This window comes from Hippopotamus amphibius, chromosome 15, assembly GCF_030028045.1.
Source record: "Hippopotamus amphibius kiboko isolate mHipAmp2 chromosome 15, mHipAmp2.hap2, whole genome shotgun sequence".
NCBI lineage: Eukaryota > Metazoa > Chordata > Mammalia > Artiodactyla > Hippopotamidae > Hippopotamus > Hippopotamus amphibius.
The window spans coordinates 10,291,653-10,435,831 of NC_080200.1; the positions used below are offsets into that span (position 1 = coordinate 10,291,653).

Sequence of the window (144,179 nt, forward strand, 5' to 3'; positions counted from 1 at the left end):
CAGTCGGCTTTGCAAGGAACTCAACTTGGGACAACTTGTTACTAGTAAAATTAATTTGAGAAGGCCATAAAGACAGCTCCAAGGTAGCTCTTGAAAAGTAAACAATGTTCTGTGAATTACAAACCCAGTGCTGGGCTCAGTAATGGGAAGATTTAAGGAGAGGAGATGAAGAATAGACATTTTGGGGTAGCAAAGAGGAACCCATAGAAAATCTTCATGAATCTGGAAATCCAAATTCAGAGATGTTTTATGGAAAAAGAGAGCAGAGTTTGAAATAATAACACATCTGCATGTGTATTACACTTTATATGTATATTTAAAGATATCTGACCCCAGAGTAGAAATAAAATATGATTTATGAATAACAATTTATCTGTCATCTTCCTGAAATTTCTCCTCCTCAAATTTCTAGAGCCAATGGTCAAAGCCTAAGCACTCCTCACTTCCCTATCCCTTACTCTGTTACAAATTTGATAGGGGTCCCCCAGTTCTTCCATTCATTAGATTTTGAAGACATTGATTATGGAGATGACCTCAGTTTACCACTGAGTACATCCCTGCCCTTCTGAGGAGAGGAAGCTTCTGAAAAACAGAGGAACACTCCAAGGCTTGTTCATTAGAATGGAGAGACAGGTGACACCAACTTACAGAAGGTGCTTCATCTTCATTTTGCAGACATACTATTTTATTTTTGTTTCCATTGTCAAAATTCAGTAGCATATAGCTGTTCAGATTTTCAGGTAAGAAACCTATACTTTTCCAGTGCACTCAGTCTCCCAATTTTTGTCATTTTAGACCCTTTTTTCCCATATCAAAGCAATTAAATGATCTGAACAACTATGCCTCAGTTACATGATTTAATTTTCCCATCCTTCAAAAACCGTTCATATAGACATTTTGCTCTTGCAAGAGTGTCCTAAATGCCTTCTCAAATCATAAGTTTTGCTTCCACCTAAAAAGTCAATCTGGATGCCATGTAAAGGGGGAGAAACTGAGTATCCATCAGTGTCTTTTCTGTTTGGACATATAACATGATTTAATAAGCTGTGAAATCCTGGATTTTAGCTCTATGAGGACAAAGACTTTTGTCTTTTTTCCCCCTTCACTGCTGTATTTCAGACATTTGTATCAGCCTGGCACACCAAAGGTGTTCAGTAAGTATTGTTGAATGAATGAATTTGATAAGAATTAGCAATGATATTGATAAAATGCATTACTTCATAATTATTATTTAATGATTCAGAGTCTGCATTTGAAGTGGCTGGTATCAACCTGCAGGACTGGAAATCCAACCTGACATGCAGTCATGGATAAGAAAAAGGAGGCATAGAACACTAGAACTGAGACTAATAGAACAATCACCATAAGAGGTTAACACAAAGTACTCAGAAAGCAATTCTCTGTTTTTTTAAAGAAAGCCTCATATATTTCATTTAGAGATGTACTTTTTTTATGTTTATTTATTTATTTTTATTTATTGACTGTGTTGGGTCTTTATTGTTGCAAGCAGGCTTTCTGTAGTTGCAGAGAGCAGGAGCTACTCTTCATTGTGTTGCATGGGCTTCTTATTGTGGTGGCTTCCCTTGTTGCGGAGCATGGGATCTAGGCGCATGGGCTTCAGTAGTTGTGGTATGTGGGCTCATTAATGGTGGCTCACGGGCTCTGGAGTACAGGTTCAGTATTTGGTGCCTGGGCTTAGTTTTTCCATGGTATGTAGGATCTTTACAGCCCAGGGATTGAACCCATGTCCCCTGTATTGGCAGGTGGATTCTTAACCACTGTGCTACCAGGGAAGCCCTCAGAAAGTAACTCTGACCAAAGTCATTTATGGAGGTCTGGGAAAAGTCGCTTATGGAGTATGGAGGAGAAACAAAACTCACTGTGATTAAGAGGCAGATTTCCTGATGGAGAGGGTGTGGAGAAAATGGAAACACCTCCCCCACCAATACTGTTGGTGGGAATGTAAATTGGTACAACCATTATGGAGAACAGTATGGAGAGTCCATAAAAACTAAATATAGAACTACCATATTTGAGACTAAGCCCCACCTCCACCCACTCAGGGCAGTTTCTGCTCTTGTGGGACCTAAGCATTGACCCTGTCCACTGCCTAAACTGTGTTCCTGCCTAAGCCCCACTCCCCACAGCCAAGGCCTTTTCTGGCTTTCCTCCAACCTCCTCTCTTTTGCTATTGTGGTTCTTTTTTACCTTCTAGTTGTTGTTTCATCTAATTTAAAACAAAAATTATAACATATCTGTTAGTTTTTTAATCTTATTGTATTTTTAACTCTTTGTCATTTCTGCTTCTTTTGTTTCCCTGCCCTGTCAGGCTTGCAGGATCTTAGTTCACAAGCCAGGGGTCAGGCCTGAGCTCCTGTGGTGTGAACTCTGAGGCTGAACCATTGAACTAACAGAGAACCACAGACCTCAGGGAGTATTTGTGAGTGAGTTCTCCTGGAGGTCCTCACCTTGGCACCAAGACCCAGCTCTACCCAAGAGTCTATTAATTCCAGTGTTTGAAACCTCAGACCAAACAACCAGTAAGACAGGAACACAATCCCACCCATCAAAGAAAAAAAACAAAAACAAAAAAATGAGATGACAAAAATATATGTCACAGACAAAAGAACAAGGTTAAAACCTACAAGACCAAATAAATGAAGAGGAAATAGGCAAATTACCTAAAAAAGAATTCAGAGTAATGATAGTAAAGATGATCCAGAATCTTGGAAATAGAATGGAGGCATGGATGGAGAAAACACAAGAAATGCTTAACAAAGATCTAGAAGAAGTAAAGAACAAATAAACAAAGATTGGCAACACAGTAGCTGAAAGGAAAAATACACTAGAAGGAATCAATAACAGAATAGCAAGTAAGTGAGATGAACAAGTAAGTGAGATGGAGAATAGAATGGTGGAAATAACTGCTAATGAAGAGAATAAAGAAAAAGGAATGAAAAGAATTGAGGACAGTCTCAAAGACCTCTGGAACAACACTAAACACACTAATATTATAATTACAGGGGCCTCCAAAGAAGAAGTGGGAAAGAAAGGGTCTGAAAAATATTTGAAGAGATTGTAGTGGAAAACTTCACTAATATGTGAAGGAAATAGTCTCCAAGTCCAGGAAGTGTATAGAGTCCCATATACAATAAACCATGGGAGAAACACACCAAGACACATAATAATCAAACTAACAGTAATTAAATCCAAAGAAAAATATTGAAAACATCAAGGGAAAGAAAAAGTAACATACACGGGAATCCACATAATGTTATCAGTTGATTTTTCAGCTGAAACTCTAGGGACCAGAAGGGAGCAGCAGCATATACTTAAGGTGATGAAAGAGAAGAAACTACAACCATGATTAATGTACCCAGCATGGATCTTCTTTTTTTTTATTTTATTTATTTATTTATTATTTTGGGGGGGGTACACCAAGTTCAATCAACTGTTTTTATACACATATCCCCGTATTCCCTCCCTTCCTTGACTCCCCCCCCTCAAGTCCCCCCCACCCTCCCCGCCCCAGTCCTCTAAGGCATCTTGCATCCTCGAGTTGGACTCCCTTTGTTATACAACAACTTCCCACTGACTATCTATTTTACAGTTGGTAGTGTATATATGTCTGTGCTACTCTCTCGCTTCATCTCAGCTTCCCCTTCACAGCATGGATCTTATTCAGATTCAATGCAGAAATCAAAAGCTTTACTGACAAGCAAAAGCTAAGAGAATTCAGCACCACAAAATCAGCTTTACACCAAATGCTAAAGGAAATTCTCTAGAGGGAAACACAAGAGAAGAAAAAGACCCACAAAAAGAAACCCAAAACAATTAAGAAAATGCTAATAGGAACATTCAGATTGATAATAACCTTGAATGTAAATGGATGAAATGCTGCAACCAAAAGACACACACTGGCAGAGTGGATACAAAAATAAGGCACACATATATGTCGTCTACAAGAGACCTATTTCAGACCCAGGTACACATACTGACTGAAAGTGAAGGGATGGAAAAAGATATTCCATGTAAGTGGAAATCAAAAGAAAGCTGGAGTAGCAATACTCATATCAGATAAAATAGACTTTAAAATAAAGACTGTTACAAGAGATAAGGAAGGACACAACATAATAATAAAGGGATTAATCCAAGAAGAAGATATAACAATTGTAAATATTTATGCACCCAACATAGGAATACCTCAATACATAAGGCAAATGCTAACAGCCATAAAAGCAGAAATCGACAGTAACACGATAGTAGTAGGGGACTTTAACACACCACTTACAGCAATGGACAGATCATCCAAACAGAAAATAAATAAGGGAACACAAGCTTTAAGGACAAGGTAGATTTAATTGAAATTTATAGGATATTTCACCCAAAAGTGGCAGAATGCCCCTTCTTCTCAAGTGCATATAGAACATTCTCCAGGATAGATCACATCTTGGGTCACAAATCAAGCCTCAGAAAATTTAAGAAAATTGAAATCATCTCAAGCATCTTCTCTGATCACAATGCTATGAGATTAGTAATCAATTACAGAGAAAAAAACTGTAAAAGACGCAAATACATGGAGGCTAAACAGTGCACTACTAAATAACTAAGAGATAACTAAAAAAAATCAAAGAAAAATTTTAAAAAGATACATAGCAACAACTGACAATGAAAACACGATGACCCAAAACCTATGGGATGCAGCAAAAGCAGTTTTAAGGGGGAATTTTATAGCAATTCAATCTCACCCCAAGAAACAAGAAACATCTCAAATAAACAATCTAACCTTATACCTAAAACAACTAGAAAAATAAGAAGAAAGAAAATGCAAAGTCAGTAGAAGGAAAGAAATCATAAAGACCAGAGCAGAAATAAATGAAATATAAATGAAGAAAATAGCAAAGATCAATAAAACTAAAAGTTGATTCTCTGAGAAGATAAACAAAATTGATAAACCTTTAGCCAGATTCATCAAGAAAAAAAAGGGAGAGGATGCAAATCAATAAAATTAGAAATGAAAAAGGGAGAAATCACAACTGACACTGTAGAAATACAAAGGATTATAAGAGACAACTACAAACAACTATATGCCAACAAAATGGACAACCTTAAAGAAATGGGCAAATTCTTGGAAAAGTACAATTTTTAAAGAATGAATCAGGAAGAATTAGAAAATCTAAACAGATCTATCACAAGTAATGAAACTGAAACTGTAATAAAAAATATCTTCAAACAAACAAAAGTGCAGGACCAGATCACTTCACAGGCAAATTCTATCAAACATTTAGAGAAGATCTGACACTTATCCTTCTCAAATTCTTCCAAAAAATTGCAGATGGAGGAACACTCCCAAATTCATTCTAAAGGCCACAATCACAATTACAAACCTATATCACTGATGAACATAGATGCAAAAATCCTCAACAAAATATTAGCAAACAGAATTCAACAACACATTAAAAAAATCATACACCATTATCAAGTGAGTTTTATCCCAGGAATGCAAAGATTCTTCAATATCTGCAAATCAAATAATGTGATACACCATAGTAAAAAATTAAGAAATAAAAAACATATGATCCTCTTAATAAATGCAGAAAAACCTTTTGACAAAATTCAGGACAGACTTATGGTAAAAACTCTCCAGAAAAGAGAATAGAAGGAACTTACTTTAACATGATAAAAACCATATATGATAAACCCACAGCAAACATTATTTTCAGTGGTGAAAAAGTGAAAGCATTTCTACTAAGATCAGGAACAAGAAGGATGTCCACTTTTGCCACTCTTATTCAACATAGTTTTGAAAGTCCTACTCATGACAATCAGAGAAGAAAAAGAAATAAAGGGAATACAAATTGGAAGAGAAGTAAAACTGTCACTGTTTGCAGATGATATGATAGTATACATAGAAAATCCTAAAGATGCCACCAGAAAACTACTACAGCTTATCAATGAACTTGGCCAAGTTATAGAATACAAAATTAAGGCATGGAAGTCTCTTGCATCCCTATACACTAACAACAAAAAATCAGAAAGAGAAATTAAGGAAACAATCCCATTTACCATTGCAACAAAAAGAATAAAATACCTAGGCATAAACATACCTAAGAACACAAAACACCTGTACTCAGAAAATTATAAGACACTGATGAAAAAAATCAAAAAAGATAAAAACAGATGGAGAGATGTACCATATTTTTGGATTGGAAGAATCAATATTGTAAAAATGACTATACTAACCAAAGTAATCTACAGATCCAATGCAATCCCTATCAAATTACCAATGGCATTTTTCACAGAATAGAACAAAAAAACTTATAATTTGTATGAAATCAGAAAAGACCACAAATATCAAAAGCAAACTTGAGAAATAAAAATGGAACAGGAGGAATCAGGCTCCACAACTTCAGACTATACTACAAAGCTACAGTAATCATGACAGTATGGTACTGGCACACAAAAACAGAAATATAGATCAATGGAACAGGATAGAAAGCCCTAAGATAAAACCACACACATACGGTCACCTAATTTATGACAAAAGGAGACAAGAACATACAACGCAGAAAAAAGCAGCATCTTCATTAAGTAATGAGGAGAAAACTGGACAACTACCTGTAAAAGAAAGAAATTAGAACACTTCTTAACCCAAAACACAAAAAGAAACTCAAAATGGATTAAGGAGGTAAATGTAAGACCAGACACTCTAAAATTCACAGAGGAAAACATAAGCAGAACACTCTATGACATAAAACAAAGCAAGATCCTTTTTGACCCACTACCAGATTAATGGAAATAAAAATAAAAATAAACAAATGGGGCCTAATGAAACTTAAAAGCTTTTGCACAGCAAAGGAAACAATAACCATGACCAAAAGACAACCCTCAGAATGAGAGAAAATATTTGCCAATGAAGCAACAGACAAAGGATTAATCTCCAAAATATGCAAGCAGTTCATGTAGCTAATATCAAGAAAACAAACAACCCAATCCACAAAAGGGCAGAAGACCTAAATAGACATTTCTCCAAAGAAGACATACAGATGGCCAACAAACACATGAAAAGATGCTCAACATCACTAATCATCAGGGAAATGCAAGTCAAAGACACAATGAGGTATCACCTCACACTAGTCTGAATGTCATTATCAAAAAATCTAGAAAAAACAAATGCTGGAGAGTGTGGAGAAAAGGAAACACTTCAGCACTGTTGGTGGGAATGTAAATTGGTACAGCCACTATGGAAAACAGTATGGACATTCCTTAAAAAACTAAAAATAGAACTACCATATGACCCAGCAATCCCACTACTGGCCATATACCCTGAGAAAACCATAATTCAAAAAGATACGTGTACCACAGTGTTTATTGCAGCACTATTTACAATAGCCAGGACATGGAAGCACCTAAATGTCCATCAACAGATGAATGGATAAAGAAGATGCAGCACATATATACAAGGGAATATTACTCAGCCATAACAAGGAATGAAATTGAGTTATTTGTAGTGAGGTGGATGGACCTAGAGTCTGTCATACAGAGTGAAGTAAGCCAGAAAGAGAAAAACAAATACCATATGCTAACTCATATACATGAAATCTAAAAAAATGGTACTGATGAACCTAGTAGCACTGTAGGAATAGAGATGCAGCCATAAAGAATTGACTAGAGGACACAGAGGTGGGGGGAACAGGAAGTGGGGACAAAGTGAGAGAGTAGTATTGACATGTATATACTACATAATGTAAAATAGATGGCTAATGAGAATCTACTTCAGAGCACAGGGAGATCACCTTGGTGCTTTGTGATGACCTAGAGGGGTGGGATTGGGATGGAGGCTTAAGAGGGAGGAAATATGGTGATATATGTATACATATATACAGCTGATTCACTTTGTTGTAGAGCAGAAACTAACACGTTGTTAAGCAATTATACTCAAATAAAGGTTAAAAAAAAAAAAACAACTAACATATGATCCAGCAATCCCACTCCTGGGCATATATTCAGAGAAAACCATAATTTGAAAAGATACATGCACCCCAATGTTCATTGCAGCACTGTTTACAATAGGCAAGGCATAGAAGCCACCTAAAAGGGCAGTGACATAGGAATGAATAAAGAAGATGTGGTACATATATACAATGGAATATTACTCAGCCATAAAAAAGAATGAAATAATGTCATTTGTAGCAACATGCATGGACAAAGAGATTATCATACTAAGTGAAGTAAATCATAGAAACACATATATCATATGATATCACTCATGTAATCTAATAAAAATAATACATATGAACTTATTTACAAAACAGAAACAGTCTCACAGATCTTGAAATCAAATTTATGGTTACCAAAGGGGAAATGTGGCAGGAAGTGATAAATTGGGAGATTGGCAATAACATATGCACTCTATTATACATAAGGTAGATAACTAATAAGGACCTCTGTATAGGGAACTCTACTTAATATTCTGTGGTGACCTATACGGGAAAAGAATCTGAAAAAGTATGGATATATGTATATGTATAACTGATTAATTTTGTTGTACACCTGAAACCAACACAACACTGTAAATCAACTGTATTTCAATTTTTTTAAAAAAGGCAGTGTTTCTTTAGCCAACTGTTGCTACCACTGTCAACTCAAGACCCCTGGGCCTGTGTTCCCATCACTGAGCACACAGCATCCTCTCAAGAACTTTTTGTAGAGCCCTCTTGATGTCTCTGTTCCGTAGGCTGTAGATAAAGGGATTCAGCATTGGGGTGACCACAGTGTACATCACCGAGGCAATCATACCTCTCCAGGAAGACGAATCAGAACTGAGATACACACCAAGGCCTGTCCCATAGAACAAAGAAACCACAGACAGGTGAGAGGCACAGGTAGAAAATGCCTTATATTTCCCATGAGCTGATGGGATTCTCAGGATTGAGGAGACAATTCGGGTGTAGGAGAAAAGGATCCCTGAGAAGGGAACAATGCCAAGAAAGCCAGTCAACGTATACAACAGGACATAATGGATGAGTGTGTCTGAGCAGGCAAGTGTGAGCACCTGAGCAAGTTCACAGTAAAAGTGTGGGATGACCCAGTTGGTACAGAAGGACAGCCTCAACATCAAGAGACTCTGAATCAGGGAGTATGACAAGCTGATGAACCAGGACACAAGAACCAGTAAACCACAGAGGCGGGGGTTTATGGTGACTGTGTAGTGCAGGGAGTGACAGATGGCCACAAAACTGTCATAGGCCATCACAGTGAGGAGAAAAGTGTCCATGCCTCCAAAAGCCAAGAAAAAATATACCTGGGTGATGCAGCCTGCATAGGTGATGGATTTGCTCTGTGTCTGGATGTTCACCAGCATCTTTGGGACCGTGGTGGAAGTGAAACAGATGTCAGCCCAGGACAAGTTGGAGAGGAAATAGTACATGGGGGTGTGGAGGTGGAGGTCAGAGCTGATGGTCAGGATGATGAGCAGGTTCCCAAGCACAGTGACCACAAACACTGATAGAAACAGCCCAAATACAATGGGTTGCTGCTCTGAGTCTTGTGAAAATCCCTGGAGTAGAAATTCTAGAACACTTGTTTGATTTCCTGGTTCCATGTTTCTGATGCATCAGCAAGATGATTGAGGAAGGGAGAGAACATGAAATAACCACAGGACAGACTCTAGAGTCTCTCTAATTTCTTGAAGTGAAGGACTGGATATAAATGACTTGACAAAATTTAGGAATCCTACATTCTGTTACTTGTTCTATGCAATATTTCATAGTAGCATTTCAACCACTGTCCATTGGCCTCTGTGACACTTATGCATCCTTTTTATTTCTGGCTTAGAATCATCAAATCTAAAAAGTTAAAAGCAACTTTGGACCTTAGAGATTAAATAGTTCATACTCTAACACAAATGGAAACAAGAGGTCCGGTGAACCTCAGTAACTTGATCTGGGTTACCTGTCTTGCCTGGCACCCAGAAAAGGGTCAGATAACCGTGACTCAGAGGTGAGAAAATTTTAAAGAATATCTCAAACATCTGGACAGAGTATTGCAAGATGGTTAGAATTAAGGTTTATTTCTCCTGGAAAAAAAATAAAGAAAAAGGAAATGTTTTCACTAAATAATAAACCACATGCACAAATGTTTAATGTTTGGTATACCAGGGACCATCAGTACCTTGTAGAAACAGGGCCAGATGTTTCCTGTACATTTGTCACATGACAAAAACACCCTTCATCTGTGAAGTTAAGATTGGTTATAATGTCCCAGAAAACTGTGGCCATCAAGGCTTAAACCATGTTAATACCATAAGATACTACAAAGGTCACAAACAGAATGTTGAGTCATGTCCTCTATGGTGCTCATTTAATATTGGGGGGAAAGACATATTGCACCAGGATGTTTACATATGAGCCTGAAAGGACAATCCTATGTGGCATTCACACTATGGTGATGCTCAGAATTGGGCTGAGAAGACATGGGCACTCATCCAGAGCCTACCTGCCCTCTGACTGTCTCAACTCCAGGTCCTGAGGGTCCTGTACCCAGAAGAATGGGTCCTATAACCAGGAACAAGGAATAGCATAAGATCATACAATGATCATCAGTATTCTGTTTACCTTTTTAGAAGTTTTTTTGTGCAATTGCTATTCTGTAACACCCCTAATTACGAAGGAGAAAGACCACCATTGGATGTCATCACTGTCAGTCTCCTTAGGTATAAAAACCAAAGTAGGAGGATAGAGGGTGGGTGAAATGGGTAAAAGGGGTCAAAAGGTGCAAACTTCCAGTTATAAAATAAATAAGCCATGGGGTTGTATGGTGACTCTTTGCATATTTGAAAGCTGTTAAGAGAGCAGATCTTAAAAGTTCTCATCACCAGAAACAGACTAACAGACTTAGAGAATGAACTTATGGTTGCCAGGGGGAAAGGGTGGGGAAGGGTGTGGGGGTTGGATAGTTAGAGAGTGTGGAACTGACATGTACACACTGCTGTATTTAAAATGGATAACCAACAAGGACCTACTGTATAGCACAGGGAACTCTGCTCAATATTCTGTAACAACCTAACTGGGAAAAGAATTTGAGAAAAAATAGATACATGTATATGTATAACTGAATCACTTTGTCCACCTGAAACTAACACAACATTGTTAATCAACTATACTCCAATGTAAAATAAAAGCATTTTTTTTTAAAGTTGGACTTCCCTTGGAAAAAAAAAAAAAGTTGGACTTCCCTGGTGCCACAGTGGTTAAGAATCTGCCTGCTAATGCAGGGGACATAGGTTCAAGCCCTGGTCCAGGAAGATCCCACTTGACGCAGAGCAACAAAGCCCGTGTGCCACATCTACTGAGCCTGTGCTCTAGAGCCCAAGAGCCGCAACTACTGAGCCTGCGTGCTACAACAACTGAAGTCTGCGCGCCTAGAGCCCATGCTCTGCAACAAGAGACGCTACCTCAATGAGAAGCCCGTGCACTGAAATGAAGAGTAGCCCCTGCTCACCGGTAGAGGAATCCCATGCGTGGCAATGAAGACCCAACGCAGCCAAAAACAAAAAGTTTTCATCACAAGAAAAAAAAATGTGTAACCAAATATGGTAATGGATGTTAACTAGGCTTATTGTGATTGTTTTGAAATATTGAATATTGAGTTTTTTCAAATATTGAATCATTAGGATGTACACCTGAAACTAATACAATGTTGTATATCAGTTATAACTCAATAATTAAAAATTCAAAGCAGATAGTGTCTTTGGAAAGATAAAAAAGACCATGTCATATGCAAATTGTTTAACTAAAGATGCACATTTTTGTTCTACTCTTTGGGGGAGTACAGTTTGCAACTGTCTCTGGTGGTTTCTGATCAGTTGAAAAGTAGTCTAAATAAATTTTAATAACTCATATTTGAAGTATGATAGTTTATAAAATATTCCCTTGACTTGTAATAACTGTGGCTTGTTCTCTTGCATTCCAATTTGCTCTATTGAGCACAGTAGTAGAGAGTGAATGGGAATGTCTGAGATTCTGGATATTCTGTGAAGTGTACTGTGCAAGTTAATGACATCAACTGCCTTGAAAAAGAGGGAAGCAATTTCATTTGCTTCTAGATCCATCGCAGAGATTTCCTCCCTGGCCTCTAGCTTCACCTTCGTTTCCCCTACATAGCCACTTGACTGCTATTTTCAAAATAAAAAATCTGATCGTATCACTCCCCTACTAAAATCTTTAGAATGCCTTCCTACCACCTTCTGAAAACATCTGAACTCCTTAGTGTATCATGGTTCCCCTGTGACCCTCCAGGTTTATTCCTCAGTGCTTCTCAACTCTTACTCTAAATTTGCATCATTCTGAAAAGCTTCCCTTTGCCCAGATTTTTCAAGAGATACTCTTTCTGTCTAAACCTCTCTATAATGCTTTTCTTCTCATTTCCCACCTGTTTTTCTATATTTGGTACAGCTCTCACCTGCTTAGGTGATTCTAGACCTCTTTGGCTCTCTATACTAGCTGAGTTCTTAGCACACAAGGGACCCTCCATATACCTGTGGTGAATGAATTAATAAGTGGATGAGCATACAAACCAATATTTCTTCATTGTTACAGCTCATCAAAGTCTCTGGGTGTCTATTACCCCAAAACCTTCAGTGTCTCTTGCCCTCAAAGATGTTACTATATGGAGAGGAGATAAAAGAAATACGATGTTAATGGAAGAAAGGTAGAAAGAGAGACAGAAAAAGAATATAAGCTTCCTGCTCATTAAATAGCCAAACTCTCCTCTTAGTTCTAGGCAACACGCTTATTCCCAATGTTGACCCCTCTGTGGTCCCAATAATTTAGCCTATTTTCTCTTGCCCTTGTATCTACCTACTCCCTCACCTGGGGTTTTTTTTTTTTTTTCAATTTTATTTTTTAATTGAAATATACTTGATTTATAATGTTGTGTTCATTTCTGCTGTTCAGCAAAGTAGTTCAATTCTATATACATGTACACACATATATATATTATATTCTTTTCCATTATGGTTTATCACAGGATATTGAATATAGCTCTCTATACAGTAGGTAGGACCTTGTTTATCCTATCCCTTCTATTGCCTGGGATCTTTACAGAGCATCAGCAATTGCTTTTCCACAGTCCTTCTCTGAAATAACAACATACATGTCTCTGACTTTCTGTCCTAATATCTAGAGGGACAGAGAGAAGGTAACTGAGAGACTAAACAGGGATATTACACATTTACAAGAAATCTCGCAAAGGATTAATTATCACACAACTATTTTTCTGGGATTAAAAATAAGGGCACTCATCTTCCAAACTCCCTTCCTGAAATTTCTTCAACATTCATAATCTCAGTCCTTTATTTGCATGGTAAATTGCTGAATAACTTTCATCCCTGATTGAGGAGATCCTGCCTTTTTTTTTTTTTTTTTTTTTTTTTTTGCTCTCTCCTCAGAGTTGAAGATCTGCCTTCCAGGAGAGAGCAATGGCAGGAAAGTCGATAAAGACACTCATTCCTTTACCTCGTATTACAGGACCCTCAGGACTTTGAAAGGAGAAAGCCAGGGGATAGGCAGACACCGGACAAATGCCCCCTCTCTCCATCATCCCAGTGCTGTTCTAAGCATCAACTCATGTATGTCCCTCATCCTTTCAGGCTCATATGTAAACATCCTGGTGCAATTTTTCTCTTCTTATAAGTATTAAATGGGCTCAATAGAAGATAGTAGATATCAATATCCATATCGATACAGATATCTGAAGTGAAAGCTCACTTTGCCATGGCAACTTCACACAAGCAGTCTAGCCATTCACCCTCCCAAACAGCCTCTAGAGCTCCTTCTCCATAGACATCATAGGGATTCCTCTGCCTTCTGCTTAGTACCAGTCAATGCCCTTTCCACTCACCCACCTTTTTTTCCTACTTCCCACAACACTTACTGGGTTATGCAGGCTTAGCAATGTGGACCACCACAGGGGCCAACTCCCCTGAGCCTTGTTCTCTCATGGAGGATGGATAATGAAGAAATAAGATCTGTTCCACCAAAAACCAGGGATACAGAGCCAGGCATATGGCTTGGGGCTTGGTTAATTTCTCCTGGAGAAGACACATGGGGGCCCCAGTGACTATAAGTTGATGTGTTACAGGTTTTGTGGCCCTAGGGGCTAAATACCCTCTGAAGCTTGTTAGACAAGTTCATCAATGGATCTTCCATTCCCTGATCAGTTTGACTCCTTAAGGACAAGGACCACTCAGGAAAGGGTCTCTGACCTGCCAATTCCTTGTCCCTGGGAGCCTTACAGTGGGTCTAGCTGTGATTCCTCAATTTTGGGTCTGTTTCCTCTGGGAAGAATCCCTCTAGTCTCTCTTGGACCTCCTCTTAGGGACAAGTGTCAGGTTTTTCTGACTTCTATTTTCCTCATTAGGAAGATGGCAGAGTACCAAAGGATCCCAGGATTCGCTAGAGTAATGGTTCTCAAACTTTAGCCTGCACCAAGATGAGTTTGAGACTCTGTTACAACACGGATTGCCAAGTCCCATCCCAAATATCTATCTTAGTAGATCTGGGCTTGGGTCTGATAATTTGGATTTTTTTAAAGTTCTGGATTTTGCTGGTCCCCACAACAATCCTTTGAGAACCATGGCCCCACAGGGAATGTTTCCTAATTTGAGCTTTATCCAAACTATCATAATATTAATGAAAATGAAGAAAACAAACAAACACAGGCACAAAATGATACTTATTGTGGTTGTGTGTGTGTGTGTGTGTGTCTATTTAAAAAGACGTGTATATATAGAGAAAATACTGTGTATATATAGAGAAAAGACAGGTAGAAAATAATATGAAGTGTCAACAATGAAAAAAAATCAGCTGAGGCTTTTGTTAATATATAGCTTCCTATCTTATCCCAGCCTTCCTACACAACTTATCCAAGGGAAGAGTTTGAGAATTTGCTTTTAAAAGATTATAACATTTTATTTTATTTTATTTTTATTGCATATGTGTAATAATATACAATATTTATGTTATATATTTTCTATTTTCTGTATCTAACAAAAATTACCATTTTAACCATTTTTATGTGTAGAGTTATGTGGCATTAAGTACATTCACAGTGTTATTCAATCATTACTTCCATTTATTTCCAGAACCTTTTTCATTATCCAAACAGAAGATCTATATCCATTAAACAACCCCTTCTCATTCCTCTTTCTGCCCTCAGCCCCTGGAAACCTCTATTCTATGTTCTGTCCCTATGAATTTGCCTATTCAGGTATCTCATATAAATGGAATCATACAATATTTATCCTTTTATGTTTGGCTTATCTCACACAGAAAAGTGTTTTCAAGATACAACCATGTTACAAAAGCTATCAGAATTTCATTCCTTTTTAAGGTTGAATAATATTCCATTGCATGTATATATCCCATTTTGTTTATTCATTATTTGTTGATGGACATGTGGGTGGTTTTTATCTTCTGGCCATTGTGATTAATTCTGCTGTGAACATTGGTGTACAGGATTCTGAATTCCTTCTTTCAATTTGTTGGGGCACATGCCTAGACAGATTTGATGAATCCTGAAAATCTACACTTAAAAGCTCACCAAGGTCCATGAGCAGCTGTGGTGGCAGCAGCGTTCAGTGGTGGTGGCAGCAGCGTTCGGTGATGGTGCTAGCAGTTCCAGCCCCATTGCTTTACTTTTTAGCTACACAAACACCATCATTATGCCAAAGAGAAAGTCTCCAGAGAATACAGAGAGCAAGGATGGATCCAAAGTAACTAAACAGGAGCCCACCAGAAGGTCTGCCAGGATGTCAGTGAAACCTTTTCCACCAACTAAACCAAGAAAAACATCTGCAGAGAAAGAACCCAGAACTAAAGTTAATATAGGTGCCAAAGGAAAGAAGGAGGAAAACCAAAAAGCTGGAAGGGAAGGTACAGAAAACTGAATCTGTAGCTAATGAGGGAGAATGATTTGTTACAAAAATTGGGGTTGATTTTTATTCACCTCTTGGGACCGCTTTTAAAAGCTGTTTCTACTGAATATTCTGTAAATGCTAATTTTTTTAGGACTGTACTAGTTGACATACAAAAATATATAAGGATGGACATTTTATCTTCTCATAGTCATGCTTTTTGGAAATTCCCATCATCCTTGAGTAAAATAAATGTCAATTTAATATGGGAGGTTGTCTGTAAAATTGATTCAGTATCCCATGCACTTGCTTTAAAATTTTAATACTGTGCATACTCTGGTGTTTTTACTGTATTTGAATTTTTTTCATGCAGTTTTTCTAGAGCAATAATCAGTGTTGCTCTTGTACTTAGGTTTTACATGATTTTAATGAAACATGGATAGTTGTGGCCACCTGCTATTTGTGGTTTAAAATAAAAGACTTTCGTGCCTGAGGAAAAAAAAATCATGCCAAGTGATCAGACATTTGAGTAAACAATGTCCTAGGACACTGAAGAACAAATCCTAAAAAGACACAATGACCTCTATTCTGCACCTTGGGGGTCCTTAGGAGAGAAACCGAAGATGCAAAGCATCAGGATATAAGCCTAGAGCTACTAAGGCCCAGTTGCAATTTGTTCCTATCCTTGCATGCCCATCAATAGGGAAATAACTAAATAAGCATAGCAATCATACTGCAGAATCCCATGTAACATGTGGAAGAGGAAAAAATAGCAACGAGATAATCAATACAATCCCGTCTATTTAAAAAACACAATACAGAATCACACATTTTCCATAGTAACATATTTATGTATGTGAAAGAAGAGAAAATATTTTCAAGTTACATGAGGGATTGTAGTTGAGCAGGACCCTATGGGACAGACACCCCTCCACATGTCCTCTGCCTGCCACTTGTTTTCAGAAAAAAATGTTAGCCTCCTAGGCCTTCCCTGAATTCCAATGAACAAATTTAATCAGAGAAGTGAAAAAGTGCAGAAAGAAAGGAAAACAGTCAAGCAAGAAAACTGATAATAATTTAACCATTAAACAAAGTCAAGGATTTTTAGTTCCTCCTCAAGAGCTGTAGATAATATTCTGAGCCATATCCTTGAGCTGTTTCGCAGATACTGAATCTCCCACCAAGTGGAAGAATTTAACTGCAGGCTGACCACAAGAAGTAGACCCCAGACCGGTTGGAACCAGAAGGTTGATGATGTTGATTTTCTATTACTTCACCACCAGCTAATCAGAGAATCGTGCTCCAGCACTTCATGCACCCTGCTAACATCTCCCTCATCCTGTCTTTAAAAAACCTTTCCCTGAAGGACAGCCAGGAGTTCAGGGTCTTTTGAGCATTAGCTGCCAGTATTCCCTGCTTGACCTTGCAATAAAGTCTGCACTTCCCTTTACAACAACCTGAGGTCAGTAGATTGGCTTCACTGCGTGCAAGCAAGAGGACCCAAGTTTAGTTCAGTAGCACAGTGACCACACTGAACACCCCTCCCTCCAGCATGCAAATCCTTGGAAAGTATAAACTGGTGCCATGAGAGGACTAAGTTGAAAACAGTGTATGAGACAGATGGACCATCTGTTTCCTGTCTCTTTCCAAGAGTTTGATCTCTTAGGACTGGGCTGAAAGAAGAGAGAATTAAATACCTTGAGTTGTAGAGATTGTGTCTTTCTCGGAGTCAATCCCTTGGAAGTGGCAGGACCTTCAATTGGGATAATTGATGCCTGTTGGGACAGAAATAAAGCCAAGCCCTGTGGTCTTGGACACAATTGCAGAGACACTGGCAGAGATGTAATGCAGGTTCAGATGAGCCACCCATGGGGCCATAATGCCCAGAAGCATGGAACGCCATCTGCTTTATGGACAGAAAATAAAAACAATGGAATTGGATGACTGCCTTGCAGAGAGGTGAACTGTTTACAAACTTCTTTCTTTATCTTTGTCTCCTTCTAAATCATATCAGTTTAAGAGCTTTGCAGGAACATTGTGATTCTCCATGTACCTCCTTTGGTAAAACCATATAAACTCAAATCATGGCAGTTTTAAAACATTGCTCCCAAATTTTTGACATTCCTTTCATGAGACTGGAGCCCATGTCCCCTATCTTGCATCAACCTGTAATGCTAAGTATGAGTTGTAGTTGAAACCACTTACTATATTTGAAAACTTTGTTATCGAGCCTATTGAAATGTCAGTTTCTCAGTTTTAAAATGGGGCCAATAATAATTACAGTTTATCAATTTTTTTTAAATCTAGAATCAAATAACCCAGCTATTTATTCTCACGTGCTACCACACTGATTGGTACAGGTATAGATCTCTTTTCTTATCGCTGCCCATTTTATAAAACTTAATTTTGATTTCATACAAGTAGATTCTCCAGGGAACAGGGGTGGGGGATATATGGCGATATTGGTCAATGGGTACCAACTTTCACTTAGAAGATGAACAAATTCTGGAGGTCTAACTATTAGTCAGCATGGTGACTATAGTTAGCAATACTGCATTATACACCTGAATGTTGCTAAGAGACTAGATCTTAAACGTTCTCACCACATATTTAGAAAAAGTTAACTATGTGAGGTGATGGAGGTGTTAACTAACCCTACTGTGGTAAACATTTTGCAATGTATACCTGTAGTAAATCATCACATTGTACACCTTAATCTTACACAATAAGACAATTATATATCGATGAAGCTGAAAAAAATAAATTAAACTGATTACAGCTCATATAACAGCAGGAGTTTTCACAGTATTTTTGTTTTATTCTGGCCAGAGCAATGTTTCCAAACTACAAATTTGATCATCACCCCATCACCATGTGGATCAATAAGTCACATCACTGCTTCCAGTGGCCCTTGGGAGGGCTGTCAATTTAGTTACCATGGTCCATAGAGCCCTGCATGAAATTCAGGCTCTTCACTCGGAAGAGAATGCTTTCTCATTCTTTCCACCCCTATCTCCACTCATACTCATCGCTTATTTCTATTCCATGCCTGGCTCTCCATCACCCACTTCCCAGTCACCTGCAGTTTTCCTTTCTTGCACCAATTGCAGTTGCAATATTATAGCACTTTAAAATTTTTTAAATCCGTATATTCCCCCTCCATCATCCTAACTATAAACTTCATGTGGCCAAAGACTTCCTTTTATTCCACCATCATATTCCCGTGATCTTGCAAAATAAGTGCTCAGTAAATATGCACTAGCTAGTAAAGGACACTAGCCTTAAAACTGTCAAATAAAATACAGAAGAAAATAAATGACAACTAATATCATGAGTAGAGCTGTAATACCTGATATAAAGTATTAAATGCACTTATCTGTACTGTCAAAGTAAAAATTGCACCAAAGTGAAATAGCAAAGATTTTCTTTAAGACTCCTGCAAAAGAGGAGAGAGCCTGAAATGAACTCTGCTGGAATAGAAGGCAAGAGGGGTTTTGGTTCTGGGTGAGTTAGTGCAAAATTACTGGAGGATGTTGGTGGGGAAAGGTGATCAGTGGGATGTGTCAAGCACATTGAGTTAGTCCTCAGTTTGCAAATCTTTTTCTGTATGATTAAGCAATCTGTATTTGCTAATTGGTGCTCATTAAAGCCAGGCTCCTCCCCTCCTACAGACACTGGGATATGGAGGTGCTAACTTCTTTCATGTTTACATTCCAGAGATGGGCCCCAAATCATTGAAGGAGGCATTTCCTGGGTTGTAAACCTTTCAAGGGTATGGAAGAAAATGTACATATATGTCAAAGGATAGAGAAAAAATTTACAGTTGGAAGTTTTCTAAAGGAAGTGTTCTAAGAAAAGAGAATTCAGGGGTCTAAGGTCAGGAAGAAAGCTGTTTACAATTTACTCAACCTGAGGAGAACATTAAGGCAATCTTGGTCAGTACATTAAAAAACAATACACCATGAGCCAACAATGCCTATCCCAAGAATTTGAGTATGTTTCAACTTTAGGAAGTATATTTACACTAATTTATTGCATAAATATATCAAAACAAAACATGGGACGTTTGATAGGAATCAAAATGTATTTGTTAATTTTAACAGTTATTGCTGCAAATGGTAATGTGTATATATGTGTATATGTGTGTGGGGAGGTACAGGCTCTCAAGATAGAAAAATGAAGATATATCTTTTCAATAAGAAATAATTTTGATTTTCAAATGAGACACGGTGTTCAATTGAACAAGGAAGCAGTAAGAAATCACAGTTAATGAACATGCAAAAATTACTGCTATAAACCATAGTATTTAATATCATTGTGATAACTCAAACAAATGCATTAGATGAAAAGGAAAGGGGGCATAAGCATTTTAAAGTAACAAATAAATATATCATCATTTGTAGATCAGATTTAGGAAGTAGAGAGCTCTCAAATATTTGAAGATGCAGCCCTGTGAGGGTCCTTCATCATCCATCCCAACAAATCTCCTAGGGCAGGTGTTTTCAAATTTTAGCCACGGGTGAGAGCCAGATGAATGGCTTATTAAACACGAATTGCTGGGCCTGACCCTGCAGTTTCTGACTTAGCAGATCTGGGATGAAGGTCAAAAATGTGCCTAACAAGTTTCCAGGTGATGCTGAGGCTGCTGGTCTGGAGACACCCCTATGAGAAACACTGTTCTTCTCTGTGTCCCTTAGGACTCTTTTTAAAGAAAGATTTCCCTCCACTGCTTGCATCTCCCATCCTCTATCTCACCACCAGGTTTACTAGGATACACTGGCTCTTTGAGAGGGCATCATCAAAACCCCTGGTGGCCTTGGCTCTTTTCCTACAATGGCTTTTCCTCCAGAAAGCACAGGGAGGTTATCTAAGAAGGGAATTCATAGCATATCTCTGAGAAGCCCAAGATGCTTTGCCATGGGAACACTGAAAGCTTATTTTAAAAGTTTCCAGGACTTTGATGCCTGAATTCTCAGAATGCCTCATTAAATACATTGTTCTATCATCATTCCACTCTTTAAACTATTAAACTCTCTTGGGGTAGAAGGAAAGTAATAGAAAAGAAATTTTCTTCCACTGCTGTTTCCCTGAAGATAGCTGTGAAGAAAGGCAAATCTCTTTCTGCTAATTATTCCTTCTTTATCTGGCATTCTCAAATGTTTGCAGTCAAGATGATTCCCCTGGAGATTACAAAGGCTTCGTTATGAAGAAGTCTCCCAGGGCTCCTTAAAATATATCCTAATTCTTGCTTCCTCTTCACAGGATTTAATATCAAAGTACAAAGTTTCTCCCTGAGGGATGTGTTAATGTTACAAGTTGCCCACTGGACTTGACACTGGAAATCCTATTGTAACAAAAATAAAAAGCATGAGAAACGTCCCGATTTCAAGAAAGAAAACGCAGCCTTTAGTGATATTGTTACAGGAAAATCAATCATTTTGGAGAATGGAAATATCTCTTAGAATGTATGTGTCACATGAGGTCACTGCAGACCTCAGGGAAGGCAAGTGTGATGGAGGTAGAAAGACTCCAGATGAGTTGGTTGAGGAGAGAGTGAGCAGTGTGGAAATGGAAGTAGCAAGCACAGACCAAGTTCTTTACAAGTTTGGGGCAATACCCAAAGGGGAGTAAGGGTCTATGAGTGAGTTTTATTTTCATTGAACGAAATGGGAGTGTGGAACACTGGGTATTATAACATTGCATGCAGACACTGAAATATAAAAGATTAAGAAAGGAAGTGATAGTGTAAGTTATCCTCAAAAGTTAGAAAGTGATAAGATTCAAAATTTAAGTGAAGGTTTTAAAGATGCAGTCATTAGTAAAATAATTGTACAAATAAGTATGTAATTACAATGGTGGCTAATGTTGTGATGGATGGTGTAGTGACTAATGATATCACATATCCAGTGGAGGTCCTATAACTGAGAACTGAAGCATCATTGGTAGGATTCAGTCAAGCATTGGCTTCTCTTTCTAACTCCTGACTCTCAGCAGGAACTTCTGTCTGTATAACTAATTGACTTGTACTGCCAACTGTGCAAACTGATGAGAGCCAGACCAATACCTTTTCTGAGATAATAATGGGGTGTTCCATGGGTCCCTCAACTCAACATTTCCAAGATTAAACTGATTTTTTATCCTCCCTAAAATGTTGCTTTTCCTATTATCCCATGTCTTTGAAAGCACACGCCATCAACTCTGGAATGCACAGAATTTTGTTTTACTCCAGTGTTCTCAACCAGGCTGATTTTGCCCCCTCTGGAAGAGTTGCAATGTGAGGGGACATTTCTGCTTATTATAACTCAGTGCTGGCAGCTAGTGGGCAGAGGCAAGGAATGCTTTTAAATATCATACAAAGGACTTCCTGGGTAGTCCAGTGGTTAAGACTCCATGCTTCCAATGCAGGGATGCAGAGGACATGGGTTCGATCCCTGGTTGGGGAACTAAGATCCGACATGCCGCACAGTGTGACATTATATATATATATATAATTTAATATACAGGATAGTCCCTTATGAAACAGAAAACACACCAAAAATGTCAATATTGTATAGGTTGAGAAACCTTAGCCTAGACTATTGAGGAATGATATTAAAACTTTTACCTAAAAATTTCCAACCAATCTCTATTATTTTGTAATGGTATTGAAAACAGTATCTAAAATAAATCTCAATCTTTCTCCATTATTTTGTGCTACTTTTTTATTGTGGCTAGGTTTATATAACTTAATTATAAAAGAATGAAAGTAGAATATTCTCTAACACCATATAGAAACAAACTCAAAATGGATTAAAGACCTAATGTAAGGCCAGATACTATAAAACTCTTAGAGGAAAACAGGCAGAACACACTTTGACATAAATCACAGAAATATACTTTTTTGGATCCATCTGCATCTTAATCATTTTAAGTGTACTATTCTGTACCCTTGGCATTAAGCACATTCACATCATTGGACAACCATCACCACCATCTGTCTCCAGATCTTTTCCATCTTCCCAAACTGAATCTCTGTACCCATTAAACACTAATTCTATTTCCTCCCTTCCTCCAGCCCCTAGAAACCACCATTCTATTTTCTGTCTCTTGCTACCACATAGAAGTGGAATCATGTAATGTTTATCAACTTGAAACATCTCAATTTTGACATTTCAAACAGGAATCTCTGATGTACTCTTTCCTTCCCAAATTTACTCCATCCTTACCCTCCCTGTCTCATGGATGCAATTTCATTTTTTCAGTTGTTCAGGCCCCAGCCCTAGAGTTATTCTTGTCTTCTCTCTTTCTCTCACACCTGTATCCTGCCTGGAAGCAAATCCTTTTGGCTCTGCCTTCAAAATATAGCTAAACTGACCGATTCTCAACCCTTACACTGTTATCCCCACCTTGGTCCTACCCACCTATATCTCACCTGGTTTGCCTGTAGGTAGGCTCTAAGCTGGCTTCCTCACACCCTAGAGCCCATGCTCAACTCAGCATCCAGAATAACCTTTTAAAATTCCTAATCATGTCATATGTCTGCTCAAAACCCTACCATTACTCCTCACATCACTCAGAGAAGATGAAAGCAAAAGTCCTTCAATGGCAGAGAAAGCCTCACATGATCAGCCCCTGGTACCTGTCCTCTTGCTGTGTTCCCCCTCACCTGTTCTGCTCCAGCTACATTGCCCCCAGGCAACCTCCCACCTCAGGATCTTTGTATTAACCTTATCCTCTGCCTGGGGCACTCTTTCCACAGATGCCACTCACCTAAGTCATTCACCATCTTTACAAACCTAACTTTCTCAGTGAGGTTTACTAAGACCATCCTTTTCACTAGGCAAACATGCCCTCCCCATACTCCTGATTCTCTTCATCCTACGGTACTTGAGCCTAAAATACTGACTGACACATAGTAAATACTCAGTAAAAATAAGTTTGATAAATTGAATACGTGAATGTGGTTCTGAATGGGCTGCCAGTCACATTGTCTCTTGACTACAGTTGACTGGTCCAAGGCAGACAGAGGACATGATTGTACCAATAAGAATTATTTTCTGATGTGTGTGTGTGTATATATATATATAATATATATACTATATTATATATATAAATGTGATGTGTATATATATATATATAAAATTACTGAGCAGCTAAAATACATCCAGTTCTTCTTTAGCAATGAAGCTACCACGTTTGAGTTGTAAGAGCTGCTGGCTTCCATGTCTTTTCCGAGCTACTGGGAGTAGCCAGTCTGAGAAAAGAAAGCTGAAAATCTGAAGGGAAATCTTCATGGTGTTTGAGTCCCTGTGTCCATTTGTACCAGTGTCCAGCTGAGCCTCTGCTCAACTATGTTTAGATGCATCAGGAAATTCTCATTTCTGACACTTGCCACCAAAGCAGATCTACCTGGTGCACCTTATTTTTAGGTGGACTGTGGGATGATCTTGCCCAATGAAAATCAGGAGTGCCATGACGGACCTTCTACCTTCTCAGATCAAAGCCTTACTGATCAATTATTGGCAAATTCTATATCATACACCTCCTGTTGTAGGTTTAATAACATCCTCCCAAAAATGTCTACTAATCTCCAGAAACTGTAAATGTGTTGCCATAGAAGGAAAAAGGCACTTTCCTGAAGAAATTAAGTAAAGTTCTTGAGATGAGGTGATTATCCTGTATCATCTAGGTGGGCTAATATAATCACAAACTTCCTGATAAGAGGAAGGCAGGATGGCTAGAGAGAGATTTGAAGATGCTATATTGCTGATTTTGAAAATGTAGGAAGGAGTTACAAGCCAGTGAATACAGGGGCCTCTAGAATTTGGAACAGGCAAAGAAACAGATCCTCCTCTAGAGCCACCAGAAGGAAAACATCCCTGCTGACACGTTAGATTTCTGACCTCCAGAATTGCCAGATAATAAATTTGTGTCATTTTAAGCCACTAGACTTATGGCAACTTGTTATTTCAGCAATAGGCAACTAATACAACTTTCTTCCAAAATCTACCCACCCCCTTGCCACTGACTCAGGTCAGGTCCCCACCTTCTCTACCCTGAACTATTTTCACAGCCTTGTAACTCTCCCTCTTCCTCCAGTTTCTCCCCTTCAGGGCAATCCTGAAGTCCTCATATTATACTTACAATTACAGAATGGATCTGGTTCTCAATTGCTTACAAAATACTTAGTATGTCCAGTTAGACTCTTGATGATGTATCCTCCTATGTATCCAATCTTATTTCTAATAATTCAGCCATAAGTTCTATATATCTTCCTGGTATACCTCACTCTTTAATGTCATCCAACCATGTTCTCTAGTTAAATTTCTACTCACTATTTTTTATTCGACACTCAAGCATATTCTCCTATTAGAAGTTTTTCTGGAATACCAAGTGTGGTTGAAGATGTGGAAAAATTGGAACCTTCATGGATTCTTGGTGGGAATGTAAATTGGTGCAGCCACTTTGGAAAGTTGTTTGGCAGTGTCTTAAATAGTTAAACATAATTTACCATATGACTTAGTAACTGCACTGCAAGAGGAATGAAAATGGGTGTCAACACAAGGACAGAGGCACAACTGTTCACGGCAGCATTATTCATAATAAACCTAAACGAGAAATACCCAAATGTAAATCAACTGCTAAATGGATAAGTAAAAAGTGCTATATACATACAATAGAATACTATTCTGTAATTCAAAGAAATCAAATATTGACCTGTACTTCCACCTGGATGACCCTCACAAATATGCAAAATAGAAGCCAAGTATAGAAAATCACATACTGTATGATTCCATTTACATAAAATATCAAGAAAAGGCAAAATTTCTAGAACAAAAATGATAAGTGGTTTCCTAGGGCTGAGGTGGGAGTGGGAGTTAACTGCAAATGGGGACAAGGGTATTTTTGAAGTGATAGAAATATTCTAAAACTGGATTGTGGTGATGATCACATAACTATACTTTTCCTGAAGTTGTTGGATTTACAGTAATGATGGGTAAACTTCATATATGTAAATTATACTTCAATAAAATGTTAAAAGATAAAATGTTAAATAACTTTTCCTGGAGTTACTCCAAGTGAGTTGAAAATGTTGACCTTTATTTTCAACAAGATCTACTACACACCAGAATTATTATGCTCACCACTCTGCCTTGCAACCACGTGAGCCTCTCCTGTGCCCTCCTCAATTTGCACACAGTTGAAAATAAATGCACATTAGATTAAGCTTAATGGAATCAAAGTAAGTTGAAACCACATCAAAGAAGTCTTTCCTCTAGAACAAATTATGATTTTTGTGAAAGTTTGCAGTCCTTACTATGCCCCCAATACCCCAATAATTAGTTTCTTTTTTTTCCTCCAAAGTCCCTAATTCCTTTCATGACACTCTCTTGATAAATGTCTTTGTTGCTGTTGTTGCTGTGGTTTTGTTTGTTTTGTTTGGTTGGTTCATTTTTGGTTTTGTTTTTTGTTTTTTTGCCACACTGGGCAGGCATACACGATCTTAGTTCCCTGAACAGGAACAGAACCTACTCCCCCTACAGTGGATGCACAGAGTCTTAACCACTGCACCTCCAGGGCAGTCCCCTTGATAAATCCGTCCTTATCACCTGTGTTAGTTTTGGTTCCCACAGAAACAGATGCTGAGCCAGGGATGCATGTGCAAGCACTTTATTGGAAGGGGCAAGGAATGTGGATGGGAGAGAGGAGAAGACAACACGGGAAGGAAATATATCCAAAAGAAGCTTGCATTGTCAGCTACCACAGTAAATAAGCAGAGTTTTCATCCTGTGAGGAAATTCTGGAAAATGATACAAAATTCAAACCTCAGAACTATCCGAGCTAAAAGATGAGAGACATGGTGTATCCCACACCTCTCCATCAAGGACTGTGTCTGATGGGGCATAATTCCCTGTCACTTCTGCCACCACATATTGGGCAAAGTACGTTTCAGCTGGTGCTGGCCATAGACAGTCATGCAATAGAGATGGTGAGAGGATCCCAGGGACTGTAGGAGGAATGTTGACAGCATCTGCTACTTCATCCTTCACTGTAGAGTCAATTCTAGCAACATTATCCTCAAAGAGTGAGCTAAGTTCTGAACACATTCCACAGATGAGTAACTGCCATTCCCGATGGCATCTCCAGAGAGTCCCAGAGAAAAAGGTTAAACCATGTGAGGAAATAACTCTTTTTTTTGGATTCTTTATTAATTGTTTTAGGATCTTAGAGGGTGTGTCTTAAAATTACCATGATGGAAAATAAAGGTCAAATTTTAAAGGAGTGGAAGGAAGAATTAGAAAATATGAAGCATCATCGCAGTTTTCCTAGGCAGTATAATTACTATGAATCATCTCAACCAATCAGCTTTCAAATCTAGATTCCTACTTTCAAGTTGAAAATCACATCACTGTTCCTATGAAAAGTAGGATGGCAGAGACAGTGTCAGTAATTCAGGTTATAGTATATGTCAATTTCAGTCTTTTCTTTTGAAAAGTGGGGTGAATAAGAGAAAATGTCTCATATAAATGTTTTCAGGATGGTATAAAGTCACACATATGAAGAAACAAGCACACTCGATATAGGAAGCACTTTGTTATGACTATTGTATGATTTTCATCCCATTTCTTCTGGGGAAAACAGGCACAGGACCAAATGAAGATGAAGAACACCAATGCTTGAGAGGATAATTTGGGGGCAGCCACGGCAGCACTTGATGATTGCTTTAAATCTAAAGTTACAAACGGTAAGGATGGCTGCAAGGAAGATGGTCAAATGGAATTCTAAGGGCTGCATATAAGGAAAAAAGTCAAAAAGGAATTACTGAGGAGGTTGTTGTGGAGAAATTAATACAAAAAAAAAAAGTGTAGTCACAGGTGCTTCAGGAATAGAAGAAATGAATATGTCTTTTAAGGGAGAAAAAGAACCAGGAGATTTAAGTTTACATCTGCCTTTGGGACCCACAGTGTCCACTTAGTTCTGAAGCCAGTGGCCCATCACGGACAAAGGGCACCTCAACTGAGGAGCCTTCCCAGGGCCCCCTTCACATCCTTGTTCCTCAGGCTGTAGATGAAGGTGTTCAGCATGGGGGTGACCACAGTGTACATTACTGAGGCAATAGAGCTTCTCTGGGAAGAAAGGGCCCCAGAAGAAGTGAGGTAGACCCCCAGGCCTGTCCCATAGAACAAGGAGACCACAGAGAGGTGAGACCCACAGGTGGAAAATGCTTTGTACTTGCCCTCAGTGGAGGCCATCTTCATTAAGGAGGAGACAATCTGAGAGTAAGAAAAGAGGATTCCAGAGAGAGGAAATGCAAACAAAAGGCCAGTGGCCACATATAAGCAGACGTCATTGATGAGGGTGTCCGAGCAGGCTACTTTGAGAATCTGAGTCAGTTCACAGAAGAAATGTGGAATTTCAGTGCCAATACAGAAGGTCAGCTGCCTCAACAGTAGAATATGAAACAAGGAGATGGATAAAATGACAAACCCACACATCAGGACCAGGAAGGCACAGAGGTGAGGGTTCATGATGACCATGTAATGCAGGGGGTGGCAGATGGCGACAAACCCGTCATAGGCCATCACAGTCAGGAGAAAATCATCCATTCCATCAAAAACCATAAAAAAATACATCTGAGTGAGGCATCCTATGTAGGAGATGTCTTTGTTCTGTGCCTGGATGTTCACCAGCATCTTTGGGACAGTGGTGGAGATGAAACAGATGTCAACAAAAGACAGGTTGGCAAGGAAGAAGTATATGGGGGTGTGGAGGTGGGGGTCAGGGCTGATGGTCAGAATGATGAGCAGGTTCCCGAGCACAGTGACCAGGTACATGGACAGGAACAGTCCAAAGAGGAGGGGCTGCCGTTCTGGATCTTCTGAAAGTCCCAGGAGGAGGAATTGTGATACTCCTGTGAGATTTCCTGCTCCCATGTAGCTGGCATGTCTGCTGGGGAAGGAGGCAGAAGCAATATTCAAACAGCCAAATGGCACCTCAGCTAGTCATCACCTTTTTTTTTTACTTGAAGTATAGTTGATTTACAATATTGTGTTGTTTCTGTTGTACAACAATGTGATTCAATTATACATATATATTTTCTCACAATATTTCCCATTATAGTTTATTACAAGCTAATGAATATAGTTCCCAGTTCTATACAGTCAATCCTTCTTGCTTATCTATTTTATGTATAGTAGTTTGTATCTGTTAATCCCATACTCCTAATTTATCCTTCCCCTTCTCCTTTCCCCCTTAGGTAATTATAAATTTGTTTTCTTTGTCTGTGAGTCTGTTTCTGCCTTGTATATAGATTCATTTGTATTATTTTTCAGATTCCACATTTAAGTGACATCACATAATATTTGTCTTTTTCTGACTTACTTCACTTAGTATGATAATCTTTAGGTCCATCCATGTTGCTGCAAATGGCAATATTTCATTCTTTCTTATGGCTGAGTAATATTCTATTGCATGTGTATACACACACACACTCACACACACACACACACATCACAATTTCTTAAACCAATTGTCTATTGATGGGCACTTGGATTGTTTTGCATGCCTTGGCTATTGTAAATAGTACTGCCATAAACATTGTGCTTCATGTGTCTTTTCAAATTCGAGTTTTCGTCTTTTCTGGATATATGCCCCAAAGTGGGATTGCTGGATCATATGAAAGCTCTATTTTTAGTTTTTTAAGGAAAATCCATACTGTTCTCCATATGGCTGCACCGGTTTACAGTCCCACAAACAGTCTAGGAAGATTCCCTTTTCTCCACATCCTCTTCTGACTTTATTATTTGTGGACTTTTTAAGTATTCGCTTTTTGATTCCACCTTTTCATGGACATCCTTCACTCTCTATTAGGCCTTCCTATGCCAGTGAGTCACTCATTCAAATGGTAGCCCAATTTCATTTTAAATGTGTGCAATTATACAGGCTTTCTTTAATTCAGTCTGCTGAATATTTATGTCCTAGACCCTGGTTCTAAATCTTTTATTGAATCTATGGACATAAACCAATTTCTTCTTTGATATGATCCTTCCAAAGTAATTGAAGAAACTTAAGGTATTTTTAAAAAATAATCTCTATACTTTCTTCATTCTCATAGCTCTATAATAGTGATTAAGACATGAGCTGTCAGTTTAATCTTAATTCTGTCACGACACTTCCTATTGATGTCCCTGTTAACCTCATGTGTCTTTTTTTCTTTATAAAAATGTGCTTACTGCTATTACCTTCTTAGTAGCATGTGAAAATGCCTTTGTGCACAGTATAATATCAATAAATGATAGATATTATCATTATAAATATTAATCTTTTATGACAATTATTGTTGATACATAACTCTCTCACAGTACAGTGTAGAGCTTTGATTTATAAGATGGGATCTTGAGTCAAGCTTCCTAGAATAGAATTTTGATCTACCAATTTTATCTTTGTGACCTTGACAAAGTTATTTACTCTCTCGCAGCTGCAGATACGTACCTCTACAGTGGGAACGGTAAATATCCCCTACCTTGTAAGATTGAGGAGTGAATTAAATGACATGATGCATGTGAGTTTTCTAGTGACATACAGTGGACCTCTGATAAATGTGAAATTCTGTTCTTCACATTTGTCTTGCATGGCTATCATTGATCAATATTCTCCTTAAACAGGGGCAGCCATCAAAGAGGGAATTCTGATCGTGATAAACACAACAGCTCTGTTATCTCTGTTCACTGCCCTGTAGCACTTCTAATTAGCGATGATCTCTATGGCTCCTTCTTCCTGGGGCTGCCTGCCAGGTAGATTCTTCCAAGAAGAGAAAACACATAGGAACTACATAGATAGGAGGAGGAAATAAGATCGCAAAACCATTAAAATAAAATACGAAGCGTGTGTGAAACGGTGAGCTCATGTGTTCATGCTCACAAGTGGAAATGTGTTGTATGAAAAACTCAGTGGACTTAATTGCAAAAAAAAGATAGATTTGATTTAAATATTCAAGGCCTCTACATATCAAATTTATTAAAATTGAAAGGAAAATTTAAGGTTTGAAAATAAATGTTTCCATCCTTTATGATAGAAAAAGTTTTAGTGTTGTTAATGTATAGAGAATGCTAATTGATTAAAGAGACAAAATGTCATTGAGGACTAATTTGCCTTGGGGAGGTAGGTAGAAAAATCCTCTCTGAAACACAAATATTGGAGAGGAAAGATAGGTGATTGTTAATTGGATGAAATAAGGAAAGGGCAAGCATTTTAGGCTAGGAGAACAGAATTCATGGTTACCCTGGGTTTGCTGAGCTTAGTAATGGAACGGATGTGAGAGGTCAGTGAGAAGGAGAACAGAGTGAGGGTCAGGAGGACAGAGTGTGAGGCCCACAAGTCGAGCATCCTGCACTATCCTTGATGTGCCTCCTATGGGGGTGATTTTATGTTTATTTGTGGGTCAGAGGTTGTGACAGTTTTTGCTCATTGTTTTGTTTCCAGGGAATTACACAGTGCCTGGCACATAGTAGGTGCTCAACACATGCACATGTTAGATATATAATAAAGATTGAGGTCATAAGTATCGACTGTAACACAAAAAAAGAACGTTCCAAGTTCATCACGCACCTGAATGTAGATACAAAATAGAATAGTAAAATTAAATAAAGTTCATTCATATCTATGAGAATAATCTATCAGGAATAAGCAATAACTATTCCAGGAATGGGAATTTGGCTTAATACTATGAGGTTTGTTAACACAATTCATTACAAAAATAGGTCAATGAAAAGAAAGCATAACCATAATCACAAAAGAAAATGCATTTGCCAAAATGTAAGAGCCATTCCTGTGGTTAGCAGCCACAACAGAGCCTCTCGCTAAATGGGGAAACCAAAGACAGTTTCTTAACCCAATAAAGAGTAGATATTTTAAAACCATAGCCAGCAGGATATGCTACAGTAAAGCACCAAAATATTTGTGTTAAATTCATGAGCAGGACAAAGCGGTCTACTCTAGCTTCAATCACTCCCTTTTATCCTGAACAATTAAAGAATTTGGGAAGATGAGAAAAGAAAATGACCCTGAGTACAGAACTTCAGAAATAATTAAACTATTTGTAGATGATATTGTGGACACTAAAGGGAAACAATGACAATAATCATTACGTTCCTATTGTTTTATCAGTAAGTTGAATCCGCTACAAAAACAGTTAAAGAATATAGTTGAAAAATCCAATCACATGAGGAATAAATAAGACAATACCTGGTGCATGATAAATCTCCAGTAATCAGTTAATGAATGAATATCTGGGCACAGGAACTCAAATAGGAGCCTACAATTCATAGGAAAGAGCAGAGAAGAGGTGGAGATTCTCTAGGAAATAACTCTTATTGGAAAGAAGGTCTAGAGTCCAAGAAGAGAGAGAAGGAAAGAGCAAGATCTGAGAGAGACTGGTTTCAGTAGAAACTGAACACCTTCAAAGCACAGCGACCTCACTGTCATAGACTAAATGTACATGATACAGTCTCAGTCTCATTACTTTAGAGGTAAAACCTGGTACCCACTTTCTCTCCTCTTTTCCTTCTTACTCCACAAGACCTTCCTGGGACATACTCTCCCATAGTTATCAGAGAAGCTTTCTGTTCTCCTTGGTAAGTGCAGTTGTGTTTTCACCTGGCTGGGCCCAGAGAATTATAGGAAAGGGGCAAAAGGAACATGTTTAAAGTTTCCAGCATCTCAGGGGTTGGATTCTCACAGCTCCTCATTAAATAAGCTGTTCTATTTTCTTTCTACTCTCCAAATAATTCAGCTCCCTCAGGGTACAAAGATAAAAGAATGGAAAATTTTCAGCCACTGCTATGTCTGTGCAAGCAGCCCTGGATGGAGACAGATTTATTTCCCACTACTCTCATTAACACAGAATACCTGACCAGCACATTCCATTGCCAAGTGGAAAGTATTAATGGGGTGTCTCGTAGACACATCAAACTGAACATTTCCAAGAACAAATTCAATTTTTTTCTTTCCTTTCTTCCTCATTGTCTCCCTTCCTTCCTTCAGAGGGCTGAGATAGATGTTTTCAATGGTTTTTCTTTTCAAAACTTTTGAATTTGAACCCTGAACCTATTCAGAAGACAGATAACTAATTACTTGTAAGTAAGCTATTAAGGCTCAAATTCTTAATATCACAAAACCATTATAGTAAAAACCTGGATTCGAAACAATTTATGAGGAAAAAATATGGGAGCCTTATTTATAACAATTTTGATGAATAGGAAACATGGCAAATCAGAGTGTATAGAGAGACTACTGCTTATTTGGGAAATTGTATCAAAAAATGAATTGGTTACAAAAATTCTTCCTTTTACTTGAAGAAAAGAGAGCCGTCTTAGTCAGTCTGGAGTGCTGTAACAAAATACCATAAACTGAGGGGCTTCTAAACAACAAAAATGTAATTTTCTCAGTTCCAGAGGATGGAAGTCTGAGATCTAGGTGCCACCATGATCAGATTATGGCGAAGACTCCCTTCTGGGTTGCAGACTGTCCACTTCTCATTGTGTCCTCACAGGGCAGAGAGCAGAGAGAAAAAGTAAACTCTCTCATGACTCTCACAGGGGGACGAATCCCCGTCATGAGGGCTCTGTTTCTATCACCTCATCAAATCCTAATTACCTCCCAAAAGGCCCACTTCCTGATACCATCACATTGGATGTAGGGTGTAAAAAATGCATGTTGGGGGGACACAAATATTCAGTCCATAACAAGTACTAATGGGGAAATGAGAGCTACTAATGAGGATGAGAAGGGCTGCTACAAAGATCATTAGTACATGTGTTTCCATAGAGAACTACAGTGTAGAATAAGTTCTATAAGGCAAATCAGTGTCCTCAATTCTATTCTCTACATGTGTGTCTTTAGTCTTCCTCTGCCACTGAGTTCAGCAGTACCATATTTTCAGATTCCATACATATGTATTAGCATATGGTATTTGTTTTTATCTTTCTGACTTACTTCACTCTGTATCACAGACACTAGGTCCATCCACCTCAATACAAATAACTCCATGTCATTCCTTTTAATGGCTGAGTAATATTCAATTGTATATATGTGCCACATCTTCTTTATCCGTTCATTTGTCAGTGGACATTTAGGTTGCTTCCACATCCTGGCTATTGTGAATAATGCTGCAGTGAACATTGTGGTACATGTATCTTCTTGATTTATGGTTTTCTACAGGTATATGCCCAGTAGTGGGATTGTTGGGTCATCTATTTTTAATTTATTAAGGAACCTCTATACTATTTTCCATAGTGGCTGTATCACTTTACAGTCCCACCAGCAGTGTAGGAGGGTTCCCTTTTATTCACAGCCCTTCCAGTATTTATTGTTCCTAGAATTTTGATGATGGCCATTCTGACCTGTGTGAGATGATACCTCATAGTAGTTTTGATTTGCATTTCTCTAATGATTAGTGATTTTGAGCATCTTTTTGAGCATCATGTGTTTGTTGGCCATCTGTATGTCTTTTTTGGAGAAATGTCTGCTTCTGACCATTTTTGGATTTGGTTGTTTCTTTTTTTGATATTGAGCTGTGTGAGCTGCTTATATATTTTGGAGTTTAATCATTTGTCAGTTGCTTCATTGGAAAATATTTTCTCCTACTCCAAGGATTGCCTTTTCATCATATTTATGGTTTCCTCATGTGTGCAAAAATTTTTGTCTCATTAAGTCCCATTTTCTTTATTTCCTTTACTCTAGGAGGTCAATCAAAAAAGATTTTGGTGTCATTTATGTCATAGAATGTTCTGCCTATGTTTTCCTCCAAGAGATTTGTATGGTCAGGCCTTACATTTAGGTCTTTGATCCATTTTGATTTTATTTTTGTTTATGATATTAGAGAATGCTTTAAATTCATTCTTTTACAAGTGGCTGTCCAGCTTTCCCAGCACCACTTATTGAAGAGGTTGTCTTTTCTCCACTGTATAATTTTGCCTCCTTTGTCAAAGATAAGCTACCCATATGTGCGTAGGTTTACCTCTGGGTTCTCTATTCTGTTCCATTGATCTACCTTTCTGTTTTTGTGCCAGTACCATACTGTCTTGATCACTATAGCCTTGTAGTATAGTTTGAAGTCAGGAAGCCTAATTCCACCAACTCTATCTTTCCTTCTCAAGATTGCTTTGGCTATTTGGTATCTTTTACATTCCCATACAAATCATAATAAGTGGGGTGTTAAAGTCTCCTACTATTCTTGTGTTACTGTCAATTTCCCCTTTTATGGTTGTTAGCATTTGACTTATGTGTTGAGGTACTCCTATGCTGGGTGCATAAATATTTACAATTGTTTTATCTTCTTCTTGGATTGACCCCTTGATCATTATGTAATATCCTTCCTTGTCTTTTGTAATGGTCTTTATTTTAAAGTCTATTTATCAGATATGAGTATTGTAAGAGTATTGCTAATCTAGCTTTCTTTTGAAATGGAATATTCCACTCTTTTGCATGGAATATTTTTGTCCATCTCCTCACTTTCAGTCTGTATGTTTCCCTAGTTCTGAAGTGGGTCTCCTGTAGACAGCATATATATGCGTCTTGTTTTCGTATCTATTCAGCCAGTCAGTATCTTTTGGTTGGAGCATTTAATCCATTCACATTTAAGGTAGTTATTGATATGTATGTTCCTATGACCATTTTCTTAATTGTTTTGGGTTTGTTTTTGTACATCCTTTTCTCTCTCTTGTTTTTCCCACTTAGGGAAGTTCCTTTAGCATTTGTTGTAGAGCTGGTTTGGTGGTGCTGAATTCTCTTAGCTTTTGCTTCTCTGTAAAGATTTTGATTTCTCCATCGAATATGAATGAGATCTTTGCTATGTGAATAATCTTGATTGTAGTTTTTTTTCTTCCCTTTCATTGCTTTAAATATATCTTGCCACTCCCTTCTGGCCTGCAGAGTTTCTGCTGAAAGATCAGCTGTTGAGAGAAAAAGATGGCAGCGAAGTAGAGAGACTTGGAGTGCATCCCTCTCCACAGATGCATTGGGAATGCACGGAGGGAAGCAGTAATTCCCACAGAGAACCAGCTGAACACCAGCAGACGGCCTCGGACACCAGAAAGGGCTGCGGGGAGCCCGACATAGCCGGTAGGGAGGCATCTACGACGGCTCAAAGAGGGTGAAGCGGCGGAGCTGTGGCAGACGGGAGGGAGTGAGAAACATACGGAGGGTCCACAGCGCAGCTCAGCGTTCCCGGACCGAGATATTGATACGTGGCTGAACGGAGGGTCCAGGAGCGGGAGCGTGGGAACCGGAGAGCTGGTTCAGGGTGAGAAACATTGTTGCCGGTAGGGTGACCGACCGAGAGCACAGGAGGGAGGAGGTCGGCGGAGAGGAGTGCCCATCCCTGAGAGCTGCCCGGCCATGATGGCGGCTGGAGGCTGCAGGCTCATGGGCAGGGGGGAGGAGCCTCCAGCATAGCCTCTCCCTCTCTTTCGGTGCCTCTGCAACAGGCAGTGGAGAGACGCCCTGCGGGCCACCTAAGGAGCTCAGGGATAACAAGCACCCTCAGGCACTCGGGCAGGGCTAGATTAAAACCCCTTGCAACACCAGCAGCAGGGAGGCAGCCGAGAGAAAAAAAAAAAAAAACAACAGCATTAATAAGAAAAAAACCCCGAGAGAGGCCCAACTCTAAGACTTTCTGTTTACACCTGAGCCACCAGCGCCCTCTGCAACAGGCACCTCCAAGCCCAACTGAAACAACAGTGTGCCACTGCTCACTCACTCCCAGGAGAAGGAGCCACTATTGTACCCTCTCTCTCCCCACGCACCGACGCTTACAGACGAACAATAAAGGAACCTCTGCTGGTCACAGAATAACGCAAAAAAAAAAAAAAAACCCAAGGCAAGGAGAAGGACACTTACAGCTGAGACGCTAAGGAAACAGAAATAGTAGTATCAATACCTATTGAACTGGTCCATTCTGGGATCAGTTCTGGTTTTTTTTTTTCTTTCTTTCTCTCTCTCTCTCTCTTTTTTTTTTTTTTTTTTGATTTATTAAATATGATCTTAGCCCTAAGGGATCTACAAGTTTTATAACATAATTTTTTAATGAAATTTTTTATTCTTTTTTTTTTTTTTTTTGCCTTTTTATATACTTCTATTTCTAGCTAAGTTTTTGGTAGTATGGACAAAATATCTCTCATACTTTCCTTTCATCCCTATCTTATATACATTTCTATTCATTTCTTTTTATTTGCATATTTCCAACCACACTACGCTCTTCTGTTACCCTTTCTTCCAGCCTTTTTAAGTTTATTTTATCTTAACATATTTATAAGCAACACTATTGGTCTGCTCACACTCCTTACTCTATTCTCCAGATGATGCACTGCCTTGGTATTTAATATTAGGCTTTTGTCTTTATCTTAGTTCTTAGTACAGTTGTCTAATAACATTCTGAGAATCTCCATTCTCTTTGGTGGTACTCCAGCTCTTTTCTATATTTGATCCTAGCTTACAAAATCTCCCTGGACTGATGTTTGTAGGTGTAGGGTGTTATTTGTTGTTTGTTTGCTTTTGCTTTTGTCTCTGATTTGTTCTGTTTCAGTTGTCAATTTCTGTTGGGTTTCTCTTTGAATATCTGATAGCACACTGGGGTTCTGTCAGGTCTTTCTAGAGCCTTATGTCCTAACGGATTCAGTAATTGTGTGTCTTATATATGTATGTGTTTCCTAGACTTAATATTCATTTAATCCAATACTTGGACATTAGTCTGAGGCTTGGACAGTCTTCTATAAACACCTCTATCGCCAGGACAAGTAACCCCAAAAGTTTGGACAACCATGAGGAAACAAAGAAACCCCATGCAGGCAAAGGAGCAGGAAAAAAACCCACAAGACCAAATAAATGAAAAGGAAATAGGAAAAATGCCTGAAAAAGAATTTAGAGTAATGATAGTAAAAATGATACAAAATCTCAATAACAAAATAGAGAAAGTACAAGAAACAGTTCATAAGAACTCAGAAAAACAAACAGCAATGGATAACAAAATAACTGAAATTAAAAATACTCTAGATGCTATAACCAGCAGAATGACTGAGGCAGAAGAATGAATAAGTGAGTTGGAAGATAGAATGGGGGAAATAACTGCCACAGAGCAGAAAAAAAAAAGAAAAAAAGATTAGAAGACAGTCTCAGAGATCTCAGTGATAACCTTAAACGTACCAACATTCGAATTATAGGCATCCCAGAAGAAGAAGAAAACAAGAAATAGTCTGAGAAAATAGTTGAAGAGGTTATAGTGGGAAACTTCCCCAACATGGGAAAGGAAATAATTCACCAAGTCCAAGAAGCACAGAGAGTCCCATACAGAATAAACCCAAGGAGAAATACACCAAGACAAATATTAATCAAACTAACGACAATTCAACACAAAGAAAAAATATTAAAAACAGCAACAGAAAAGCAACAAACAACATATAAGGGAAAACCCATCAGGATAACAGCTGACCTTTCTACAGAAACTCTGCAGGCCAGCAGGGAATGGCAGGATATACTGAAAGCCCTGAAAGAGAGAAACCTACAGCCAAGAATACTCTACCCAGCAAGAATCTCATTCAGATTTGAGGGAGAAATCAAAAGCTTTCCAGACAAGCACAAGTTAAGAGAATTCAGCACCACCAAACCAGCCTTACAACAAGTGCTAAAGGAACTTCTCTAAGTAGGAAACACAAGAAAAGGAAAACACCTACAAATACAAACCCAAAACAATTAAGAAAATGGTAATTGGAACACACATGTCAATAATCACCTTAAATGTAAATGGATTAAATGCTCCAACCAAAAGACACAGACTGGCTGAATGGATACAAAAACAAGACCCTTCTATATGCTGCCTATAAGAAACCCACTTCAGACCAAGGGATACATATAGACTGAAAGGAAAGGGATGGAAAAAGATATTCCATGCAAATGGAAGTCAAAAGAAAGCTGGAGTAGCAATACTCATATCAGACAAATTAGACTTGAAAGTAAAGACTATTAAAAGAGACAAGGAAGGACACTACATAATGATCAAGGGATCCATTCAAAAAGAACATATCACAATGGTAAATATCTATGCCCCCAATATAGGAGCACCTCAATACATAAGGCAAATGCTAACAGCTATAAAAGGGGACATCGACAGGAACACAATAATAGTGGGAGACTTGAACACCCCACTTACATCAATGGACAGATCATCCAAACAAAACATAAACAAAGACACACAAGCTTTAAATGACACATTAGACCATCTCGACTTAATTGATATTTATAGGACATTCCATCCAAAAACAACAGACTACACTTTCTTCTCAAGTGCACATGGAACATTTTCCAGGATAGATCACATCTTGGGTCACAAATCAAACCTCAGCAAATTCAAGAAAATTGAAATCATATCAAGCATCTTCTCAGACCACAACGCCATGAGACTAGATATCAATTACAGGAAAAAAACTGCAAAAAAGACAAACACATGGAGGCTAAACAATTCACTCTTAAACAACCAAGGAATTACTAAAGAAATCAAAGAGGAAATCAAAAAATATCTAGAAACAAATGACAATGAAAACACAACAACCCAAAACCTATGGGATGCAGCAAAAGCAGTTCTAAGAGGGAAGTTTATAGCAATCCAGTCCTACCTTAAGAAACAAGAAAATGATCGCGTAAACAACCTAACTTTACACCTAAAACAACTAGAGAAAGAAGAACAAAGAAACCCCAAAGTGAGCAGAAGAAAAGAAATCATAAAGATCAGAGCAGAAATAAATGAAAAAGAAAGGAATGAAATCATAGCAAAAATAAATAAAACTAAAAGCTGGTTCTTTGAGAAGATTAACAAAATTGATAAACCATTAGCCAGACTCATCAAGAAAAAAAGGGAGAAGATGCAAATCAACAGAATTAGAAATGAAAAAGGAGAAGTAACAACGGACACCTCAGAAATACAACACATCATGAGAGATTACTACAAGCAACTATATGCCAATCAATTGGATAACCTGGAAGAAATGGATACATTCTTAGAAAAATACAATCTTCCAAGACTGAACCAGGAAGAAATAGAAACCATGAACAGACCAATCACAAGTACGGAAATTGAGGCAGTGATTAAAAATCTCCCAACAGGGGCTTCCTAGGTGGCGCAGTGGTTAAGAATCTGCCTGCCAATGCAGAGGTCACGGGTTCGATCCCAGCTCCAGGAAGATCCCACATGCCACAGAGCAACTAAGCCTGTGTGCCACAAAAAAAAAAAAAAAAAAAAAAAAAAAAAAAAAAAAAAAAAAAACTCTCCCAACACACAAAAGCCCAGGACCAGATGGGTTCACGGGCGAATTCTATCAAACATTTCGAGAAGAGTTAACACCTATCCTTCTCAAACTCTTCCAAAATATTGCAGAAGGCGGAACACTCCCAAACTCATTCTACAAGGCCACCATCACCCTGATACCAAAACCAGGCAAAGATGTCACAAAAACAGAAAACTACAGACCAATATCACTGATGAATATAGATGCAAAAATCCTCAACAAAATACTAGCTAACAGACTGCAACAGCACGTTAAAAAAATCATACACCATGATCAAGTGGGGTTTATCCCTGGGATGCAAGGATTCTTCAATATACGCAAATCAATCAACGTGATACATCATATCAACAAATTGAAGGATAAAAACCATATGATCATTTCAATAGATGCAGAAAATCTTTTGACAAAGTTCAACATCCATTTATGATCAAAGCTCTCCAGCAAATGGGCATAGAAGGAAATTACCTCAACATAATAAAAGCCATATATGACAAACCAGAAGCCAACATCGTTCTCAATGGGGAAAAACTGGAAGAATTCCCTCTAAGAACAGGAACAAGACAAGGGTGTCCACTCTCACCACTATTATTCAACATAGTTTTGGAAGTGTTAGCCACAGCAATCAGAGAAGAAAAAGAAATAAAAGGAATCCAAATTGGAAAAGAAGAAGTAAAATTGTCACTCTTTGCAGATGACATGATATTATATATAGAAAACCCTAAAGACTCTACCAGAAAACTGCTAGCACTCATTGATGAGTTTAGTAAAGTAGCAGGATACAAAATTAATGCACAGAAATCTCTTGCATTCCTATACACTAACAATGGAAGAGCAGAAAGAGAAATTAAGGAAACTCTCCCATTCACCATTGCAACAAAAAGAATAAAATACCTAGGAATAAACCTGCCTAAGGAGGCAAAAGATCTGTATGCAGAAAACCTTAAGACATTGATGAAAGAAAACAAAGACGACACAAACAGATGGAGGGACATACCATGTTCCTGGATTGGAAGAATCAACATCGTGAAAATGTCTGTACTACCCAAAGCAATTTACAGATTCAATGCAATCCCGATCAAATTACCAATGGCATTTTTCACAGAACTAGAGCAAGAAATATTACGATTTGTATGGAAACGCAAAAGACCCCGAATAGCCAAAGCCATCTTGAGAAGGAAAAATGGAGTTGGTGGAATCAGGCTTCCTGACTTCAAACTGTACTACAAGGCCATAGTGATCAAGACAGTATGGTACTGGCACAAAAACAGAAAGGACGATCAATGGAATAGAATAGAGAACTCAGAAGTAAACCCAAACACATATGGGCACCTTATCTTTGACAAAGGAGGCACGAGTATACAATGGAAAAACGACAGCCTCTTCAATAAGTGGTGCTGGGAACATTGGACAGCAACATGTAAAAGAATGAAATTAGAACACTTCCTAACACCATACACAAAAATTAACTCCAAATGGATTAAAGACCTACATGTAAGGCCAGACACTATCAAACTCCTAGAGGAAAACATAGGCAGAACACTCTATGACATCCAACAATCCAACATCCTTTTTGACCCACCTCCTAGAATCAGGGAAATAAAATCAAGAATAAACGAATGGGACCTCATGAAACTTAAAAGCTTTTGCACAGCAAAAGAAACCATAAAGAAGACAAGAAGGCAACCCTCAGAATGGGAAAAAATAGCTGCCTACGAAACAACGGACAAAGGATTAACCTCCAAAATATACAAGCAGCTCATGAAGCTTAATACCTAAAAAGCAAATAACCCAATCCACAAATGGGCAGAAGACCTAAATAGACATTTCTCCAAAGAAGACATACAGATGGCCAACACACACATGAAAAGATGCTCAACATCACTCATCATCAGAGAAATGCAAGTCAAAGCCACAGTGAGGTATCACCTCACACCAAGCAGAATGGCCATCATCACAAAGTCTGGAAACCACAAATGTTGGAGAGGGTGTGGAGAAAAGGGAACTCTCCTGCACTGTTGGTGGGAATGTAAGTTGGTACAGCCACTATGGAAAACAATTTGGAGGTTCCTTAAAAAACTACAAATAGAACTACCATATGATCCAGTAATCCCACTCCTGGGCATATATCCAAAGAAAGCCATAATCCCAAAAGAAACATGTACCATAATGTTTATTGCAGCACTCTTTACAATAGCCAGGACATGGAAGCAACCTAAATGCCCATCAACAAATGAATGGATACAGAAGATGTGGCATATATATACAATGGAATATTACTCAGCTATAAAAAGGGATGAGATGGAGCTATATGTAATGAGGTGGATAGAACTACAATCTGTCATACATAGTGAAGTAAGTCAGAAAGAGAAGGACAAATATTGTATGCTAACTCACATATACGGAATCTAAAAATGGTACTGATGAACTCAGTGACAAGAACAAGGATGCAGATACAGAGAATGGACTGGAGAACTCGAGGTATGGGAGGGGGCGGGGGGTGAAGGGGAAGCTGAGATGAAGCGAGAGAGTAGCACAGACATATATATACTACCAAGTGTAAAATAGTCAGTGGGAAGTTGTTGTATAACAAAGGCAGTCCAACTCGAGGATGGAAGATGCCTTAGAGGACTGTGGCAGGGAGGGTGGCGGGGACTCGAGGGGGGGGCGTCAAGGAAGGGAGGGAATATGTGTATGTGTATGAAAACAGATGATTGAACCTGATGTACCCTCCCCCAAAAAATAAAATAAAATAAAATAATAAAAATAAAAATAAAATAAAAAAAAACAGAAAAGGAAAGTACAGAAACAAAAAAAAAAAAAAAAAAAAAAAGATCAGCTGTTTACGTTGTGGGGATTCCCTTGGACGTTATTTGTCATTTTTCTCTGGATTCTTTTAATGTTTTTCTTTGTATTTAATTTTTGATAGTTTGATTAATTGTGTCTCAGCCAGTTTCTCCTTGGGTTTATCCTTTATGGGATTCTCTGTGCTTCTTGTACTTGATAGACTATTTCTTTTCCCATCTTAGGAAAATTTTCAACTATAATCTCTTCAAATATTTTCTCAGATGCATTCTTTTTCTCTTCCTCTGGGATGCATATGTCAACTACAAATTGGCACTTGCCATGGGCACTTGCCATCTACCTCTACAAGGATTAAATCACATGTGCTCTGAAGCTGATGAGTTCAACATCCCCTGAAGGGAATTCAGCTTGGAGATCAGGAATGAGACACTCTGTGCTTTGGAAAAATGGGTGGAACAGGTCTTTAGATAGATGTTTTCAGGTGCTGATTTTTTGAGTCAATCCTTGCATCTCCTCATATCTAGAAAAGTACTAAATCCCTTCATGATGATGTCTGTTCCTCGTTACTAGCAGAATCCTTCTACAAAAATATGTGTTTGATTACATGTACTCCTCCTTCACCAAGATCACATATATAGTGACCTTCCCCCTACCTCTTTGGAAAAGTTTCTCAGAGCTATCTGAAATGCTATCTCGAGCCTGCAGTTCAATTTTTTTAAACTCTTTATTGGAAAATAATTGCTTTACACTCTTGTACCAGCTTTTGAGGTACACCAAAGTGAATCAGCTGTATTTATACATATATCCCCATATCCCTTCCTTCCTGTGACTCCCTCCCATGACTCCCTCCCACTCTCCCTGTGCTGGCCCTCTAAGGCATCACCCATCATCAAGTTGATATCTCTTTGTTATACAGCAACTTCCCACTAGCTATCTATTTTACAGTTGGTAGTGTATATATGTCCATGCTACTCTTCAGTCTTCATTTTGCCACAAATAAAACTTAATTCACAACTCTCACATTGTGCATTTTTTTAAGTCAACAGTTATGATGACCACAAATAAGGGACTCAGATTTGACTTCTCTCCTTTGCCTGAACTTGCAATTAACCAGAGCCTTATTACCATAAAAGGCTCCCCGTGTCCACCTGCCTCCTTGGAGAGTCCAAATAAGTTTGGGTAAGTCTCTCCTGGTTCTCAGATCTCCCATATTGGTTGATGATCCTGAGTTTTATTTGGCAGCGTAGCAGGTACCTGCCTCCTCCCAGTTGAACAATACTGTGCAATACCTTGTTGAAAGATTCCAGGTAAATATACACCTAGTTGAAAGATACTGGTAGCAGGAGATGGGGCTGTTTGAAAGAGACTAGCATTCACTAAGTTGTATGAAATTGACTGGTCTTGGCTGAGAGGTTAGGTAAGAAACTGATTTCACACTTTACCTCATTTGGCTGCCTTAATAGGATTTGTCAGGATAAAAGTGAAGATATTACATGAGAGCTTTGCTCTGAAGGAAAGGGACAAGCCTCCTCCCAGCCAGTTATGGCTTTCTCAGGCAAGTGAGAAATTTACAGTAGTGGTGGAGGTGAAGGCCTCATACCATGCAGTGGCCCCATAGAGAAACACAACTCATTAATTAAAACACTTGATCATCCAGGGGTCATGAATAAAAAATTGGCTATTCAATGATCTCAGCATCCACGGTGGTCTTATACCATCAAGGAGAGAAACTGAGACACATAAGAGTGCTGAAACGACTCTAGGGTGATGCCTAGAGGAGTTAAGCTCACAAGAAGCACACTGGCCCACCACACAATTTCACTAGTATATTTTATCCCTGGCCAATTCAACTTTAAAATGGGAAATAGAACCTCTCAAACACAGAAACAAGGGGCACCAGAAAACCAGCCTCTGACTAACACTCCAGCCAGGTTTATGTACATACAAAACTCATACTTGCAAGGACCAACATAATTGGGGAACTTATACTAAAGGAGATCTCAATCTAGCATGACCAAATTGGGGTTCTTTTGATATTCCAAAAGTAATATTTTTGTTCACACAGTTAGGAAAAAATGAAAGACAGAAAGAAGCTGGCTGTACATTCAAACAGACTGAATGGAATGCTTACTATGGTATCTAGAATCTTCTAAAATAGGAAATGATAAAGTAACTTCTTTGCAGGAAACCAACAGTTAATTACTTGAAACTGTATCAGACCAACCTTTCAAAACAAAGAACAGTGTGTAGCTATGAAAATTATGAACCTTCAATTGCAGCAATTAAATACTCAATACCAGTCAAAGGTTAACCAACCCCCATTTAATTCCCAACCAGTAGAGAATGCTGGCTTGAAGGAAAACAAAACAAAACATATCTCTTCAGAATTCTGACCAAGAGGAACAAGTCCTACTAGGAGAACATACTTTTCTCTCCTGTGCCTTGAGACCACAACTCTCAGGAACACTTATTTAGACCATCTCTAATTTCTAAGACTTTGTTTAAAAAAGGGGAGAGGGGAAAGGCCTTTTAAATTTTTCCTTATTCCAACTGTTTATAAACTAGTGAGTTTTTATATTGTGATATTTGATTCATGACTAAGTTTGGAAAATGAAGTTATGTGATCTCTCTCTGCATCTGTCTGGATATATATATGTCTTAGTGTGTTTCCTTCCCTTTGGATATTGTTGCTGAGATTGATTTGTAAATTAGCTATATTTAATTGTCTTAAAGAAAAGTAGGTGCTTACAAATCAAACAATTCTAAGTACAAGAGAAATTAAGCTAAATGAATTTCAGGTTCATGTGAACTGGGTAATATTCAGTATTAAATTAATATCTGGTATTAATATTTTTTGTTGATCCAATTAATATAGACATGTAGCTCCAAAAATAATCCAAACCCACCAATCCTTTTACCACTCCCAAAACTTTCCCTATTTATCTTAAGAGGGTTATAAGTATTAAACAAAGGGGAAACAAAGTCATCCTAGGAGGAATTTGCTTGTACCTTTGAGATGCAAATGTCCTATCTGGTAGTCTCAAGAACTGTTATCTCTGCTATCTTATTAAATGCAAATTTTAAAAAAGAGGGTAAGGTAACTTAGAGCTTGACTTGTCAAGAATGAATAGTAACCCTGTGCCTTTTCTGTAAAAACAATTAGAAGGGTTTAACCATCTAGATAGGTGACCTCGATGTGTTCCATCTGCTAGAAGCCCAATTTGAATCCAATCACTTGTAACTGATGTCTTCTTTGCTGTACCTGACTCAAGGATGAAATTTTGGAATAAGAACTATGAGGCTTCTGTGTTTGTTTGTGTGTTCATATGTATCTATATGTGTGTTGTAGGTGTACGTTATTCCCAAAAAAGAATTCACAAAAGAGCTCTACTCAACTGGCTTTAAAAAATTAATTAATTAAGCACATATATAAATACTCAGAAATAGAAAATAATATGGCCAAAATAAATTTCAGGGTCATGTCATCTGGAAAATATTCAGTACTAAACTGATATCTGGTATTGAAGGTGGCTTAAGATTGTTGGTTTCATTAATATAGACATGTTTGAGAGTCATCAACATTAAGTATAATACTATTCTTATGCCTAGGTGTAATATAAGCTAAATAAAATCTTGTTACAACTGTTACAAGTTTGTCAGCAAGGAAAGTAAAGAAACTTTTAAGCAAAGAAAATGTAAGTGACATGACAGATTTTAGATAAACTCTGTTAAGAATAATTATGCTTTAGGAATGTCTATGTAAAATAGTCTCCCCAGATTGTGATAACTTGAAATTCTAGAGTTTTGCTAAATTAAGTGATGGAAGCTTATTGAATAACTAGATCATTCCCAAAGAAAATAAGATACTAAAACATTAATTACTGAGCATTGGCTTCCTTTAACAGAGAAAGAAAAGGCATTTAGGACTATTAATGAATTTTCTTGGTGCCACATTTTCTAAAGAAAGCAAAATGTTTTTAGAAAATATCACTGATATTTATATTCAGCAATCTGCAGAGTGCTAATGTAAAAGACAGTTCATATTGCTTACTTCTTAGTTTTCCCTAGAAATTAAGGTTCTAAGAGATGAGGATTATAACTTAAGCATGTAGTTAAAGCTAATAGAAATAATAAGAAAACATTTCAGTAAACAGTAGGAAAGTAGGATGTATGTTTTCAGTAAAGAAGGTATGAGGAATGGAATTATATTTTATTAAGGGAAAAGGAAGTAGGTCTGACTTATAGGTGGCTGTTTCTGAATGGGAAAATAAATTGATGGTTACAGAAAGTGAGAAAACGTTTGTGAAAAGTGGACCCCAAGAAAAGAGTTGTGTGCATGGTCAGGATTGAGTAAGGTCAAAATAAAATTGAGTAAATGAATTTTAAAAGTAAGTGGGTGCAGGACTTCCTAGGTGGTGCAGTGGGTAAGAATCTGCCTGCCAATACAGGGGACATGGGTTCACGCCCTTCCCCAGGAAGATACCACATGCCATAGAGCAACTAAGCCCATGCACCACAACTATTGAGTCTGTGCACTCTAGAGCCCGTGAGCCACAATTATTGAGCCCATGTGCCACAACTACTGAAGCCCACGCACCTAGAGCCCATGCTCTGCAAGAAGAAAGGCCACCACAATGAGAAGCCCATGCACCACAATGAAGAGTAGCCCCCACTCACCACAACTAGATAAAGCCTGTGTGCAGCAATGAAGACCCAACACAACCAATAAAATGAATAAATAAATAAATAAATAAATAAATAAATAAATAAATAAATAAATAATAAATTTATTAAAAAAAGTAAGTGGGCACAGAAATTGAATTTGGCTTTTCTGTCTCTTAAGAGGACAAGATTTCTTAAAATGTTGAACTGCATTTGATAAAAGATTTCATTTTTATTTACTTTTCAAGTGATTCTGTATTTGCCTTTGAAATCTTTATTGTTTCTTTGGCTAAGTGAATAACTATTATTTCACAGTCATCTATGATCCTATCTGACTGAGTGTTCTTAGCCCTTTTTGAGATTTTTGACAAAACTTCCTAAATCAATTTCCAATGAAATCTTTTTGACCTCTAGCTAACTTTGGGATGCTTCAAAGGGCCCCTGAAACACCCCAAAGAGAGATACTAAACAAATTAAGTTCATTTGGTTTGTTCAATTAAGTGGGAAATATACTAAATCTTAGGTTATACTGTATGATAAATATTACTAATATAGATATTCTAAAAATTATATGGAATTCATAAAGATACAATATGTCCTGGTAAAATGTTATCAGTCATAATTCTAGTTATCATCTTAAAGTCTTGTATGTCACAGCAGTAATCAAGTTTCTTTGTCAATTGCATTGTAACCAGATTTTAAAAATGCCTTCTTAAGTCTTTTGTCATTATCGGCAGTTACAGCTTCACTGTAATGTCTTTGCAAAAATGCTTCCTCTCCAAGAAGATTTATAGAAAGGATTTTTGGATGAATACAAGTCTCTGACTTTCAGACTACAATGCTGAACTAGGTAAGAAATTGGATAATTCTAATGAAAAACCTGATGGCTTCATAAAGCTGTTAACAAAAAGGATTAGTTACATAGGACTGAGTGAACTGTTGAATACAGTTATAATTTTTATGGTTTCATCTGAAAAATTATTGGTTTAAATATGTGTTTTCCAGGTGTAAGGAAAATCTTCCCCCCAAACTAGTAATGACTTACAGAAATTTGGTAAATTAAACTTTTGTAAGCAATATTGAAACATTTATCTATTCTCTCTATCTCCTCCCTCCAAATATTGGAAATGCTTAGGTTCCCAGCAGCTTTATAAGATAAATTAGGAAGGCTACCTCACTAGCAGTTACAAAATCCCAAGGTATTTTGGAGACCTCAAATAGGGAGGAATCCACCTGCATCTGTTAGGCAAAAATCTGTGATAAGCCCTTGGTGTGCCTTTTCCTAGCCCTGAGATGTCCTTTAAAAATCCAGTCTGAGACTCCTTATAAAAATTTCAGCAAGTAAAATCTATATGATCAATTACAGTTATATAAATCATCGGGCCAAGTTTATTTAGGCCAGATTTATTTTGCAAACAAATTAGTCTTAATTTGGTTACGTTCTGTAGAAAAGAAGATAATTTTAGAGAGAAAAAGATTGTTTCAATGAATGTAAATCCCAGTTCTGTTAATGGAGATATGTGTTTACTAAGACTCACCTCCCAGATAGTTCCTTGCTGTTATTTTTAAGTTTAATTGAATTATTAAAGGACACTTTAAGTTTATTTCTGAGCTTATCTTAGTAACCTATCTTTGGAAGAAGATCAGATGTCCCACAACCTGCAACCAGGGAATTATGCATACTGGAAAAGACATCTTTAAAGGACTATCTCCAACCAGGATGGAAGGACCCTTATAAGGTACTCATAACTAGCTCATGCACGGTGAAACTGAAGGGAATTAACTCTTGGATCAGTTTCCACTCACAAAGGGCCCTTGCATTGGACTGGCCTATAAAGAGGACAACTTTCAAAACCATCTTAAAACAATGCTCAAACAGAGGAGAAACTACATTCATACCAGGGAGAGAAGAGGACGGCATAAGAAGTGGACAGCTTACCTAAGATGCTGGACTTGACTAGTATGATCATTTATAGTGTTTTCCCAACTTCTTGGGCCTTTGCATAAGAATCAAATGTTTTTATATCAGGGCATGAGCCTATGCTAATTTCAAAAATCAATCCATACCAAATTGTACACTCTAAATATATGCAGTTTATTGTCTGTTAATTGTATCTCAATAAAAGTTCTTTAAAAAAAATCAATCCAACTTTTGGGTTTGTGGCCAGTTACCTGTGTCTAGAACTTCTGGGTTGCCTTGGTGGTAACCCCCACCCCAAAGGCTCTGATTGGATATCCATTAGGAAATTTATTTTAGAAGAAAGTTCAGTCCTGTTCAGGCTACTCATAAGATAACTAGATGAGACCATCTCCCCTGGCCAATTAATAATACCTGCTCTGATTCTGGCTATAAACTCACATTCTCTTTTAGGGCCACTCAGGCTCAGTCAGAATAACAAGCTAAGTCTCAAATAAAAGCTGTTATCTATTATCTATTAAAAGAAAGCCTCCCACAATTATGGGATGGACTTATGTGGTTAACACCAGGCTATGGTCATTTAAGTTTAAAAGCTCCTCTATGTTGAGAACAATTAAATCATACTAAGGAAGATCAGCCTAGTGACATCAGGAAATTAGGCTGGATGCCTTATGAACAATGTGTACAAATTATTACCCTTAGAGACAGTGATTGGTATGGAACTGGCTGAGTCAGCTAACCAGAGATTCACTGAGTTGCACCTAATGGAACTCATTGGATTTGTGGTACTAATTTAAGGCCATGGCTTCCACCAGGATGGATAGGAAAATGTAGCCTAGGATTCCCATGGACTCAAGGTCATATAAGTAACAAATTACAGATTTCCTCTACCAGTTTACCATTGGTACAAAAGCAATGGGTCAAGAGATCTGTATTCTGCTGGTATGACTCTTTACCAGCTATTTTTATGCCTTCAATAGGATTGGAGAATATAATCAGCCATGCTGAAGCCTTAAAAAAAATTCATTCCATAGGCTTTAAATGATACTAAACCAGGCTATTAACCTATTGAATTCTGAGGTCTCTACAATGAGAAAAGCAGTGCTACAAAACTTCATGGGCCTCAACATCCTTACAACTTCTCAGTGAGGCAACTGTGCCATAATTCAGACTTAATGCTGTGTTTTCATACATGATGAATCCTCTAACATAACATATTTACTGAAAAATCAGACTTCTGCCTTAAGTGACCCACTCCCTAGTCTTGACAACCTCTTCAAAAACTGGTTTGGCATGGGACGCTCTTGGCTTAAGTATATGCTTATAACTCTATTAGTGTTATTAGCTCTGTTATTTGTATTTTTTCATGTTTTACAAGATTATCATTTCTTGTATTATCAAATGTGTGACTGAGGTGCCAACAAAAATAATGATCACTAGGTGACATGAAGAAGTTGATCAAATATACAGTTCTGTATGCAATCAATGACTGTAATAGTGTAACTCTAGATATGGGAAGATGCAATAAGATTGAATTTTTCCTGGACTATAACAGACTAGGAATAAAGGTGGTCCGGAGAACTTTGACTTTTTTTGAAAAGTCCTAGCCCAGTAATGGCATATTGAAGGGCCTATCAGTGCAATCTTCACCAGAACTAAGAATGAGCCTTCCTAGTACCATGGGGCAAAAAGGTCATGAAATGCCTCCCAAATCATCGTTGAATTTATGACCATGAGGGGGCCCTGTCAACTACAAATCGGCACTTGCCATCTACCTCTACAAGGATTAAATCACATGTGCTGCTGAAGCTGATGAGTTCAACATTCCCTGAAGGGAATTCAGCTTGGAGATCAGGAATGAGACACTCTGTGCTTTGGAAAAATGGGTGGAACAGGGCTTAAGATAGTTATATGTTTTTAGGAGCTGATTTTGTGAATCAGTCCTTGCAACTCCTCATATCTAGAAAAGCACTAAGTCCCTTCATGGTGATGTCTGTTCCTCGTGACTAGCAGAAACCTTCTACAAAAATATGTGTTTGATTACATGTACTCCTCCTTCACCAAAATCACGTATATACTGATCTTCCCCCACCTCTTTGGAGTAGTTTCTCAGAGCTATCTGAAATGCCATCTCTTGAGCTGCAGTCCTCATTTTGCCCCAAATACAACATAACTTACAACTCTCAAGTTGCACATTTTTTTAATTCAGTGCCTATAATTCAAATGATGGTATGTTTAATGTTGTCCCAGAGGTCCTTGAGACTGCCCTCAATTCTTTTCATTATGTTTTCTTTATTCTGCTTCATGGCATTTATTTCCACCATTCTATCTTCCAGCTCACTTGACCATTCTTCTGCCTCAGTTATTCTGCTATTGATTCCTTCTAGAGTATTTTTAATATCAGTCATTGTACTGTTCATTACTGTTTATTTGTTCTTTAGTTCTTCTAGGTCCTTGTTAAATGTTTCTTGTACTTTCACTATTCTGTTTCCGAGATTTTGGATCATCTTTACTATCATTACTCTGAATTCTTTTTCAGACAGTTTGCCTATTTCTTCTTCATTTATTTGGTTTTGTGGGTTTTTATCTTGCTCCTTTGCCTGCAAGGTATTTCTCTGATTTCTCATTTCATCTAATTTACAGTATTTGAGGTCTCCTTTCCCTAGTCTGCTGAGTTGTAGTTCCTCTTGCTTCTGTTTTCTGCCCCTAGTTGTGGGGTTGGTCCAGTGTCTCGTGTAGGTTTCCTGACGGGAGGGACTGGTGCCTGCATTCTGGTGGGTGGGGCTCAGTCTTTTCCCTCTGATGAGCAGAGCCATGTCAGATGGTGTGTTTTGGGGTGTCTGTGAGTATAATATGACTTTAGATAGTGTGTTTGCTGATGTGTGGGTTTGCATTCCTGTTTTGTTTGTTACTTGGTGTGAGACATCCAGTGATGAGAGCTGCAGGCAATTGCGAGGAGCCAGGTCCTGGACTCAGATAGAGGCCTCCATGAGAGCTCTCAGTGATTAATCTTCCCTGGGGCTGGGGATTCTCTAGTTGTCCAGCATCCTGGACTCAGTGCCCCTATCCCAGAGCCACAGACCCAACTTCTGGTTAAGGAACCAAGACCCCACAGGTTGCTCATCCTGGCAATAAAGGAAATTAAAAAGAAAGAATAACAGCCCCAGACAAATGGTAAAAAGTAAAATCAAACAAAAACAGAAACAAGGAAACATGCACACACACGAAAGAAACAAAAACAGAACCAAATAAAACAAAAAGCAAGAGAACAACCAGAGAAACAGAAGAATCCAAAAATGAGATCAAACAATTAGAATCAGAACTAAGAAAAATGCAAAACCTAAAAATAAAGCCAAAGCAGTGTGTCAACTGAAGAATAAAGCATGGAAACAGAACACACTGATAAAAGTGGTTAAAAATAAAATAAGATAAAATAAATAAAATGGGATAAATACAGAACAACAGAAAAGCAAAGTAGACATAGGAATAAAACATATATTAAATTTAAAAAGAACAAAAAATATAGGTAAAGAACATAGAACAACAGAAAAGCAAACTAAAAATAAAAATACATTAAAAAATTTAAAATGTTATAAAACATGAAGATTCCAAAAGACTAAATTTAAAAACAAAACAAAACAAAAGAACACTAAGACAACAACAACAAAGCCAGAACCAACAACAGAATGAATCAAAACATAATAGAATTAATATTAATAATTTTGTTTCCCTAGGGTCTCAGCTGTAAATGTCCTTGCACATGCCTTTAGCTACAGGCCACCTTCGTCTCCCCAAGAGGCCCTCCTCTGTTTCTTGGTTTGTCTCTGGCCCTGTGGGGACCACTGAGACTCTGATCTGGCCCAATTTCTGTGTGTTCTTGCCCACAAAGTCCACAGCTGCCCAGGTAGACCATTTTTATTTGTGGGAACACTCATTGTCTATTCAGATATTCCATAGACACAGGGTCTACCTGTCTGAGAGCAGGGATTTAATCTGCAGCCTGTACAGCTGATGGAAAGATTTTTGATCCTTTTTCTTGTCCCCTTGTCCCTGGGGTTAAGCTTTGGTTTCGTTTCCACCTCTGCATGTGGTCTGCCCACAGAAATCTCATCCTGAGTCTGCCTTGGAGCTCTTGAGTCTCTTCCAGTGAGGACAGGGCACAGAAGTCCATTTTTTTATTCAATACTTCTCTACCTTCCAGCTATTTGGTCATTTGGAATCTCCTAAATTTTCCACTGACATTTATACACACATATAATTAGTAATTTTTCTTCCACATCCAACTGAATAAGGTATATATTCTACTTATCACCATATCAGTTAATGAGGAATAAATCTCTGAGTTCCTCACATGTGGACTCTGAGCTAGGATGATAGCAAAGATAAGATGTAGAAGGTTGCAACAGACCATCATCTCACACATTCCACTTTCTAAGCCAAAATCACATTATACTAATGACATCAAGAGTTCAAATACTAAGGTTCTCAAGTGAATATATTTAGAGAAAGATGTGACAACTGAGCAGAAATAAGATGTATGTAGAACTTGGGCACTAAATGGCTGTGGCTTTTATTTTAACACTGAGCAAAGGACTCTATGGGTGTATAAGAAACTAAAGGTATTTCTGACTGTATGGCCAGGAGCAGCATGGTGGGGTCTGCAGAAGTACCCAAAACAGGCCATAATCTTCCATGTGCTACTTTTTCTCCAGGGAATTTTCTTGAAAAGATGATATAGTGATGGGAGGTACATGAGGCTGGAAAACACAGAAATGTCTCTACAGTTCTATTCTTCTTAGAGTCAATGGTCCTTATAGAGGGTGAGGGCTGTGTGGTGGGTAGCATCAAGGATGGTCCCAATGAACCCTACCATGTTTATATACCTGTTACTTTAAGTGTGGACTGCACATGGTGACTTGCTCTCAATGAATAGATTTTGGAAAAATATTGGGATGTCCCTTCCAATATTAATAGGTAGAATGGCTCAGCTTTTATTTTGCCCACTCTATCCTACCAGCTCACCATCTTTCTCTGATGGAAGCCAGCTGCCATGTTGTCAGAGGCCCATTTCATAAGAAACTAAGGGAACAATCTGGCCCTCAAAGAATTCAATCCTATCAATAGCCATGTAAGTGAGCTTAGAACATGATACTCTTTTAGTAAAGGCTTCACGGGACTGCAGAACTGGCCTACATTTTGAATGTATACATCACTGAGACCCCTTGAAGAGTTTAAGAAAACTAATAAGTTACCAGATAAATATGTCAAAATAAACATTTGGGAAATGTAATAACATACATCACCTGAAGAGAAAAATTAGAGGTAAAATTTTAAATTAATTAGAATTTAGAATTTAAAATTATAATAAAATTAGAACTAGAATTGGGACTGTCATTCAAAATAGCAAAAAATATAGATCTAAAGGCATAAAATCCAAAACCAGGACTATAGAAAGAAAAATAGGAAGTTTTGCCAAACAGAAATTGTAACTAAGGAAATAGAAATATTATCATAATCTTAATATGGAAAACCTAAATCTCTCTAAATCACATGATTAATTCAGTGGCTTTGCAGAAAAAAAAGTCACATATTGCTTCCTTTAATTGAAAAACATGTGTCTGTTGTGAATAGCCAAAGCAATCTTGAGGGGAAAAAAAAACTGAACTAGAGGAATCAGGCTTCCTGACTTCAGACTACACTTCAAAGCTACAGTAGTCAAGACAGTATGTTACTGGCACAAAAACAGAAATATAGATCAATGGAACAGGATAGAAAGCCCAGAGACAAACCCACACACATATGGGCACCTTATCTTTGACAAAGGAGACAAGGATATACAATGGAGAAAAGACAGCCTCTTCAATAAGTGGTACTGGGAATATTGGACAGCTACATGTAAAAGAATGAAATTAGAACACTACCTAACACCATACACAAAAATAAACTCAAAAAGGATTAAAGACCTAAATGTAAAGCCAGACACTATAAAACTCTGAAAGGAAAACATAGGCAGAGCACTCTATGACATAAATCACAGCAAGCTCCTTTTTGACACATTGCCTAGAGTAATGGAAATAAAAACAAAAATAAACAAATGGGAGCTAATGAAATACAAGTTTTTGCATGGCAAAAGAAACCATAAACAAGATGAAAATACAACCCTCAGAATGGGAGGAATTATTTGCCAATGAAGCAATTGACAAAGAATTAATCTCCAAAATATACATGCAGCTCATGCAGCTCAGTATCAGAAATGATCAACCAACCAATCCAATCTACAAATGGGTGGGAGACCTAAATAGACATTTCTCCAAAGAAGATAAACAGATTCTCAACAAACACATGAAAAGATATTCAACATCGCTAATCATTAGAGAAATGCAAATCAAAACCACAATGAGGTATCACCTCAAACTGGTCAGAATGGCCATCATCAAAAAATCTAGAAACAATACATGCTGGAGAAGGTGTGAAGAAAAGGGAAACTTCCTGCATTGTTGGTGGGAATGTAAATTGATACAGCCACTATGAAGAAAGTACGGAGGTTCCTCAAAAAATTAAAAATAGAACTACTAAATGACCCAGCAGTCCTACTACTGAGCATATACCCTGAGGAAACCATAATCCAAAAAGAAACATGTACCACAATGTTCATTGCAGCACTATTTACAATAGCCAGGACATGGAAGCAACTTAAATGTCCATAAACAGATGAGTGGATAAAGAAGATGTGGCACATATATACAATGGAATATTACTCAGCCATAAAAAGGAATAAAACTGAGTTATTTGTAGTGAGGTGGATGGACCTAGAGTCTGTCATACAGAATGAAGTAAGTCAGAAAGTGAACAAATACCATATGCTAATGCATATATATGGACTCTAGAAAAATGGTACTGATGAACCTAGTGGCTGGGCAGGAATAGAGATCCAGACATAGAGAATGGACTTGGGGACACATGGGGGATGGCTGGGACGAAGTCAGAAAGTAGCATTCACATATATACACTAACAAATGGAAAATATAGATAGCTAGTGGGAAGCTGCTGCATAGCACAGCTTGGTGCTTTGTGTTACCTAGAGGGGTGGGATAGGCAGGGTGAGAGTGAGGCTCAAGAGGGAGCAGATATGGGGATAGATGTATAAATACAGCTGATTCACTTTGTTGTACAGCAGAAACTGGCACAACAGTGTAAAGCAATAATACTCCAATAAAGAGGAAGGAAGGAAGGAAGGAAGGAAGGAAGGAAGGAAGGAAGGAAGGAAGGAAGGAAGGGAAAAGAAAAAAGAAAGAGAGAAGAAAAGAAAGAAAGAAAGAAAGAAAGAAAGAAAGAAAGAAAGAAAGAAAGAAAGAAAGAAAGAAAGAAAGGAAGGAAAGAAAAAGAAAAAGAAAGAGAGAAAAAGTGTCTGAATCTTATGGTGAGGTAAACAACTTGGAAGTCAGTGGTGAAGAGTAGAGGTCAGTCTCCTTTCGAAAAGTGGAAAGGTCTAGATCCTCCCTCATACATTCACTTTTCTCCTTTTCTTCCTCCATTAAATTATCAAATCCTCAGAGACTGAGAGAGTGGGATAAATCTGGCTAATTATCTGCTATGTGCATTGAGGTCTCAAGGCTGCACCAATGTAGATAATCAGCCTGTACTTCCCAGCCCTTCAGTTAGCCAGCTCCAGTCCAATATCTTCCATCCCTGTGTATCTCATCTTCCCAGAGTTGTTCTCTGCACCGGGAGGCCCATACCTGAGTCTGTCTTCCTGCCAGTCCTGAGGACAAAGCTTCAGCCCTCTTTGATCACCAGGTAGGGGAGGGACAGGTGATCTGCATCCCTCAGTCCTGCTCCAGAAGAGGCACAGAACAGCCCAGTGAGTGACAACTGCAGTGGGAAACACTGAATGCAGGAGGGATTGGGGAAGCCTTATCTACTCAACACCAAAGCAGTGGGACAGTTAGGATAACCACAGGAAAGGCACCAAATGCAAAAATTTAGCTCAGAGGCATATGAAGTTTATGTTGTTGGTACTGGTGGGGATCCCAGAACTCTTGTTTAAATTTATATCTTCCTCCCACAATTATTCTATCTTCTATAGACATCTTTTTTACCTGAGCAGGTATTAGGTCTCTCTAAAGTGTCCCTTAAGGGCTCCAAATGATCATGAAAGTGATGGTGTTAAAAATAATGAGAGTAACCACAGTATCCCAAAACCTTATATAGGAATTCAAGTGCCAAGTTCTGAACTTATTCTGGCTTATTTCCTTTTATCTGCATTACCACCCCAAAAACAGAGTAACATGCATTATTTTCACTTTACACTTGAGGATAAGAACACAGTATTTAATGTAATTTCAATCAGACCCTGTGGTAGAGAGGGGGTAAAATGAGATTTGAATGCATCAGTGAAACTCCATTCACAAGGCACCTAGACAGTATTCTCACCTATCAAAGCAATCTGCATTCACTGAGCTGAATTTAGGAGAAATGCAAACTATGCCTACTGAAGAATTGGCTTGAAAAGCTCTTAAGCTGGCATCAGAAGGCCAATGTATGGTTTCAGACCTGGTTTTGGTCTTAAATTTTTTGACTATTTATAAGTGGTTGGATTAGATGAGAAAACAACCCTTCACAAATATTTGAGTAGAAACATATTTAAGAAGTTACACCTAGCCAATACAAACAAAAACAGCAAAAAGTAAACTCAATCTCAGACCTTTTCAGAGAGTGTATAGCACTGAGAAAAAAACTCTGCAAAAATGAAAAACCAGTTCAGAGTATTTATTAAAATTTAATTATTATTTAATCATTGGTGCATAACATTAATGCTATCTTCAGAATCAGCAATGCTGTATGATTTTATGCTTTGAACAAAAATATATTTATCAGGCTTCTCTGGTGGCCCAGTGGTTAAGAATCCACCTGCCAATGCAGGGGACACAGGTTTGAGCCCTGGTCTGGGAAGATCCCACATGCCACGGAGCAACTAAACCCATGCACCACAACTACTGAGCCTGCGCTCTAGAACCTGTGAGCCACAACACTGAGCCCATGTGCTGCAACTACTGAAGCCTGCACACCAAGAGCCCATGCTCCACAACACCAGAAGCCACCACAATGAGAAACCCTCACACTGCAACAAAGAGTAGCCCCTGCTTGCCACAGCTAGAGAAAGCTCGTGTGCAACAACAAAGACCCAACACAACCAAAACTAAATAAATAAATAATAAAATAAAAATGTATATATATATTAATCAAAACATGAGGTTCACCAAGGCCAAATATTTATAATGCAGTTATATTTGAAAAGACTTGACCAGACAACCCACACTTCTGAGTGAGCACTTATCTCCATGGAAGATGGACATTATAAAACCAAATAAAGATGAATAACTCTTAGAGATAATTATCATGTAGAAATGCTATCTGATTGTGAACATTTGATATCAACTTAGAATCCAGTGAGTGTGATTTTATCTCTTTAGGACAACATTGCAAATCAAGGGAGTTTCTTGCAATGCATTTGGATAAGATACAGTACACTTGAGTGCTTTTTACTGTCCTTTAATTAGAATATTTTTTTAAAAGAGAGAAGAATACTTTTTATTCCATGTGTTTCCTTCAAAAGTAGGGAACAGATATTTTATTGTGTTCATAGATTTGTTATTTCAAAATGTCCATACTTCTCTTATATTTTTTGTCCCAATGGCTCTAAAATAGATGTATAAAGAAACAAGTGATATTTGGGCATCATTAAAGATGTGCTCACAACTGAGAAATAGTGCTGAAGGTGCATGTGTGTGTGATCCTTAAGAGGGAATACTTTATTTGTGAATTGCTTAAATCCAAAGTACGGAAACATCTGGGTGGTTCCACAGTTGTTTTCTTTATTCAATACTCTCTTCTTTTTCAAAAGGTGCCATATCTACATGGGACCACAGAATCTCACACATGTCTCAGAATTCCTCCTCCTGGGCCTCTCACATGATCCAGACCTGCAGCCCCTCCTCTTTGGGCTCTTCCTGTTCATATACCTGGTGACCATGCTTGGGAACCTGCTCATTATCCTGGCTGTCAGCTCTGACTCCCACCTCCACACCCCCATGTACTTCTTCCTTTCCAATTTGTCCTTGACTGACATCAGTTTCAGCACCACCACTGTCCCCAAGATGCTAGTGAACCTCCAGACACACAGAAAATCCATCACCTATGCAGGCTGCCTAGCTCAGGTAACCTTGTTTTCTCTTTTTGCATTTTTGGAGAGTCTACTTCTGACAGTGATGGCCTATGATCGGGTGGTGGCCATTTGTCACCCCCTACACTACCTGGTCATCATGAACTCCCGCACCTGTGGCTTATTGGTCCTGGTGTCGTTTTCCATCAGCCTTTTGACCTCTCTGTTGCACTACTTGATGATGGCACAGCTTTCCTTCTGTGCAGATGTGGAAATCCCTCATTTCTTTTGTGAGCTTCCTCAACTTGTCAAACTTGCCTGTTCTGATACCTCCATCAATAACCTATTAATCTATTTCATTGGTACTATTCTGGGAGGAGTTCCACTCTTAGGAATCCTTTACTCTTATACTCTAATTATTTCCTCCATTCTGAGAGTCTCTTCATCAGATGGGAAGTATAAAGTCTTCTCTACCTGTGGCTCTCACTTGGCAGTTGTTTGCTTATTTTATGGAACAGGTCTTGGGGTGTACCTCAGTTCAACTGTCTCATCTTCCCCCAGGAAGAATGCAGTGGCCTCGGTGATGTACACTGTGGTCACCCCTATGCTGAACCCCTTCATCTACAGCCTGAGGAACAGGGACATCAAAAGTGCCTTGTGGAGGACCATCATCAGGATAGCCTAATTTTAATACCCATGTCATTTATTTTTTTTTATTCATAAGACTGGAGAAGACAGTAAAATCAAATATGTGCAAAAAGTGATTCTGAATCTGCAGTCCCATACCGTATATGTGCCTATCTTGATTTCTGCTTCCCATTTACACATTTTTTTCTATTGTAATAGCTTTAATGGAATTGGGAGATTATTTGGATGCCCAGTGTGAGTCATGGCCCATCCAGGATTTTGCATAGCGCATCACTGTACCCTCCTCAATTTCTTTGTTTGCTGTCCAGGACACTTGCTCGTGAGCTGTATTGTTTCTATCATTGCAAAGTAAACACAGCTCTCTATTTCTTCTTATTTATATTTTCTATACTTTTCCTATGTTTTTCCCCTTTTTGGTAGGTGGACCTAAACCCTACCTTAATGACCAAGACATCAAATATATTATACTTTTCCTCCTTAATGATTTTTGAGCAAATAGGATGGCTATTTCATTTCATTTCCTAACCAATGTATTTTGAAATTGAAATAGGACACTATTAATACTGAGTTTGAATAAACAGTTATCAACTGGGACTTTCCAAGGAAAACTGGGATATATGCTTCCCAAGGAATAGATGGGAGAGTACCTACCAAAGTTGATTTCTGAATTTTCTGATAATTCTCCTTCCCATTCCATCTAACTTCTCCCCAATCATATTACATAGCCAGACATAAAGAACAAAAATTGAATGATTCCAAATTTGTATAGAAGGAGAGTAGAATGGTGTTGCCAGGGACTTTGGGAGGCAGAGAGGGGAGTTAATGTTTAATGGAAACAGAGTTTCACCTGGGGAAGATGAAAAAGTTCTGGAGATCGATGGCGATGATAGTTGCAAAACAAGGTGAATGTACTTAATGTCACTGAACTGTAGACTTAAAAATGCTTAATAGGGTAAGTTTTATGTTACATTATTTTACTGCAATAAAAAAAAATCTCCTGTCAGGAATGAGGGCCATATTGCTCAAAATATTGGGTGTTACTCATCCCTCAGCATTTACCTCCCAGTACAATCCACTCAGCTACAGAGATCATCAGGTAGCACACATCCTATGACTGTATGATGTGGGTGTGTAAACATTTGTTTCCTTTGTCCCAGCTCCAGCCAACTCTAAGGTCTCATCCTAGCTCCACAGCTCCCTGGTGGTTTCCAAAGTCCTTTTATGGGCTTCAACTTGACTTGACTTTTTCCTCTGCCCTTGCTTGCTACAAAGAGTTTGCCAATCCACCAAGTCTGAGGGAAAAGTCCTCACAAGTCTGCCCTCATTTCATATACCAGATATAAGTTCAAGGGTTCCCAGGGCCAACCTCACCTCAGGCCACTTGGCTAAAAATTTGAGGAACCCTTCACATTCAATGATTTTCTAGAATATTCAAATTAAAGGGAATATTCAAATTAAAGGGAATATTCAAATTAAAGGGAATATTCTAGAAAATCATTGAATGTGAAGGGAATACCTCAGGTTCAATAATGCGTTAGATTTACTCACAGAAATCAGAAAAGTTCTATACTTATAATTATCTTTCTATTATAGCAAAAGAATACAAATTAGAACCAGACAAAGGAAGATCCACATAAGGCAAGAGCTGGACAGTCCCATAGGTGAAGCTTCTTGTTGTCCTCTCTCCGTGGAGTCCAGTCCCATTACCTCCTCCTGGCAACAATGTCTGACAATACTAAAGAAAAATATTGCCAACTAGGTGGCTCACATGAGCTTCAGTGTCTAGAATTTTTATTGAGACTTCATTACAGAAACATGATTAGTTGAATTGTTGCCCACATGGCTGAACTCAGTTTCCAGTCTCCCTACCCAGGGGTTGGGTTGATGCCACTTTGCCCAAAGCTCTAACCCTTTAATGCTTTGTCTTTTTGGCGTGACTAGCCCCCGTATGGACTCATTTTATCATAAACTATCAGGTATGGTCCACAGGGCCCACCATGAATAACCATTCACTCCTGTCACTAAGGAAATTTCAAGGGTTTAAAGGTTACCTCCCAGGAACTAGGACAAAAACCCTTTAAGTAAGGCCAGATTCCTTACTACACATATGCCTTTCCATAAGTGTTGATTCCAGGGCTCTGCCTGGTAAACTTCCTGCATGTTAATCACTGTCTCAGTCTGCTTTCCAAGAAACTCAACTTGGGACATCTTGTTACTCGTAAAATTAACTTGAGAAGGTCGTAAAGACAGTTCCAAGGTAGGTGTGGGTTTTTTCTTTTCTTTTTTTTTTTTTTCTGGTATTTATTTATTTATTTATTTAAGAATATTCAAATAGTTTTATTTTTTAAGAGCAAAAAAACTAGTTACAATCAAAATTTTCATCAGTATTGGACAGGATGCTTACTTTGAAAAGTCTCCATATATAGTGTAAAGACAAAAAGGATTACAATTAAATTAGTTACTGATATGCCCAACAGCTTGATTAAATCTCAAAGTGCTATAATGAGAGAAGCAATCAAGATTAAAAGATTCAAACTTTTAATAAGTTCAAAAGGAAGTAACTTTATAAATTGGACAGGAACATATATTGGGGAGAGAATACAATGACATTTAATCCTACTGCCAATTTCACAGGGCAAATGCAAGGTAGTTGTTTGAATAGTAAGCAATATTCTGTGAATTACAAACCAATTGCTGGGCTCACTGATGGGAAGATTTAAGGAGAGGAGATGAAGAATAGACATTTTGGTGCAGCAAGGAGGTCCCTATAGAAAGTCTTGATGAATCTGGAAATCCAAACTCAAATTTGTAGACAGTGCAGATTTTGAAACAATAATTTAACATGCATATCTGCATGTGTATTATACTTTTTAAAAAGTGTGTTTAAAAATGTTAAACTCCAAAGTACAAATAAAATATGACTTAAGAATAATAATTTATTTGGTCTCTGTCACCTTCCTGAAATTTCTGCTCCTCAAATATCTAGAGCCAGTGGTCAAACCCTAAGCGCTCTCCACTTCCCCATTCTTGATTTTGTTACAAATTTGACCATTCTCCATTTATTAGATTTTAAGACATTGAATATGGGGATGACCACAGTGTTACCATAGAAGGGAAGAGGCACTTTGCAGAAGTAATTAAGTTAAGGCTCTTGAGATGAGGAGATTATCCTGTATCACCTGGGTGGGGTCAATATAATCACAAACATCTTGATAAGAGGAAGGCAGGAGGGCTAGAGAGAGATTCAAAGATGCTTTATTGCTAATTTTGAAGATGTAGGAAGGGGCAACAAGACAGTGAATGCAGGGGTCCTCTAGGATTTGGAAAAGACAAAGAAACAGATATCCCCTCTAGAACCTCCAGAAGGAAAGCATCTCTACTGACACGTTACATTTCTGACCTCCAGAATTGTAAGATAATAAGTCTGTGTCATTTTAAGCCACTAGATTTATGGCAATTTGTTACTGCAAGCGATAGGTAACTAGTGCTACTTTCCTCTAAAATCTACCCATCTCCTTGCCACTGGCTTAGGTCAGGTCCCCATCTTCTCTCCCCTGGATTATTTTCACAGCCTCCTAAGTTTCCCACTTCCTCCAGTTTCTCTCATCAGGACAATCCTAAAGTCCTCATATTATACTTATGATTACAGCATGGATTTGGTTCTCATTTGCTTCTCAAATACTTAGTATGCCAAATTAGACTCTAAATCTGTCCACCTTATGTATTCAACCTTATTTCTAACACCTCAGGCATAAGTTCCACATATCTTCCTGATATGTCTCACTCTTGAATGTCACCGAAGAATGTTCTCCAGTTAAATTTCTACTCATTACTGTTTGCAGCCCCTCCATGTGTCTCAGAGGTGCTGCAAGCAGCTGTTGTTTCTGAAATTAGCTCAGTATAGACACACAGCAGTGCTTGAGAATAGCTCATGTTTAAAAACTGAAAACTCTGAATAGTAATGCTGCTTTATAATAAAACCTCTATAATCTATTTAACACACTTAAAAAAGTCTACTCATTAATTTTTATTCAACATTCAAGCATATTCTCCTATTAGAAGTTTTTCCTGAATATCAAGTTTTGGTGAAGATGTGAAAAAGCTAGAACCTTCAGGCATTTTTGGTGGGAATGTAAACTGCTGCACCATTTTTGGAAAGTTGTTTGGCAGCGTCTTAAAAACTTAAACATAAATTTACCATATGACATATTAATTGCACTCCAAGAGAAATGAAAATGTGTGTCAACTCAAAGACACAGGCAAAATGTTCGTAGTAGCATTATTCATAATCCTAAACTGAAAATATTCAAATGTGTATCAACTGGTAAATGGATAAGTAAGAAGTGATATATACATATGGTAGAATATTATTCTGCAATTAAAAGAAATAAAATATTGAGCCACAGTTCCACATGGACGGCCCTAAAAAACATATGCAAAGTAGGAGAAGCCAGATACCAACAAAACAAAACAAAACAAAACAACCCCACACATTGTATGATTCCATTTATATAAAATATCTAGTAAACATAATTGCATAGAAACAGAAGTGATAAGTGGTTTCCAAGTGCTTAAGTGAGAGTGGGAATTAACAGCAAATTGGCACAAGGGTACTTTTTGAAGTGATAGAAATATTCTAAAACTGGATTACGGTGATGATCACATAACTATAAATTACTGAAATTGTTGGATTCACATTAACAATGGGTAAATTTCATGTATGTAAATTACATTGCAAAAATATTTTAAAAAATAAACTTTTAAAGAGCTTTTGCTGGAATTACATTGAGCTGAAAACACGTATCTTTATTTTCAGCAAGATCTACTACATATTAAGTTATTACGCTCACCACTCTACCTTGCAGTCATGTGTGTCTCTCTGGTCCCCTCCTCAATTTTTACAGTTGACAATAAATGCACATTTAATTAAGCTAAATGGAATCAAAGTGAATTGAAGCCACATCAAAGATGTCTTTCCACTCTATCAAATTATGATTTTAGAGTAATTTTGCAGTCCTTAACAAGTCCCGATAATTAATTAAATTTTTTTTGCAAAAGACCCTCATTCCATTCATATTGTCTTGATAAATCCGTCTTTATCACCTGTGTTAGTTTTGGTTCCCTCAGAAGCAGATTCTGAGCTAGGGATTCATATGCAAGCACTTTACTGGAAGAGGCAAGAAACATGAATGGGAGAGAGGAGAACACAGGAAGAAAATACATCCAAAAAAGCTTGCATTAACTCAGCTACCACAGTGAATAAGCAGAGTTTTCATCCTGTGAGGGAACTCTGGAAAATGTACAAAATCCAAAATCCAAACCTCAGAATTACTCAAGCTAAAAGGTGAAAGACATGGTGTACCCCACACCCTCCATCAAGGGCTGTCTCTGATGGGGCATTATTCCCTGTCATTTTTGCCACCACATATTGAGTAAAGTACGTTTCAGCTGGTGCTGTCCATCGGCAGTCATGCAATGGAGACGGTGAGAGGATTCCAGGGACTGTGGGAGGAATGTTGACAGCATCTACTACTACATCCTTCACTGCAGAGTCAATTCTAGCAACATTCTCCTCAAAAAGAAAACTAAGTTTTGAACACGTTCCACAAATGCGTAACTACCATTTCCAATGGCACCTCCAGAAACTCCCAGAAAAAAGTTAAACCATGTGAGGAAACAGCTGTTGTTCTATTGTATTCATTATTCCATGTTTTGGGATCTTAGAAGGTATATTTTAAATTTGCCATATTGGGAAATAAAGGTCAAACTTAAAAAGGAACAGAGAAAGGATTGCAAAAATGAAGCCACATTTCAGAGTTTTCCTAGGAAGCATATTAATATGAGCCATCTCAACAAATTAGCTTTGAAATCTAAATTCCTACATTGAATTTGAAAATCACATCACTGTTCCTATGAAAAGTAGGATGGCAGAGTCAGTGTCAGTCAGTCAGGGTATAGTACAAGTCAATCTCAGTCTCTTCTTTTGAAAACTGGGGTGAATAAGAAAATATCGCAAAGAAATGTTTTCAAGATGGTATAAAGTCATACATGTGGAGAAACAGACACAGGCCTGATATGAGAAGCTCTTTGTTATGACTATTGTACTACTTTCTTCCCATTTCTTCTGGGGAAAACAGGCACAGGACCAAATGAAGGTGAAGAACACCAATGTTTGAGAGGATAATTTGGGGATAACCACACCACCCGTTGAGAAGTGCTTTAAATCTAAAGTTATAAATCTTAGCAATGGAAACTGACAAAACATGGAACTATATGAACAGAATATAATGAAGAAATCTCAAAAGGGAAATGCTGAGAAGATTACTGAGGAAAAACCAACACAAAACAAATAAAGGCTACTCTCTCACTTTGTCCCAGCACTACCAAATATAAAATAGATAGCTAGTGGGAAGCTGCTGCGTAACACAGGGAGATCACCTTGATGATTGGTGATGACCTAGAGGGGTGGGATAGGGAGGACGGAAAGGAGTTGCAGGAGGGAGGGAATATGAGGATGTATGTATAAATACAGCTGATTCACTTTGTTGTACAGCAGAAACTGGCACAACAGTGTAAAGCAATTATACACCAATGAAGAGCTTTAAAAAATAAATAAAGGTCAAGTCATAGTTGCTTTAAGAGTAGAAGAAACCAAGCACATCTTTTAGGAGAGAAAAAGAACCAAGATATTTAAATTCACAGCATTTGTCTTCAAGCCTCACAATGTCCACTTTGTTCTCAGATCAGCAGCCCACGAGAGACAAGGGGCATCTCAACTGAGGAGGCTTCCAAGGGTCCTCTTCACATCCTTGTTCCTCAGGCTGTAGATGAAGGGGTTCAGCATGGGGGTGACCACAGTGTACATCACTGAGGCAATGGAACGTCTCTGGGAAGAATGGGTCACAGTAGAAGTGAGATAGACTCCCAGACCTGTCCCATAGAACAGGGAAACCACAGAGAGGTGAGACCCACAGGTGGAAAATGCTTTGTACTTGCCCTCAGTGGAGGTCATCTTCATTAAGGAGGAGACAATCTGAGAATAAGAAGAGGATCCCAGTGAGAGGAAATACACAGAGAAGGGCAGTGGCCACATTCAAACAGATGTCATTGATGAGGGTGTCTGAGCAGGCTGCCATGAGAATCTGAGCCAGTTCACAGAAGAAGTGTGGAATTTCAGTGCCAATACAGAAGGTCAGCCGCATCATGAGTAAAATATGAAACAGGGAGATGGATAAAATGATGAACCAACACATCATAACCAGGAAGGCACAGAGGCGAGGGTTCATGATGACCATGTAGTGCAGGGGGTGGCAGATGGCCACAAACCGGTCATAGGCCATTACAGTCAGGAGGAAGTCATCCATTCCAGCAAAAACCATTAAAAAGTACACCTGAGTGAGGCATCCTATGTAGGAGATGTCTTTGTTCTGTGCCTGGATGTTCACCAGCATCTTTGGGACAGTGGTGGAGACAAAACAGATGTCAACAAAGGACAGGTTGGCGAGGAAGAAGTACATGGGGGTGTGGAGGTGGGGGTCAGAGCTGATGGCCAGGATGATGAGCAGGTTCCCGAGCACAGTGACCAGGTACATGGACAGGAACAGACCAGAGAGGAGGGGCTGCAGTTCAGGGTTGTCTGAGAGGCCCAGGAGGAGGAATTGTGATGCCCCTGTAAGGTTTCCTGCTCCCATGTAGCTGATGGGTCTTCTGGGGATGGAGGCAAAGGCAACTTTCAATGCACAGCGAACTGGTACCTCAGCTAGTCATCACCTTTTGATTCCACGTGTTCATGGAAATCTTCTACCCCTTATTATTCCTTCCAATGCCAGTGATTCATTCATTCAGGTGGTAGCCCATTTCCATTTTAAATATGTGTAATTATTCAGGCTTTGTTTAAAAAAATATATTTGCTTATTTATTTGGCTGTGCCAGGTCTTAGTTGTGGCACACAGGATCTTTTTAGTTGCAGGATGTAGGATCTAGTTCTCTGACCAGGGATCAACCCCAGGCCCCCAGCATTGAATGCTCAAAGTCTTAGCTGCTGGACCACCAGGGAAGTCCCTCAAACTTTCTTTAATTTAGCAGAAATGCCTGTCTCCTTTTATCTCCTACTCACGTGTTCTGTTTATCCTACTCAAATGTATGAATAAAAATAAAATTTTTCTCTCATAAGTCCCTTCCAAAATAATTGAAGACACTTAAGGTCTTTTCTTTGATAATCTCCATACTTCTTTCATTCTAATAATTCTTTTCATAGTGATTAAGACATAGGTTTTCAATTCCAACAACCTTAATTCTGTGACCTGAATTGATGTCAGAGTTAACTCTCATGTACCTTATATTTTTTATTTCTAAAATGGTGGTTACTTTTATTACATTCTTTGTGAGGTTTGAAAATACATTTGTGCACAGTGGGATCTCAATAAATGATAGTCATTATTTTATTAATCTGTTTTTTATGAGTAATTTTTGATATATAACTTTCCCAATGTACAGTATAGAGTTGTGATTTAGAAAATGGGATCTTGAGTCAGGATTCCTAGAATAGATTTTGGTCTATGAACGTACTATCTGTGTGACCTTAACAAAGTTCTTTAATCTCTCTTAGGTTCAGATACCTCACCTCTACAATGGCAGTGATAAATATTCCATACACTGTAAGACCGATGAGGGAATTAAATGATATAATATAATTTTTTCTAGTATGGGTCTTGTGACATATACAGCAGACATTTGATAAATGTGAGCTTGTTAAAAAAACAATAAATTTGTCTTGCACAACTATCACTGATCACTATTCCCCTTAAACAGGGACACTATGGAAAACAGTACAGAGATTCCCAAAAAAACTAAAAATAGAACTACCATATGACCCAGCAATCCCACTCCTGGGCATTTACCCTGAGAAAACCATAATCCAAAAAGAAACATATACCACAATGTTCATTGTAGCACTATTTACAATAACCAGTACATGGAAACAACCTAAATGCCCATCGACAGATGAATGGGTAAAGAAGATGTGGCACATATATACAATGGAATATTACTCTGCCCTAAAAAGGAGAGAAATTGAGTTACTTGTAATGACATGGATGGATCTAGGGTCTGTCATACAGAGTGAAGTAGGTCAGAAAGAGAACAATACCATATGCTAAAGCATATATATGGAGTCTAGAAAAATGGTACAGATGAACCTAGTGAAAGGGCAGGAATAAAGATACAGATGTAGAGAATGGAATTGAGGACAAGGGTGGAGGGGAAGAGGAGGTTGGGACATAGTGAGAGAGTAGCATTGACATATATATATTACCAAGTGTAAAATAGATAGCTAGTGAGGAACTGCTGCATAGCACAGGGAGATCAGCTTGGTGCTTCCTGACAAACTAAAGGGGTGGGATAAGGAGGGTGGGAGGGAGGTTCAAGAGTGAGGGGATATGGTGATATATGTATACATTTAGCTGATTCATTTTTTTGTACAACAGAAACTAACATGACATTGTAAAGCAATTATACTCCAATAAAGATATATAAAAAATAAATTTGTCTTACATGACTGCCATTGATCACTATTCCTCTTAAACAGGGGCAGCCATCAAAGATGGAATTCTGACCATGATAAACACAGCAGATCTGTTTCCTCTGTTCACTGTCCTGCAGCACTTCTAGTTACTGATGATCCCATGGCTCCTTCTTTCAGGGGCTGCCTGTCAGGTGGATGTTTCCAAGAAGAGGAAAAAGCATATGAATGATATAAATAAGAGGGGGGAACTAGATTACAAAATGATTATCATAAAATACAAAGCATGTGTGAGAGTGTGAGCTGATGTGTTCATGCTCACATGGAAATATGTTGTATTAAAACTCAGTAGGACTTCCTAGGCGGTGCAGTGGGTAAGAATCCGCCTGCCAATGCAGGGGACACTGGTTCAATCCCTGCCCCAGGAAGATACCACATGTTGCGGAGCAACTAAGCCCGTGCTCCCCAACTACTGAGCCTGTGCTCTAGAGCCCATGAGCCACAACTATTGAGCTTATGTGCTGCAACTACTGAAGCCCAAGTGCCTAGAGCCTGTGCTCTGCAACAAGAGAGGCCACTGCAATGAGAAGCGCACACACCACAATGAAGAGTAGCCCCCACTTGCTGCAACTAGAGAAAGCCCGTGTGCAGCAACGAAGACCCATCACAGCCAATAAAATTAATTAATTAATTGATTAATTAATTAATAATAAAACTCAGTGGACTTTACTGCAAAAAAAATGATCTATAGATTTGATTATAAATACTCAAAGCTTCTATAAATCAAATTTATAAAAATGGAAAGGCAAAATTAAGGTTTGAAAATAAACAATTCCATCCTTTATGATAGAAAAAATTCAGTGTTATTAATGTCTAGAGAATGCTAATTAATTAAAGAGACAAGAAGCCTTTAAGGACTAATTTGCTCTGGGGTGGTGGGTAGAAAAGTCCTCTCTGAAACACAAATATTGGAGAGGAAAGATAGGTGATTGTTAACCGGAGGAAATAAGGAAAGGGCAAGCATTTTGGGCTGGGAGAACAGAACTTACGGTTGCCCTGGTGTTGGTGAGCTGGGTGATGGAAGGGATGTGGGAGGCCAGTGAGATGGAGAACAGAGTGAGGGTCAGGAGGACAGAGTGTGAGGCCCACAAGTTGAGCATCCTGCACTATCCTTGATGTGCCTCCCATGGGGGTGATTTTATGTTTATTTGTGGGTCAGAGGTTGTGACAGTTTTTGCTCATTGTTTTGTTTCCAGGGAATTACATGGTGCCTGGCACATAGTAGGTGCTCAACACGTGCACATGTTAGATATATAATATAGATTGAGGCCATAAGTATCGACTGTAACACATAAAAAGGAAATTCCAAGTTCATCATGTGACCGAATGTAGACACTAAATAGAATAGCAAAATTAAATAAGTTCATTCATATCTACTTTATGAGAATAATCTATCAAGAATAAGCAATAACTATTCCAGGAATGGGAATTTGGCTTAATACTATGAGGTTTGTTAACACAATGCATTATAAAAATAGGTCAATGAAGAGCAAGCATAACCATAGTCACAATAGAAAATGCATTTAACAAAATGTAAGAGCCATTCCTGTGGTTAGCAGCCACTACAGAGCCTCTCATCAATGGGGAAATGAAGGACAGTTTCTCAACCCAATAAAGAGTAGATATTTTAAAACTGCAGCCAGCAGGATATGCTACATTAAAACACCAAAATATTTGTGTTAAATTCATGAGCAGGACAAAGCGGTCTACTCTAGCTTCAATCACTCCCTTTTATCCTGAACAATTAAAGAATTTGGGAAGACGAGAAAAGAAAATCAGCCCGAGTACAGAACTTCAGAAATAATTAAACTATTTGTAGATGATATTGTGGATACTAAAGGGAAACAATGACAACAATAGAATAGTTCTATTATGTTTTATCAGTAAGTTGAATCCACTGCAAAAATAGTTAAAGAATATAGTTGAAAAATCCAGTCACATGAGGAATAAATTACACAACACCTGGTGCATGATAAATCTCCAGGAGCAGTTAATAAATGAATAGTTGGGCACAGGAACTCGAATAGGAGCCTACAAGTCATAGGAAAGAGCAGACAAGAGGCAGAGATTCTCAGAAAATAACTCTTATTGGAGAGAAGGTCTGGAGTCCAAGAAGAGAGAGGAGGAAACAGCAAGATCTGGAAGAGACTGGTTTCAGTAGAAACTAAAGCACATTTAAAGTACAGGGTCTTCAATGTCATAGACTAAATAAATATGGCACTGTCCCCATCTCGCTATTCTAGAAGTCAAACCTGGTACCCACTTTCTCTCCTCTTTTCCTTCTTACTGCAGTAGACCTTCCTGGGACATACTCTCTCATGGTTATCACTGAAGCTTTCTGTTCTCCATTGTGTGTCCTTGGGAAGTGCAGTTGTGTTTTCACCTGGCTGGGCCCAGAGAATTATAGGAAAGGGGCAAAAGGAACATGTTTAAAGTTTCCAGCATCTCAGGGGTTGGATTCTCACAGCTCCTCATTAAATAACCTGTTCTATTTCTTTCTACTCTCCAAATAATTCAGATCCCTTGGGGTACAAAGATAAGAGAATGGAAAATTTTCAGCCACTGCTGTGTCTGTGCAAGCAGCCTTGGAGTGAGACAGATTTATTTCCCACTACTCTCATTAACACAGAACACCTGATCAATACATTCCACTGCCAAGTGGAAAGTATTAATGGGGTGTCTCGTAGACACATCAAACTGAACATTTCCAAGAACAAATTCAATTTTTTTCCTTCCATTTTTCCTCATTGTCTCCCTTCCTTCCTTCAGAGGGCTGAGATAGTTGTTTTCCACGGTCTGTCCTTTCAAAACTTTTGAATTTGAACCCTGAACCTATTCAGAAGACAGATAACTAATTACTTGTAAGTAGGCTATTAAGGCTCAAATTCTTCTTTTTTTTTAAATTATTGCCAGATCACATTTTTAAGCTCTTTATTGGAGTATAATTGCTCTACAATGTTCTGCCAGTTTCTGCTGTACAACAAAATGAATCAACTGTATTCATACATATATCCCCTGTCCCCTCCCTTCTGCAGCTCCTTCCCACCCTCCCTATCCCAGCCATCGAGGGCTCAAATTCTTAATATAACAAAATCATTATAGTGAAAATCTGGATTGGAAACAACTTATGAGGAAAAAATATGGGATCCTTATTTATAACAATTTTGCTAAATAGGAAACATGGCAAATCAGAGTGTATACAGAGACTATTGTTTATTTGAGAAATTTTATCATAAAATGAATGGGTTACACAAATTATTTGTTTTACTTGAAGAAAAGAGAGCAGTCTTAGTCAGTCTGGACCACTGTAACAAAATACCATAAATTGGAGTGCTTCTAAACAATGAAAATGTAATTTTCTCAGTTCTGGAGGATGGAAGTCTGAGATCTAGGTGCCAGCGTGATCAGGTTATGGTGAAGACTCCCTTCCGGGTTGCAGACTCTCCACTTTTCATTGTGTCCTCATAGGACAGAGAGCAGAGAGAAAAAGCAAGCTCTCTCATGACTTTCACATATGTACCAATCCCATCATGAGGGCTCCATTCTTATGATCTCATATAATCCTAATTACCTCCCAAAAGACCCACCTCCTAATACCATCACATTGGAGGTAGGGGGTCAACATATGAATGTTGGGGGGACACAAATATTCAGTCCATAACAAGGACTAATGAGGAAATGAGAGTTTCTATCGAGGGCATGAAGGGCTGCTACAGAGATCAATAGTACATGTGTTTCCAGAGAGAACTACAGTATAGAATACGTTCTCTAAGGCGCTTACAAAATAGATTCATCTTTCTTCCCTAAAACAGTCCTTGGCATCCATGGACCCATTTCTGGAAATTCAGTCTTCCTCAAGAAAATCCAAACTCTTATTAAACAAACAAACAAACAAACAAACAAAAAACTTATGAAGCTACATGAATGACACAAAGGACTTTTCCAGCTCTAAGATTCTGTGATTAAACGTAGTAGTCCAAACTTATTTCCAAAAGGTAGCTCAAATTTGGTTTCATTCATTTAATAAATGTTTGAGTGCCTACACTCTGGTGTACACTTGGTATGCACAGTCAGACAAAAGTTGGCCAAATACAGATCTTGGCTCCCAGGGAGCATACAGGCTAGACTTTAGCAAAGACTAGGGAAGAAAGGGAGTCAGTGAGGAGCAGGACTGTAATAAATCTAAATAGGAGGTTTCAGGTAATTCCTTATCAATATAATAAAAGGTATTTAGCAAATTGGGTTAATTTTATTTCATCCCTGAGAACTGTATACCCTTTATTTGATACTAGAATTCATATAGAAAAGAAAACCTAAATTTTGAATGACATATATTAATTTTTGAAGAGACATTTTTCCGTGAACACCGTGACACTGTTTTATATAATTAGCAGTACCTCTTTTATTTTGAAGTATAATATAGTGCAATAATATGTACAAATATTAAATGCATGAAGAACCTGTACTCATATATACATTCATATCTACTCACCTGGTGCACAAAATAAAACACTCCATCACCCAGCATGTGTCTTTTTGCCCTTTTCTGGTCAATACCTCCCTGTACCAAGGTTTCCACTGTTCTGAATCCTGTCTCCATCAGTTGTCTTTGCCTGGCCTGAGATTTTATAAAAGTGGGATCATGTAATATATACACTTTCATGTCACTCACAATTATGTCCTTGAAGTTTGTCTATGTCATTTTGCATAGCAGTAATTTCCTTTTCCCATACTGGTGTGGAATTTTCTGTATTTAGGTATATCATAGTTTATTTACCCATTCTACCATGATGGGCATTTGAATTATTTCCAGTTTGTTGTTACCATGAAAACTGCTGCTATAAAAGTTTTTAGACATGTTTTGTGGATGTAAGCACACATTTCTATCAGGTACATACCTAGGAGTGGGAGAAGTATGCTATAGATTAGGAGTATGTTTAAATTTAGCAGAACTGTCACCTAGTTGCACCCATTTATACCTCGACTAGTGGTGTATGGAAGTTCCCTTGCTCTATGTCCCTGTAAGCCCTTGGTATTTTTAATATTTTGCATTTTAGCCATTCTGGTGGGTGAATAGATGATTATCTTGATATGTCTAATGATAACGTAGACAAGATCAAGGATAAACATTGCTGCACAGGAAAGAGGGCATAAGTGTCTCTACAGAAAGTTCTTGGGAAGCAGTTACTTTTGGATGTGAAAACTTGGAAGAAACCCAAGTGATGATATTTTAGAAAAAGAGGGGCAAGTCATAGGCTCAAAGAAGGTGAAGATTTGGTATTTCTGACTGCCCAGTGTATAGATCTTTGGTTTTCATAGTAACTCTCCAGTCCCAACATCCATAGTTCTTCACAGGGAGAAGAAAGACCTGCTGACAAGTCTCCTCAGGGCCCCTTTCATGTCCCTGTTCCTCAAGCTGTAGATGAAGGGGTTCAGCATGGGGATGACCACGGTGTACATCACTGAGGCAACTGCCCCATTTGAGGAGGAAGAGGAGAAGGCAGAACTGAGATACACTCCTAACCCTGTCCCATAGAATAAGGAAATGACTGTTAGGTGAGATCCACAGGTGGAAAAAGCTTTGTACTTCCCCTCCTCTGAGGACATTGTGAGTATGGCAGAAATAATCTTAGTGTAAGAGAAAAAGATCCCAGTCAGTGGAATAACACCCAGCAAGCCAGTCACAAAATACAGCACAATGTAATTGCTCAGAGTATCAGAACAGGCAGACTTGAGCACCTCAGCAAATTCACAGAAGAAGTTCAGAATTTCCGTATGTGTGCAGAACAAGAGATGCAATACCATCAGACTGTGCAGGAGGGAGACTAGGACACTGAGGGCCCAAGAGATTAGAGCCAGCAGGGCACAGAGGTGAGGGTTCATCATGATTGTGTAGTGCAGGGGGTGGCAGATGGCCACAAACCTGTCGTAAGCCATCACGGTCAAGAGTAAGTTGTCCAAACACCCAAAAACTGAAGAAAAACACATCTGGGTGATGCAGCCTGCATACGTGATGACTTTGCTCTCTGTCTGGATGTTAGCCAGTATTTTTGGAACTACAGTGGAATTGAGAAAAATATCAGAGAGTGACAGGTGGGAGAGGAAGAAGTACATGGGGGTGTGGAGGTGGGCATCAGAGCTGACAGCCAGGATGATTAGAAGGTTCCCAAGCACGGTGACCAGGTACATGGACAGGAACATCCTGAAGAGGAGGGGCTGCAGTTCTGGATCCTCTGACAGTCCCAAGAGGAGGAATTCTTAGTCACCTGTTTGGTTTCCGGCATCCATATAGCTGATAATTCTGCCAGGTAACTGACAAAGCAATGCTAATTAAAGCAAACAGGAGTCCCACAATGTAAAAATATTTTATTACAATAATGAACACCCCTAAAAAATAAAACAGGAAAAATACACACTTGGGATAACAATTTATTATCCATTCACTACGAGGGATTAAAAAATACCCTTATCTTATAAAAGTATCATTTTGGGGAAAATCTATTCCCACCTTCTGACTTGTATCACAAATTAGTCAATGCCTTCAAGATTTATGCCAACAGACCACCAACCTTTCTGGTGTTAGCTCAGCATCAGCCCATTTCAGGTGCAGCACATGAACGGTTTAAACATTCTTCCTTTTACAGGGCTGAAATTTGTCTCTTGGTTAATTCTGCCTTTTCCCACATTTATTTAGCATTTTAGCAAATCCATGTGTGTTGGTGGTTTTTCGATCCCATTGCCCCCTGACAACAACTAGTTTGATCAGAGAATGGTGTCTGGCCCAATCTGGCCAAACAGCTTCACCCTGGGAATTTGTAAACAAAGAGCATATTTTGGTTAATAGTCTGAGGGGGTGGACTTGATGGGTCCATCAATCAAGGGTCTGGGGTTTGGGGATGGCCATCACTAGGGTAGTGAAGAACCCATGTACTGAACCACTAAGCTAGGTGTGGCAGTACAAGGTCAAAAGGAGAGCCCCAGAGTCTGACTGCTTGGGTATGATTCCTGGCTCTATATGTCATTGATTTTGGCAATTTATTTGATTCCTTATTGCCTTGTTTCCTTCTTCGTGAAATGGGCTTGTTAATGGTACATATTCCATAGGATTGTTGAGAGGGAAAAATGAGCTAGTGTTTAAAGGACAGTGCCTGAAACACTATAGAAACCTACAAAAATCATGAATCAATAAATTTTAAAAGTTGGGAAATATAGTCTGCAGAGATGAAGGCAAGTACTTAGAGAGAATGGGTTATCATAGCTCACTTGGTGTGAGAGAATGTGGGACACAGAGTGCAAAGGAAAGAGACAGAGATGGTGACCTTAGTTCTGAGGCTTTCCAGCTTGGTGAGCAGCCCTTCAAGACTTCTGGTTACCTTCTTGCCTTTCATTCTATTTTAATACACTTGGGTTTTCTGTGAATCTTACCTTTTCTAAGGAAGTTGATTTAACAGGGATTCTATAAGTTGCTTTGAAGAGAGCATTCACCAAGACTTATATCTACAGGAGATACATCTTCTCCCTACTGACATGGCATCCTCATTGGTAGTTATTTTTAAACATTCCTCCAGAGAGGCAAAGTTGACACCACAGTTAAGAGGAGTGTTTTATGAGTCATACAGATGTAGATTTGAATTTTGCTCCATCCCTTCTTAGCCATGTGACTGAGGATTTATATGACCCACCTGAGCTCTTACTGAAGAGGGTTATAAAGATGCAACGCCATGATAAATATAAAGAACCTGGCACATAGTAGGTGTTCAATAAAAGGTATTACCATTATTTGTGTACTTCTCCAATGACATAGTTTCTAATTTTGCAGCCCATCTCCCATCTCTAGTTGCAGTATTCTTTCTTGATCTCCCTCTTATTCTGAGGCAGCCAACAAAGACTAGAGTAAAACACAACTAATCTGGTAATTATAAAGTAGAAAGTGTACATTACCTCCTTGGATGTCCACATGGGGTTTCTGTCAATGAAGATACCTATGACACACTTTGAACCCAACTAACATTCACTTGCCAATGGGCAAGCTCCTGGCACGACTGCTCACAGTGGTTCAGAATTTTTGAACCATCCCCACATTTCTGCACCTCATGAACAGAAACAAAATGAGATCTTTGTCAAGATTCTGTAGTATTAAGATAAATCACTACAGAGAATGGACTGGAGAACTCGAGGTATGGGAGGGGGTGGGGGGTGAAGGGGAAACTGAGAAGAAGTGAGAGAGTAGCACAGACATATATATACTACCAACTGTAAAATAGTCAGTGGGAAGTTGTTGTATAACAAAGGGAGTCCAACTCGAGGATGGACGATGCCTTAGAGAACTGGGGCGGCGGGGGGGACTCGAGGGGGGGCGTCAAGGAAGGGAGGGAATACGGGGATATGTGTATAAAAACAGTTGATTGAACCTGGTGTACCCCCCAAAAAAAAATAAAGTAGCCCCCCTCCACTTAAAAAAAAAAAAAGATAAATCACTGTTATTCTCTAATAAGGATATAAATGAAGGAAATAAAGGTAATTCAAAATATTCCATCCTTCATGCACAGACACAGGCTTTTAAACAGTGACAACTTTCTCATGTAAGATTGATTCACGTTTAGTCATCTATTTCAAATCCCACCCATAGTGAAGCCATTTACAGATTTATAACCGCTAAGACCTTTTACCTCTTTTAGAAAATGGTCACTAGCTTGGATTATTTCTAGTCAAACATTCCTGTGTTCACAAAAGGTGTCTCAAACTCTTTCAAAGGTTTTTTATGTGTCCTAGATGGTGAATGGTTCAAATCCAAAGCGATTTCAAATTAAGTGCTTATTGTTTTCGCCTCACCTCTTTTTATTAGTTTGTTTTCATTGACTAATATAATGCCAACAAATATATGTTATATAGTAAAAAATGATTTTTGCAAATAATACAGAAAGTTTAAAGTAAAAGTCAAGGGAATTCCCTGGTGGTCCAGTAGTTAGGACTCCATGCTTTCATTGTCATGGCTCAGTTTCAATCCCTGGTCAGGGAACTAGGATCCTTCAAGCCACATGGTGCGGCCAGGAAAAAACAGTCAAATGTCTACCTCATCTTTTCTTCACCTTTCTTCTCACTTCTCCTTGGTAAATGGTGTTAACGTCATGGAGAGTTTTTTTCTGGATTATTCTTGCAACTATTCATTTTCTTTAATAAAGGATTAGAGAGTAACACACCTGAGTGATATTTATCTGTTGTGGAACAGAACGATGGCCCTGTGCCCCCAAAATGCTTCTGTATCTTTGGCACATAGCAGCTTCCTAGTGTACCCCCAAGTGTTCCCAGTGATGCAGAAACTAAAGGATTATTACCTAAAACCTTCAGAACGTGGGTAAGCCTGTGTCCAAGTTGTTAAGTAGTTGAATATCATACACTCTCTTAGTCTGGCAACTTGCTTTCTTGCGATCCTCAGTGTAAATCCCAGACCACAAGCATGCTGGATGCCTGGAAGTCTTACCTCTCAGGTTCTGCCTTTACAGAGAATAGCTGGCAAAGCTGAGCAGAGTAGTGATTCAAGATCCTAAGGGGAGAAGCACCCTCCCACCCTGAGTGCTTCTGCCTCCCCCACCACCAGTGATGAGGGGAGAGATGGAAGGAAAAGGGAAGATTGGGGGCTGTACTTCCAGGACCAACTCTACATGGCCAGGAGAAGCTCCTGAGGCTTCTCCTAGGATGTCTCCCCCCAGGGATGCAGTACGATGCTTTTATCCCTCTGCCAAGCTCCTACCACAGTGCTCTTGGCATTTCAGCACTTCTGGTCTCTAAGTAACAGACACCTTGCTTCTTGTCTGACAATAACATGGCTATTGCATATATAACAGCAATGGGCATTCTTTTATGCCCTTTACCTATATGACCTTATTTAATCCTCACTACAGCTCTAGGCAGCATGCACCATTTTAACCTCCACTTTAACTGACATGCAGAGAGGTCAGATGACTTGCCTAAGGTCACACACCCTGTAAAATACAGAGGGGGGATTTGATGTCCAGCACCCTGGCTTGTGCCTTCCATCAGTGGACATTCCAAAGCTCCACAAGAATTAAACATTATGCAATTTCACTAAAAATATCACTGAATAGAACAAAGTTCCCATTTTCATCTCTGAAAATACAAATTTAAAAAATAATAATCAATATGTGCATAAAAACAGATGATTGAACTTGGTGTACCCCCCAAAAATAAATAAATAAATAAATAATAATCAAATCCGTTGTCATTGTTTCTGGCTGGAAAACACCTGTTATACCAGTTATATCCTGAAAGGGTCAAATCAGAAAATGATATTTTGTATGTAAACATAAGTGTATATGGACAGGTGGTCACAGGTAAATGCATCAAGGTGTTAACTGTTATCTTTTAGGTTTCCGCCTGTAATTTTACTATTTGCATTTTCTGTCACCATTTCTATCACATTACTTTTTAATAATCAAACATGTAAAGTGTTAGAAGAGCTTTAGATTTGGAAAAAAATGGCTAAGAAAATAAATCTAAAGAAAGAATCAGGCACTAATCCTCACAGAGAACCAGCTGAACACCAGCAGACGTCCTCGGACACCGGATGGGACTGCGGGGAGCCCGACACAGCCGGTAGGGAGGCATCTACGAGGGCTCAAAGAGGGTGAAGCGGCGGAGCTGTGGCAGACGGGAGGGAGTGAGAAACATTCGGAGGGTCCGCAGCGCAGCTCAGCGTTCCCGGACCAAGACATCGATCCGCGGCTGAACGGAGGGTCCAGGAGCGGGAGTGTGGGAGCAGGAGAGCTGGTTCAGTGTGGGAAACATTGTTGCCAGTAGGGTGACGGACCGAGAGGACAGGAGGGAGGAGGCCCGCAGAGAGGAGTGCCCGTTCCTGAGAGCTGCCCGGCCATGATGGCGGCTGGAGGCTGCAGGCTCACTGGCGGCTGGGAGGAGCCACGCTCATAGCCTCTCTCTCTCTTTCCATGCCTCTGCAACAGGCAGTGGAGAGATGCCCTGCGGGCCACCTAAGGCGCTCAGGGATAACAAGTACCCTCAGGCACTCGGGTGGGGCTAGATTAAAACCCCTTGCAACGCCAGCAGCAGGGAGGCTGCCGAGAGAAAAAAAATAAAAAAGAAAAAGAAAAGAAAAAAACCCCGAGAGAGGCCCAACTCTAAGACTTTCTGTTTACGCCTGAGCCACCAGCGCCCTCTGCAACAGGCACCTCCAAGCCTGACTGAGACATCAGTGCGCCACTGCTCACTCACTCCCAGGAGAAGGAGCCACTGTTGTACCCTCTCCCTCCCCACACACCGACGCTTACAGACGAACAATAAAGGAACCTCTGCTGGTCACAGAATAACGCAAAAAAACCCAAGGACAAGCAACCCCAAAAGTTTGGACAACCATGAGGAAACAAAGAAACACCATGCAGGCAAAGGAGCAAGAAAAAAAACCACAAGACCAAATAAATAAGGAGGAAATAGGAAAAATGCCTGAAAAGGAATTTAGAGTAATGATAGTAAAAATGATACAAAATCTCGATAACAAAATAGAGAAAGTACAAGAAACAGTTCATAAGAACTCAGAAAAACAAACAGCAATGGATAACAAAATAACTGAAATTAAAAATACTCTAGATGCTCTAACCAGCAGAATGACTGAGGCAGAAGAACGAATAAGTGAGTTGGAAGATAGAATGGGGGAAATAACTGCCACAGAGCAGGAAAAAGAAAAAATAATAAAAAGATTAGAAGACAGTCTCAGAGACCTCACTGATAACATTAAGCGTACCAACATTCGAATTATAGGCATCCCAGAAAAAGAAGAAAACAAGAAAGGGTCTGAGAAAATATTTGAAGAGGTTCTAGTGGAAAACTTCCCCAACATGGGAAAGGAAATAATGAACCAAGTCCAAGAAGCACAGAGAGTCCCATACAGAATAAACCCAAGGAGAAATACACCAAGACACATATTAATCAAACTAACGACAATTCAACACAAAGAAAAAATATTAAAAGCAGCAAGAGAAAAGCAACAAACAACATATAAGGGAAAACCCATCAGGATAACAGCTGACCTTTCCACAGAAACTCTGCAGGCCAGAAGGGAATGGCAGGATATCCTGAAAGTCCTGAAAGAGAGAAACCTACAGCCAAGAATACTCTACCCAGCAAGAATCTCATTCAGATTTGAGGGAGAAATCAAAAGCTTTCCAGACAAGCACAAGTTAAGAGAATTCAGCACCACCAAACCAGCCTTACAACAAGTGCTAAAGGAACTTCTCTAAGTAGGAAACACAAGAAAAGGAAAACACCTACAAATACAAACTCAAAACAATTCAGAAAATGGTAATTGGAACACACATGTCAATAATCACCTTAAATGTAAATGGATTAAATGCTCCAACCAAAAGACACAGACTGGCTGAATGGATCCAAAAACAAGACCCTTCTATATGCTGCCTACAAGAAACCCTCTTCAGACCAAGGGATACATATAGACTGAAAGTCAAGGGATGGAAAACGATATTCCATGCAAATGGAAGTCAAAAGAAAGCTGGAATAGCAATACTCATATCAGACAAATTAGACTTGAAAGTAAAGACTATTAAAAGAGACAAGGAAGGACACTACATAATGATCAAGGGATCCATCCAAGAAGAACATATCACAATGGTAAATATCTATGCCCCCAATATAGGAGCACCTCAATACATAAGGCAAATGCTAACAGCTATAAAAGGGGACATCGACAGGAACACAATAATAGTGGGAGACTTGAACACCCCACTTACATCAATGGACAGATCATCCAAACAGAAAATAAATAAAGACACACAAGCTTTAAATGACACATTAGACCATCTCGACTTCATTGATATTTATAGGACATTCCATCCAAAAACGACAGACTACACGTTCTTCTCAAGTGCACACGGAACATTTTCCAGGATAGATCACATCTTGGGTCACAAATCAAACCTCAGCAAATTCAAGAAAATTGAAATCATATCAAGCATCTTCTCAGACCACAACGCCATGAGACTAGATATCAATTACAGGAAAAAAACTGCAAAAAAGACAAACACATGGAGGCTAAACAATTCACTCTTAAACAACCAAGGAATCACTAAAGAAATCAAAGAGGAAATCAAAAAATATCTAGAAACAAATGACAACGAAAACACAACAACCCAAAACCTATGGGATGCAGCAAAAGCAGTTCTAAGGGGGAAGTTTATAGCAATCCAGTCCTACCTTAAGAAACAAGAAAATGATCGAATAAACAACCTAACCTTACACCTAAAACAACTAGAGAAAGGAGAACAAAGAAACCCTAAAGTGAGCAGAAGAAAAGAAATCATAAAGATCAGAGCAGAAATAAAGGAAAAAGAAAGGAAAGAAACCATAAGAAAAATAAATAAAACTAAAAGCTGGTTCTTTGAGAAGATTAACAAAATTGATAAACCATTAGCCAGACTCATCAAGAATAAAAGGGAGAAGATGCAAATCAACAGAATTAGAAATGAAAAAGGAGAAGTCACAACGGACACCTCAGAAATACAAAACATCATGAGAGACTACTACAAGCAACTATATGCCAATCAATTGGATAACCTGGAAGAAATGGATACATTCTTAGAAAAATACAATCTTCCAAGACTGAACCAGGAAGAAATAGAAACCATGAACAGACCAATCACAAGTACAGAAATTGAGGCAGTGATTAAAAATCTCCCAACACACAAAAGCCCAGGACCAGATGGGTTCACAGGCGAATTCTATCAAACATTTCGAGAAGAATTAACACCTATCCTTCTCAAACTCTTCCAAAATATTGCAGAAGGCGGAGCACTCCCAAACTCATTCTACGAGGCTACCATCACCCTGATACCAAAACCAGGCAAAGATGTCACAAAAAAAGAAGACTATAGACCAATATCACTGATGAATATAGACGCAAAAATCCTCAACAAAATACTAGCTAACAGACTGCAACAGCGCATTAAAAAAATCATACACCATGATCAAGTGGGGTTTATCCCTGGGATGCAAGGATTCTTCAATATACACAAATCAATCAATGTGATACATCATATCAACAAATTGAAGGATAAAAACCATATGATCATTTCAATAGATGCAGAAAAAGCTTTTGACAAAGTTCAACATCCATTTATGATAAAAGCTCTCCAGAAAATGGGCATAGAAGGAAATTACCTCAACATCATAAAAGCCATATATGAAAAACCAAAAGCCAACATTGTTCTCAATGGAGAAAAACTGGAAGAATTCCCTCTAAGAACAGGAACAAGACAAGGGTGTCCACTCTCACCACTGTTATTCAACATAGTTTTGGAAGTTTTAGCCACAGCAATCAGAGAAGAAAAAGAAATAAAAGGAATCCAAATTGGAAAAGAAGAAGTAAAATTGTCACTCTTTGCAGATGACATGATATTATATATAGAAAACCCTAAAGACTCTACCAGAAAACTGCTAGCACTCATTGATGAGTTTAGTAAAGTAGCAGGATACAAAATGAATGCACAGAAATCTCTTGCATTCCTATACACTAACAACGGAAGAGCAGAAAGAGAAATTAAGGAAACTCTCCCATTCACCATTGCAACAAAAAGAATCAAATACCTAGGAATAAACCTGCCTAAGGAGGCAAAAGATCTGTATGCAGAAAACTTTAAGACATTGATGAAAGAAATCAAAGACGACACAAACAGATGGAGGGACATACCATGTTCCTGGATTGGAAGAATCAACATTGTGAAGATGTCTGTACTACCCAAAGCAATTTACAGATTCAATGCAATCCCGATCAAATTACCAATGGCATTTTTCACAGAACTAGAGCAAGAAATATTACGATTTGTATGGAAACGCAAAAGACCCCAAATAGCCAAAGCAATCTTGAGAAGGAAAAATGGAGTTGGTGGAATCAGGCTTCCTGACTTCAAACTGTACTACAAGGCCATAGTGATCAAGACAGTATGGTACTGGCACAAAAATAGAAAGGAAGATCAATGGAATAGAATAGAGAACTCAGAAGTAAGCCCAAACACATATGGGCACCTTATCTTTGACAAAGGAGGCAAGAATATACAATGGAAAAAAGACAGCCTCTTCCATAAGTGGTGCTGGGAGAACTGGGCAGCAACATGCAAAAGAATGAAATTAGAACACTTCCTAACACCATACACAAAAGTAAACTCCAAATGGATTAAAGACCTACATGTAAGGCCAGACACTATAAAACTCCTAGAGGAAAACATAGGCAGAACACTATATGACATCCATCAAAGCGCCATCCTTTTTGACCCACCTCCTAGAATCATGGAAATAAAATCAAGAATAAATGAATGGGACCTCATGAAACTTAAAAGCTTTTGCACAGCAAAAGAAACCATAAACAAGACTAAAAGGCAACCCTCAGAATGGGAAAAAATAATTGCCTATGAAACAACGGACAAAGGATTAACCTCCAAAATATACAAGCAGCTCATGAAGCTTAATACCTAAAAAGCAAATAACCCAATCCACAAATGGGCAGAAGACCTAAATAGACATTTCTCCAAAGAAGACATACAGATGGCCAACACACACATGAAAAGATGCTCCACATCACTAATCATCAGAGAAATGCAAGTCAAAGCCACAATGAGGTATCACCTCACACCAGTCAGAATGGCCATCATCACAAAATCTGGAAACAACAAATGTTGGAGAGGGTGTGGAGAAAAAGGAACTCTCCTGCACTGTTGGTGGGACTGTAAATTGGTACAGCCACTATGGAAAACAATTTGGAGGTTCCTTAAAAAACTACAAATAGAACTACCATATGATCCAGTAATCCCACTGCTGGGCATATACCCAGAGAAAACCATAATCCCAAAAGAAACTTGTACCATAATGTTTATTGCAGCACTATTTACAATAGCCAGGACATGGAAGCAACCTAAATGCCCATCAACAAATGAATGGATACAGAAGATGTGGCATATATATACAATGGAATATTACTCAGCTATAAAAAGGGATGAGATGGAGCTATATGTAATGAGGTGGATAGAACTACAGTCTGTCATACAGAGTGAAGTAAGTCAGAAAGAGAAGGACAAATATTGTATGCTAACTCACATATACGGAATCTAAAAATGGTACTGTTGGACTCAGTGACCAGAGCAAGGATGCAGATACAGAGAATGGACTGGAGAACTCGAGGTATGGGAGGGGGCGGGGGGTGAAGGGGAAACTGAGACGAAGCGAGAGAGTAACACAGACATATATATACTACCAACTGTAAAATAGTCAGTGGGAAGTTGTTGTATAACAAAGGCAGTCCAACTCGAGGATGGAAGATGCCTTTGAGGACTGGGGCGGGGAGGGTGGGGGGGGCTTGGGGGGGGGCGTCAAGGAAGGGAGGGAAGATGGGGATATGTGTATAAAAACGGATGATTGAACCTGGTGTACCCCCCCAAAAAATAAATAAATAAATAAATAAATAAATAAATAAATAAATAATTTAAAAAAATTTTAAATTAAGAAATCAAACATAAAAAATAGGCGGAATATAAAATCAGCTATAGGAAAAATTTTAAAAAATTGTAATAGATTATCACATAAAACTTTACATTTAGTTGCTAAAATACCAAAGAAATAGCATGCTTTCTAGAAAAAAAATATAAGGTACCAAAATACATTCTGGTAAGAGATAAAATATAGCAATCAACAGGAAAAAACAAAATGTGGCAACAAAATTATTTCTTTGGGTCACATGACCTTTAAAAACTCTTCTGAGTATAGTAAAACATTTCTGTCCACTAATTTTATGTTGGTATATGACAATAATATGAAGGCCTGCAGACATAGAGAACAGATGTATGGATACCAAGGGGGGAAGGGGGATAGGATGGATTGGGAGATTGGAATTGACATATATACACTACTGTGTATAAATAGATAACTAATGAGAACCTACTGTATAGCACAGGAAACTCTACTCAGTGCTCTGTGGTGACCTAATGAGAAGGAAATCCAAAAATGGAGGGGGGTGGTGATATATGTATACCTATAGCTGATTCACCTTACTGTACGGCAGAAACTAAAAAGACATTGTAAAGCAACTATACTCTAATCAAAAAAAAAAGTTTAAAACTAAAGACCTGCAAAGACAGTACAAAAAAGAAAATTCAAATGAGTTCAACTTGACCAATGAGTGTTTATCCTTAGAGTTGATGACTACTTAACAATTCGGAAATATATTGTAGATTAATAAATATATACCTCGCACAGATACATTCTGAAAACAATGATACCACCATTTACCAAATTTTAAAGTCATTCGTAAATTTAGAAGTGCTTCCAAAGTGCCGGGGCTTATAATAAAAGCTGTGTGTTCGGAGGGGCAACTGTACACAAGGAAAGATAAGCTATTTCCCTAAATGATGAGGAATATGTAGCTCAAACAGGCAATAGCATACCAAGCCTTGAAATTGTAGTCAGATTACCGCTGAAGTTATAAATAAGATAAAGCATGTCTGCTCTCATCATCACCATGATTAATTCACTTTAGAGTCTGGAGTCCCCTTAGGAGCCATAAACCTAAAATCTTTAGGAATTTTTAACTGGACTCTATCAGCCTCTACTCATGTCCATGTTCCTGAAATTACTTTACTGCTCAGAAAAGCATTTTACCTGTGCATGTACACACACCTCTCTTCATAAAAGCACTCACTAAGCCCAAATGGATCATCTCGATGGTAGCAAAGAAGAAGAAGTGAGTTTCACTGATGGATGGAAGGATGGATGGTGAGAGGTCTCTAGAAATAGTGTCCATCCTGGGATCTAAATAGACCTGGGTCAGCAAGACAACAATATTCTTCTTGGCCTGGTATCAGTGAGCTGGGAGCAAACGGTCAGACCAGGAGCATTTATTCTTTCAGGGACATCCACAGTTGAATTCTCAAAGCTCTTAATTAAATAAATGTTCCTATTGTTACTCTATTTCTAAACAGCTTTTCCCTTGGGAGAGAGAGAACCACCATAAAATGGAAACTGTGTTGATGACTCTATTCCCACATGGGAAACTGGAGGGCAGTCATACTTTCTTCACTTTGGGAGCTCTCCTCTCCCTAGATGTGATGTCATGGTTCAGGAATCTCTCTGAAAATTTCCAATTAGAGTCTGAGTTACATGTTCCTTGCTCATCAAAATCCTTAAATAGTAATTGTATAGGGGCTGCTCAATTCGTCACAGCACCGTAAACCAAAGACTTGCCCTATCAGACATGAATATAATAATACATGACACTGTTAATAAAACATTAACAAAAATAACAACAGTGAACACCACACTCTTTATTATTATTAGTTCATTTAATACTAACCCTGACATAAAGGTTATTATCCCTATTTTAGGTGTGAATTATGTAGTAGAGAAGATGACCAATCTGCTGGGATCATATGCTGTCAATGGCAGACTTGGGATAGGACCAGATGCCTGACTGTAGGACAGATAGACAATTGCCATATGGGAATTTGAAAATAAAATGATACCTTTATAATGGGAAAAAAAGGAATGGTTTTCATAAGAAACAAAATAGATCTCTACATCCCACTGAACAAAAATAAACCATAAGTGATAAGTTTCCAAGACTGCAGAGTAAGAAGACCCTGAGCTCACTTCCTCCCAGGGGAACACTGGGTCACTGGGTCAGAGAGCTCTGGGAGGGAAGGGCTATAGCCACTGGGGCCTTAAAACTACAAGGCCCTTCTCTTATCAATGGCTGTCCAGTGATGTTTTTCAGGGCATGCAAAGCAAGCAGGTCTAAGCGGCTTAAAATGTGATTGTTTGGGCTATATTTATTTATTTTTTATTTTTGGATCAATTTTTATTGAAATATAGTTGATTTATAATGTATTAATTTCTGCTGTACAGGAAAGTGATTCAGTTTTACATATATACAAATATATGTATGTATGTGTATATATATTCATTTTTATATTTTTGCATTATGGTTTATCATAGAATATTGAATATAGTTCTCTGTGCTATACAGTAGGACCTTGTTGTTTCTTGGGCTATTTTTAAAAACTCGATGTTTGAAAATTAGGGCTTGGTGCTGTCAGACTTTTGCACTGATGAGTCTTAATGCACTATGAAATTATAAACATCCAAGACCCAATACAAGAGGCCATCTTTGGCTCATTAATATAACAGGAGCAAAACATTTCTGAAGGAAGTGAAATCTAACATTCTCTACCTTCATTTCATATACATTTCAGTGTCTTGGGAGGCTAGGGCTCTTTGCAGGAATACTGAGAAATGCAGGCAACTTTTATTTCCCCACAATGTGGTAGATAAGTGCTGTCCAATAGGACTTTTTGTGATACTGAAAGTGTTTTCAATCTGCACTGTCCAATATGGTACTAGGCATGTGGGTTAGTGAGAACGTGAAATGTGGTTAATAGTCACATGTAGCTAGTGGCTACCACTGCGGACTGCACAGAGGTGGACTATGAGACTGCTGCAGAGGTGATTAAGATCAGGGTGTTGACATAAGCACACAACTAGGGAGAGGATAAGCCCACCCCCACGTGAACAGTGGGGTCACCTCCTTTTCTCTTTTCTTCCAGAGGGCTGGTGGGAATAATTCTCTGGAAATAATTCAGATAATTAAATATTCATGCCCAATTAAGACTTTCTACTCTTTTACCATTTTCACATCTCTCACCCATACATTTCAATGTGATTCTTCCCCCATCACTGATCCGTTTTTGGTCCCTGAAAATGTTCCACTGTTCCCACTGGCTTGCCCATACTCTGAGATACACCCTGCTTGATCTTCATCCTCTCATCAGAACTCCACTGAAACCTCATTCATCAAGACACTGAGAGGGAAGAGGGAAGAGACATGTTGATGGCTTAGGCTGAAATCTAGTATAGAGATGTGGATACACAGATATAGATATAGACATGGACATATACTAGATGTACTAGGACAAAGCTATATTACAATCCTTTCTTGAATGTTAATTTTTCCTTTAAACAAAGTAACCTGGTGATAATATGGTCCGTCTTTGTCAATGAATATATCACCATTCATCAGCTGATATGTACACCCTTGAGACTTTTGGCTATTTGATTGAAATATTAAAGCTGGACATGCAGGACGGACCAAGCTATTGAGATGCTGAGAACTACAAGGAATAGATAGGAGTAGACCTTCCAAGAAAACCTAGCAATATTCTGGGTAAATGAAGTAGCAACTGGCTGTCCTGGAAACACTTCTCTCATCTCATCTTGGTTATGACTATTATGTCATATATTACAGATATCACATATCATACTGGAAGGAAATTATTAGTACGGCATTAACAGAATGGGGATTTTAATTTTAAACATCTTGTTCAAAGTACCATTCTAGGAATTAAACCAATATTCTTAAGGGGTCTAGTTAGACATTGTGATATCAGTGAGACCTCCTAAGTTTCTACAAGTGGACAGTGTCAGTCTTATTTTAAGTCATACAGGACTCCGAGGCTACTATAGAAAGAATTACTACTCCAAAGGAGCTTACCTCCTATTGAAAGAGTATTTCTGGCAAAATAATAAGTTAATTCTCCTTTTTTAAGAATGTAGGCCATGTATGCATGCACATGTGTAAACGTTAACATGAAATTGAATTAGATTTCACGAGAAAAATGATAACAAATAACTCAAAATTACTTTTAGCATGGTAGTAAAAATCATCATAGTAGAGAAACTCTCAGATTTAGATTTCCAACCTTGTGATTTATAACAGTTTGTTATTTGTTAGGTTAGCTTTTGTTGCTGTAACAGTAACAGTGTCTGTAACAGAACTAAAATGTTGCTGACTTAATGAAACAAAACCTATTTCTCTTTTGTGAAAAGTATCTACCCACTTGGACAACTATCCTGGGAACTCCTCCATGTATTGGCCAGGTTTCTAGGCTATTTTGATCTTATAATATCTTTATTTCACCATAGCTATATCAATTGAAGAATGAATACCAAGGATAATGTTACCAGATGTTAAATGGTCTACTTGAGAAGTAACACATCACTTCCAGTCACATTTTATTAGATAGATCAAAACATATTTCCACCTTTAGCTTCAAGGGAGAAAGAAATGCAATTCTCTTGGTTATATAATAGGAGAGGATAAGCAGAAATAATGTCAGTCAGCAGTAAAATCCACCATAGACATGTGCACAATGTCATATCCTGTGTGAAAAATTGTGTGGCCTGTTAGGTGAGAATATGGGATCAATGTCAGAGTTCCAGGTTTGAATCCCAGTTTTGTCACTTAGTCCCTCTGTTAATTTGGGGCACGGTTTTTTGTGTGTATTTTGGGTTCTTTTAGCTCCTTTTTTTTAAGTGAGGTATAGTTGCTTTACAATGTTGTGTTAGTTTCTGCTGCACAGCAAAGTGAATCAGCTATATGTATACATATATCCCCTCTTTTTTTGGATTTCCTTCCCATTTAGGCCACCACAGAACATTGAGTATAGTTCCCTGTGCTATACAGCAGGTTCTCATTAGTAATCTACTTTATACATAGTATCAATAGTGTATTTATGTCAATCCCAATCTCCCAATTTAGTGGAGGGGAAGTTTTACCCATATGCTGCTTTGTGTCCAGAGAACTTTTATAGAGATCATGGTGGTGTGATGACTTTGGGGAAATGCTGAAAAGCAGATGGAGAGGGACTTAGTCTTGAATTGCTTGGAGCACAAAGTCCTTACAGAGGACGGGGCCTGTGTGGTGGGCAGTATCTGAGATACTCTCACTGATTCCAACCCTTGGTTTTCATTGCTTTGTGTATTTCCCTCCCACTGAGTGTGAGATATACATAGAGACCCACTTTCAACAGTGAGAATCTGGAAGAAATGTTGGGAAATCACATCTGGGAACATAATGAAAAAAAAAATCTGGCTTCTCCTTTCTGCCTCTCTCTTGCATTCTGGATGGTTCACATTGATAAAACCCAACTGCCCCACAAGGTGGCCATGTATCCCAGAACTGAAGGAATTCTCTGGGCAATATATCCTGCCAACAGCCTCGTGAGTGTGCTTGAAAAGGGACATCTGCTGATTCAGTCTTGAGATGCCTGCAGCACTGGTTGACACCTTGATTGCAACCTTCTGGGAAGCCAGCTGAAATATTTAAGTAAATAATCAGCTATTAAATAATAAGTAAAAACTGATAGTTTTCTAATATCCACAAGTATATCATTTAGAGGAAAAGAAACTTAGAAATGAAGATTCATTCAAAAACCTCAGTAATCTCCACCATACCTAATGTCAGCTGAGAAAGGGTAAGGAAATGAAAATAAGAAGTTATTCTTGGAGACAAATATTAACTGTGAAAATGGAAAGTGTATTACATCCTTGGTATAGACCTAATGCTGCATAGATTTCATGATTGATAACATGGATTTACAAATGTCAGAATCACACATTGGATGGTTAAATTGAGAAAAAAAAGTCTGAATTTTATGTTAACATCCTACAACTTGGAAGTAAGTAGCAAAGAGTACAGGAGAACATCCTCCTGAGGAGAAGAGGGACATAGACCCTTCCCAGGACATTCACTTGTCTTCCCTTCCTGTTCCATTAATATTAGCAAATCTCCAGAGACTGGAACAACATGGACCAACTGGCTAATTATGAGCTTTGAGCATTGAGCCCTAAGGTCATGCGGTTATAAATAATTGGCCAGTGCCTCCAGCTCATTACTTTGCCAATTCTAATAACGTGTCTCTACACCTTTGTCTCCATCCTTTGTAGGAACCTGCATCAGAAGGCCCCAGCCTGAGTCTGTCTCCCTGACAGTCCTGAGGATGGACCCTGAGATTTAATCACAAACCAGGCAGGAGAGGAGCAGTGAGTCTGTGCTCCTTGGGCATGGTCCAGTGGAGATGAAGCCCAGACCAGTAAGTGCTGAGGGAGATTGTTATGCATGAGGGGCGTGTTGGGAGCATGATTTTTCTTCAACAAGACAAATATGACAGTTGGGGAGACTGATGGGAAGGTACAAATACACAAATTTCAGATTAGAGCCTTATGACATTTATGTTCTTGGTTCTAGTTCGGATTTCCTCCTCAAGAGGACAAACATGATATTTGGTACCAAAAGATGAGAGGGACGAATATACAGTTTGGAATAAAGCCCTTTGAAGTTTATGTTCTTTGTTCTGGTTGGGATGTGAGAAATCTCTTTCAGAGTTCTGCTTCCACCCTCACTGGTTCTGGCCCTGGCTGGCATCCCTCCCACAGTAGCAGGAAATGGGTCTCTGTAAACTTCCCTCTAAGCACTTCAAATAATTATGAAACTGGTGATGAGGAGGATGAGGAGGATGGCATAAACCATAACATCATATAATATTGTCGAGGGCTGCCTAAGTGTCAGGCTCTGAGGTATGTTTCCTATTTGATTACATCTGCATAACCTCTCACAAATATGATTGGACACATTACAATTATTTTAATAAGAGGAAAGAAGCACAGCATTTTATGTCACAAGTACCAGGTGATGAGTTAGAAAGTGTTAAAGCCAAGTTTGAAGTCAGTCATTCTAGGCAGACTGACTCCAGATACAAGGCATCTGGGCAGTCCTCCCCCTCCCACCCAAACAGTCATGTCACCTCCCTGTCAGTCCTGGCAGAGACTCCCTGCTCACTGTGCTCTTCCCCTTGGAGTTTTCTGGAGGACACAGTGCAGGCCAGTAGGTAGCACGTCCTGAGTCAACAATAGGAAGGATATCTGAAATCACAGGTGAGGCCATAGTAATAACTGGCACCTGATATTTCAGGGTAGAGCTCTCTTGACCCTGTTCCTGGATTTCACTTCACCTGTACACTCTCTCCTCTGTACTTAATATCAGTTGACTCAATCAGGAAAGGAGACACAAAATCAGAGTTTGGGGTCAATTTCTACTCAGGAAAATAAAAACAGTTTAAAAATACACCTGAGATGCAGCTGTGGTTAGACTGCTGTACCTCTGCTTAAAACTCTCAGAAAGTCTGAAAACAATGACATATAGGGCATGGAACTCAGAGAATAAAAACTTAATTTTGAATCCTGTGTGCACACCAATTCTTAGTGTGTTATGGGGTAATTTCTTAGAATCTGTGAGCCTTAAGATCATCAACTTAGTTGATTCCTCATTGATATAAACCTGCTGAATTAGGACTAAACATATAATGATTGCCCTCTGTGCAATAACTGTGATGGATGTATAAAGAAAGGGCAACAGACTTTTTTTATATGTTGTCACTAATAATGATGAGGCTAATTCTCACATTGTCAAATTTAACTATCTGTTATCTGATGTCATGTTTTCCCTACACCCCTGACAGGACATTTTATTTTTGTTTATACAAGTGCATTCTTCATAGATAAAGAGAAATGACTGAGATTCATTTATTTCTGATTCCCCAGAGGCTATATCTTATTGGCACAGAGGAGGCACCAAGGATTGAAGGAAAAAAAAAAAACAGTTAACAGTTAAATAAACCCTTCTGTTTTTCATAGAAACAATGTGTGGGCAACATGGCTTCCATACAGTGGACAATTCATGCCAGTGTTTTCATCCTTTTTAGAATGTCCCATAAGAGCACAGACAAGGTAAAATAGTGTTTGTTTCTGTCTATATCATGGAGCTATTATTCTCCATTTAATAGCATCTGCAGGATTCAATCATTGAAAAGTCATCACAGAAATTTTCATAAACATGTGGGAAAAGAGTGAGAAAAGAAAGGGATGCAATATCTTAATGCATGGGCTAAAACACATTTCAGGATTTCACATCATCCATGCTTCAGCTCTGAGACAGGAAAGGCTTTGATCTCTCTGCCATATAATCCATGAAAGGTTATTAAATTTGGGGAATTGTATTTTATTAATAAACACACTTTTGAAAATTATTTAAATTCTTTATAAAAGTGACCATTTATTAAGTTCCATATTTCCCTTAGGTGCCACATATGTTCTAGAGGTGGGTGTTAGACTCTTTATTTCCAAGAAGAATCAGAAGCACAGAGAGGCTGAGAGATTTGCACACACTCCACTTATAAGGTGAAAGACCCAGGACTCAATCATTGGTCTGCTTATTCCTGCACTAGTTCTCAGTCACCTCCACTGTAGCTAATAAGTGTGTCTGTTCAAACATACTTGGGTCCTCTTTAATTGTTTCATCCTCTTTAATTCAGTGAGTGTATCTGTGAATTATGAGACTGAGGCAGCAGTTTACAGAGGCCATAATGGCCCTAACATCGTGGATTATAGGGTTTTCAATGAATAGTCATGCATTTTGCAGTCCAGTTTTGAAATCTAAAGTTGAAAAGACTTCCTACAGAAGATGAACATGTCATGTGCAGCTATTATGAAATTATCACAAGACAGACTTCAAGGCTTTTTGCAAAAGATACCTTAATAAAAGGGAATACAGTTGGCAGAAAATGATTTTGCATTGAAACTAATATAGACATTTAATATTAGTAAAACTGATTATGCACCAGTTGTTAGAACTTGAACAACTAATTGCCATTCACATATTACATACAAATTCCCATTTGTATGATACAGAGAGAGGTACAAGAATATTCATAGGGTTGTTGTAACTAGAAACTGATATAAATAACAATATATTATAAAATATATAATGTAAATTATTTAATATATAAAGACTATATATTAAATGATGCATTGTGCATTGAAAATATACAGGAAAGTTTCTTATAAATCTATTAAAATTAAATTCATTTATATAAATACAAATTTATGAACTGAAGAAAATGTCTTTCCTTATATGATAATTTGTGTCAAGAAAATGTTTGAAGGGTCAATAATTCTATGTACTTCACAAAGAGACATACATAATTTGTGGTAAATAAGTGCATTCAAAGGCATTATGGATAGTATTCTGTTTAGGGAACATTTTTAAAAAGCTGGCTATGGATATGTAAATGGATATTGTCATTATGGCAACATTTACAAGGAAACATAACTATCAGGTTCACAACACTGGTTGCTTTTGGGGACGTGTATGCAGAGGAATGGGATGGAGCTGGAGATACCAAGAAAAGTCACATTTTATCCTTAATGTTTCAAATCTCTATAAAATAGATCTGAAGCAAATATTAAATGTGCATATTTTAAAAATAGATGGGGTATTCATGATAATATTAGTGAATAATATTCATGGAACTTTTTCTAAGTGTTGGGCAATATTCTAAAGCAGTATTTATCAAGCCCAGCTTCACAAAAGGGAGACCAAGAAACTCCCATGCAGAGATCCTGAAGTTGGTTCTAGGCTGAGGCTGGGGTTGCTGTGTATTTTAAAACAAGCACATGTCAATAATCGATCAACTGGATCTAAAGACCACTGGTATAAGCAATATTAATGATGTTTAAAAACTTTCTGGAAATAGTCCTATTAGGTGGGTTCAATTATTAGCATAATTTCGTAGATAAGGAAACTGCTCATATGTGTTTCATTATTCTATTTTTTTTCACAATTAAGTCATAGTTTGACACTGCAAAAGAATGAACTGGAATTACCTTTAAAAATAGTAGAATAAGAATTGCAATCTCTGTATCAGGAAGGATTGACATGAAAATCTGTAAACTAGACATAAGAGGCTGGTCTTAACCTGGCTGTGGAGCCTCCCCTGGTGCTAAACTCCTTATCTGTAAATAAGAAGTTTTAGGATCAGGAGAACAAGACCATCAAGTATATGAAATGGCACTCAACATAAGCTAATAACAGGAAACACAAGCCGAAGCCTAAATCAAATATCACCTCACATCTGTTAGGATGGATATTATTTTTTTTAAAAAGAGAGAGAGAGATTGACAACAGATGTTGATGAGGATGTGGCGTTTAAGAGAACTCATACTTGGTTGATGGGAATAAGTATTGGTACCACAATTGCAGAAAACAGAATGGAGGTTCCTTAAAAAATTTAAAACTGCAGTGAGTTGAAAGAGAGCTACCATAGGATCCAGCAACCCCACTTCAGGATGTATGCCAAAGAAAGGAAATCAGAAACTCGAAGAGATATCTGCACTCCCTTCTCATTGTGACATTATTTGAAACAGTAAAAACATGGATAAGTGTCTGTTGACAGATGAATAGGTAAAGAAAATGCGGTGTGTATATATAAACAATGGGATATTATTAAGCCATAAAAGAAGGAAATTCTGCCATGTGTGACAACATAGATGGACCTGGAGAATATTATGCTTATTGAAATACATATACCAGAGAGAGAGTCAAATATTGTATGATCTCACTTATGTGTGGAAGCTAAGAAAATCAGACTCTTAGAACCACAGATTAGAACTGTAGTTGTGAGGAGTAGGTGGTGGAGAAAGTGGGGAGAAGTTGGTCAAAAGGTACAAACTTTCATTTATAAAATGAACAAGTTCTGGGGATCTAATATACAGCCTGGTGACTATAGTTAATATTTCTGTACTGTGTTTTCAAAATCTGCTAAGAGAGATCTGCTTCACTGTTAGTACACACACCCACACATAAACACACACATACACACAAATAGAAACTATGTGAGGTGACAGATATGTTAATTAAGTTGACTGTGGTCGTCATTCCCAATGTTTATCTGTATTAAATCATCATTTTTTACATCTTTAAAAAACCTTCATGCGGCCCAACCCAGATGTATGCAACTTTGTCAATCACTTCAATAAATAGAAAAAAAGAAAAACAATGAAGTAGTATGGTCCTGCCAGTACAGATTAGAGTCCGAAAAAGGTAGTCATGTCACACATCAGACATTTAACTGAGATGATACTGAAACAAAAGCCCTATATAAAATTTAAAAATTGAAGAAGATTTAAATTTCATTATCATTTCATCATTGACAATGCTCTGTACACTAACACCATCTTGGTAGTCTTCCATGCCGTGTGATTGTGTGCACTTAATTGAACCATACTGATAGAAATTTGAAGTCCACCAAAGTCAAATATATGAAGTATATACTAAATGACTTCTGCAAACCCTGGTATTTCAGTAATCACTTATTTCATGAAAGAGGGAAGACAAAAAGACAAAGAATGATAAAATTCTGCATAACATATAAACATATATTTTCATTACGAACACTAATTTTAAATTTAGAATCCATATGACATACTGCCTCATTTCATAGAGATTTACAGATATTCTAAATGAAAGACATATCTAGAATTGTATTTGAATAAAGTAAGATTTATATATCTATGACTTAATTTCTTTACATTTGAATTATAGTTTTTCATAAACGGGGAAGGGAATTTCTCATTCTGTATTATTTCTAAATAAGTTAGGCTGTATTTAACTGAGATCATGGAGTATTACCTGTAATATTCTTGTTCCTTTTCACTTTTCCATGAAGTTTTATAAAGTAAGAGTGAATAGACAGAGGTGAGTAACACAGAAATGGATAGTGGAAAGAGTTCTGAACAGATAGAATTTGTCACACTGAGAAATATTGCTGATGGAACTGGGGTGTATAATCTTAGAAATGAATTGTTTGGATACAAATGTGGACACAGTGCTGCATGCCCATTTACTTCCGTCCTTTTTTCCAGCCCTCTTTTCTTTTTCCAAAGGTGTCCAATCTACACATCACTGGGAATCTAACAAATGTATCAGAATTCTTCCTCCTGGGCCTCTCAGATGATCCAGAACTGCAGCCTGTGCTCTTCACCCTGTTCCTGTCCATGTACCTGGTCACCATGTTGGGGAACCTGCTCATCATCCTGGCTGTCACCTCTGACCCCCACCTCCACACCCCCATGTACTTCTTCCTCTCCAACCTCTCCTTGGCTGACATTGGTTTCGTCTCCACCACGGTCCCCAAGATGATTGTGGACATCCAAACTCACAGTAGAGTCATCTCTTATGAGGGCTGCCTGACTCAGATGTCATTTTTGATCCTTTTTGGGTGTGCGGATGGTATGCTTCTGACTGTGATGGCCTATGACAGGTTTGTGGCCATCTGTCACCCACTGCACTACCCGGTCATCATGAACCCACACATCTGTTACATCTTAGTTTTGGTGTCTTTTTTTGTTAGCCTTTTGGACTCCCAGCTGCACAATTTGATTGTGTTAAAACTTACCTGCTTCAAAGATGATGAAATTTCTAATTTCTTCTGTGACCCTCCTCTGATCCTCAAACTTGCCTGTTCTGACACTTTCACCATACTCATGTATTTTGTTATTGCCATCTCTGGTTTCCTTCCTTTGTCAGGGATCTTTTTCTCTTACTATAAAATTCTTTCCTCCATTCTCAGAGTCCCCTCATCCAGTGGGAAATATAAAGCTTTCTCCACTTGTGGCTCCCACCTGTCAGTTGTTTGCTTATTTTTTGGAACATGCCTTGGGGTGTACCTCAGCTCAGCTGTCTCACAATCTCCCAGGAAGGATGCAGTGGCCTCAGTGGTGTACACTGTGGTCACCCCCATGCTGAACCCCTTCATCTACTGTCTGAGGAACAGGGACATCAAAAGGGCCATGTGGAGGTTACTCAGCAAAACAATCTCATCTTAGGACCTGGGCAACCCATTTGTAGTATAGGTCAGAAAAGTCAGCAAAACTAAACATGTAGACCAGAAAATTCTACTTCTCTCATCAGATCATTTTTTTTAGCTAAGGCCTTCATGCTTCTCCTTGCTTAGACCCTGAATATAGCTTCTTTTGGGGTTTCTTTAATGAGATGGTGGGGTTCAGGGATCCTTTGTAAATCATAATTACTGCATGACTGAATCTCATTATACACAAGACCATAGTGTTATCTATGGTCACCATGACGTGTATTACATCACTGGAACGTATTCATCTTGTAACACTAACCAACATCTCCCCATTTCTATCACCCCTCAGCTACAGGCAACGATGATCCTACTTTCTGTTTCTATGAGTTCAATATCTTAAACACTCCACATACAAGGTAGGTCATACACTTGTTTTCTCTGTCTGACTTATTTCAATTAGGATAATGTCCTTAAGATTCATCCATATCATAGCAAATGGCAGATTTCCTTCTTTCAAGTGGCTGGATGATATTCTACTGTATGTACTATTAGTATATCACATTTCTTTATTCATTCATTCACCAATGGACACTAGTTGTTTCCATCTTTTGCTGTTGTGGGTGATGCCATAATGAACATGGCAATAATGTTATCACCTTGAGATAGTTATGTCATCCCCTAGGGACATATACCCAGAAGTGGGCTTGCTGAGTCATGTGGCAGTTCTATTTAAAATTTCTGAGGAATTTGTATGCTGTGGTCAATGATGACAATACATTCCCATCAACAGTGCTTCTGGATTCCCTTTTCTATACATCTTTGCCAGCATTAGCTCTTGTCTTTTTGATAATAACCAGTCTAACAGGTAAGAGATGAGGACTTGTCTTCCTGGTGTCAGACCCCAAGACTCAGGGCCCAATATGCGGTTGGAACCCCTTACTCACCAGGGAGATTATCTCAGCCTGTGATATATCCCCCTGCTTTTCTATGTCACCTCCTAGCAGCATGGGTCTTACCTGGCCGCTTCTCCTCCCTTCATACCCAACCGTGAGTGGAAATTTTTAGTGTCTTGGTTGTAGAAGAGTCTTTTGACAGTTTCCTGCATGGTATCAGTGAGAATCACTCTAGATGCTTTTTTGAGATATTCACTGGGGGAGCTGAGCTCGGGGTCCTTTTACTCTGCCATCTTGATCTCCTCCTGACAGTGAATTTAATTATAAGTGAATAACCCAGAATTCATGTTACTTGATATTACATACTGTGATCTTGAAGATGGGACAAAACATCTTTATGTTTAACTTCCTCATCTGTGAAATAGTGATAACAAAATTCTTCACTGAGAGGGTGGTTGAGACAAGTTAACCAAAAGTACTTATTAGAATAATGATAGGATATAGTAGTCATTGGATCAATAAGTGTATATTATCATCCTCACCACATCAATATGCCAATGTGGTTGTTTGAACTTACAGGCTTTTCATACAGAAAATTTGATTTTTTCCATTAGCTCCTTTAAAGTTTTAGCCTTGTGGAACAGTACATTTTTTAATTCTCATGAATTCTAATTCTTTATTTTTATTCTAATTTTTTTAAATTTTTTCTGTAGAACTTAAAGCACTCCAGGATTAAACAGATAATATATGCACATGGTAAATAAGCAATAAATGTTGATACCCTTCTTGTTATGTATTCTGAGGTTGATATATTTCAAATAAATGAACTGAATACCATTATTACTTTATCCTGAATACCTGACTGACCATTAATTCTTATATTTACCTAATGTGACCATGACCATGTCAAGGACAGGGACTGAATATCATTTATGTATATATCCAAAAGGTAGCAAAATGAAGGCAGAGATTATACACAACTCTACTTTATGTACCATTGAATACATTGTACACTATACTGTAAGAAAAAGTGAACAAAATTTATCATTTTTACTTTCTGTATTTTTCTTCTTCCTCTGGAATCCTAGCCTTCCATAAACATTGCTAAGAACTCCTGAGAAAACAATGTCTCCTTTGCTAGTGTTTATTATCAGGACCCTCAATGGGATCTATTTTTCTCTAATAGTCACTGCAAGATTAAGATTCATAGAATAAAGAGTGGGGTTTTAAGAATCCTAAAAATAGAAAAGTGGTACAGATCAACTGGTTTGCAAGGGCAGAAACAGAGACATGGATGTAGAGAACAAACATATGGACACCAGGTGGGGAAAGCGGGGCGGGGGGTTGGTGTTGGGGTGGGATTAATTGGGAGATTGGGATTGCCATATATACATTACTAATAAGAAAAAATACCAAATTGTATGCTCTAAATATATGCAGTTCATTGTATGTCAATTATATCTCAATAAAAGCTCTTTAAAAAGAATTCTAAAAGTAATGAGATAAAAAAGTGAATATAGAAATTTCACAATTATACATCAAACACTTAATGCAAGTACCTTTATGTTTCTTTCAAAGATACTCATCGTGTGAGGAGAAATTGGAAAAAACACACAGAAAATCACTAACTTTACTGCATAAACATCAATACCTATGTTTTTCATGTACCACATGCTATACAATCATCTTTGGTAGTGACCCCAATATCTGATCTTTTCTACACAGAATGCTATGACTTTATTTTAACATTACTTTTGCTAAGGTCAAAATATTTTAAAGGACCCCCTGCATGACCTGAAGCCGTAGAGTGGAATCTGCAGAAGTACCCAATGGTGAGGAAGTTCTACCCAAATGCTAATTTGTGTCCAGCGGATTTTTGTTGAGGTCATGGTGGTGGGATGAATTTGGGAATATGCTGGAAAGAAGATGGACAGGACCTGAGTCTTGAAGTGCGTAGAGCACAAAGTCCTTATAGAGGATGAGGCCTGTGTGGTGGGCAGTATCTGAGTTGCTCTCACTGATCCCAACTCCTGGTTTTCATTGCTTTGTGTATTTTACTGCCATTGAGTGTGAGACATACATAGAGATCCACTTACAACAATGAGAATGTGGAAGATATGTTGGGAAGTCCCTTCTGGGATTAGAGTAAGAAACCCTGGCTTCCTTCTTGCTGCCTCTGTCTTGCATTCTGGAGGTTGCCCCACAAGGAGGTCATGTGTCAAGGAACTGAGGAGTTCCCTGGACAATATTCTGTGAACAGGTGAATCCTACCAACAGCCTCGTGAGTTTGCCTGAAAGTGGACATCTGCTGATCCAGTCTTGAGATGCCTGCAGTCCTGGCTGACACCTTGATTGCAACATTCTGGGAAGCCAGCTGAAATATTTAATTAAAGAATCAGATATTAAATAATACATAAAAATCAATAGATTTCTAATATGCCATTTAGAGAAAAAACTTAGAACTGAAGATTCATTCAAATTAGAAAAACAAATAAACAAACAAACAAAAACAGTAACCTCACCATATCTAACGCCTGTTGCTCAAGGGAAAGTAAATGAAAATAAGAAGTTATCCTTAGAGACAAATATTAACTGTGAAAATGTGTGAAAATGGAAAGCGTATCACTTTTTTGGTATAGACCTAATGCTGCATAGATTTCATGATTGATACATTGGATTTACAGATATCAAAACCATACAGTGAGTGGTTAAATTGCAGGGGAAAAAAAGGCTGAATATTATGTTACGACCCTGCAAGTTAGAAACAAGAATCAAGAGTACAAGTGAATTTACTCCTGAGGAGAAGAGGGACACAGATCCTTCCCAGAACATTCACTTTTCTCCCTTTCCTGTTCCATTAATATTAGCAAGTCTCTGGAGATTGAGACAATATGGACCAACTGGCTAATTATGAGCTTTGTGCATTAAGCCCTAAGGTCAAACCATTGTAAATAATTGGCCAATGCCTCCAGCTCTTTAATTGGTCAGTTCTAATATTGTGGCTCCACACCTGTGTCTCCATCCTTTGTAGGAACCTGCATCAGAAGCTCCCAGCCTGAGTCTGTCTTCCTGCCAGTCCTGAGGACAGACCCTGAGACTTCACCAGGCAGGAGAGGAATAGTAAATCTGTTCTCCTAAGTCATGGTCCAGCAGAGGTGCACACCAGCCCAGTAAGTGTTGAGGGAGACAGTGATGGATGGAGGGAGTGTTGGGAGCATGATATATTTCCTCAACAAGACAAACGTGACAGTTGAGATAGAGGGATAGAAGGGCACTGATAGACAAATTTTAGTTCAGAACCCAATGGCATTATACTCTTGTTCTTGGTTGGGGTGTGAGAACTCTCATTCAGAATTCTGCTTCCTCCCTCACTGGTTCTGGCTCTGGCTGGCATCTCCCCCACCGTAGCCATAAATGGGTCTCTCTATACTTCCCCCTTGGCATTTCAAATAATTCTGAAAGAAGTGATGATGAGGAGAACATTAACCATAGTCATGTACTATAATTTTTTTCAAGTAAAACTTTAATAAGCATGTGTGATGGATAGCTAAAATAGAATAGTAAATAGTATAACTGTTCTCCTATATGTCAATGTTTAAAAAGGAAACAGAATATATAGGTCACATGTCATATACGCAAGAATGTATTTTAGCTTTTATGTTTTATATTGGGGTGTTTTTTTTTTTTGCTCTTTATTGGAATATAATCGGTTTACACTGTTGTGCCAGTTTTTGCTGTACAACAAAGTGAATCAGTTGCATTTATACATATATCCCCATATCCCTCCTACAACTCCTTTCTCTAAGTCATCACCCATCATCAAATTGATCTCCGTGTTATGCAGCAGCTTCACACTAGCTATCTATTTTACATTTGGTAGTGTATATATGTCAATGCTACTCTCTCTCTTCATCCCAGTTTCATATTGTTTTAATACAAAGCATTATCAGTAATTCTTATTTTTGTAAAGATCTTTGGTACTAAATTTTATGTGGTCATATACATTTAACTACAATACAATTATAGTTTATAGTTAGATATAAAATGTCTCTAAAATGTATACAGTTTACATCTCCAGGGCACTTATACTTTTATGTTAAGGTAAGTGCTTTGTTAAATTTTTGTTTATTATAATTTTCATGTGCTTTTCTTGGGTGAGAAAAATCCATGTAAACTCTTTAGCACTGTGATTGTCACAAAGCAATCATTCAATAAATGTTTCATATACTGTTATTGAGGGCTTCCAAAGTGCCAGGCTCTGAGGGCTGTGTTTTATGTATTTTGTTTGGTTTCATCTGCATATTCTCATCCAAAAGAGAAGTGCACACACATTATTATATTTTTACTAAAAGGAAAAGAGCACAGCACTTTAGGTAACTTGTACCTGATCATGAGTTAGAAAGGGTTGAAGCCGGAATGTCTGGGCACACTGACCAGACACAGGACATATGGGCAGTCTCCCCACTGCCACCCCAAACAGTCATGTTACTTCCCTGTCAGTCCTGCCAGAGACTCCCTGCCCACTATGCTCTTCCCTTTGGAGTTTTCTGGAGGACACAGTGGAGGGCAGTAGCTTGCACTTGCTACATCAATTATAGGAAGGGTGGTGGAGATCACAGGCAAAGGTCATAGACAGAAGGGATACAAGATGATTCAGGATAGATCTCTCTGTCGATCCTGCTCCTGAATTTAATTTCCACTGTCCACTTCCTCCTTCATTCTTTTTTTTTTTTTTTTTTTGGGGGGGGGTACACCAAGTTCAATCATCTGTTTTGGTTTTTTTTTTTTATTATAAGTTTTTTGAGACAGAGGGCTGTACATCAAATGATGTATTATTCTTTTTTTAATTTTTTTTATTTATTTATTATTTTTTTGGGGGTACACCAAGTTCAATCATCTGTTTTTATACACATATCCCCGTATTCCCTCCCTTCCTTGACTCCCCCCCACCCTCCCTCGAGTCCCCCCCACCCTCCCTGTCCCAGCTCCTTCATTCTTATAATCAGCCTACTCAATCACAAAAGGAGACATAAAATCAGAGTCTTATGGATTATTCCTACCTAGGAAAACTGAAAACAGTTCAAAAATCTACTTCATACATATCTGTGGTTAGATCTCAACACCTCTGCTTAAAACTTTCAGAATGTCTGGATACAGTGAAATTTAGTGAGGGGGAATCCGAGACAGACAACTTCACTTTGAATCCCGTTTGCTCCACTTATTATTAGTTTATTTGGGGCACAAGTTCTTGGTATACCTGAACTTAAGACTGTCCACTGAATTTATTATTTGTTGATACAAGTTCTGTGAGTGAGGACTAAACGAATACTGGATGCCCTCTTTACAATAACTGTATGATGGAAGCATAATGAAAAACCAGGATAAATTTTAGATATTTCTAATGATAAAGCTAATTCTTGTGTCATTTGACTTAAATGTCTCGTGATCTGATGTTATATTTTTCCTACAATCCTGCCAGGATATTTTATTTTTTGGTTATACACATATCTTTTTCATAAATGTAGAGAAATGACATAGGCCCTTTTATTTCTGATTACCCAGAGCCTATACCTTGATGTCTCAGAGGACGCATCGAAAAAAAAAAAAAATCCCGCAGTTAAGTGTTGAATAAATCTTTCCATTTTTTTCATAGAAACAAAGTGTGAGCAATATGGCTTCCACACAGTGGACCATTCATGCCAGTGTTTTCATCCTTTTCAGGAATGTCCCGTAGGACTAGAGACAAGATAAAAATAATGCTTGTTTGTGTCTATGTCATGGACTTTCCATGGGACCTATTATTTCCCATTGAGTAGCATCTGTAGGATTCAATTATTGGAAACCACTGCAGAGATTTTCATAAATATGGGGGTGGGGAAGAGTCAGAAAAGAAGGGGATAGCACATCTTCTTGCATGGGCTGAGACACATTTTAGGATTTGTTGTCGTCCATGCTCCAGTGCCCAGAGACGGGAAATACCTTGATCTCTCTTCCATGTAACACATAAAATGTCATTAAAATTGGGAGACTTTTTCATTACTAAACACGCTATCTCAAATTGGTTGAAATTCTTTACAAAAAATGACCAAATATTTGGGAAGTTCCAAACTTCTCTTAGGTACCATATATGTTCTAGAGATGCAATTTAGACACTTTTTTTTTTTCCAGAAAGGAACAGAAGCACAGAGTGGTAGGGAGATTTGCACACACTCCACTTATAGGGGGTGCAAGACCTAGTACTCAATCTTCGATCTGCATATTCCTGCACCAGTTCTCAGTCACCTCCTCTATAGTTAAATTCTTTTCAAACCTACTTTGGTCCCTGACGTGAAATGAAGGGGGAAGAATAGTTTCATTCCTCTTTTGGCTCAATGAGTCAACCTGTGAATTATGGGGTTGAGCTGGTATTTTACATGGGCCATAATGGCACTAATGATGGAATACAGGATTTTATATGAAAAATCATGTTTTGCACTCCAGTTTTGAAATCTAAGTTTGAAAAGTTCTCCTATACAAGACGAAAAATCATTTGTGGGTATCATAAAATTATCACAAGATAGACTTCAAGAATATTTTCAGGTGGTACCTTAATATAAGAGGATGTAATTGATAAAAAATGATTTTTGTATTGAAATGAATACAGGCAATTAATATTAGTAAAAGTGAATGTGCACCAATTCTTAGTAATTGAACATCAATCGCCACTCACCTATTGTACACAATTTTCATTTGTATGATACAGAGAGAGGTACAAGAAATTTCATAGGATTGTGGTAAGAAGGAACTGATAAAAATAATAATATAATATAGTATAATATATGTGATATAAATTAAATAATGAATACATAAATAAAAATATTAAAATATGTATTAATTTTAATATATTTTAAATATATATATTTAATATTGTTACATTAATATTAAAATCTCTAAGTGTAAAAATATGAATGTAGAAAATGATATCTTTCCTTACACAATAATGTGCAGCAGTAAAATGTTTGAAGTAGTTGTACATACTTCGCAAAGCGATCTAACCACAAAGTTTTTGTACACAAGTACATTTTAGAGGCCATAAGGGTAGTACTCTGTTTAGGTGGGATTTTAAGAAAGCTGGTTATGGTACATAAATCAATATTACATCCATTGACAAGAAAATAACACCCCTCATCTTCATGACACTGGTTGCTATTAGGGACAGGTATGCAGGGGAATGGGATGGAGCTGAGATACTAAGAAAGTCAAATTTTATAGGTCATGTTTCAAATCTCTCTAAAACATGAGATCTGAAGTAAATATTATTAAATGTTTATATTTAAAACTAGGTGGTGTGTACTGATGATGGTATTAATAAGCAGTATTAATGGAGCTTTTGCTAAATGTAGGGCAGTATTCTACGTGTGTTTATCAGACCCAGCTTCACTTTGGGATGACAACAAAACTCAACTGTAGAGAGTCTGAAATTGGTGCTAGGCTGAGGTTGGGGTAGCTGTGTATTTTAAAATAATCACATGTAAATTATCAATCAAATGGAACTGAAAACCACTGGTCTAAGCAATATAAATGATTTTTGAAAACTTTCTAACAGTATTCTTTTTTTTATAAATTTATGTATTTTATTATTATTATTTATTTTATTGGCTGTGTTGGGTCTTTTTTTGTTGTGTGCGGGCTTTCTTTTAGTTGCAGTGAGCAGGGGCTACTCTTCCTTGTGGTGTGCGGGCTCCTCATTGTCGTGGCTTCTCTTGTTGTGGAGCACGGGCTCCAGGCACATGGGCTTCAGTAGTTGCAGCACATGGGCTCAATAGTTGTGGTTCATGGGCTCTAAAGCGCAGGCTCAATAGTTGTGGCACACGGGCTTAGTTGCTCCGTGGCATGTGGGATCTTCCTGGAGCAGGGATAGAACCCATGCCCCCTGAAGTGGCAGGCGGATTCTTAACCACTGTGCCACCTAGGAAGCCCTCTTACAGTATTCTTATCAGAAGATTCAATTATCACAATGGTATAGATAAAGAAACTGCCCAGGTGTGTTTACATTATTCCACTTTGAATTTTTTCTCAATTAACTGATAGTTTGACATGCCAAAATAATGAACCTGAATTACCTTTAGAAAGCAGAAGTATAACAATTGCAATTCCTTTATTGGGCAGTGTTGATATGAAAGTCCTTTAACTGGACATAATGCGCTGAGTCTTGACCTGGCTGTGGGACTTTCCCTGGTTCTAAACTCTTCAATGTAAACAAGATGATTTATGATCAGGAAAACAAGACCACCAGGTATAAGAAAAGGTACTCAGTATTGCTAATATCAGGAAATGCAAGTCAAAACCCCAATCAAATAGCACCACATGTCTGTTAGGTTGGCTATTATCAAAAACAAAAGACACCAAGTGTTGTTGAGGATGTGGACAAAAGGGAACCTTGTACCTTTTTGATGTGAATGAATATTGGTATAGCCATTATGGAAAACACAACAGAGGTTCCTTAAGAAAGTAAAAACTGCTACTAATTAAAATAGAACTACTTTATGTTCCACAACCCCACTTCAGCGTATATGGCCAAAGGAAATGAAATCAATAACTCAAACAGTTATCTGCACTTCTATGTCATTGCAATGTTTCACAGTAGTGAAAATATGGAAACAAAGTTTCTATTGACAGATCAATGGATATAGAAAATGTGGTTTCCATTATATACAATGGAAAATTAGTCACCTATAAAAAGAACAGAATCCTGCCATTTGTGACAACATGGATGAAACTGGAGGATAGTACCTTTATTGAAATACACCAGAGAGGGACAGACAAATACTCTATGATCTCACTTATGTGTAGAATCTAAGACATCAAACTCATAGAACCATAGATAGAACTGTAGTTGTAAGGGGTAGTGGGTGGAGGAAATAGGAAAATGTTGGTCAAAAGAGTGCAAACTTTCCTTTATAAAATGAATAATTTCTGGGGATCTAGTATACAGCATGGTGACTATAGTTAATAATTCTGTATTGTATTCTTGAAACCAGCTAAGAGATATCTGCTTAAGTGTTACCACACACACACACACACACACACAAATAGTAACAATGTGAGCTGAGGGATTGTATTAACTAACTTGATTGGAGTAATCATTCACAATGCTTTAAATTATCATTTTGCACAACTTAAAGAAAATTTCATGTTGTACAACCCCCAAAATGCAATTTTGTCAGTCATACTTCTATAAACAGGAAAAATAGAAAAATAGTGAAACGGTATTATCAGGCCACTACAAAATAGAGTCCAAAATATGAAGAGTGATCTCACACATTATACGTTTTACTGAGATTGTGCTGGGTTGAAACAAAAAACCTTGTGTAAAATAAAAACTTTCAAGACTTTCTTAAATGTCATTATTGTTTAATCATTGTCAGAAGTTCTGTATATTAATGTCATTTTCCTGGTCATAATTCTGTATGATTATGTGCATTTAACTAAACCATAATTATTGTGGTTTGAATTCCAGCAAAGCCAACACTATGAAGTACATACTTAATGACTTTTAAAATACAACCTTTGGACTCCCCTGGTCGCTCAGTGGTTAAGAATCCTCCTGCCAATGCAGGGGACACAGATTTGAACTCTGGTCTGGGAAGATCCCACCTGCCATGGAGCAACTAAGCCCGTGTGCCACAAATACTAGAGCCCATGCACCAAAACAAATGAACCCACGCACCACAACTACTGAAGCCAGTGTGCTCTAAGGCCTGTGCTCCACAACAAGAGAAGCCACCACACTGAGAAGCCCACACACTGCAACAAAGACTAATCCCTGCTCCCTGCAACTAGAGAAAGCCCGCATACAGTAACAAAGACCCAGTGCAGCCAAAAATAAATAAGTAAATAATTTTTTTAAAAAGTACTTTTTAAAAAAAGTACTTACTTCATGGGATTGCTTAAAATAAATAAGAAAGTAAAATTAAAATTAAAAAAATAAAATACAACCCTCATATTTGAGTAAACACTTACTGTATGAAACAGGAAAGGCAGAAAATCAAAGAATGACAAAAATTATGAAGATAACTATAACAGGAAAATGTTTTCTGATTATGATGGTTAACCTTTAACTTAGAATTCAGACAGCACAGTCCCGCGTTTCACAGTGTGTGTACAAACATTCTAAAATGAAGGAAATATCTAGAAATGTATTTGGAGAAAGTAAGATTTCTATAACCAGGTCATTTCTTTAAATTTGAAAAAAAAAATTTTTAATTGGAAGATATTTCTCATCCTAGATTTTTTCTGAAGAGTTGACTGTATTTTACTGACATCAGGGATTTATTATCTTCAATATTCTTGCACCTCTTTTACCCTTCAGTCCAGTTTCTATAATTAAGTTGTATAGCAAGAGGTAAAGAAACAGAAACAAATGAGGGAACAGTTCTAAGCAAATAATATTTGTCACACTGAAAAATATTGCTCAAGGTCCTGGGGTGTAGGACCTCAGAAATGAATTGCAAGGATCTAAAATATAGACAGAGTTGTACATACCCATTTAATTACTTCCTTTTTCCTAAAACTCTTTGCTTTACTGAAAGGTGTTCACTCTACACAGAGCCACAAAACCTAACAAGTGTCTCAGAATTCTTCCTCCTGGGCCTCTCAGATGATCCAGAACTGCAGCCTTTCCTCTTTACCCTGTTCCTGTCCGTGTACCTGGTCACCGTGTTGGGGAACCTGCTCATCATCCTGGCTGTCACCTCTGACCCCCACCTCCACACCCCCATGTACTTCTTCCTTTCCAGCCTGTCCTTGGCTGACATTGGTTTCATCTCCACCACGGTCCCCAAGATGATTGTGGACATCCAAACTCACAGCAGAGTCATCTCTTATGAGGGCTGCCTGACTCAGATGTCTATTTTTATTGTATGGATGATATACTTCTGACTCTGATGGCCTATGACAGGTTTGTGGCCATCTGTCATCCACTGCACTACCAGATCATCATGAAGCCACGCCTCTGTTGCTTCTTAGTTTTGATGTCATCCTTTTTTAGCCTTTTGGACTCCCAGCTGTACAATTTGATTGTGTTAAAACTTACCTGCTTCAAGGATGTGGAAATTTCTAATTTCTTCTGTGACCCTTCTCAACTCCTCAAGGTTGCTTGTTCTGACACTTTCACCAATAACATAGTCATGTATTTTGACGGTGCCATTTTTGATTTTCTCCCTTTCTCAGGAATCTTTTTCTCTTACTGCAAAATTGTTTCCTCAGTTCTGAGAGTCCCCTCATCAGGTGGGAAGTATAAAGCCTTCTCCACCTGTGGCTCTCACCTGTCAGTTGTTTGCTTATTTTATGGAACGTTCCTTGGTGTGTACCTCAGTTCAGCCATCTCACAATCTCCAAAGAAGAATACAGTGGCCTTGGTTGTGTACACTGTGGTCACCCCCATGCTGAACCCCTTCATCTATAGTCTGAGGAACAAAGACATCAGGAGGGTCATGTGGAGGTTCCTTAGCAAAACAACCTCATCTTAGGACCTGGACACCCATTTATAAATGGTTTAGGTTGGAAAATACAGCAAAAAGAAACACGCAGACCTGAAAATTCTACCCCTCATCACATCATGTTTGTCGCTCTTATGGCCTTCAAGCCTCTCCTTGCTGAACAACTGAGTATTGCTTCTTTTGGTGTTTTTTTAATGGGACTGGGAGAGAGTTCTAAGATCCTTCATACATCTTAATCACTGCATTATTGAAGATCACTATATATAAGGAGATTCTATAGATTATCTTCAGTGGTTGAAGGATCCTGGAAAGATGAACCACTCTATCTATATATTTAAAATTTACAAAGCATCAAGCTGATCTCCCTGTATTCTGTAGTAGCTTCAACTAGCTATCTATTTTACATTTGGTAGTGTGTATATGTCAATGCTACTTTCTCACTACGTCCCAGCTTCCCCTCCCCCCAGTGTCCTCAAGTACCTTCTCCACATCTGCATCCCTATTCCTACCCTGCCATTAGGTTCATCAGTACCATTTTTGTAGATTCCATATATATGCATTAGCATATGGTATTCATTTTTCTCTTTCTGACTTACTTCACTCTGTATAACAGATTCTAGGTCCATCCACCTCACTACAAATAGTTCAATTTCATTCCTTGTCATGGCTGAGTAATATTCCATTGTATATATGTGCCACATCTTCTTTACCCATTCATCTGTCAATGGACATTTAGGATGCTTCCATGTCCTGGCTATTGTAAATACTGCTGCAATGAACATTGTGGTACATGTTTCTTTTTGGATTATGATTTTCTCTGGGTATATGCCCAGTAGTGGGATTGCTGGGTCATATAGTAGCTCTATTTTTAGTTTTGAATACCTAAAGATGTAGGATAGGGAGGTTGGGATGGAGGCTCAAGAGGGAGGGGATATGGAGAAATATGCATACATATAGCTGATTCACTTTGTTGTACAGCAGAAACTAACACGATACTATGAAGCAATTATACTCCAATAAAGACTTTGAAAATAAAAAAAACAAAAATAAGATAAAATACAATTTGGATCTTTTCCACAGCTCTTAAGTATCTTCTACACAATTTTCTCATTTTCCGTGTCTGTTTATGCAGGATATGTGTGAAGATACACATCACTGCTTCTCATCCTTGGCTTTTATTGAAGTCATCTGAAAGCTTAAAAATACTGACAGTTGAGTCCCACCACCAGATTTTCTGATATTAGACTTGGGCGTGTCCTGAGAATGAGGATTTTTAAAAGCATTCAGGTGGATCTAGTGTGTGGCCAATGTTGAGGACTTCTAATCTCAGTCAGATCTTTGATTCAAAGATGACCTGTACACCTTGGGTCCTAACTGCTCATGGACAAAGAAACAAAAAAGATCAGAACTCAAGGGGAAAGATAGGAAGAGCCTACTGTAGCAACAAGCAATTTTTCCCCATTCTTTCTGATAATCATTCCTCACATATCGTCTCCATCTACTCCATACAGATGGGTGTATGTGCTGGTTATAAAGCTATTGTGTCTGCTCCAATCTCACACTTCTATATTTGCTCGGAATAGGGCTCTTGAAATCACTGCTCTATTTCCTGTCTTGTGCTCTTCTTACACTAATTCATAGTGGTCAGTATAATTCTCTTTGTTCTACAAACTCAACTTTTCCTTTTATACCTCTCATGTACTTGGAATTGTCGCTTCTTCCTTCACTTATGATCATTATGTTACCGCGTTGTTCTTTTTGATTTTCAGTCCTTCAATAACTATTTAATCAAGTCACTATATTAAATTATCTTCATATACACACTACTATACGTACAATAGATAACTAATAAGGACCTACCCAATATTCTGTAATGACCTATATGGGAAAAGAATCTAAAAAATAATGGATATATGTAAATCAGATATGTGTGTATATATATATATCTGATTACTGTACAATTGAAACTAAAACAACATTGTAAATCAGCTATACTCCAATAAAATTTTTTTAAATTTCTCTTCATTAAAGTGACTAAGTAGTTTGTATTTTCTTAACTGAACCTTGACGGGATACTGTAGCATAAAAGTATATCATGCATGAATGAACGTATCTATGAAACAGAAGTAGACTCAAAGATATTAAAAACATATTTGTGATTTCCAAGGGGAGGGGGATGAGGGAGTAAAGTATAGGGAGTTTGGAACTAGCAGATATAAACTATTACATATACAATGCAGAAACAACAAAGTCCTACTGTATAACCCAGGGAAATATATCCAATATCCTATGAAAAGCCATCATGGAAACAAATATGAAAAAGAATATATGTGTGTGCATATATATATATATATATATATATGAATCATTTTGATGTACAGCAGAAATTAGCACAACATTGTAAATCAACTCTACTTCAATAAAATGGAAAAAAAAGTATACCATGAGGTTCCTGCAATTGGATGATGGCAAAATATGCACAGGTATAAATATGGCTGTCAAAAGTATGTCTTAGTCATGAGTAGGCAGCAGGAAAATAGGTGATAATGCCATATTTTTAATTGCTGTTTAATTATGTCTGAGGATCATTAAATTTCCCATGTTATCAGAATAAATTTATCTTGTTTTACATTACTGTAGCATTTCAAAGAACCATATTTTCAGAAAGGGGAACTTTTCCTTTTAGTAGTAGAACAGCATAAGGCAATTCACTAATTTACTACATAAACACCAATATCTACATTTTATATACACTAATTCTTCTATAGTCATCTTTTGTAGTGATCCTAATATCTGATCGCTTCTACCTACTATGACATGACTTCAGTTTAATAATAGTTTTGCTCCTAACCAAATATTTTAAAAGATAGCAACATTCACCTCCATTCTCTCCAATCCACCTCTGCTCACTTGCCATTTGGTCAAGGATACTCATCATGGTGGGGATGGGGGGAGGGGATTGGGAATTGAGAATTGGGAAAAGAACAAAGCATAGGTCACATTACACAGCTCAAACATAACTACCTTTGGTTTTCATGTTCCATGTCTTCGAAATTCATCTTTGTCATTGACCCTAGTATCTTATGCCTTCTACTCACTATGAAATAACTGCAGTTTAGTAATACATTTTTGTATGAATGAATGAATTTAATGCCTCAAAACCCAATCTCTCCCTCTCATATCTCCCTCTACATACCCACTCTGTCCTTTCTCCTAAAATATGTTCTATCACATATCCACCCACAGGCAATAACATTCTTTCCTCCACATCTAATTTGATTTAGTGTACATTAAGTTTTCTTCATTTCACTTAATGACAAACCAATCTCTGCATCCCTCAGGAGAGAGCTCTCTGTCAGGAAACCTGCATGGATAGGATCACTGCACTATCCACATATATTCCACTTTATGCACTAGAAAATAAAATAATAACATGAAATCACATTTTATTAAAGAATTCAAGATATGAGAATACAAAAATTCTAAAGAAAATATATTCTGGAGTGAATTGATTCCACTCTAGTTAGAAGAAATCAAAAACCCTGGGGACATTTGTTAATTTGATGGAGGGGCTCTCCTAGCATGTCAGAGACCAGTGTCAACTTAAGTCTCATGACCAGAAACAATAGAGTGGGGTCTGCTGAAGTACCTAATGGAAAGGAAGTTCCACCCATTTACTAGTTTGTCCCCAGGAAGGTTTTTTTCGAGATCCTGGTGATGGAATGATTGTGGGACTGTGCTGCAAAGCAGAGGGACAGAGCCTGAGTCTTGAAGTACCTGGAGCCCATAGTCCCTACAGAGGATGACACCTATGAGATGGGCAAAATCTGAAATGTTTCCAATGATCCCAGCTCCTGTTTTTATGCCCTTGTATATTTCCCTTCCATTGAGTGTGAGGTGGACAAGGGGCTCCCTCCAAACAATGTTAATTGTGAAGACATGTTGGGTAGTCACTTCTGAGAAAAGAGTAAAAAATAAATAAATAAATAAATCTGGCTTTTTTTCTTGCTGCCTCTCTCTTGCTCTCTCCTTGCTCACATTGACAGAACTGAATGTTGGGAGCTGCTTCATCGGGGACTCATGTGTCAAGGAACTGAGGGAATTCTTTGCACAATAACCTGTGTACACATGACTCGTACCAACAGCTTCATAAGAGCGAAAGTGGTCCCCTGCCAATCAAGCCTTGAGATGACCCTAGCCCTGGATGACACCTTCACTGTAACCTTCTGGGAGGTCCTTTGAAATATTTCATTAAAGTCTCAGTTACCAAGGAAATATGTAAAAATGAATTGTTTTCTAAACCTCCACCATGGAAAATGCCAACCCAAGCAAAGGCTAAGGAAATGAAAACAAGAAGTTATCCTTAGAGACAAATATTAACTAAGAAAATGGAAATTGTATCACATCCTTGGTAGAGAAGACCTAACACCATATGGAGTTAATGATTAATACAACGGATTTACAAATATCAAAATCTCACATTGAGTGGTTAAAAAAAAGTCAAAATTTTACTTTCTGCAACTTGGAAGTAACATGCAAGGAATACACGTGAAAATCCACCTGAGGAGAGGAGATATTCAGAACATTCCAAGGTCATTTACTTTTCTCTTTTTCCTCCTTCCATTAATATTATCAACTCTCCAGAGACTGGGACAACACAGGTTAATTGGCTAACTATGAGCTTTCAGCATTCAGCCCTAAGGTCATACCACTGTAAATAATTGGATGGTGTCTCCAGCTCTTCAGTTTGCCAGTTTTAACACCTTGCCTCTACACCTGTGTCTCCATCCTTTGCAGAAACCTGCATCAGAAGGTCCCAGACTGAGGCTTTCTTGCTGCCATTCCTGAGAAGCGACCCTGAGACTTCATCACACACCAGGCAGGAGAGCAGCAGTGAATCTGTGCTCCTTGGTGATGGTCCAGCAGAGATGCAGCCCAGCCCAGTAAGTGCTGAAGGAGGCAGTGATTGAAAGAGGGACCATTTGAACCATTATTTCCTCCTCAAAAGGAACAAACATGACAGTTGGCATAAATAGGTGGGAGGGCACCGTTGTATAAACTTTTGAAACAGAGCCCTCTGAAATTTATGTTCTTGGTTCTGGTTGGGGCATGAGAATGCTCATTCAGACTTCTGTTTCCACCCTCACTGGTGGAATCTCCAGTGGCTGGCATCTCCCCCACTGCATCTCCCCCACTCTGGCTGGCATCTCCCCCACTGCATCTCCCCCACTGCAGCCACAAGTGGATATCTCTAAACTTCCCCCTAAACATTCAAATGATCCTGAAAGTAATAATGAAGAGGAGGAGGAAAAAGAAGAGGAGGAGGGCATTATAATAGCAAGTAATGTTGTTGAGGGTTTCCTAAGGGTCAGGATCTCAGGTATGTGCTTCATGTATCATGTTGCTTCCCTTATAGTCCTGGCAGAGACTCCCTGCTCACTATGCCCTTCACCTTGGAGTTTTCTGTAGGCTCACAAAGGGGCAAGAGGTAGCACTTGCTGCATCAACTATAGGAAGGGTAGGTGAGATCACAGGTGAAGAACTGACACAGGATAATTCAGGGCAGATCTCATCTTGACTCTGCTCCTGGATTTCACTTCAGCTGTCCAGTTCCTCCTCCATACTCGTAATCAGCCTACTAAATCACAAAAGGAGACAGAAAGCCAGAGTCTTGGGGCCCATTCCTACTCAGGAAACTAAAATATTTAAATAATGTACTTCAGATACATCCATGGTTCCACCTCTGTACCTCTGCTTAAAACTGTCCAGAAGCCTGGAAACAGTGAATTCTAGTCCAAGGGACTCAGAGACTAACTTCATTATAAATCCGTGTGTTCCCCTTATCCTTAGTGTGTTTTGGGGAATTTTCTTAGTACCTCTGAGATTTTGCACTATCCACTGAGTTGATTCCTAGTTGATAAAATGTCACTGAATTCAAATTAAACAAATAATGGATTTCCTCTATGCAAAACTATGTGATGGATGCATAAAGGGAAAATTAAATTTTAGATATTCTGTTTTTAATAAAGATAAAGCTAATCTCATGCCACGTGACGTAACAGTTTTGGTGGCCTGATATTACTGTTTCCCTATGTCCATGGCAGAACATTCCATTTTTTTAATACATGTACATTCATCACATATGAAAAGAAATCACGGAGGCTCATTATTATCTGATTCCCCAGAGCCTACACTTCTCGGCACAGAGAGAGCACTGAGAATAAAATTTAAATTAAATTAAATTAACAATATAAAATATAAACAGATTAATCATTGAATAAACACTTTCATTTTTCCTGGAAAAGAACTGTGAGTTTATGGCTCTATGGCTCCAACACAGTGAACTGCTCATGTTAGAGTTTTTTCTCTTTTTAGGAACATCTCATAGGACTAGAGACAAGATAAAGTAGTGCTTGTTTGTGTCTAGGTCATGGGCATCTATGGGACCTATGATTTTCCATTTAACAGGATCTACAGCATTCAATGGTTGAAAAACTACTGCAGAGATTTTCATAAGTGAGGAGGGAAGAAAAGGAAGGGATGGTACATCTCAATGCATGGGCTGTGGGCTGACTCACATTTCAGGATTTCATGTCGTCCATGCTCCAGAGCCCTGAGGCAGAAAGGTTTTGATTTCTCTGCCATACAACCCATGAGAGGTCATTAAAATTTTGATGTATTATATTACTAAGCAAGCTATCCCAATAAAAATTGAAATTCTTTATGAGAAAATGACCAAATATTTATACGTTCCAAACTTCCCTCAGGTGCCACATATGTTCTAGAGGTGGGTGTTACATTCTTTATTTCCAAAAAGGAACAGAAGCACAGAGAAGCTGAGAGATTTGCACACACTCCACATACAGGGGGGTGAAGGACCCAGGACTCAAACTTTAATCTGCTTATTCCTGCACCAGTTCTCAGTCACCTCCACTGTAGCCAATAAGAATTTCTTTTCAAACCTACGTTGGTCCCAGATGTGAAATGGAGGTAGAAGAATTGCTTCCTTCTCTTTTGGTTCAGTGAGTCTATCTCTGAATTATGTGACTTAGGCAGCAGTTTACAGGGATCACAATGACACTAATATAACAGATTATAGAGTGTTCAATAAATAGTCATGCATTTTGCAGTCCAGTTTTAAAATCTAAGGTTGAAAATATTCCCTATACAAGATGAAAATGTCACATGAAGCTGTCATGAAATTGTCATGAGACAGACATCAATGATACTTTCAAAAGATACCTTATTGAAAGAGGATATAGTTGGCAGAAAATGATTTCTATGCTGAAACAAATATAGGCAATTAATGTTAGTAAAATTGAACATGCTCCAGTTGTCATAAATTGAACAATTAATCCCAAGTCATCTATTATGTACAAATTCTCATTTGTATCATATGGAGACAGGTACAAGAATTTTCATAAGATTGTCATAAAAAGAAACTGATATAAATAATAATGTGATATTAAATACATAATATGAAATAAATGTTTATATAATATATAAATAAAATACATTCAATTATATATCATTATATTTTAAATAAAAGTGAAATATATTTTAATTTAATAAATTTATATTAAAGTATATAACTATAAATGTATAAACTGAATACAATAGTGTCTTTCCTTATGCAATAATGTACACCAGTAAAATGTTTGAGGTTGATGTACATGCTTCACAAAGAGACTTAACCACAAAGTTGTGGCAAATGATTACTTTTTTTTACTTAATTAATTTATTGGCTACATCAAGTCTTCGTTGCTGTGTGTGGGCTTTCTTTAGTTGTCATGAGCGAGGGCTCCTCTTCTTGGGAATCACCGCCTTTAGGCATGCAGGCATCAGTAGTTATGGCATGTGGGCTCAGTAGCTGTGGCACACAGGGTTAGTTGCTCCACAGCATGTGGGATCTTCTCAGACCAGGGATCGAACCCATGTCCCCTACATTGGCAGGCAGATTCTTTTTTTTTTTTTTTTTTTGATCTTTATTGGAGCATAATAGCTTTACATTATTGTGCCAGTTTCCACTGTACAACAAAGCAAATCAGCTATATTTATACATATATCCCCATGCCCCATCACTCCCAAGCATCCTTCCCACCCTCCCCATCCCACTCCTCTAGGTCATCAGCAATCATTGTGTTTTCTCCCTGTGTTAGGCAGTTGCTTCCCACTAGCTGTCTATTTTACACTTGGTAGTATATAAATGTCAATACTACTCTTTCACTTTGTTCCAGCTTCTCCTTCCCCACCTCCCCATGTCTTCAAGTCTGTTCTCCACATCTGTGTCTTTATTCTTCCTCTGACACCAAGTTCATCAATATCATTTCCTTAGATTCCATATAGGTGTGTTAGCATATGGTATTTGTTCTCTTTCTGACTTACTTCGCTCTGTGTGACAGACTCTAGGTCCATCCACTTCACTACAAATAACTCCACTTCATTCTTTTTATCGCTGAGTAATATTCTATTGTATATATGTGCCACATCTTCTTTATCCATTCATCTGCCCATGGACACTTAGGATACTTTCATGTCCCGGCTATTGTAAATAAAGCTTCAGTGAACATTGTGGTACATGTATCTTTTTGAATTACGGTTTTCTCTGGGTATATGCCCAGGAGTGGGATTGCTGGGTCATATGGTAGTTCTATTTTTAGTTCTTGAAGGAACTTCCATACTGTTTTCCATAGTGGCTGTACCAATTTACATTCCCACCAACAGTGAAGGAGGGTTCCCTTTTCTCCACAGCCTCTCCAGCATTTATTGTTCCTAGATTTCTGGGTGATGGCCATTCTGACTGGTGTGAGGTGATACCTCATAGTAGTTTTGATTTGCATTTCTCTAATGATTAGTGATGTTGAGCATCTATTCATGTGTTTGTTGGCCATCTCCATGTCTTCTTTGGAGAAATGTATGTTTAAGTCTTCCACCCATTTATGGATTATTGTGTTTGTTTTTTTATATATTGAGCTGCATGAGCTGCTTATATATTTTGGAGATTAATCTTTTGTCAGTTGCTTCATTGGCAATTATTTTCTCCCACTCTGAGGGTTATCTTTTTGTCATATTTATGGTTTCCTTTGCTGTGCAAAAGCTTTTATGTTTCATTAGGTCCCATTTGTTTATTTTTGTTTTTATTACCTTTACTCTAGGAGGTGGGTCAAGAAAGATCTTGCTGTCATTTATGTCATAGAGTGTTCTGCCTATGTTTTCCTATAAGCGAGTTATAGGGTCAGGTCTTACATTTAGGTCTTTGATCCACTTTGAGTTTATTTTTGTGTGTGGTGTTAGGGAATGTTCTAAATTCGTTCTTTTTACAAGTAGCTGTCCAGTTTTCCCAGCACCACTTATTGAAGAGGCAGTCTTTTCTCCATTGTATATTCTTGCCTCCTTTGTCATAAATTAGGTGACTATAAGTGCATGGGTTTATCTCTGGACTTTCTAACCTGTTAGATTAATCTATATTTGTTTTTGTGCTAGTACCATACTGTCTTGATTACTATAGCTTTGTATAGTCTGAAGTTAGGGAACCTGATTCCTCCAGCTCCGTTTTTCTTTCTCAAGATGGCTTTGTCTATTTGGGGTCTTTTGCATTTCCATACAAACTGTAAAATATGCAGTTCTAGTTCTGTTATAAGGCCATTAGTAATTTGATAGGGATTGAATTGAATCTGTGGATCACTTTGGGTAGTATAGTTATTTTCAGAATAGTGATTCTTTCAGTGCAAACCGTGGTATATCTCTCCATGTGTTTGTGTCATCTTTGATTTCTTTCACCAGTATCTTATAGTTTTCTGAGTATAGGTCTTTTGCCTCCTTACGTAGTTTTCTTCCTAGGTATTTTATTATTTTTGTTGCAATGGTAAATGGGATTGTTTCCTTAATTTCTCTGTCTTGGAAATCCTAGCCACAGCAATCAGAGAAGAAAAAGAAATAAAAGGAATTCAAATTGGAAAAAAAGTAAAACTGCCACTGTTTGCAGATAACATGATACTATACATAGAAGATCCTAAAGATGCCACCAGAAAACTACTAGAGCTAATGAATGAATTTAGTAAAGTCACAGGATACAAAATTAATACACAGAAATCTCTTGCAAACCTATACTGAATGACTTTTAAAAGACAATCCTCGTGTTTGAGTAATCATTTATCATATGAAGGAGGAAAGACAGAAAATCAAAGAGTGGTAAATCTGAAGATTTAACTGTCGCATTAAAAAATGTTTCCTGATTCTGAGCATTGATTTTTAAATTAGAATCCAATTACACAGTCATGCATTTTATAGTGTGTTTATGAATATTCAAAATAAAGGAAATACCTGGAATTGTATTTGAATCAAATGAGATTTGTGTAACTATGTCTTAATATTGTAAAATTTTTTTAATCAAAGAGGTAGGATAATTTTATTCTATATTTTTCTAAAGAGTAGGCTATATTTTACTGAGATCATGGATTTATTGTGTCTATTATGATTGCACCTCTTTTACCCTCCAGTCCAGTTTCTATGAAGTAAGTTTGTATAGAAAGAGGTGGATAAACAGAAACAAATGAGGGAACAGCTCTAGTGGATAGAATTTGTCACACTGAGAAATATTGCCGAAGGAACTGGGGTGTATGACCTTAGAAATGAATTCCTAGAATTCAAAATATACCCAGTGCTGTGTGATATTTCCATTTTACCTTTGCTCTTCTCTTTCTAAAAAGGTGTCCAAATTACATAGAACCGAAAATCTAACAAGTGTTTCAGAATTCTTCCTCCTGGGCCTCTCAGATGATCCAGAACTGCAGCCTTTCCTCTTTACCCTGTTCCTGTCCGTGTACCTGGTCACCTTGTTGGGGAACCTGCTCCTCATCCTGGCTGTCACCTCTGACCCCCACCTCCACACCCCCATGTACTTCTTCCTCTCCAACCTGTCCTTGGCTGACATTGGTTTCATCTCTACCGTGGTCCCCAAGATGATTGTGGACATCCAAACTCACAGCAGAGTCATCTCCTATGTGGGCTGCCTGACACAGATGTCTATTTTTATCCTTTTTGGTTGTATGGATAATATGCTTCTGACTGTGATGGCCTATGACAGGTTTGTGGCCATCTGTCATCCACTGCACTACCCACTCATTATGGACCCACGCCTCTGTTACTTCTTACTTTTGGTGTCATTTTTTGTAAGCCTTTTGGGCTCCCAGCTGCACAATTTGATTGTGTTAAAACTTACCTGCTTCAAGGGTGTGGAAATTTCTAATTTCTTCTGTGAACCTTCTCAACTCCTCAAGCTTGCCTGTTCTGATACTTTCACCAATAACATAGTCATGTATTTTGCTGGTGCCATTTTTGGTTTTCTCCCTTTCTTAGTGATTTTGTTCTCTTACTATAAAATTATTTCCTCCATTCTCATTGTCACTTTATCCAGTGGGAAGTATAAAGCCTTCTCCACCTGTGGCTCCCACCTGGCAGTTGTTTGCTTGTTTTATGGAACATGTGTTGGTGTGTATCTCAGTTCAGCTGTCTCACAATATCCCAGGAAGGGTGTATGGGCCTCGGTGATGTACACTGTGGCCACCCCCATGCTGAACCCCTTCATCTACAGTCTAAGGAACAGGGACATCAAAAGGGCCATGTGGAGGTTCCTCAGCAAAACATTCTAATCTTAGTACTTCTGACATCCTTTGGAGTGTAGGCTAGAAAATGTAGCAAAACTAAAAACTAGGCCTGAAATTCTGCCTCTCTTATCACATCATTTTTGTAGCTCTTACGTCCTTCACACCTCTCTTTTTGTAAAACCTGAATGTTACTTCTATCTGTATGTCTTTAATGGGATGGTGGGTGTTCTGGGATCCCTTGTAAATGGTGTTCATTGTGTGATTGAATCTTATTTTATCTATATAAAGCATATATTTATCATTGGTGGCTCAAGGATCATGGAAAGATGAACAACTCTCTTTTTATGTTTTTAATTTTTACATATTTTTCCGCAGCTGTTGTACATTTTCTGTACCAATTACTATTTTTAAAATCTGTGCATGCAGGTTATATGTGAGGTTGCATTTCACTGCTTCTCAACCTTGGCCTTATTGAAATCATCTGAGAAACTTAAAAATACCAACAACTAGGTCTCCGCACCAAAGGTACTGAATTAATTGGATTTGGGTATGTCCTGAGCATATGGATTTATAAAAGTACTCAGGTGGTTCCAGTGTGAGGGCAAGGTTGAGAACTCCTGATCTAAAATCTTTCTTTCAAAGATAACCTGTATGTCTCGGGTCTTAACCGCTCACAGACAAATGCTGAAGGTCTAAAGGAGATCAGAGCTCAAATAGGGAAAATGCAAAGAGCCTACTGTAGCAACAGGCAGTGTTTTCCACATTATTTATCATGATGTTTCATCATGATGTAGCTTCTCTACGTCTTACATCTGGGCTTTGTTGGCAGTGAGGCTCTTGAAATCACTGTTCTGTTTTCCATCTCATGTTCATCTTACGTGCATTCAGTATTTGTCAAAAAAGTTTCTATACCTTAAAAGATTAAGTCTCTTCCCTTTATAGCCTTCAAGGCCTTTGTGTGGTAGCTTCTTCCTTCATTTATGATTGCCAGCTTACCACTTTGTCTTTTTTTTGCATTTCAGTCCTTCAGCAACTCTTTAACCAAATCCCTGTATTAAATTGTCTTCACTTAAATGACTGTTTTCTTTGTCTTTTCTTGACTGAACCCTGACTGATGAAAGTATAAAAGTATGTCGTGAGGTACCTGAAGTTGGAAGATTGCAAAATGTGTACTGGTAAGAATGGTGGTTGTCAAGGGTATACTTAGTCCTGGGTATGCAACTGGAAAATAGGTGGTGATATTATATTTCCAATTTCTGTGTGGCTCTAATGATGTCTAGCATCATTAAATCACCAAAATTTTCACAATACTTTTGTCTTCTTTTACATTAGTTTAGGGTTGCAATGAACCATGTTGTCAGAAAGGGGAGATTTTCCCTTTAGTAGTAACAGCCTGGTTAGGACTTTATCTAATTACCATGCTTCCCTGCCTTCAGTCAGGAAAATTCACACTTTGGGCTCCTTTTGTTTTCTATCAATACAAGATGGGTATCCATCACTCCTTAGAGATGTTAGTCATCATTTTTGTGCTAATTATGTTGACTTTCTGAAAGCTGTTCATGACTAGTATAATTTACTTTGCATTTTGCCACTAAGGAAAAACAACTATTACCTGCATTGATGATGTAATTAGGTCTTAAGTAAAGACATGCACTTGAAAAAGGATGAATACATATTAGTTAATGGGAAGAGATATTGCCCATTTAAATAACTAATATTACTAAAATGTTATATAAAATATTATGTACTACTAATACATATTAATTATAGCCAAAGTACCTCTGAAAAGTTAAAAGGAATGTTGCTTTTCTTATGTGTGCATAGTTTAATTTCCTGTGTATTCTGTTGAAATTACTAGTTACTATTTTTATATTATATCATCTTAAAATTCTCAAAGATAAATGAATATAGAATTTTTAGGGGTGGCCAAGAAGGTGGTGGAGGAGTAAGACATGGAGATCACTTTCTTCCTCACATATGGGGGAAAGCCAGGGCCTGACAGAGAGGCAGGAGACCTTTGTTTTAGGGTGTTCAAGAGGAGCTTGCTGCTCCGCGAACTCATAGACTGCAGAGCAGCACCTGCGCAAGCACCACTGTGACCCTCAGCTGCTAAATTGAAACACAGAGCCTGCTGCTGCTGGGACCACCAAGGGTGCTGTGTATAAGGCAGGTCATTGGCCATACCCTCCTGGGAGCAGGTACAGCCCACCAATGCCAAGTGTCCCACATTTAGAATCTACTTCCCTGGGAAAACACATGGCACCTCAGGCTCATGCTGACCTCTACTGCTGCAAGCACTCCCTCAAACTTCAGTTAGACTGCCATATCCCTCCCTCCCCCTGACCTGAATTTGCAAGTAAGCCCCAATCAGCCTCTCTCACCGCCTCTTGCCTGGGCGGGGAACCAACTCCTGAGAGCAGCCCACATGCAAAGAAGGGATCAAAGCCAAAACTGATCCCCAAGGACTGTAGGACCAAAGAAGACAAAGGGAAACAGCCACAGGAGGAGAAGATTTAATACCCAAAATAGGCTTGATAAACCCTGCATCTGTGAATCACCTGAATAGACTAGTGTTTCTACAATAGAGGCTGTAGACTTAAGGGGCAACTGTGGACCGTGGGGGCAAAAACACGCAGGACTAATACCAGATCACAGTCTGAGCTCTCCACAGTCCTCCTCACAGAAGGTACAGAGACCTGCCTAGAAGTATTGGAAGATTTCCTGGTATGTTTGACTAGTTCCTGGATTTATGTATTTCTTTCTTTAATTTTTACTGTATATATTTGTATGTGAGTTTGTTTACTGGTTTGATTACTCCCTTGTTTTCTCTCTTTCTCTTTTCTTTGTTTTCTCTTCTTCTCTTTTCTTTTCTTTTTGCAAGGGCAAGTGTGTACATCTCCTTGTGTGATTTTAACAGCTTAGTGTTGCTTTTAGGACATGTCTTGGGATTTGTCTATCCTTTTCCTTTCTTCCTTTTCTTTTCTTTTTTTCTTTTCTTTTCTTATTCCTCCTTTCATTTGTGTTGTGCAGCTTCCAGGATCTTGGTGCCCTGGCCAAGGGGTGGACTTGGACTTTTGAGGCAGCAGAGCTGAGTCCATGACTTTGGACAGCCAGAGAACTCCCAACCCCATGGAATATTAATCAGCAAGTGCTCTCCCATAGATATAGTGCTCAGCACTAAGATCCAACTCTAGCCAAAGGCCAGCAAGACACAGTGCTGAATATCTGAAGCCAAACAACTAGCAAGACAGGAACATAACCCCACGCATTAGCAGACAGACTGCCTATAGTCATACTAAGCTCACAGACACACCCAAACACACCAACAGATGTGGCCTTGTACATCATAAGGATAAGATACAGCTTCACACAAAAGAACACACACATCAGTCCACCTACAAAGAAGCCTACAGAACCCACTGGACCAAGCTCCCTACTGGGGACAGACAAGAGAGTTAAGAAGAACTATGATCCTGCAGCCTGAGGAAAGAAGACCCCAAACACAGTAAATTAAACAAAATAAGAAAACAGAAAGATGCAGCAGATGAAGGAACAAGGTAAAAACCCACTAGACCAGACAAATGAAGATGAGATAGGTAGTATACCTGAAAAAGAGTTCAGAATAATGATAGTAAAAATGATCCAAAATTTTCAGAAGTAGTATTGAGGCACAGGTGGAACAAATAAAATAATGTTTAACAAGGAGCTAGAAGAACTACAGTGTAAAGAGTGATGAACAACAGAATAACTGAACTTAAAAATACTCTAGAAGGAATGCAGAGTAGAATAACTGAGACAGAAGAACAGATAAGTTACCTGGAAGACAGAATGTTGGAAATAACTGACATAGAGCAGAATAAAGAAAAAAGAATGAAAATAATTGAGAACAGTCTCAGAGACCTCTGGGACAACATTAAACATACCAACACTCGAATTAGAGGGGTCCCAGAAGAAGAAGAGAAAAAGAAAGGGTCTGAGAAAATATCTGAAGAGATAATAGTAGAAAACCTCCCTAACGTGGGAAATGATAGTCAGTCAAGTCCAGGAAGCACAGAGACTACCTTATAGGATAAACCCAAGGAGAAGCACACCAAAACACATATTAATCAAACTATGAAAAATTAAATACAAAGAAAAAATATTAAAAGCAGCAAGGGAAAAGCAATGAAAAACATACAAAGGAACACCCATAAGACTAACAGCTGATATTTCAGCAGAAATTCTGCAGACCAGAAGGGAATGGCAGGATATATTTAAAGTAATGAAAGGGAAAAACTTACAACCAAGATTGCTCTACCGAGCAAGGATCTCATTTAGATTTGAAGGAGAGATTAAAAGCTTTACAGACAAGCAAAAACTAAGAGAATTCAGTACCTCCAGACCACCTTTACAACAAATGCTGAAGGAACTTCTCCAGGCAGGAAACACAAGAGAAGGAAAATACTTACAAAAACAAAACCAAAACAATTTAAAAATATAGTAATAAGAACATACATATCAATAATTACCTTACATGTGAATGGATTAAATGCTCCAAGGAAGAGACACAGACTGGCTGAACAGATACAAAAGCAAGACCCATATATATGCTGTCTACAAGATACACACTTCAGAACTAGGGACACACACACACTGAGAATGAGGGGTTGGAAAAAGATATTCCATGCAAATGGAAATCAAAATAAAGGTGGAGTAGCCATACTTATATCAGACAAAATAGACTTTAAAATAAAGACTATTACAAGAGACAAGGAAGGACACTGCATAATGATAAAAGTCTTAATTCAAGAAGAAGATATAACAATTGTAAATAACTCTGCACCCAACATAGGAGCACCCCAATACATAAAGCAAATGCTAACAGCCATAAAAGGGGAAATCGATAGTAGCATAATAATAGTAGGGGACTTTAACACCCCACTAAACCAATGGATGGATCATCTAAACAGAAATTAAATAAACACAAGCTCTAAATGAGACATTAGACCAGATGGATTTAATTGATATTTATAGGACTTTCCACCCAAAAACAACAGAATACAATTTCTTATCAAGTGCACATGGAACATTCTCTAGGATAGATCTCATCTTGGGTCACAAATCAAGCCTCAATAAATTTAAGAAAAATGAAATCAGATCAAGCATCATTTCTGACCACAACACTATGAGACTAGATATCAATTACAGGGGGAAAAAACTGTAAAAATACAAACATATGGAGGCGAAACAACACTTTACTAAATAACCAAGATATCACTGAAGAAATCAAAGAATTAAAAAAAAGATACCTAGAAACAAATGACAATGAAAATACAATGACCCAAAACCTCTGGGATGCAGCAAAAGCAAGTCTAAGAGGGAAGTTCATTGCAATATGATCCTACCTCAAGAAACAAGAAAAATTTCAAAAAGCAACCTAACCCTACATCTAAAGCAATTACAGAAAGAAAAGCAAAAAAATCCCGAAGTTAGAAGAAGGAAAGAAATTATAAAGATCAGATCAGAAATAAATCAAAAAGAAATCAAGGACACAATAGCATAGATCAATAAAACTAAAAGCTGGTTCTTTGAGTAGATAAAAAAAATTGATAAGCCATTAGCCAGATTCAATAGGAAAAAAAGGGAGAAGACTCAAATCAACAGAATCAGAAATGAAAAAGGAGAAAGAACAACTGACACTGCAAAAATACAAAGGATCATGAGAGACTCCTACAAACAACTATATGCCAATATAATGGACAACCTGGAAGAAATGAACAAATTCTTAGAAAAGTACAAACTTCCAAGACTGAAACCAGGAAGAAATAGAAAATATGAACAGACCAATCACAAGTATGGAAATTGACACTGTGATTAAAAATCTTCCAACAAACAAAAGCCCAGGGCCAGATGGCTTCACAGGCGAATTCTATCAAACATTTAGAGAAGAGCTAACACCTATCCTTCTCAAACTCTTCCAAAATATAGCAGAGGGAGGAATACTGCAAAACTCATTCTACAAGGCCACCATAGCCCTGATATCAAAAGCAGACAAAGATGTTCCAAAATAAGAAAATTACAGACCAATATCACTGATGAACACAGATGCAAAAATTCTCAACAAAATACTAGCAAACAGAATCCAACAGCATGTTAAAAGGATCATACACCATAATCAAGTGCGGATCCCAGGAATGCAAGGATTCTTCAATATATGCAAATCAATCAATGTGATACACATATTAACAAATTGAAGGATAAAAACCATATGATAATCTCAATAGATGCAGAAAAAGCTTTTCACAAAATTCAACACCCATTTATGATAAAAACTCTCCACAAAGTGGGCATAGAGGGAACCTACCTAAACATAATAAAGGCCATATATGACAAACCCCAGCCAATATCATCCTCAATGGTGAAAAACTGAAAGTATTTTCTCTACTGTCAGGAAAAAGACAAGGGTCCCCAGTCTCACCACTATTATCCAGCATAGTTTTGGAAGTTTTAGCCACAGCAATCAGAGAAGATAAAGAAATAAAAGGAATCCAAATTGGAAAAGAAGTAAAAATATCACTGTTTGCAGATGACATGACACTATATATAGAAAACCATAAAGATGCTACCAGAAAACTATTAGAGTTAATCACAGAATTTGGGAAAGTTGCAGGATACAAAATTAACACCCAGAAATCTCTTGCATTCCTATATACGAACAATGAAAAATCAGAAAGAGAAATTCGGGAAACACTCCCATTTACCACTGCAACATAAAGAATAAAATACCTAGGAATAAACCTGCCTACAGAGGCAAAAGACCTGTATGCAGACAATTATAAGACACCAATGAAAGAAATCAAAGATGACACAAACACATGGAGAGATATACCATGTTCTCAGATTGGAAGAATCAACATTGTGAAAATGACTATACTACCCAAAACAATCTACAGATTCAATGCAATCCCTATCAAATTACTAATGGCATTTTTCAGAGAACTAGAACAAAAATTATACAATTTATATGGAAACACAGAAGACCCCAAATAGCCAAAGCCATCTTGAGGAGAAAAATGGAGCTACAGGAATCAAGCTCCCTGACTTCAGACTATGCTACGAAGCTACAGTAATCAAGATAGTATTGTACTGGCACAAAAACAGAAATATAGATCAATAGAACAAGATAGCAAGCCCAGAGATAAACCCACGTACATATGGTCACCTTATCTTCAACAAAGGAGGCAAGAATATACAATGGAGAAAAGACTGCCTCTTCAATAAGTGGTGCTGGGAAAACTGGACAGCTACTTGTAAAAAGAATGAATTTAGAACATTCCCTAACACCACACACAAAAATAAACTCAAAGTGGATCAAAGACCTAAATGTAAGACCTGACCCTATAAATCGCTTATAGGAAAACATAGGCAGAACACTCTATGACGTAAATGACAGCAAGATCTTTCTTGACCCACCTCCTAGAGTAAAGGTAATAAAAACAAAAATAAACAAATGGGACCTAATGAAACATAAAAGCTTTTGCACAGCAAAGGAAACCATAAATATGACAAAAAGATAACCCTCAGAGTGGGAGAAAATAATTGCCAATGAAGCAACTGACAAAAGATTAATCTCCAAAATATATAAGCAGCTCATGCAGCTGAATACCAAAAAAACAAACACCACAAACCAAAAATGGGTGGAAGACTTAAACATACATTTCTCCAAAGAAGACATGGAGATGGCCAACAAACACATGAATAGATGCTCAACATCACTAATCATTAGAGAAATGCAAAACTACAATGAAGTATCATCTCATACCAGCCAGAATGGCCATCATCAAAAAACCTAGGAACAATAAATGCTGGTGAGGCTGTGGAGAAAAGGGAACCCTCCTTCACTGTTGATGGGGATGTAAGTTGGTACAGCCACTATGGAAAACAGTATGGAAGTTCCTTCAAGAACTAAAAATAGAACTACCATATGACCCCGCAATCCCACTCCTGGACTATACCCAGAGAAAACCATAATTCAAAAAGATACATGTACCACAATGTTCACTGCAGCATTATTTACAATAGCCGGGACATGAAAGTATCCTAAGTGTCCATGGGCAGATGAATGGATAAAGAAGATGTGGCACATATAAACAATGGAATATTACTCAGCCAAAAAAAAATTAAGTGGAATTATTTGTAGTGAAGTGGATGGACCTAGAGTCTGTCACACAGAGTGGAGTAAGTCAGAAAGAGAACACTGTTCTCTATATAACACATATATATGGAATCCAAAAAAAAAATGATACTGATGAACTCAGTGTCAGAGGAAGAATAAAGATGCAGAGGTAGAAAACAGACTTGAGGACATGGGGAGGTGGGGAAGGAGAAGCTGGAACAAAGTGAAAGAATAGTATTGACATTTATATACTACCAAGTGTAAAATAGACAGCTAGTGGGAAGCAACTGCCTAACACAGGGAGAAAACTCAGTGATTGCTGATCCTCTAGAGGTTGGGATAGGGAGGGTGGGAGGGATGCTCGCGAAGGATGCTCAAGAGGGAGGCTCAAGAGGGAGGGGTTATGGGAATATATTTGTAAATACAGCTGATTTGCTTTGTTGTACAGAGGAAACTGGCACAACAGTGTAAAGCTATTATATTCCAATAAAGATTGAAAAAAATGAATATAGAATTTTTAAATTTGAAAACATTGTAAGAGAAAGTACACACCTGAGTACTAATCCTTGATTTTCTACCTTCATGAAATGCGTGTCCATAATATTCACAATTGGTAAAATGGGAGTAAATAGACTTGCAACAAATGATTGGTTGAATTGAAATGATTAAAAATAATATGGAAATATTTTAATTTTAAAATATTCCCAGATGACTAAAATGGTATAAGCTAAACTTATATTACTTAAAGTGTGCAGTTTGAAAAGTTCTACACATAATAAAGGGATAAAAAATTGAGGACAGAAATTTCTCAATTACACATCAAATACTGAATATAAGATTTCTGTTTCCTTTACAGCTATTCATCATGTGAGGAAAACTGAGACAAGCACTAGGCAAATCAGTAATTTACTGTATAAACACCAATATCTATCTTTTATATATACCATGTCTTCTACATTCATCTTTAGCAGTGACTTTAATATCTCATTTCCTCTACACACTATGCTATGGTTTCAGTCTAATATTACTTTTACCACTGCCCACATATTTTAAAGAACCTCAATAGTCACATCCTCTTTCTCTAATCAACTCTGTTCAATTGCCATTTGAACAACATCATCATGAAAGGGGGAACTGGGAAAAGAACAAAGTATATATCACTTTTATGGTACAAATATACCTAGCTTTGGTTTTCATATCCCATGTCTTATAAATTTATCTTTGTCATTTATCCTAGAATCTTGTCTCTTCAACTCACTGTGAAATAACCTCAGTTTAGTATTACATTTTTACTGTGGATGAATTATTTTTAGATGCCCTAACACCCATTCTCTCCCTCTCATATCCACCGTACTAACCTGTCATGTGTTCTCCCCTAAAAATACCCTCTGTCACTTACCCCCACACAGGCAAATAACATTCTTTCCTCCATATCCAATTTGATTTGGTATGCATTCAAGTTTTCATCATATCACTTAATGGCAAACCAACCTCTGCATTCCTCAGGAGAGAGCCATCTGTCAGGAAGATTGCATGTATAGAATCTAGAAGTTTACATCACTCCAATATCCATATGCATCCCATTCTATCCCCTAGAGAAAACAGATAAACCAAAACCATGTTTTATTCTTCAAGAGCTAAGAACACACACAAAAAATGTAGAAAAACATATTCTGCATGGAAGTGATTCCCCTCTAGTTATCAGAAATAGAAAACCTGGGAACATTTGTTGCTTTTGTCCGTGGAATGGCTGCAGATTGTCCTGATGTTGATGGAAGGGCTATCCTAGTGCATCAGAAGCCACGGGGGTCTACATGACACTGCATGACCTGAAGCTGTAGAGTGGAGTCTGCAGAAGTACCCAATGGAGAGGAAGTTCTACCCATCTCTAGCTTGTCACCAGGGAGTTTTTATTGAGATCATGGTGGTGAGATGAGTTTGGGATTATGCATGAAAGCAGATGGACAGCACCTGAGTCTTGCGGTGCTTGGAGCAAAACTCCTTATAGAGGATGAGGCTTGTGTGATGGGCAGTATCTGAGATGTTCCCAATGATCCCAACTCCTGGTTTTCTTGCCCTTTTATATTTGCCTCCCATTGAGTGTGAAGTGGACATAGTGATTTGCTTTCAAAATTAGAATGTGAAAGGAATATCAGAAAGTCGCTTCTGAGAATAGAGTCAAAAATTCTGGCTTTCTTCTTGCTGCCTCTCTTGCTCTTGGGTTGCTCAGTTGATAGAACCCATCTGTTATGTTGTGACCATCAAGAGTCCCATGTGTCAATGAACTTCAGGAATCTTCTGGACAGTGTCCTGTTTACATGTGAATCCTACCAACAGCCCTGTGAGTGACCTTGGAAGTGGTCCTCTGCCAATCAAGCCTTGAGGTGATTGCAGCCCTGACTGCCACTTGACTGCAGCCTTCTGAGGGACCCTCGGATTTATTTAATAAGGTATGTTACCAAATAAATAGGTAAAAAAAAACAATAGTTTTCTTTTTTTTTATTATTTTTTTGGGGGTACACCAGGTTCAATCATCTGTTTTTATACACATATCCCCGTATTCCCTCCCTTCCTTGACTCGAGGGGGGGGGGAGTCAACAATAGTTTTCTAATACACCAATGTGTTCAATTAGAGCAAAAACAGAGCTGAAGACTCACTCAAATAAGAAAAAAAATGTAAATCTCCATCTATAAAATGCCAACCAAAGCAAAGGCTAAGGAAATGAAAAGAAGTTATCTTAAGAGACAAATAATAATGGAGAAAATGGGAAGATTATCACATCCTCGGTATAGAAAACCTAATGCTGCATAGATTTCATGAATAAAACAATGGACTTACAGATATTAAAATTTCACATTGAGTGGTTAAATTGAGGGGAAAAAAGTCTGAATTTTATGTTAAGATCTTCAAAGTTGGAAGTAAGAAGCGAGGAGTAGAGGTGGACTTCCTCCCAAGGAGAGGAGGGAGCCAGACCCATCTGAGGACATTCACTTTTCTCTTTTTTTCTTTTCCATTAATGTTAACAAGTCTCCAGAGATTAGGACAACATGGACAAATTGGCTAATTATGAGCTTTGGGCATTGAGCCCTAGGTCATACCATTGTAAATGATTGGACGGTGCCACCTGCCCATTAGTTTGCCAGCTCTAAGCATGTGGTTCTATACCTGCGTCTCCTCCATTTGGGAGCACCTGCGTTAGAAATTCCCAGCCTAAGTCTGTCTTCCTGCCAACCCTGAGGATGGACTGTGAGATTTCATCACACACCAGGCAGGAGAGGGACAGTGAATCTGTGCTCCTTGGTCATGCTTCAGCAGAGATTCGGCCCAGCCCAGTAAGTGCTGAGTAAGATGGGGATTGAAAGAGAGACTGTAGGGACCACTATTTCCTCCTGAAAAGGAACAAACCTGATAGTTGGGATCAAAAGAGAGGAGAGCACCAATATACAAAATTTCAGATCAGAGCCATATGAAGTTTATGTTCTCAGTTCTGGTTGGGGTGTGAGAATTCTCATTCAGAGTTCTGCTCCCACCCTCACTGGTTCTGGCTCTGGCTGGCATCCCCCTAACTGTAGCAGTAAATGAGTCTCTAAACTTCCCCCTTAGCACTTCAAGTGATCCTGAAAGCAGTACTGAGGATTGTGAGGAAGAGGATGACATTAATCATAACATCATGTACTGTTGTTGAGGGCTTCCTAAGAGCCAGGCTCTGAGGTATGTGGTTTTCATTTGTTGTTTGATTTCATCTGCATGATCTCTCCCAAATAATAAGTACAGACACGTCTTTATTACTTCAGTAAGAGGAAAGGAGCACAGCACTTTCTGTAACTTGTACCAGATCATGAGTTAGAAAGGGTTGGAGCCAGATTTGAAGCCAGTCAATCTGGGCAGAGTGACTCCAGACACAGGGCATCTGGGCAGCCCTCCCCCTGCAAACCCAAAGAGTCATGTCACCTACTGGACAGTGCTGGCAGAGACCCCCTGCTCAACATACCCTTCCCTTTGCAGCTTTCTGGAGGACACAGTGGAGGGCAGTAGGTAGAACTTGCTACATCAACTATAGGAAGGCTGGGTGGCTGAGATCACAGGCAAAGTCACAGAGAGAAGTGACACACGACACCTCAGGGCAGATCTCGCTGTTCACCCTGCTCCTGGATTTTACCTTAACTGTTCACTTCCTCCTCCATACTTATAATCAGCTGACTCAGTCACAAAAGGAGATACAAAGTCTTGTTGTTCATTTGTACTCAGTAAAATAAAAACATTTAAAAATATACCTCAGATGTATCTCTGTAGCTTTGCTTAAAATTTAAAAGTCTGGAGACCATGAAATTAGTGTGTGAGACTCAGAGACTGACAACTTAATTTTATTTTCTTTGTGCTCCACTTACTCTTAGTGTGTTATGGGGCAATTTCACAGTATCTCTGGGATGTAAGATTGTCAAATGTGTTGATTCCCTGTTGATACAGCTCCACTGAATTAGGACTAAACAAATAATGGATGTCCTCTATGCAATAACTACGTGATAGATGCATAAAAAGCAGAACAAACTTTAGATATTTTGTTAGTAATAATGATAAAGCTAATTCTGGTGTTACTAGATTTAAATTTCTGGTGACCCGATACGATGGTTTTCCTACATCCTGGACAGGACATCTTGTTTTTTGTTGATACCTGTACCTTTTCCATAGATGAAGAGAAATGACCGAGGCTCATTTATTTCTGGTTCCCCAGAGCCTATACCTTGATGGTGCAGAGGAGGCACCAAGAATAAAAGAAAGAAACAAAAACCCAGTTAAGTATTGAATGAACTCTATCCATTTTTCAAAGAAACAGAGTGTAGGCAATATGATTCCACACAGAGAATCATTCCTGCCAGTGTTTTCATCCATTTTAGAATGTCCCATAGGACCAGAGACAAAATAAAAGAGTGCTTGTTTGTGTCTAGGCCATGGAATTTCTATGGGACCTATTATTTTCCATTTAACAACATCTGCAGGATTCAATCATTGAAAGACCATTATAGAAGTTTTCATAAATATGGAGGAAAAAAGAGTCAGAAAAGAAGGAGACGGTACATCTTATTGCTGAAGGTACTGGCGTGTATGACCCCAAGTGTGAATACTTTTCTGGTAAGTCACTTTAATACAAAATATGAACACAGTGCTGGGTGACTATTTACTTATTTTCTTTCTTCCAAACCTCTTTTCTTTTTCAAAAGGTGTCTAAGCTACATGGACCCACGAAATCTAACAAGCATCTCAGAATTCTACCTCATGGGACTCTCAGATGATCCAGAACTACAGCCCTTTCTCTTCGGGCTGTTTCTGTCCATGTACCTGGTCACCATGTTGGGGAACCTGCTCATCATCCTGGCTGTTATATCTGACCCCCACCTCCATACCCCCATGTACTTCTTCCTCTCCAACCTCTCCTTGGCTGACATCGGTTTCATCTCCACGACGGTCCCCAAGATGATTGTGGACATCCAATCTCACAGTAGAATCATCTTCTATGTGGGCTGCCTGACACAAATGTTTATTTTTATCATTTTTGGATGTATGGATAGTATGCTACTGACGGTGATGGCCTATGACAGGTTTGTGGCCATCTGTCACCCACTGTACTACCAGGTCATCATGAACCCACGCCTCTGTTGCTTCTTACTTTTGGTGTCTTTTTTTGTTAGCCTTTTGGACTCCCAGGTGCACAATTTGATTGTGTTACAAGTTGCCTGCTTTAAGGATGTGGAAATTTCTAATTTCTTCTGTGACCCTTCTCAGTTCCTCAACCTTGCCTGTTTTGACACTTTCACCAGTAACATGGTCATGTATTTTATAATTGCCATCTCTGGTTTTCTTCCTTTGTCAGGGATCTTTTTCTCTTACTATAAAATTCTTTCCTCTATTCTCAGAGTCCCTTCATCAGGTGGGAAATATAAAGCCTTCTCTACCTGTGGTTCTCACCTGTCAGTTGTTTGCTTATTTTATGGAACATGCCTTGGTGTGTACCTCAGCTCAGCCATCTCACAGTCTCCCAGGAAGGGTGCAGTGGCCTCGGTGATGTACACTGTGGTCACCCCCATGCTGAACCCCTTCATCTACAGCCTGAGGAACAGGGACATCAAAAGGGCCATGTGGAGATTCCTCAGCAAAACAATCTCATTTTAGTACCTGTGCCACCCATTTGGAGTGTAGGCTGGAAAATGTAGCCAAACTAAATATGTAGATCTGCAAATTCTACCTCTCTCATCACATCATTTTTGTAGCTCTATGGTCTTCTCTTCTCCCCTTGCTTAGAACCTGAATATTGATCCTTCTGGTGTTTCTTTAATGGGAATGGTGGGTTTTCTGGGATCCTTTGTAAATCACAATGACTGAATTTCATTATAAACAAGACTATAGTGTTACCTATTGTCACCACGATGTGTATTACATCGCTGAAATTTATTTGTCTTGTAATGCTAACCAATATCTCCCCATTTCTATCACCCCCTCAGCTACAGGCAACCATCATTCTACTCTTTGTTTCTATAAGTTCAATATTTTTAACATTCCACATATAAGGGACATCTGAATTATTTCAATTAGCATAATATTCTCAAGTTTCATCCATATTGTAGCAAATGGCAGGATGTCCTTCCTTCTCATGGCTGAATAATATTCCATTCTATGTGCTATTAGGAGTCATATTTGTTTATCCATTCATTCATCAATGGACACTAGGTTGTTTCCATCTTTTGTTGTTGTGGATGATGCTGCAATGAAAATGGCAATAATGTTATCACCTTGAGATAGTTATATCATCTCCTTTGGACATATACCCAGAAGTGGGTTTGCTGTATCATAAGGTAGTTGTATTTAAAAATTTTGAGGAACTTCTATACTGTGTTCCATGGTGACAGTACATTGCCATCAACAGTGACTCTGGATTGCCTTTTTTACACATTCTTTTTTTATATATATATATATATACATATCTAAATAGACATGTATTTTATTTATTTATTTATTTATTTATTTATTTATTTATTTTGGCACACGGGTTTAGTTGCTCCGCGGCATGTGGGATCTTCCTGGAGCTGGGATCGAACCCGTGACCTCTGCATTGGCATGCAGATTCTTAACCACTGCGCCACCTAGGAAGCCCTTTTACACATTCTTGACAGCATTATCTCTTGTCTTTTTGATAATAGCCTGTCTAACAGGTATGAGATGAGGACTTCTCCTTCTGATGTCAGACTTCAGGGCTGGGGTGGAGAAGGTAGATATATCCGCCTTCTATTCTGTATCCCCTCCTAGGGGCATGGGTCTCTTCTTGGTAGATTCTCCTCCCTTCCTATACAACTCCAAGGAGAAATTTTTCATCTTGGTTGTAGAAGAGTCTTTTGACACTTTCCAGTGTATTATCAGTGGAATACATGTAGGTGCATTTTTGATGTATTCTTTGGGGGATAGAGTTCAGGGTCTTTCTACTCTACCATCCTGATTTCCTCCTGACGGTGAATTTAATTGTGAGTGAATAACCCAGAGTTCATGCTACTTGATATTACAAACTGTGATCTTGAGGACAATACAAAACATCTTTCTCTTTAATTTCCTCCACTTTAGAATAGTGATAACAAATTTCTTAACTGAGAGGGTGATTGAGACAAGTTAACCAAATGTACTTATTAGAATAATGTTAGATCATAGTAATGGATTAATAATGTATATTATCATACTCACCACATCAATATGACAGTGTGGTTGTTTGAAATAATGGGCTTCTCAGACAGAAAATTTGATTTTCTCCATTAGCTCTTTTAAATTTTTAGCCTTGTGGAAAAGTATTTTTTTTAACTCTCATGCATTCTAATTCTTTATTCTTACTTGTATTCTTATTCTTTACTTTTAATGTAGAGCTTAAAGTACTCTGGGATTAAACAGATAATATATGCATATGGTAAATAAGCAATAAATGTTGATATCCTTTCTTGTTACATATTCTGAGGTTGATAGATCTCGAATAAATTAACTGAACAGCATTAGCACTTTATCCTGGATGACTGACTGACCTTTACTTCTTATATCTACATAATGTGACCTTGACCATGTCAAGGACAGGGACTAAATATAATTCATGTGTATATCCAAAAGGTAGCAAAATGAAGGCAGAGATTAGACACATCTCTACTTTGTATGCCATTGAATACATTGTACCCTATACTATAAGAAAAAGTGGACAAAATTTATCATTTTTACTTTCCGTATTTCTCTACTTCCCCTAGAATCCTTGCCTACTTTAGACATCGCTAAGAGCTCCTGAGAGAGAAAAGAATGTCTCATTTGCATGTGTTTATTACTGGGACCCTAAATGGGATCTATTTTTCTCTAATAGTCACTGCAAGATTAAGATTCATAAAATAAAGAATGGGGTTTTAAAAGTTATAAAAATAATAAAGGGATAAAAAAAATTGAGCATAGAAAATTCCCAATTACACATCATAAACTTAATGTGAGTCGCTTTCTGTTTCTTTCAAAGATATTCATGTGAGGAGGAATTGGGAAAAACACAAAGAAAATCACTAACTGTACTGCATAAACATCAATATCTATGTTTTCCATGTACCACATTCTGCAGACTCATCTTTGTCAGTGCCCCTAATATCCAAAATTTTCTACCCACAATGCTTTGAGTTTAACATTATTTTTGCTAAGGTCCAAATATATTAATGACCACAACATTCACCTCCAATGTCTCCAATCCACCTTTACTCACTTGCTATCTGGTCAAGGATACTCGTCTTGGGGCAGGGGGGAGGGGGCACGGTGGAATGGGCCTGGGAATTCAGAAAAAGAGCAAAACATGTGTCACATAGTAGGGCACAGACATAACTAGCTTTGGTTTTCATATCCCAGTTCCTATACAGCCATCATTGTCATTGACTCTAGTATAGTATTCCTTTTACTCTCTATGAATTAACTGCAGTTACTAATATATTTTTGCTATGAACTAAATATTTTAAATACATTATCACATAATCTCTCCCTCTCATATTCGCCTGTACATATCAGCCATGTGCTCTCCCCTAAAAATATCCTTTGTCACTTATCCACACAAGGTAAATAGCATCCTTCTCTCCATATCCAATTTGATTTTGGTATGAACTTCTTTTCTTTTTTATTTTAAATTTAGGTGAGAATTTATTTAAAAACAAAGATAGGTCCACACAACATCATATAGAGTTTTTAACTGGACACATTGCACCAAGTAAATGTGATCAAATTTTCACCCTTTGAGAATCAAGGTAAAAAAAAAATAACAATGTAAAATAAATATCTAATTACTTAGAATTCTTTCTGTAGTATGCTTTTGAAATTTTACTCTTTATGAAATATTTTAAACATCCAGAATACGTAACAATAACCTAAAACACACCACATTCTAATGGTTCCCTTTCTATGATGTTACAATCCCAGCCCCTCCATTCTCAGCTTAAATTAAAGTTTTCTTCATATCCCTTAATGACAAATCAATCTCTGCCTTCCTCAGCAGAGAGGTATCTGAGTCAGGAAGGCTTCATGGACAGGATTTAGAAGGTTACAACATTCCAATTTCCACCTACATACTGCTTTATACAGTAGAAAAAAACAGGTGAGCCCAACCAGTGTTTATTTATTAAAGTCTTCAAGAGCTGAGACCACAAAGAAATCTAAAGAAAATATATTCTGGAGTGAGTTGATTCCTCACTAATTAGAAGAAATTAGAATACGCAGAACATTTGTCCATGGAACGGGTGCAGATTGGCCTGATGTTGATGGAGGGGCTCTCCTAGTGCATCAGAAATCAGGGGTCTACTTGAGGCTGCATGACTTGAAGAAGAAGAGTAGGGTCTGCAGAAGTACTCAGTGGAGATCAATTTCTACCCAAATGCTGGTTTGTGTCCAAGGAATTTTTGTTGATATCATGGTGGTGGGATGAATTTGAGAATATGTTGGAAGCAGATGGATAGGACTTGAGTCTTGAAGTGCTTGGAGCACAAAGTCCTTATAGAGGATGAGGCCTGTGTGGTGGGCAGTATCTAAGATTCTCTCACTGATCCCAACTCCAGGTTTTCATTGCTTTGTGTATTTCTCTGCCACTGAGTGTGAGATGTACGTAGAGACCCACTTCCAACAATGAGAATGTGGAAGAAATGTTGGAAAGCCACTTCTGGCAATAAAGTAAAAAAAGAAAAATCTGGCTTTCTTCTCGCTGCCTCTCTCTTGCATTCTGGATGGCTTACATAGATAAACCCAACAGCCCCAGGAATTTATCCTATGATAAATCCTCAAGAAAAAGAATATGAAAAAGAATATATTATAGCTGTAACTGAATCACTTTGCTGTACAGAAGATGTTAACACAACGTTGTAAGTCAACTCGACTTAAAAATGTTAAGAAGTATACCATGAGGAGCCTGCGATTGGAAGATTGCAAAATATGCACAGGTAGAAATATGGTTGTCAAGAGTATGCCTCAGTCATGAGTACAAAACTGGAAAATAAGAGATCGTGTCATATCTTTAATTGCTGAGTGTCTCCAATGATGAATGAGGATCATTACATCACCCACATTATCAAAATAAATTTATCTTGTTTTACATCACTGTAGTATTCCAAAGAACCATGCTTTCACAAAAGGGAGCTTTTCCTTTTAGTAGTAACAGCCTGGTTAGGACTTCTTTTTATTAACATGCTTCCCTGTCTTCTGTCAGGACAACTCACGCTTTGAGCTCCTTTTGTTTTCTACACGATGTGTAGCCATCAGTCCTAGAATTGTCACTCATCATTTTCTCCTAGTTATCTTGGCTTTCTGAAAACTGTTCATAACTAGTTTAATTTGCTTTGCATTTTACCATAAAGAGTAAAAATATATTACCTGTGTTGATGAGTAACAGACACTAATAAAAGGAATGCACTTGAGAGAGGATGAATTTTTATTAGTTAGTGGGAAGAGGTATTGCCCATTAAAATTACTAATATTACTGAAATATTAGATAGAACATTATTTATTACTAAAATGTTATACTGTATATCCATTTATGCAAACATAAATGACAGCCAAAGAACCTTGGAAAGGGCAAGAGGAATGTTGCTTTTGTATGTGTGTGTTTGTGGTTTAATTTCCAGTTTATCGCCTGCTAAATTTACCTTCTTTTTTCTTATTACATCATCTTAAAATTCTCAAAGATAAATGAATATAGGAATTTTAAAATCTGAAAATATCATAGTAGAGCATACACACCTGAGTACCAATCCTAGACTTTCTGAAACATTCATGAAATGCCTTTCCATAACGTCAACTGGTAACATGAGAGTAAATACACTTGCAACACAAGATTGGGGGCATTTAAATAATTAAAAACAATGTGAAAATAATTTAATTTTAAAATGTTCCCAGATGACTAGAGAATGGGATATGCTAGGCTTACATTTCAACTTATCATACAAGGCATCTTCTTCTCACCAAACCATTTCATGTCTTCTTTTCTGGCTGTTATTCCGTTCCATTATTTCTTCTGGAAGAGTGATGAACAGAACAATAGATATTCTTCTGGAGGTAGATGCACCTGTTTGCAAACAAAAACAGAGCATTGCTTTTTGCTTTCTTTCTCTTTTCCAGTGAATTGAGACATAATTGACATATAACATTGTGTACATTATGGTGGGCAATGTGATTTTTTGATATGTGCACATATTGCAAAATGTTTACCAAGATAAAATTAGTTACCACATGCTTTACCTCACATAATTAGTATTTTGTAGTTTTTGTTGTTAGGGTGAGAACACTAACTCTACCCTCACAGTAGTTTTCAAATACACAACAACGTAACATTGTCACTATGATCTAAGTTACGTAGATGGAACTTACTCATCTGGTAACTCTACACAACATCTCCCCTTTTCCATCACTTCTCATCCCCAGGCAATCACCATTCTGCTCTCTGTTTCTCTCAGTTCAATAGTTTTAGATTCCACATGTAAGCAGTGTCATATGGTACCTGTCTTTCTCTGTCTGACTTATTGCACTTGGCATAATGCCCTCGAGATTCATCCATACTGTAGAAAATGGCAGGGTTTTCTTCTTTCTCACAGCTTAATATTATTCCTTCATATGTACTGTTAGTATATCACATTTCTTTATCCCTTCATCCATTGATGGACTCTAGGTGTTTTTTAAAATATTTTTTACTACTGTGAATGATGCTATAATGAACATGTCAATTGTTTTATCTCTTTGAGATAGTTATATAATTTCCTTTGGCTATATACCCAGAATGGGGTTTGCTGTGTCATGTGGCAGTCCTATTTAAAATTTTTGAGACACCTCCATACTGTTGTCCATAGTGGCTATTCCCATCAACAGTGCATGAGGATTCTATTTTTTACACATCCTTGGCAGCATTAGTTATCTCTTGTCTTTTTGATAATAGCCCGTCTAGCAGGTGTTACATGAG

At 38.1% G+C, this 144,179-nt stretch overlaps 6 protein-coding genes and 4 pseudogenes across 6 annotated transcripts; 6 read left to right on the forward strand and 4 right to left on the reverse strand.

The window, feature by feature from the left end:
- Positions 1-8,671: 8,671 nt before the first annotated feature.
- LOC130837175 (olfactory receptor 7C2-like) lies at positions 8,672-9,604 on the reverse strand. The gene has a single exon (XM_057709973.1). It carries the CDS (start codon positions 9,602-9,604, stop codon positions 8,672-8,674), a length of 933 nt encoding a protein of 310 aa, XP_057565956.1.
- Positions 9,605-15,724: 6,120 nt separating this feature from the next.
- Positions 15,725-15,949, forward strand: LOC130837212 (high mobility group nucleosome-binding domain-containing protein 3-like). Its single transcript, XM_057710029.1, has one exon. It carries the CDS (start codon positions 15,725-15,727, stop codon positions 15,947-15,949), a length of 225 nt encoding a protein of 74 aa, XP_057566012.1.
- Positions 15,950-27,909: 11,960 nt separating this feature from the next.
- On the reverse strand, positions 27,910-28,830 carry LOC130836902 (olfactory receptor 7D4-like). Its single transcript, XM_057709552.1, has one exon. The coding sequence runs from the start codon at positions 28,828-28,830 to the stop codon at positions 27,910-27,912; it is 921 nt and encodes a 306-aa protein (XP_057565535.1).
- Positions 28,831-59,529: 30,699 nt separating this feature from the next.
- On the forward strand, positions 59,530-60,459 carry LOC130836869 (olfactory receptor 7E24-like). Its single transcript, XM_057709504.1, has one exon. The coding sequence runs from the start codon at positions 59,530-59,532 to the stop codon at positions 60,457-60,459; it is 930 nt and encodes a 309-aa protein (XP_057565487.1).
- Positions 60,460-67,194: 6,735 nt separating this feature from the next.
- LOC130837000 (olfactory receptor 7D4-like) lies at positions 67,195-68,113 on the reverse strand (annotated as a pseudogene).
- A 7,238-nt stretch (positions 68,114-75,351) lies between these two features.
- On the reverse strand, positions 75,352-76,290 carry LOC130837441 (olfactory receptor 7D2-like; annotated as a pseudogene).
- Positions 76,291-98,626: 22,336 nt separating this feature from the next.
- Positions 98,627-99,609, forward strand: LOC130836218 (olfactory receptor 18-like; annotated as a pseudogene).
- An 11,332-nt stretch (positions 99,610-110,941) lies between these two features.
- LOC130836219 (putative gustatory receptor clone PTE01) lies at positions 110,942-111,969 on the forward strand (annotated as a pseudogene).
- Positions 111,970-122,649: 10,680 nt separating this feature from the next.
- LOC130837271 (olfactory receptor 18-like) lies at positions 122,650-123,590 on the forward strand. The gene has a single exon (XM_057710085.1). It carries the CDS (start codon positions 122,835-122,837, stop codon positions 123,588-123,590), a length of 756 nt encoding a protein of 251 aa, XP_057566068.1. The 5' UTR covers positions 122,650-122,834.
- A 13,316-nt stretch (positions 123,591-136,906) lies between these two features.
- Positions 136,907-137,869, forward strand: LOC130836221 (olfactory receptor 18-like). The gene has a single exon (XM_057708292.1). It carries the CDS (start codon positions 136,934-136,936, stop codon positions 137,867-137,869), a length of 936 nt encoding a protein of 311 aa, XP_057564275.1. The 5' UTR covers positions 136,907-136,933.
- The last annotated feature ends 6,310 nt before the right edge of the window (positions 137,870-144,179 follow it).

Excerpts from the sequence above, each read along its gene's own strand:
- LOC130837175 (XM_057709973.1), bottom strand. The coding sequence starts at position 9,604 with ATGGAACCAGGAAATCAAACAAGTGTTCTAGAATTTCTACTCCAGGGA.
- LOC130837212 (XM_057710029.1), top strand. The coding sequence starts at position 15,725 with ATGCCAAAGAGAAAGTCTCCAGAGAATACAGAGAGCAAGGATGGATCC.
- LOC130836902 (XM_057709552.1), bottom strand. The coding sequence starts at position 28,830 with ATGGGAGCAGGAAATCTCACAGGAGTATCACAATTCCTCCTCCTGGGA.
- LOC130836869 (XM_057709504.1), top strand. The coding sequence starts at position 59,530 with ATGGGACCACAGAATCTCACACATGTCTCAGAATTCCTCCTCCTGGGC.
- LOC130837271 (XM_057710085.1), top strand. The coding sequence starts at position 122,835 with ATGTACTTCTTCCTCTCCAACCTGTCCTTGGCTGACATTGGTTTCATC.
- LOC130836221 (XM_057708292.1), top strand. The coding sequence starts at position 136,934 with ATGGACCCACGAAATCTAACAAGCATCTCAGAATTCTACCTCATGGGA.